General features: G+C 37.5%; 1 protein-coding gene across 3 annotated transcripts; it reads right to left on the reverse strand.

Annotated features, from left to right (window-relative positions):
* Positions 1–16,767: 16,767 nt before the first annotated feature.
* On the reverse strand, positions 16,768–83,208 carry NETO1 (neuropilin and tolloid like 1; the record flags this gene model as incomplete). Of its 3 annotated transcripts, none has more annotated exons than XM_084279749.1 (10): positions 16,768–16,852; positions 19,318–19,876; positions 22,153–22,266; positions 33,932–34,160; positions 46,168–46,295; positions 46,404–46,445; positions 68,718–68,966; positions 77,819–77,956; positions 79,529–79,582; positions 83,181–83,208. In XM_084279749.1, the coding sequence occupies 10 exons, from the start codon at positions 83,206–83,208 to the stop codon at positions 16,768–16,770; spliced, it is 1,626 nt and encodes a 541-aa protein (XP_084135875.1). The 3 variants fall into 3 exon arrangements, with proteins under 3 accessions (XP_084135875.1, XP_084135874.1, XP_084135876.1); XM_084279748.1 differs by having other exon boundaries at positions 46,168–46,317; positions 46,396–46,445; XM_084279750.1 differs by lacking the exon at positions 16,768–16,852 and adding an exon at positions 18,109–18,169.
* Between the last annotated feature and the right edge of the window lie 60,971 nt (positions 83,209–144,179).

Genomic DNA, 144,179 nt, shown 5'->3' on the forward strand with positions numbered 1-144,179 from the left:
CATGTCATGATCTTCCCACTGAGCCAATGAAATATATCAATTTAAGCTAAGATTTGAGCTGAAGACATGTTTTTGACTTTACTTTTACTGCAGATATTTTAGTAGAGCCATTCCTGCCCACTGAGATTTAGCTTTAAGCAACACAAAACCTGCTGATAACAGTTATACAAAATAATTTTAGAAATAAAGGAAGCAGATCTTAAATGTCTACATTAAAATATTCCAGTAAGTACAAACATGCTCCTTCAAATACTCTCCTAGAATATGGAAAAACTACGTTTGCATGCATGATATGAATCGTGTCAGACTCATGTATTTCTCTGTGAACCACCTGAATATTATTTAAAAAGTATGAGTTTTGAATCTTTTTCTTTTCCTTGTTGAAGTAAAACCCCAAAGCACTTGATTATTTTGTAAAATAAACTTATTTCCTTTTACAAATCTTATCAGCTTCTGGCAAAGAAAAATCTTCCTTGCTCTACAGCGTGACTTTAATCACATCTAAAATGCACATAGTCATGAGTGACATCAAGGAACACCCTATTTGAGATAACTGTCTGTGACATTTATTTATTTTTCCTTTTCGTCTAACAAATTCTGGACCAATAGAGTATTTCAGTTTATAATCTAGTACTTAGTAACACATGAGCTAACCCTATTGCAAGACTGCTGATCAATGAAGTACAAGCCTGGTTCCAGTCTTACTCAGTATCTTTTTCATTCTTCATTCTTGTTTAAAATTATGTCTGTCCAATGCTGTTTCGTTCAAACTATAGTCTCTTGAAATTGATGGAGAATATGAAAGTTTCCCACCACCTGGATTAGATGAAAAAAGAAAATTTATGCAGTTTATATGCTGTTGGCTGAAGCCAATATAGACAAAACAAAGTTTCACCTCTATTTCTTGAAATGAAAGGCCTTAACATGCTTTGATGTGATCTTCAGTTTACCTGAGTATCTCCATTTATCACTTTCCAGATGAAAGTATGGTTATAATCAGCAAGGTCAATAGACATCAAAGTTCTTAAAGCAAGTTTCAGCAACTGCTTGCTCAAGGCATATATAGCTTGGCTACTAAAATCAGCCTGGGTCATTGGATTATAAATAACATCTTGATCTATGGCTCCCATTTCATTTAACTAAACAACTGTTAAATTTCTGCCCCTAGAATCTCACAGTGACACTGGCCAAAATTAAAAGACTGGAAATTGTCCAGAATGTACAGTGCATAGAAAATGTTCCCCATTGATTTTGAGACAGAAGAAAAAAATATTAGTCAAGATAAAATACTTTGCTGGAGAGGATTTCACAGCACAACACTGCTCTGAGAAAAATTCTTTCTTACCCTTACTATATCTACAGTTTAAAACACTAAATATATCTGAACTTAAAACCTTCAGGAAGATTCTCGCACACCCTCATCAGAGGGAAAAGTTATTGCCATAATGACATCCAACACACTATTTAAACTAGTTTTAAAGTCAACAATTAGACAAAAGTATTTTTATATTAAATAGATTGTTTCCAGCAGTTCCAAGTCTTTCAGTATTCATCTGAGACAGAAATTTTAGATCAGTGTGTAATGTTCCCTAGAGACCTGGTGAAATCGATTAACAAGGCTATAATGAATTCACAAGACAGTTTTGTCATTAGAAAACCTTGTAAGCAGACAACAGTTTAATTTCTATAAGAAGTGGGAATCACTATCATGCATCTAACACCCTAGACTGTGTAATTTAGGTTTTAAAATAAAGAAGTTAGTAAACTTAATTACATTGCACACCATTAGAAATAGCTTTCCATGGCAGTACATTGAATAGGATTTTACTGTCTCCTCTACTAACTCCCTACAGTTATAAAATCCAAGTAAAAACATTTTTTTCTTTATTTTCAGATGCCCTACAAAGGTCTTCAACTATCATCTTGCATATACCAATTGGTGTATGCACCTGAACAAGAAAGAGATCTTTTTGGCCTTGCACATAAGGTCTACGTCAGTAATTGTGGTGCAAAATCTTCACTTAGACCAAAGTTATGGTTTTCAAATATGTACCTGAAAGGAGGACAATATACACTTAAGCACTAGCCAGGCAGCACTACTGCTACATACTTTGCAACCCAGCAAGAACGTGGTCACTAGAACAAGTCTGAATGCAAATCAAGCTGAATCTTTCTCTTTTTATTTCCCTTCCCTCTGCCATTTAAGTAAATATCTTCCTTCTTCACAGAAGAACATGCCAGCATTGAAGTCTATTTTCACAGGTGTTGCTTTGCCCATATCTCTTCCTTCACACTCTTATCTGAATCTGTAGTCCCTGGTATCACATTCTTTTAACCTGTATTGTCAGTCATGTCAAGAAATACTACAAATTGGATCAAAAAGTATTACTTTTAGTTGTCAGTGATGTAAAATAATAAGTACTGATCTGACAGGTTTAAAAAGAGGAATGAATGGATTAGACGGTAATGAGGTTTCAGAAATTAATCCAAATATCAGTAATATTAATCTTGTTTTCACAATGTATGTTCTGTGAAATAGAAAGGAGGTTTATTTTCTCTTGCAAGCCTTGATGAGAACCACGATTCTTATTAATCAAATGCATCCCTTTTTTAAATCTTTTTTTTTTTTTAATTAAAAGAAGAGAGAGAGTGCATGCTTACTCTCATATCCCTTATTCATCATCTCCTTTCCAATTCATCCTTAGGCGAGCACACTTGGTAGATTAGGTCTCCACTTAGAAAAAGATCATGTTCATATTTTTTCCTCACTTTAGAAACCATCAAAAGTGAAGCATATCCTGAAAAGTTTTAATATAATCCACCCTCCTTTTACTTACACACAAAGGAACTCTTAATTAAATCTTAATGAAGGACAGAAGAAAAAGCAGTAGCACAATATCAGGGGACAGGTAGATGAGAAGAAAGCATTCACCCTGAGATATTTAATATTTTAATTGGTTATCTGGAAGAAATAAGAAACTGCATGTTATGATTCTAACTCTAACCTTATTAAAGTCAGTGGCAAAAAGCCCGGTGAGTTCAATGGGGCCAGGATGAAGTTCTAATTGAATTAGAAACTGACTTCGGATAAAATATGTTACATTCTTCCCTTAATCTTCCCATTCTAGCAGAAAGAAATAAGAAAAATGTATTGAAATCTGTCACAAAGGCAGGTAATTGAGTTTGTTTTGACCTGGATAAAAAGAAGTAAGCACTCATGAGGAAATTAACTTTGACTACAAATTCATTGGAGTAACAATGCTGGACATTAGCTTTGTGATAGGAACTGACTGCCCTACTGCACCACTGAAGTGTCTAAAACCTGTCCTGCACTAAAACCTGCGGTATTTAAACACCTTGCTGATAAGGTGGTTGTATTAAAACACAACCAATTTTGAATCTTTCTCTGAAGAAAACAGTATTGCAGAATTAATTGAGGGAAAAAGGCACATCTGTTTGTGCTACAGTCCCCTTTGCCCATCAACACTTGCTGTAAATTTATACTAAGGCAAATTCACATAAGAAGGAGCTGCCCAAAGAAACTTTATTCCCTTTTACTGGATGCAAGACAACTTAGCAGTTGCCACTGGTTAAAGAGCAATAATAATAGTCCAGGAAAAGACCTCCATTTCTTTTGCCACCACCACCTCTTCAGGATCTCAGTCCTGCAGCTCCTACTTGTTGCTGCCACCTATTTGGCCCTGGTCCTCTGTGAAAGTGACTGAGCTGGTAGGAAGGGAGACATGGCTATCTGAGGAATATGTCGGGGAGCAGCCCTTCTTCAGAGATGTTCTTCCAACTTTCCCCCAGAATCAGAAACTTCCAAATTCTACTGGAAGAGCAGAACTGATACATGGAAAGAAACAGGAACTATCACACCTCTCCTCAAATGAAATTACCTAAAGCTGTGAATTCAAGTAAATTAATGAAAATAATGTATTATTCTAAAACTAGTTGCCTGTAAATGCAACACACAATCTGTTCATTCATAGTTTTCTGTTAAATTACTTGTGTGAGAGCTATTCCTTTTCTGTTTAAAAACAACCATTCATTAGAACAAGAGAGAAGGTGAAGTGAGAGGAAAAGTCCAACTTTTTGGCCTAGTGGTTAGAGGCCATTTCCTTTCAGGCGGGAGACTAAGCTTTGTTTCAGAAGGAGACGGGTTTCAGGAGAGACCAATTCTATATAATGAACACTACTACAGATGAACTATCACCTAGTAATAAACCTGCAGAATGTCAGACAACTTGAATCTACCTCTCATAGATGGCATCAAGAGAAATACTTTTACTGAAGAGGGACTTTATTTACAGTACTTTGTTTTCTGATGTATAATAGGGTTAAGGAGTCCAGCAAACATCTGGAGGTTTTTCAGAGAAGACTGTTTGCTTCCCTATACTTCCTGCAGTGGCATAGACTTGGGGAAATGCCAAGTACCCATCATTCCCTTTGGCTTCTGCTGTATTTATCCCAGTCAGTATTCACCCCATCCAAGATCTTCTTGAAGCAAGATTTGGTTTTGAGACATTACATACCTTTGATTAACAGCTTTTAACATTCACTTGGAGTGATTGAAAGATATTAAAAACCCACCAAAACACAAATAAAGTAAATGTGGAGTTTCTTTAGTCATGATCTGGTACAAAAAGGTATTTTCTAAGTATCATGACATTTTTTCTACATTCCCTGTTCCCTCCCTCTCCCCCCCACCCCCAAATAAAATGCTACCAGCCTCTTCAGAAGGATCTTTTTAATTTATGTTCATCACCATAGCAATTGAAATACATTTTGTAATGCCAACTCTGAAATGTTCTAGAAATAGATGAAAGCCTTCCTTTGTATTTCTCAGTCCAACTTCTTTGTGCAATATCAGTTCAAATACTTGCAGCAGTACCTTGGGTACATTTGCAATTTTCAGCAATCTGATGACTGCTTATTGCTGTCTGGGGACAAATAAGCTCTTCTGTTCATAATGGAGTGTCCGTGTACCTGGGAGATATGTGTACTAAGTGATGGAAAACATACCATATTAGAAATTTCATAGAATATGTCAACATATGCACCATATTTGTACACATTAATCTGTGTTAAAATCCACTATATGCAAGGCAGAGGGGGGAGGGATTAATGAGTTTTGTTTAAACTTGAGCTTCCTGCAAATTTTTAATTTAGAATGTATTTCCTGTTCAAAACAGCAAAGGCAAAATGCTGTAATATTCTCTTACCATGTTTACTGGATTTATGAATTTTATGAAACTTCAATAACAAGCTTGGGGGAGGATTGCATAAGCATCAGCATTACAAGTTATGAATGAAAGGCTGTATCAGCACAGAATTCTCCCCAAACAACACATCATTCAAGCAGTAGATGGAGAGATAAGCTTTACTATTATCATGAAAGAAAAAAAAATGGATTATGCTTTTGTTCTCCCTTTCTCCTTCACAATGCTTGTTATCATTTCAGACATCAGCATGTGAAAAAAAAGACAAAATCAAGCTCCTTAGAAATAACTGCACTGCCTTTTCACAAAAAGGTATTTTTTTCAAGGTTATGTGGATTGGGTCCTTGAATGTGACCTTATATTACCCTATTGCATTTTTCCCCTTCAAACAATGCACTATGATTACAGTGCTAGCTAGATGCCACAGCTATGCAATGTTTTTCTAGGCCCAGCAGGAGTTCCATAGTGTAGTTCCTGTTTCTAAAAAACTTATAAGATACAAAGAGCAGAGGAAGGTGCTGGAACTGTCTGGTCAACAACTTTCAAAAGTATTTAGGAATGTAGAGACTTCATGGTTAGAACTAAATGGAGTAAATATAAATAAAACCTTAGTAGACAATGCCTCATGCATGGGTAAAATTGCACCCCATAAACTCATCAGAGGATTGCAAATTGTCCAAAAGGAACAGAAGGCTGCATGGTATGCTGTACATTAATTTTATGCACAGTGTGCAAAAGTTACTTACCACTGTTGAGGTTTTGGCTGGCTTTTTTTCTTAGCAGTCTCCTTTGCTTTCCACTTTCTCTTGTATGTACTATGAAACTGAGAATAATAAGGGCTGTTTTCACATGGAGAAAATGCAACTAAGATAAAACCAAAACTAGTTGGAATTTTACTTTTTTTTTCTTCTCCCTAACAGTAGAAGGTTCCATGTAGATAGAGTACTCAGGTTGTTCTTCACAGTGAGAAAATACTTTAGCAATCTTCAGATGCACAGATTTTCTTCTTTCTTATGACTCAGCTGGTACACATCACTGAGAAAAGTCAGCTTCAAAATGGATAGCAGTTCTTGAGAAGCTTGGAGAGCTTTAAAATATTAATACATGTCAGGGGTGGGGGAATACAAAAGTTTAGAGCTTCATGCTCTAGCTAAATGTTGTCTGAGCCATGGTGTTCAACAAGAAATATATCAGTTAAGTTTTTATCAGTAGCCATGATTTTTTATATATTTATTTAGGTCTCAAGAAAGCTAAAGAAAATCCAAACAGAGAGGTAGAATGTATTTTAAATTAACTATCTGGTTATTTGTATTTTGGCTGCTAAAATATTAAGACAGATACAGATTACATAAATATATGGTTAAGGCTTGACTAGAATAAGTTCTCCATCACCCACTAACTTTTCTGATTACCATCATATCTGGAGATGAGATTTGCAATGCTAACAAAAATGACAACAGGTTTGTCATGAAGGCCATCGCTTCTGAGCAGTCAGCCCATTTTTGTCATCAGCAACAGAGAGTGGTGATTCCACCCTCACACACTGGATGACAAGATCCTAGACAGGAGCCTCAGTAAGAAAAGAAATTTCTTAGTGAGTTCACTGGATGTTACCCTCTTGGTATGTATCAGCTGGAAACCATATGCCTTATTGTAAGGAAACCAAAGGGAGATGTTGAGTTTTGCAATATTTTAGGACAATATTTGCTAGGTTCAGTGTCATACAGCCTACTTGCAAATACTATGATCTACTTCTCTTGATTCTTAAAGATTGTTTTCTATGCATATTATTTCAATGTTTAGTTCCTCATGATGCACAGATTGTACAGAAAGAAGCCTGTGCAAATCTATTTGACTAATTGTGAGACAGAAGAACCATTCATTTTCTCTACCATTAAAAATTTCCTAAATGTTCCTGTTATATTCTCTATATACTCCAAACAGATGTGTGTTTAAAACTTTATGCTATATAAAGTTTATGTTCCTGTTGAGATTTCCATAAAAGTTTATGCCTGTTGAGATTTCTGTCTTTTGAACAAAGCCATTTGAATAATAAAATCTTAGAGAACTAAAATCATGCAGAGCTTCCAGAATACTTTCCTATTTTTATTTTTATGCATCTCAGATCTAATAATTTTCCAGCAGCACCTTAAGTGATTCAGCTAAACTAAATTGCCATCTGATGGCCTTTTTCAAAAATGTTGTATATTATAAGTTATCACAGAAAATACCTTTCCTTTTGAGTCTCACCAAGATAAGCTACTGAGTTGCAAGAGAAATGTTCATCTAACATACATATACAGGGAACAAAGTTTGCATTACAAAAGCATGAAAAGGAGTAAAACTAAGAATCCTCACTGAATTTAAGAAGAATCACAAACCTGAAATTTTCAGTATTAATAATAATACTACTAATAATGTTACATTATCTTTCCTCCTTTCTGATATGAACTGACAGATTTCCATGTTATTATCATATTTTTCAATCACTGACGATGATATTAACGAATGGACGTGCGATATTTCTATTATTGCTAATAATTTAAGACAACCTATTACTATCTAAGGCTCAGTATTTGCCTAGATTGATGTAGACTTTCCACCAACACAATAAAAGTTAGCAAGATCCTTTATGTCACTAAGGTTACTCTCAAATGACAGAACAGGTCTTTGCCATTCAACTTAGATATCAGTGGAATTCTTCCTGCAGGCAAAGCTGTAATGTGCTCTTTCATTACTAAAGAGGTGCCAGATATGCTCAGAATATCAAACAAAACCACCCCACAGGTGTTTTCTGCACCAAAACAAACAACAGAATGTGGGAGTGGAAAAGTTGGAAAGGTATTTAAAATGTCTTCTACTTAGCAAGGAAAATTCAAAATGCAGGGACTTGGCTCTGAAAAAAAAGAAGACAATATTTCCTTCTGGCCAGAAAAATCTGTTGTATTTAAGATGTCTGTCCCAAAATAAAGGATAACAGCTGCTTTTTAAAGATTTTTAACTGTTAGGTTTATAATTTTAAACTTGTATAAAAATATAATATTTTTTGTATTCCTCAGCTAGACTCCATTTTATAATATAAAATTTGTTGAAAAATCGGGGTTAGGATTGGGTTTGCATAGTAGCAAAATGTTAGTTTTTATAGTAACAACAGCGTTCATTTGTTAGTCTTGTAACTGTTACAAATATTATTGCTGCATTGATCATTGGGAAAATGTTCTTACTTTATAATTCTGGCATTCCTTTTCATTGTTTTACTTCCTTTCCTAAATTACATGGGTCAGTTAACTAAAGAGCATTACATTTTTTGAATCAGTGATTTATCAAAGAAAGGAAAAGAGTAGCTCACCTATATTTTCACTGATGTTAGAAATTCTTCTAGCCCTAAGCAAGAAATAAGGAACAATGTGTTTCTTTCCCAGTGTAAATTGCATTCTGTGCTTCGCTAAAGATTGTAAAAGCCATTCACTTTAAACAATCTGATTTTCCCTAATTAAAATCTTGACTAAACTTAGAAAAAAGCAGGATCTAGAGGGATGATGTGAATAGACATCAACTTCAGGCCCTGAAGTTTTATTAGTAAAATCTCAGATTGAAGGTGTTTTATTTTACAGATGCAGCTGATTTAGACGAATGATTCATTTAACCAGATTACACATATCTAGAATCTACACAATAATAACTGTTTGGGTTGGGTTTTTTTTCCTTACAATAGCTACAGCAAGCACCATGGATGCTTTTCACATCCAACTAAATTAAATACCAAGTAATCACTCTCTGATGAAGCCACCATGTTAGAAAGAGTTGAGTGTGTTTACTATGTCTCTCACGGGAGCTCAAGAGGACAAACTGAAAAATGGCAGGCTTAAAAGGTGTAAGTAACTAGATATGGCAGGGCTACCCACTTCATGTGGCAGCACAAGACTGTCACTATAGGCCAAGTAAATCCTTTTCTGCCTACATTCATGCAAGGAGCTGTTAAGTCCTTCCAGAGCCCTGAACAGAATTGGTACTCACAGTTGTAGTATCCTGCTCCCTGGGATAAAGGATTGCACTTCAGTCTTCCCTTATCTGAGAATGAAGAGAGGAATGCTTCTGCACCGTGTTGGTCAGGTCTGTTACTGGGTAATGCAAACTGAGTAATCTTATTCCTTCCATTTTTTACCATAGATTGACTTTCTTAGTTACAGTTTGTTGCTCGAAGGGGATGGCAGTTTCCTTTTTTTCCTATATTGACTTTGTTAGGAGATTGAAGATCAGCATGACTTCTTTTCCTGGGAAAGAAAATGGAGGGAAGCAGCAATGCCTGCTTCTCCTGGTAGCTGATATTCTTACCTTGCTATGTGACTGGCAGGTGTTTTCCAGGCAATGCAGATCAAATAGGTTTTCATAGACATGTGAATGATGGTGATTTATGTTGTGTGGACAGACATACTAATACAAATACAGCATAGAAAGAAACATAGAAGCACTTGAAGCGAAACTTGAAACAAACACCACCTGACAGTGGTGCAGGTATTACCGGTAGAAGAAAAGGGTGGAGATGACTTTCTCTGTGGTGCACTGATGTATGACTATGGTGGAAGCAGGCATGACAACCCAGAGGTAGACAGCCCAGACAACAGTGATGCACAGTAATTAAAACACACATCCTGTATCCCCAATAAGCCCATACCCCAGTCCACCCCAGTGCATCTTCATAGCTTTTGCTGTGTTGCATAAATTAAAGGTAATTAATTTAATTAAGCTGTGATCACATGTTTTCATTTTGCTGTTTGTAGGGAAGGTAAGGTTAAGATGGCTCCAAAGTGATAGATGGGTAAGAGCCAGGTGGATGCATGGGTGACACAAGGCCAGTGAACTGATAAGATTTCAGCATTTTCAATTAATTTGAAGGAGAAAAAGGAACAAAACTAAATTCACCGTCAACAGGAATGAAAGGCAGAAGTGATAAAGATATAAAGTGATCATCAAAGTGTAAAGAGACATGATGCTAGTGTAATGATGAGGAGTAGCAATGGAGCAATGAATCCAGGACTTCACATCAAATCTTGAGACAGGAGTGAGGAGATAAGAAACCTGCCGATCAGATACAGACTTCGGTCATAGGCTTGTCAAGCTGGTGAAGAAAGCTAAAGTTACTGGGGGAGGGGAATCTCAATCCATCCCACTCCTACCAGTTTGATGCCAGTGCCAGCAACAGAAGTCCAGAGATGGGAGAAGATGTGAAAACAGACAAGCGTGAAAACACCTGAAGTGCAGCACAAAGGAATTTCAGACACAAAGGAATTTCTGCTTCATCATGAGCCCAACTTAAATGCCTCTATGCATGGGAAACAAACAAGACGTGTTAGAGACGTGTGTCTGCAGGGTTATGATCTCAGTAGCATAATGGAGACATGGTGGGATGGCTTTTGTGATTGGAATGCTGGAATGGAAGGATACAAGATCTTTAAGAAAGAGAGGGGAGATGAGGAGGGCATTAATGATATACTGGAGTACATAGAGCCCTACCTTAGGATGGATGAAGGGCCAACCAACAGTTTATGGGCCAGGATTAAAGGGAGGACAGGGACAGATGACATTTCAGTGGTGGACCGCTGCAGGCCACCCAGTCATGTAGACTGAGTGGATTAGGACCACTATAGACGGATAGGAGCAGCCTCACATTCACAAGCCCTGGTCCTCATGACAGAGTTCAATCACCTGGATATCTGTTGGAGGAACAACACAGCCATGCACAAGAAATCCAGACAGTTCCTGGAATGCATTGATGACAACTTTCTCATTGAAGTGATAGAGGAGCCAATGAGGAGAGGTACCATACTGGATCTTGTTCTAACCAGCAAGGACAGGCTGGTGGGGAATGTGAAGCTCAAGGGCAGCTACAGAATTGGTGGAGTTCAAGATCCTCAGGACAGTGAGGGTAAGGAGGGCACAATGTGAGCTCACTACCCTGGACTTCATGAAAGTACATGCTGGCCTCTTTATGGACCTGCTTGGTAGACTACCCATGGGACAAAGTCCTAGAAGGAAGAGGGGACCAAGACAGCTGGCTAATATTTAAGGATCACCTCCAAGCTCAGGAGCAATACAGCCCCACAAAGAAGAAGTCAGGCAAAAATTCCTGGAGGTCTGCACGGATGAAGAATTTGCTCCTGGACAAACTCAGATATAAAAAGGAAGCATGCAAAAGGTGGAAGCAAGGGCAGGTAGCCTGGGAGGAATACAGAGAACCTGTCTGAGCAGCTAGGAATCTGGGTAGGAAAGCTAAAGCCCTGATTGAATTTGGCCAAGGAATTGAAGGGCAGTAAGAACAGCTTCTATAGCTACATCAATGGTAATAAGGTGGTGAGGGAAAATGTGGGTGATCTTTGGAATGAAAGAGGAGACCTGGTTACCCTGGATATGAAGGCTGAGGTACTCATTGACTTTTTTTTCTTAGTCTTCACCAGAAATTTCTCTAGTCACAGCACCCAAGCCACATAAAGCAAAGGCAGGGACTGGGAGAATGAAGAAAGACCCACTGAGAAGATCAGGTCTGAGACCATCTAAGGAATCTGAAACTGCATATGTCCATGGTACCTGATAAGATTCATCCACAGGTCCAGAGGGAACTGGCAGATGAAGTGGCTAAGCCACTGTTCATCATGTTTGAGATGTCAAGTCAGTGCAGTGAAGTGTCCACTGACTGGACAAGGAGAAACATAACCTCCATTTTAAAAAAAGGAAAAAGAGGACCTGGGGAACTGAAGGTTGGTCAGTCTTGCCTCTGTGCCCAGCAAGAGCCTGCTGAAAACAATGCTCAGGTACATGGCAAATAAGGAGGTGATTTGTGACAACCAACATGACTTCACTGAGGGTAAATCATGCATAATGAATTTGCTGGGCTTCTATGATGGGGTGGATATGGAACAGCAATTGACATCATCTACCTGGACTAGTTCAAAGAGGTTGACACTGTCCTGCGCAATATCCTTGACTCTAACTTGGAGAGACATGGATTTGATGGATGGCCTACTTGTTGGATAAGGAATTGGCTTGAGGTCATACTCAGAGAGTTGTGGTTAAAATCTCAGTGTCTAGTTGAAGACCAGTGACAAGTGGTGTTCCTCAGGGGTCTGTACTGGGACTGTCACTGTTTAACACCTTTGTTGGTGATACAGGCAGTGGGGTTGAGTGCACCTTCAGCAATTCTGCTGGCAACATCAAGCTGTGTAGTGCTGTGAACACAATGGATGGAAGGAATACCATCCAGAGGAACCTTGACAGACTTGAGAGGTGTGCCCATGTGAACCACATGAAGCTCAACAAGTACAAGGTCTTGCATATGGTTTGGGGTGATCCCAAGCACAACTACAGGCTGGGTGAAGAATGGATTGAGAACATCCCTGAGGAGAAGGACTTTGGTGGAGGACAAGAAACTCAATGTGAGCCAGCAATGCACACTTGTGGCCAACTATATGCCAGGCAGCATCAAAACCAGTGTGACCAAGAGGTCCAGGGAAGGCATTCTGTCCCTCTGCTCTGATTATACCCCACCTGGAGTACTGCGTGCAGATCTTGTACCTAGTACAAGAAAGATGTGGACATATTGGAATGAATCCAGAGGAGGGCCATGAAGATGATCATAGGGCTAGAGCACTTCTCCTGTGAAAAAAGACTGAGGGAGTTGGGTTTCTTCAGTCTGGAGAAGACTTTTGGGAACACCTTATAGCAGCCTTCCAATACCTGAAAGGAGCACACAGGAAAGCTGGAGAAGGAGGATAGATTTAGATTATTCATAAAGAAGAAATTCTTTAGTGGCACAGGCTGCCCAGAGAAGCTGTGGCTGCCCCCTCCTTTGAAGTGTTCATGGCCAGGATGGATGAGGCTGTGGGCAACCTGGTCTAGTGAAAGTTGTCCCTGTTTATGGCAGGGGGATTGGGACTAGATAATATTTAATGTCCTTTCCAATCCAAACCATTCTATGAGCCTATGATTCTATGGTTCTGTGATCCCATGATTCTATGATTCTCTGTTAAACTGTGGTATTCAAAACCCATTTTTCATCCTTTGTATCTTTGCAGTAACAGGGAGATTGCACATAAAGTAGAAGACAAGAAAACATAAAAGGCCAGCTTCCTGTGTGTGAGATTATGGTCTATCAAACACAGATATTACAGCTATCATTTGGAGTTGGATATGGAAAGCACATTTTTATTTGGTGGCTAAGGAATTTATCTGTTCTAAATGTGTTCATTTGTGGATGGGTATGAACAATGATTCTTCATACTCTTCTAATTAGTATATCTTTCTCTGTTTCTTTGTGGGTTTTGTGTTTTTTGGTTCCAGCAGTTTCTTCTTTTGCAGGAAACCTTTCTACTTTCTCTCATTCCCTCCCATTGGTTACATCATTGCTACATTCAATATCTCCAGCATAAAAACTGGAGAAAATAGGTTAAGGTACTAACATTTCTCAGAGCCTTTTTATTCTTCCAACCTGTTTTTAGAATTGGGAAGATAGAAGAGGTTTACACTGTGTTGGTTTACAAAATTGGATTCCTGAGATTTTTAAACAGTGCTGTACAGAAGACTTCACAAACTGAAAAGACGGTAGTTCCCAGAGCAGAGAACATTGTTTGGGAGTAGTTTTTTACACTGTCTTCTAAGTGAAAAGTACAAACATAACACTACAGCCATGGGAGAATGAAAGGGAAAAAAACCCGCAAAATAGCAAAACTATGAACAATATAGCAATGCGCTGTGATAGCAAAATCTGGTCTTTAAAAAATGTGTATGAAATAAGCGTACTGTCAGCATGGCTATACATCACACACATTGCATCAGTCAAACCAAAAATGCCTGGTAACTGCTATTCTTAGTTTTAGCTTAAGGCATATGAGGTAAAATGTATGAAGTTAACACTACCAGCTTGGCTAATCCATAGTCGTTTAGTAGTTTATTATGTGGAATACATGTAGCTGTGTTAATTTAACAAGTCAATCTTTTTTCCATAAAATGAAAAGGTGTAACAGAATAGGTCAAATTTCGCTTATAGGATGTGTTAAAATAGCAGTTTTGAGTATTCTCTTTACAGCTAATTGAACTTATGTGAATTTAAAGTTACATGAACTAGCATGTCTGTTTGAGCTAGCCTGCTTGAACTGCTTTCTGTTTTTAAGAAAGCATCTTCTTAGTTATAAAAAAATCACAGGAAAAGCAAGCTGTTCACTTTCAGCAACACCCCCTTTTATTTTAAAATGTATCTGCTATGGTGTGATACAAAATAAAGGTTATCTTTACTGTTTGCAGTATAGTAGACTGGGTTATTATTTACACCGACTATATACAGCATATAATTACAATTAATTAAATATTTATAATTTTTAATTGGATTTGAAGTTATTATCTTTTTAATAGATAATTTAATAATTTTAACCTGTTGCCCAAGTATACACATATTTTTGTCCCAATGGTGCTTTTTTTAAGAGTATACCTAGCTGTTCGACCGTATGTTTCTCACTTATTTTCCTGATGCATTTAGGTTTTTGTGAGGAAGCAAGGATATGTATGCAACATAATTATTAGTACCCATTTCTTCACCATTTAAATTATCTCAGTCATATTTTCACTGGAAAAACTCATAAAAATGGATGTCATTGCATGCTTGTCTAGGAGAGACTAGGCCAACTCTGTTTCAGTGGGATTTAGGCACTTAAATATATAGCAACTTAGAGATCCAAGGCTTCGCCGTTTTTCTAGGTGACCAATGTAGTTAATTCAAAGCTAAATTCACGAATTTAGATTTCTCCTTATATATTTATTTATACACTACCTCCGATAGCAGATATTTATAAATATACATAAATGTGTGTGCATGTATAAGCAATTCTTTCAGCAAGTCTTTCATTCTTCTTTAATTTTATAATGGATGCACAGATGCATTCATTTTAAGCATGGATGTGGCAAATAATACACTTAAAGGATAATGAGATAGGACTTGGAAAGATTAAGGAAAGAAAGAGTGATAAAAGCATATGAGTTAGGAAAGAGATACTGATCTGGAAGTGAACTATTAGTGCATGCTAAAGATCTATGTATCTGAGAGCTGATTCAGTGACTCTCAATGACTGCAGAGGATGAAGGATTTTTTTTCCAGCTAATATGTGATAAAGAACAAATTAATCAAGCTACAAGAAATTATGTAAAATACATTGCAAACATAGTGTATAAAAAGGGGGCAAAATACCTGAAGCACTTCTTCTCATGTAATTCCTAAAACACATTTATAGAAGATGCTTTGGAGAAATCAGATTTCTTATATTTTTAATTATGTAAATTATGTACTATAAATTTAAATAGCTGATACAGAACACCTTAATTTTTATGTCAGTGTTTCAGGTTTTCTCTTTTCCCATCTATTTATACTTGGGAAGATCTTTGGAATTCTTCCCGCTTTTTCAATAAAACTAGCAAATTTTTTATACCATGAGCAACAGAGCCTGTTTAAGAAGGAACTGGCATTTGTTTTGAAATGGAATTTGGAACATAACATTTTACATGGATAATGAAACTATGATTTTATGCATGGTTATTGAGTTTTTAAACAAGGAGGGTTTCAACTTTTTGTTGTGGCTTTTCAGTCTACAATAATTCCTTAATTAGCTTAACCTCTAAATTTTGATTTTGATGTTGGTTACTAATGGTTATAGTTTGGATTATGAATATAATTTTATATTGCATAAGGAAGTGGTTTATATCTGTATCTTTAAAATTGGTTTGTAGCCATAACAATAACTGATAGAAATCTGCTACTCTCCTACACTGAAGCAAATTTCCTAATAATTGTCATGGAAATTAATTAGTTAAGAGTATGGAATTGAGCACAAAGGTTATCACAGAACTTTTAAGTGAAATTAGATGATCAACTTCATGTATTATGATTTGAATCTCAAGAAATTAATGTGTTTTGCTTTTCAATAAGTGAGGGATGAGAGCTGATTCTCTGATGTATCTGGATTTCAAGTTCCTAAAAGTTACAACTTGAGCTCAATCTCCCAAGTTACACAAGATTTGTGAATTTGGTAAAAAGAAAACATTGCCATTAAACTCAAGGTAAGAAATTATTATACATTGTTTTATGTATCTTTATATAAAAAGTTACAAGTAGCAAGCATATGACACAGAAATGGAACAGTAACAGCAATATTTGTGAATGCATGCTTTTTACAATGTATCTAATAAAGGGATATTTGCCAACTCAAATATTCAGTAACATACATGCAGATTATTTTCTCAATGTCAAATTCAGTCATATTGCTAGATGCTTATCCAACAAACATTTCTATTGAAGTGATTATGAATGGCTAAATACCTGATTTCAATAAATTGTTCCTGAAATTGGGAATTTAACTCGTAATGAAAAGAAGAGAGGAAAACAAAAGATAAATGACTGACAAGCATAATAACCAAAGTCTTATTGCCTTCTAGTAATTTTACTCAACACTGTTTGCTGAATTTTGTCATGATATGAGAGTAGCTGGTCAGAGAGTCCATAAAACCTCTAGCTGGTGTTTCCAAGGACGATAGTTTCACATTTCACTGTAGCATGTTCAAAATCACCCAGGAGCGCACTATTCTCAAGCAGTCTATATAATGAAAACAATGTACATATAACAAAAGTTCAATGTAAATCTTCTTCTACATATCACACAACAAAACAGTAAGTAACAGACATGAAACATATCAACTGAAATAAAACTAAGGAAAAAAAAAAAAAAAACCAAAGACAGTCTCAGGAGCTAATTTCTTCTTCAAGTTTGCAGCAAATCTCCAAATGTATTTAAAAACTAAGGAGCACTTGGTGGCCAGCAACAAAATCACAAAAGAAACATGTTATTGTGCAATGGGAATATCTTGCAAAGGAAGTAAGATAGTCTGTACTTCTTAGGTTTGGATGAAGGCAATGAAATGAAACTAGAAACATGTCCACTCTCTCTTTCAGACAGTTGAAATAATTCACTTTAGACTTTTTTCCATTCAGAGTTTGCATGACTGCATGAATAGTTGTCTGAAAGCAAGAAAAAGTTAAAATATCTTCTCACTATGAGGAAAAATACAAACAATATTTATCTAAACTATCTAAAAGCAATAAAAGCATTGATGTATTCTTTCCCAGTAAAATCATTGTGTACATATATATACATATAAACATGTATATACATATATCTATGCTTATATGTATACACATATTCATAGATAACAGAAATAGATTGTCAGACTACAGCTGTCTATAACTTCATTATAAACATCTGAGATTATGTTTCATGAAATTAACTGTTGATACAGATTATATGAAATGAAAGGTCTAGGAAAAGACTCAAGAAAGGAAAATTAGTCTGCAGACATTAACATTAGTGCTACAGAATCCTTAAACTTATCAGTAGTACCACATACCCTTCCCCTGATACTTCACAAAGCTGAATGAATAAAATGAACTGAAACCAGATAATTCAACATCTTCCTGTCTTGGGTTAGGTTGCCATATTCCACATACTATTTCACATGCTGGGACTCTAAATTTTATTTTCATAAATTAAAAGGAAAAAGGAACAAGAAAAAAAACACCAGAGCCATGCAAAGCACCTGTACTTATGATCTGTTTGGAATGAAGATTATATTCAGCTAGGAGATGATTATAGTTCCATCAAGAATAAGGAGTTAATAAATTTTACTTATTTTACACCTGTCTTTCAGTTTTCTCAGTATTCAAACCTGTCTCTCTCCATACAAGGTGGGATAAAACTTGAGAACTAACATGCATTTTAGCAATATAACTAATAAAATGGAAAACAACAGAAGGTTTAATTGCTGTATAGGTATATTTACTTACCTTGAGTTTGTCTCAGACCCTAGTTGTGTTGTACTCAGACTCATGTTTGCTTAGAGACCCAATGAGGCAGAACCTGGAATGTTATGGCTATTTCATTCAAAATAATAATGTTTGCATAGAAAAAAAGAAATATATTCATACAGATACTTAATAAACAGTACACCTTGATAAGCTGATCAATATTCATGAAGCAATTTACATTGGCATGCAATTAGATTAAAATAATCAAATAACTTCTTTTTTTAGGAGATAGAAATGCCTTAATGTGCAAAGAAAGTATGGAGGGCATGTAAACAGTCACAAGAAGTGCATAAATAATGCATGCAAGAGAAAACACAAGTATTTATAAAATGCTTCTGTGTTCTTTTTCAAATAAATGGTTCATAAATGTTTCTGGTTTTCTTTTTCTTTTACTTGTAAACTTTATCATTCATATGTACAGTCATTCAAAGTGCAATATACAGTAGAAATAGCTCTTTTATTAAAAATATCATGCTTGAAACTCCTTTTTTATTAGAAATGTCCCTTTTAACTACATTCTTATATGCAAATATATGAGTATTGTCTATTCACTATCCTGTCTCATGTTCTAATCAATGCATATGTATGATATATGTTAATACGACAAGCCAAAATACTGGGATTAATAATGGAATAGATACAGTAAAGTTTTGCAAATATTGTCAGTCATTATATAAAAGAAAATGTTTCATGAGAAAAGGGGTTTCCATACCCCAGGATTGTGTCTCATTATTGTGACATGCATCAAAATGGGTATGTGTAGTTTATTGATGCATTGATTTCAGGATGTTAGACCAATAGTGTATGATACTCAAGGCCACCTCAGTTAGAAGGAAACCACATTATGTGGCTTATCAAAGACTAGGTTCATGCAAAATCTTCTTTGGTTTTTAAAAGCTGTACCTATTCTCTCTTGACCTGTGCGCGTATGCATTTGGGTACATGTAAAATAGTAAAAGAAAAAGAAAGATATATAGTAGAAAGGTAAAACTGAGATATAGGATCCTTCAGGAAACAGGAGCAGAGATGAGAGAGAGACAGAAGCAAGAGATAATATAATGGTATGTGCTACCAGGAAACAGAAGTTTAAACAATAAATAAAGAAGAAAGAAAATATGTCTTTACTGAATAAAGAGTGAGTATGTTTGGGCAATCAAGTCCTTATACAATAGTCTTCATCAAAAATCTATTGATACTGACCGCTGAACAGCTTTATCATGTCTGGACAGCCTGTGACTCGTGGTTGGTACCTCTTCAATTTCGTCTATCTCACACGCATCTGCAGCATCTTGTGAGTAGCTATGCTTCATGACAAGGATATTTCTCCTGTTCATGGGCTGAATGAGTGGTTTTACAGGCTGGGGTTGTATTTCTGTCAAGACAGAAGCATCTCTTGTGCTGAGGTTACTACGGCTGCCTTTAATGCTAGACACTTGTGATCCACAGTGATGGTCATGAATGCATTTTGAAGATGATCTCCGCAGTTTATGATAATTTTCAAAGTCATCTGCAACATCAGCAAGGTCAGCTGTAGGCCCTGTCCCTCTGAGGGTGCATAACTCATAATGAGGAGGCTCAAACACCTCCTGGAACACTGTTTGATCAAAGTCTGTTTTCCTTTGGACAAATTTTTTACGAGGCTGCTTGATCTGTACTATAACAGAGATAACAATGAGGATGATCACAATGCAAGAAGTCACCCCAATTATAGTCCCACTGGTATTGGTAAGTTGGTCCAATAGGTTAGCTTTTCTTTTCTCTGTGTGATAGGAGAAAGAAAAAGCACAGTGTTATTACAATTCAAGAATAAAAACAACCATGATGGGTTCAGAGTTACTGCAAATCTGAGCCTAGTCTGTGTCTGACTGCATTTAATCAATCATCTCATCAACAAAAAGAAAAAAGGAAGAAATCAGAAATAAATAGCACACAAGTCCCCTGTGTGCCTACACTTGGGAAGTGATTTATTCAGGGTACATTACAAGATTAATTAAATGGAAAAAAAAAGAGACTTTTTTTTAATAAAAAGTATCCACCATAACAAGCAGGTGGCTTTAATGTCACCTCTGAACTCTCTTTGCCACTAAAGCCCCCAAGACTGTTACAGATGTTCTTTTCATTATTTTCTGCCTCTTCCAGTAAACATACGCAACAAGGACATTAGGGCCAATGAAAGAGAAAGGCCTTAAAGGATTTAAAAATAAATTCTTTGCATTGGGTACCTTGGTGACATCCTAATATTTATGAGCTGACTGGGAGAGTTTACAGTATTCAATGGAAAAGTTAAATCAGCAGAACTAGAAAAGTTATTCAAATTCAGGTTTCAGGAAGAAAACAAAAAAGTGCAAGTTATTGCTTTTGTTCCTGACTTATTAATTGCCACAACTTTTCTAAACACCCATACAAATCCAAAAGCTGATCCTACCTAATATCCTTATTCAGGGGCTTCTAGGATGTTAGGCAGCAAATTCAGCATTGTGAATGAAGAAAAGCACAAAATGTGCAGGAAAATAACAAAAAGGAAAGCAGTTTCACCCTACTGTTGTGTACATTTCTGTGTGATTTGCTTTCAAATGGCTGCAGACACATGAGATGGTGACTGAGCCTTGTAGAAATCCAAGCTGAAAGCATTCGCATCAGTCTCTCACAGCCATAGCAAGACTTGACAGCTGTGATTAAGTTTCAACACCCAGTTTAGTGTATTTTTTCCTGGCAACCTAAAACATATCAATGGAGTTAATAAGAAGCCTTTGAAATGAAAGTTGTTGACACCAAAACAATTACATCCATTTCTTCATAATCTCCTCGATACCAAAATTTATTGGTACTGTCCATTGCCTATTCTGGTAGATCCACCTGGGGTTTCTATAACTGATACAGACTCTGGGGAAGTCATAGAGTTAGGAAAAGCAACACAGCAGGAAGCAACCTTTCTGCTGGAATCAGCAACCCTCCTTTTTCTAGTCAGAAAAATAAGTGTAAATATGCAAGACCCAGTATAAAGATACTTGGCAAATGAAAGATGAAAATCATCCCGGAAATTAAAGAGTGAGAAAGATTCTCTGTTTTCCTCTGTGCTGAAGAACTAGAGAACAGATAATTATATTCCCAGTTGAATGTTTAATTTCTCTAAACAATATTATTCCATGCCACAATTTTGCTTTGTTCTTTTGAAGAATGTTTTGTGTTTTACCCTATTGCACTGCTTGTCAGGATTTTACAGGCTTCAGCATACTTATGGACTGACTGCTAATCCACCTCATTCTGAATTTTTTCCTAGATTGGTTCCTAAATTTGGCATATCCCATGTTTCCAGGAACAAATCTGCAGTAGAAGGGAGGGGCCAGAGGGAAGCAAACTGTCTTCCTAGCCTGAAATGTAAGAGAGTTAAGCTCTTTTCCCCAAAGATAACACAGATGCTGATTTCCCCCTCTGCCTCCCCCTGCCCCCACACCCCACCCCTCCAAACAGAACAATATTTAGAAATCATTGTCAGCGCCTGGTTGAGAATATCTCTTCGTACCTATGACAGACATCATGCCTGATTTTCTGTGCTTGTTCCTTGCTCTTCAATTTCACTTGTTTATAGGTAGATTTGATTGCTTTCTTATAGTGTTAATCCCACTTCACCTTGACTTTTTAGCCCACCTGGATTACTATGGGCATGGCATGCAGCTAAAAGACATCTGCTACCCATATGTCACTCCACTTAAAAGGTAACTATGACAAAGGAGCAAAAATGTGACCTTTAATTACCGTTTAGATTGTACAATAAACAGGGACAAAGTGATCATGAAGCCTGCCAGGACATAACCAGCACAAATCAACATTAAGGAGAACAAATGCAAACACTGAAAGTAAAACCCATCAGTATTTTTACTTCTCTTCATTTTCTCTCTTGCTTTACATATGCTTTCCCTGACTTACTTTTCCTCAGCTTTGACCCATCTGGTGCATACTTTACGAGAAACAAAGGATAATACGGCGTATCCCACACAGTCTAAATTACTTGATGTTTCAAATTCTGCACATTACCTTTGCAGTGGTTTTCATCCCAAGGATACACACAATTCTGGAGTCCATTGCAGACCAATGTATTATTAATACACATATTACTGTGGCAAAAGAATGTGTTGGCTTCACAAGGGGCTAAAAACAAGAGAGAAAAAGCTGATATTAAGTAGTAAATCATTCAGTTCTCCACAACAGGCACATCTAGGAGTGGCCATGTGATCTGTAGTAGGAGAAAGTTATACAACACAGGTTCCTTGAGCATATTTAATATCCGACATGCAACACTGAGAACAGTCAAGTCACATACGTTTACTATTTTGTGGCAAGAGGTTTTCAGTTTGACTATCATGGCTGTAGTGGGTTGGACCCAAATATGTTGGTGGGGGGTCATTGATGTTTTGTCAAAGATTTAGTCACAGATCCAAAACAGAGCACCCTATGGGCTACTATGAAAAAAAAGTTAACTGTATCCCAACCAGATCCAGTGCATGGGAAATCATTTATTTTCAAGTTTATTTGCAAAACCAGTTTTATAAGGAAACTTGTGTGACTCAAAGAAGTTACATACTTTACTGCCCATATCAACACTGTCACAACATTTATCCACTGAGAAAATAAAATCTTTTTAAAAATCTTTTGGTCATAAGAAAGGCTACATTAAAAAAGTACCCCTCCACAGGTGTGAAGATGACAAAAAGCAACAGCTTCCAGTGTCTCTGAAGCCCATTGTCTACAAGAATCATGAAGAGTTATGATGCTTTTATTCCTGATGCTTCATGGAAATTTTTTTCCTCTCCAATTTTAAAAGCAGTTCCTATGACAACATATATGCATAGTGCAGAAACTGGCTTAGGGAAGACAAGCACTTCAGTGGTTTGCTAACTAAGGACAATACAAAGGGTTTATATTGTAGAACTGAATGACTCCATATGTCATGTCAAGAAATCCACTTTTCCATAAGTGCTTAAGTTCAGATATCCATAAGTGACTATAATGGCTTATTCGGAGCAGTTATGGTCTGCTAAACAAATAGTAAATGACATTAAAAGTTGTACACAGCCCCAAATAATCCAAGGGAATGGTATGAAGCTATGACAGGGGAGGTTTAGGCTGGATATTAGGAAGAGGTTCTTTCCTGAGAGGGTGGTTGGGCACTGGAACAGGCTCCCCAGGTAAGTGGCCACAGCACCGAGCATGACTGAGTTCAAGAAGCGTCTGGACACTGCACTCAGTCCCATGCTCTGACTTGGCTGGCTCTGTGTGGAGCCAGGAGTTGGACTTGATCATCCTTGTGGGTCCCTTCCAGTTAAAAATATTCTGTGATTCTATGAAGTACACAACCATCCATGCAGATACAACACTACACATATCCTGTATCTCTTAGCTGATGCAGAAGATGTGTCAGCCAGACTGGTTCTACCCACTGTTAAATTTTTAGAAATGTCTGGTATACAATCTCCTAAACTGCAGTGACCTTGGACATGTGTTAAGTTTGGTACAGGAGGGATTTTACTTTAAACTGCACAGAACGTGCAGAACAGTATACATGCAATGCAGGGTGTTCTGGGACAATCCTTATTTATCTGTTACTGTAATCTGGGGATAGTGAGGGCTGAACCTGGAGGATACTTTGTCACATCATAATGTGACACATCATAGGGGACACCCACCGGAGGCACTATCATCCTTTCACAAAGTAGCAGCAATCCCTGTTTCTGGTCAAGGCAGGGGACTTTGGAACCAAGGCAGGTTGGTTCTTTCCAAAACATAGAAAGAGTCTCACCCCTGCTCTAAACAAAAGGGTAAAACAGAAATGGAGATAATTTATGAAAGGGAAATCTAAGAAGACCTGAGTAGCCACCCATTCAAACCACATGGCAATAAGTAGGGACTGCACAAGGAAAGAAGACCCAAACAACAAATGGAGAAAGCACAGGAGTGACAGGGGAAATGGAGAAAAAAAAAAAAAAAAAGAAAAAAAGTGCAGGATTAGGAAATATTATGCTAATAAAGCCATAAAGGAAGAAAAGACCCCCACCAAAATATCAAAAAAACTTTGCAGAGAGCAATGAAAGACAGAAAGATGTGTTTGAGTTAGCAGAACCTCTTGCTTTTGCGACATTAAAATCAGTCGGATTTAATCATGAATGCAACAGCAAATGAAGGATTAATACTGGAAAAACAATCCCTAAAAGAACAGAGAGTAATTTAAGAGAAGAAAGAACAGTTGTTCAAGTCAGAAATGAAGGAATTTAGAAGAACAGTGGTGCTAAGCAGAAAAGGATGAACTAGAGGAAGGTAGTAAAGTATGTGAAAGGAAAAGACAGAACTGCATAGCAAAAATAGATGACACTTAAAACATTCTGCACTGAAAGGAATGACAAGAGATTTTATATCAAATGAAAAATATTAGGAAACATTTCAGAAATGAGAGAAAAAAATGAAACCATTAAAAAAGGGGTCTTTTTTTCAGATTTAGGAAGAAGGGATAATTATGCAAGGTGATGACAGGGAGATCACTAAGTGCCACATCTACACATCTCTTAAATACCTCCAGGGATGGTGACTCAACCATTTCCCTGGGCAGCCTGTTCCAGTGCTTGACAACTCATTTGGTGAAGATTTTTTTTCCTAATATCCGATATAACCCTCCCCTGCACAACTTGAGGCTGTTTTCTCTTGTCCTCTCACTTGTCACTTGGAAGAAGAGACCAACACCCACCTGACTACAACCTCCTTTCAGGTAGCTGTAGAGAGCAATATGATCTCCCTTCAGCCTCCTTTTCTCTAGGCTAAGCAACCCCAGCTCCCTTTATTCATGTCTATAAAATTAGTACAGTTGAGTTGTCTCTGTGGTCCCTTGAACCTGGAGTGATTAATTTGGACAATATATTAGTCAATATATTTTTCCCACTTTAATGAAGGCATTTTTTTTTATTTAAAACCATCAAAGGAGCCTGAAAACTTGTCAGTCCCATTGTACATTAGAGCAATTCGGGGGTTTTTTGTCCTTGAAGAGGCACAGCAAAAGGTTCTTTGGATGCTGCATCAAGGATATTGTAGTAATATCAAAAATATAATAAACTAGCAGTAAATAAGATGTTTTTACAGCAAGATGGATCTGGTCCTCATGTTTTCTTGAAGCTGTTACAGAACCCAGGATGGGACTAGAATCAAGCAGACAAGCTATGTGGCAGGAACACTTTTCAGAAAAGAAAGCTACTGTTTTCACTGGCTTCAACTAGATAAACCACCACCTGATTTTAACCACCTGGTATCTGTGAAGCACAACACAGCAAGGCACAAGCAATCCAGGAAACTTCCAGAGTGCACTGATGATACCTTTCTGATACGAGTGATTGAAGGGTACTCTGTTGGACCTCATACTTTTATAAACATGCAAGAAACTGTTGGGGATGTAAATGTCAGGTGCAGCCCTGGCTGCAGTGATCATGAGATGGTGGAGTTCAGAATGCTGCAAAGAGGAAATAAGGCACAAAACAAGAGCACAACCTTGGGCAAAATTTCACTGTTGAGGGATCTGCTTGGAAGAATGTCATGGGAGGTGATCCTGGAAAGATGAAGGATCCAAGAATGTTGATTGGTTTGTATGATCACCTCCTCCAAGTGCAATAGTTTTCTATAAGGACAAGTAGAACATCAAGTGAGGGTGACAGCATGCATGGATGACCGAGTTCTTGACAACACTATAAAAAGGATACATGCATCAGGCTTGGATGACCCCAGCAGAAATATAGGGGCACTAACCAAAGATGTAGTGATGCTTTAGGAAGCTGAAGCCTACCTGGAGGCAAATCTGGTGAGGGCTGTAAATGACTTCTACAGGTACATCAGCTGCCAAAGAAACATGAGGATGTGATACTGAATGGAGTGTGGGACTTGATGATAATGGACACGGAAAAGGCTAAGGTAAAGAATGCTGCCCTCTCCTCCACCTTTTGTTGTTGCTGTTGTTGTATTTGCCTTTTGGAGTTCCACGCACTTGAGATGAGGGGAAAAGCCTGGATCAAAGAACACTTCAGTGGGGGAAGACCAAGTTAAGGAACAGTTAAACAAACTGGACAGACATGAGCCAGCGAGCCCTGATGAAATGCCTCCATTAGTTCGCTAAAGTTGTTGTGAGGCCAGTCTTGATTATCTCTGAAAGGTCATGGTGATTGAGGGAGGTTTCTGAGGACTGAAAGAAAGCAAATATCCCCCTGTCTTTGAGAAAGGTGAGAAAGAGAATCTTGAGAGCTACAGCTCAATCAGCTTCATCTCCATCCCTGGAAAGGTGACAGAGCAAATACTGAAAAACACTTCCAAACATATGAAGGATAAGAAGAACATAGTCTACATGGACTCAGGAATGGGAAGTCATGCTTGACCAGCATGACAGAGTTCTACAATTGGATGAATTCTTGGTGAGTGAGTGAATGTTGTGTATCTCTGCTTAAGAAAAATTTTAGTCCAGTTTCCCATAATAACCTCATAAACAAATTGATTGATATGGGCTGAAGAAATGGACAGTGAGTTGGACTGAAACTGGCTGAACTACCAAGCTCAAAAAGTTGTGATCAGTAGCACAAAGTCTAGCTGGAGTTCATTCAGTAGTGATGTACCCCAGGGCTTGGTACTGAGGCCAATACTCTAACCTCTTCTTTAACGTCCTGGATGATGGGACAGAACATGCCTTCAGCATTTTCACAGGCAATGCAAAACTGGGAGAACTGGTTGATAGACCAAATGGTTGGATGTCTGTATAGATAGGTCTCAATAGGCTGGAGAGACAGGAACTTCAAGCAGTTCAACAAAAGGAAATGTAGAGTCCTGTGCCTGGGGAGGAGCACCTTCATTTATCATTACATGCTGAGGACTGACTGAAAATCAAGTTTGCAGAAAAGGTGCTGGGGTATTATATGTTGACCATAAGTCAGCAATGTGCTCTTTTGTCAAAGAAGGATGTCAGAATCCTGGGCTGCATTAGAAAGAGCACTCTCAGAAGATTAAGACACTTGGTTCTTCCCCTCTATTCAGCACTGCTGAAGCCACACCTGTAGTGCTGTGTCCAGTTCTGGGCTCTGCAGCACAAGAGAGATATGGACATCCAGGAGTGAGTCCAGCAAAGGGCCACAAAGACCTTTAAGGCTTGGATCATCTGATATAGGAGAAGAAGCTGAGAGAACTGGGACTGTTTCACCTCTGATCTCATCAATGTATACAAATACCAGATGGGAGGAAGTAAAGAAGACGGAGCCAGGCCCTTCTCAGCAGTGCTCAGTGACAGGACAAGAAGCAATGAGCACTAAATGAAATACAGAAAACTGCCCTTAAATGTGAAAACAAACTTTTAATTTGAGGCTTGGCAAACACTCTGCAGGAGCTTGTTTCCCAGAGATGTTGTGGAGTTTTGAAGATATTCAAAACCCAACTGGTTGCAGACCCGAGGAAACTGCTGTAGCCAGTCCTGCTTTGAACAAGATTGGACTAGACCATATCACGGAGTTCCATCCAACCTCAACCCTTCTGTGTCTCTCTGAAAAGATGGCTTCATAATTAGATTGAAAGTAACAGCTGAAAACGCATGGCTATATTACTTCTTTGGTGTCCTAAAGCTGCCTTGAGTCAAGCTCCGCCAAGGCTCTGGCTTAGAAATAAGAGAGCTGGTGTATACAGCACAATGAATAATTATAATGATTGTAAGAAATGTGAACAAATTAGAACTATGCATATAACTCAACCTGATGTATTTTAATAACTTTATGTCTTTGATAAATTGTTGGATTTTTGCAGCATGAAAGCTCTAATTTAAATTAAATCACTAATTAAAGTAAAAAATACTGTTAAAGGTTCTTTTTTCCAGTTTGGATTTGAATCAACAGTTGTTTTAATGAAAAATTATAGTTTATATAAAACCTTATATACAAAATTATAAACTTTAAACACTGTGGTTCTAGATTACATGTAATTATAATATTTACTTTATTAAATTTGAGTGGTATGTATAGGGATACCTTGTATCTTAATATACAAGTAGATTTGATAGTTATTTAATTAACTATAATGTAACACCTTCTGGCTTGCAACAAGTATTTACACTGAACACCAGATGGTGCACTTATCCTAGAAAATATATAAGGAAATGCATTAACAGTAACAGACATGATATCCCAGAGTCTTTCTCAGGTTCCGGAAACCTATACTTTAAAAAATACTAGAATAATAACAACTCTATTTCTGTTATCTGACAGGTAAAAATATTTTGTTTCTAGTACAATTTAGGGTACTAGATCACGTTTCCAGAAAGCTATGTTCAGAGTATTCAAAAAAAGCCTGAGTTTAGGATTTGAAGGTTACAGCTTGCAAGACTAAAAAACCTGAGCCAATGGAGTAGTCTATATTTTCTTACTATTGGCAGGGGTTGGGAATGCACATGAAGACAATAATCTGTACTTTTTAATTTATTAAGGCAAAATTATCATAAATTCTTTTAATACTGAATAGCCCTAAGGCAGAGAAATATAAAAAGCTTTAATATTTCTTCCAGATGCCATGTTTACAAAGTACCATGAAATAAAAACAGTTGCATTTTATGTTTGGGTTTTTTGGGTTTTCTTTTTAAATATCACTTTCACTGAGGCAATATATAAAAAATAAGCACAGTTAATACATGCAAATTTATACTGTAGAATAGCAGCATTTAGAAAGCATTATAGCAAAAAAATATTCTGTGTATTGTTTATAATTGTTATACTATTGAAATGTTATGTCAATAAAAATAAAATGCATTATCTCTCTTCGTTAAGCATCATTTTGCTGAGCATTAAAGGACACTGAATGCAAAGAATGCAAACATGGCCAGGTCAAAATATTTTTACAAGATGAAGTCAAAAGCTGACATGCCTGGCTGGTGTGATGCTTGTCTGTTGCACTTCGGTGCAGTGTTTTCCCCACTGTATTTACACTGTTTCTCAGTTGCAGAGTTAGCATAACTCCTTTGCTTTCAGGTTGTGAACTAGCTCTGAGCAAGCTAGCTTGGGTGTCTGTGCTGTCCATCATTGATCTGTGTGGACATACCCTTTGAGACTGTTTCAAGACAGGGATTTCAGTCTGGGATGTCTTAATTTTAGATGAATGTCCTACCCTACTTGCTATTTTTAGGCTTTGCTCTCTTCCTGTGCCCCCTCCCACCCTGCCCCACTTCCCTCCTTGTCATAACATTTTTGAGAGGTCTTGCTTTCTCCTAAGGGTGAATGGGGAAAATTCTGAAATCTAAACTATGGTTAAATGTGAGAAATATTTTACACTGAACTCATTAGACATTTCACACCCACTCCTAACATCCTCAAGATAGCTCACTGCATCATGCTCTGCCTGTGAATTCTTTAAGTATAGACCATTCTGATTTTTTCTAGGTTTTTTTTACTGAAAAATAGAGGGGTTTTTTCCTTCACAAAAGAAAGAAAAATTAAATTCTTCAGATGTTCCTTGAATCATCCTTGAAACAGGGGAAGGAGTTTTCCCTCAGTATCTCCAAGGAGCAGTTCATCAGTCATGCTGAGAAACAGTTACACTTACTTTATTAAAATTATTAAGACTTTTTCAGTACTATACACTAAAAGTATATTACCTAAAGTAAAAATACTTATCTTTTCTCTTGCCACTAATGGGAAAAAAAATCTTATTAAAATAAAGCTATTAGAAACTTGAAATGTCCTTAATACTGGATTTTCCTTCTCAGCCACCTTCAGACATCTTGGTTCAAGATAAATGTATTTTTTATGGGTAGTTAATACCAGGTGCACATCAATAATCTAGTCTTTACAAAACACTTATGTGTGGTTGGGGGGAAGAGGTCACCCAAGAAAGACAGTTCAGAAGCATATGTTTAGAGCTCCAGTCTGTGCTCAGCTTATACACTCTGAACTATTATTTTTGTTCAGGGACAGAGAGGCATTGGGATGCTTAGGAAGGGAGGGCTTTTCACCAGATAGCTGCAAACAGCACAGAGGGGCAGAAAATCACAGGTAAGTGCTCACCAGTAAGGAGGAAACCCCAGCGTTTTCTTTTTTATGTATTAGCATGGAGGCAGGGAGCAAAACCAGCAACACTGTAGCCTATTTACACTCCTAAATCCTTTCAAAGGGGAACCACCTCTTCACACACATCTCACTTAAGGCTTTGCTGTTCCCTGGCTCAGTAGTCCCCTTTGCCTCACCACAGCACACGCAGCCCCTAACGCTGCATACCTGCAGTGCCTTTTCCCCATTAGAGAGCTGCCCATGCTGGGGTGATCATCTTCAGTGATTCTAGCTGTAAACAAGGATTTGAGTGCTGTTGCTCGATAAAACTGTGCACCTACTCTTCTAAACATGGCCCTAGATTTCTATCCAAATGCAGGGTTTGCAAATAAAATGAAAAGAAGGATGGCTTTGAGAAAGCCATCAGAGACACATCACACGTGTCAGGGCTTTTAAAACAGGCTGAGGGCTCAAAAGGGCAATAAAAGGAGTAATTATAATTTTTTATAATTATAATTTTGTGGTCAGGGGGTTTTGATGTAGGGTTATGGATGGAGAAGCAAACTGCTACCAAATAGCAGTCAGAGGTGAGAGAAAGAGCATCTTCCCTGCCATGCAAGCAAAAGGATTTTCTCTCATCCCATATGCCCTGGTTTTACGAATCTGCTTTTGGGCTGAAGCGTAGATGTGTCTGCTCAGGAGCAGCTCTTTGAAGAAGCTGTAGGTATAGCATGTCTGTTATTAATCAGGCTGGAGATCACTCTCACAGTCATGGAAAATGAAATGAACAGTTAGTCAGCAAGTGAAAAACAAAGACTCATTTTTCAAGTCTTCTTGCCAGATGAACTGACACTTTTTGATTATACCAGTTTTCTTGTTTTTCTTTTTTCTGATTTTTAAATTAATTTATTCTGTATTTGAAATCTATTGCATGATTAAATATATATGCTTAGAAGATACATTAAATTGTAAACAGTTAAGGACATAAGAGGACAAAACATATAATGATAGTTGGAATAGCTAATAATGTTGATCACAAAGTATCAGATCATTACTCTAAATTATCATCTAATAAGAATTAATTCATTATTATTACTTAATGCTATTATTTGGACAATGTGAGAATCATTACTGATTTACTGTTGTAGGAAATTTAACAACTTCTTGCATTGTATGCCTTTCCTTCAAGCATATTCATAGCACTGCTGCTCTGCAGAGCATCACTGCTAGAGGTCCACTAAAGACCACTTTTTAGATGCCAAGAAAAAAAAAAAGTATTTCAAATGTAATTGGAGCACACTGTATGAAAATAATTGTATGAGAAATTACTAAGATTTCTCTGTTCTACACAAATGTCAATTGCCCAGGAAACAGCACTACAGCAAGAGTTAACACTGAACAGATTTACATATAAAGAAAATACTCCTGAGGCTAAGTAGCCTGTTTCCACAAAAAAACCCCCACTAAACCAAACAAAGCAACTCTGCCCCCTCCCCTCCAAAAAACCTCCAACCCAGAACAAACCCCATACAACGCTTCCAGATCACAGAACCTTGTGAAAGGGAAGACTTTGAATCTGGACAACTTAACGCCACACTATGGAGAGGAACTCAGGGAGCTAAGGATCACAATGTCTCCTGGCCATTCCCACAGCAACAGTAAATACAGATTTTTTACTTTGTCATTCTTTCCCATGCACGTAACCACAGCATGAATGTCATCTCCCATTTTGTTTATTTCTCAGCTCTAGGTGAACAAAACAGCTTTTTTTTTCCTCTTTGTCCCCAAGTAGAGACACAGGTGTCTGTTCCCTGAGGCACATCTCCCTGAATGAGGTCTGACATTCCTTCTCTTCCATGCAGATGATCTAATTATGCCCACACGCTGCTGAAAGACTTTGCAGTTTACACGCTATGAGCTGTGTCTCTCAGTGCACACACCGGACATCTGCTCTAGCTGACTTCTGACAGCCAGCAACAGTCTGCAGCGTAGGGCAGCACCTACAGACAGCTGACACGGCACAGAAAGTACAACCAACCTCACCTTTAAACCATTAAAGTCAACTTCCAGTATTAAAAAAACCACTGATGCAGTTTCCTCTAATATTTATGAGCAGGCTGCATATACACATCTCAGAGCACAGTTTAGCCCTTAATAAATTTTCATATTTTAGCACACAATGACTGTTCAGAGTAAATTTGCAGAAAACACATCATGTAAATATTTTCAACTTCCCAGTCAGAATACCACGCAGCATAAGCTATCATCTCTTTACTGGAACAGGGTAGCTCATAACAGGTAGCATGTCAGTTAAACATATTAGGAATACTATAAGAGAAAAAAAAAATCACATTTTCCCTTATTTTCTTTAAAAATCTGAAAGCCTTGCAAGCACACACTTATTCAAACCTTCATTTCAAGTTAGTCATCATAGTGCTTCATTCTCCAGTTCTTTATATGCTGCGAACCTCCAGTGTCTATGCAGTTGTTTCTAAGGTAACAGATCAGGATGCCTTGTGAAAAAAATGAATCAGATCTTGAATATTCAAGACATCTCCAGTTGCAGAAATGAGAAAAGGGCAGTATCGTCTCAAATGAGGGTTCTCAATATCTTTTAGACCCTGGCCTGATTTACAGACAAGAAAAATATAATCCACCCTAAGGCTGCTGTGTGAGAGTACAGTGGTATAAGCAGTTTCAGGCATGTAGACTGTCAGAAATTTTTAATCAGAGCCATAATTAAGGAATTACGGAGGCTGTTCTCAACAGAGCCTCATTGCCTCATTGCAGGGTACACACAGAGAGAATACAGATGAAGAATACGGTAGGATTGCGCCTTCATTCCAACCACTGACAGCCACACAGAAATCTTCCTGTCAGACGTGATGCACAAACCAAAAAAATACATTAAAGGGGAACATGAATCAGTATGTAAAAATAAATGTGCATAGCCTTTCCTTAAGGGACCAAATATGCATTATTTCCATCAAAGTGAGCAAATCAATATCTTTCACAGGTCAGTCATTTTCACCCGAGTCAATCATTTTCAGTGAATGGGATTATTGAGTTTTGTGGAAGTATTTTTGTGGTTGGTTGGTTTGGTTTTTTAAACTGGGTGGAACTCCCTTCTGTGTCTTTCAAAGGCTGTTTTGCTTATTATCTGGCTCCAGAAATAATGCAAACATCTGAGTGCAAGCAAAACGCTAAAGAGAATATTAACCAAAATAGCACGTAGAATTTTCAGAAAACTTCTATTACTACAAAAAATTAACTAAATTCATTGCTTAACAATATATGGCATACATGTTTCTTGATATATGCATTCTGAATATGCACAAACACTGCCTCCCTCTGTGATAAAATAATCATAAGGCAATTTTCAAATGCCCATCATAATGAAATCTAACAAATCAAATTCATAGAAAAGGATCAGGCTTGATAAAAACCTTCAGAGCTCTATTATTTTCTATGTTATGCAAAGGAAAACTGAGAGATAGGGGCCTGGTAGCTCGAAGATCAGAAAAAAGTGGCGGTCATATGACTGGACAGGTCATATAACTACTTATACCCGTCTTCCTCTCTCTGAATCCTGTGCTCTATCCACTGAGCTACAAATTACTGCACACTATAAATGCCTGGAATGGAAACTGTTCAGGGTATTTATATATCTGTTTGGAAATATTTTTCAGTGACTACTCTGCATGAAGAAAACAGGAACAGTTTGGGAAACTTGAATCATGTAACCAACTGAAAGGCAGAGGCATTGATCAAGGTCTTACGTTCTTGGAAAGATGTGAAGAGCATCTGGAATCGGCTACTTCGACTGCCTTCGTCTGCCCACATGCGGATTACACCGAGACCTGTCCGCAGCATTACATCATTAGCAACAGTGCTGCAAAACTTTGCTTTCAAATCCTCCACAGAGCTGCTTCCGTCATACACAGCTACAAAATTCCTTTTGCATTCGTTGGAATTCTGCATCTCATAGTCCAAGAATCGCAAATAGATCTACGAAACAAAGAACAAAAGCAGCGTGTACAGACGTTTGAGAATGTTACCAAACATTAAACACATTTGCTTTACCTTGTGCAAAACAGACTACACACCACCACCACCACCAAAATTATTTTTCTGGAGCTGGTGATCCATAGGCCACTTCCTTGGAAGGGCATTAGTATTAAAACTGGGTGCCCTTCATACTTCCTGGTATTTTGTCTTGCTTCCAAGTATAATCTAGTAGAGGGTCTAGATATTTTCGCTCTGTGCAGCAAGGTCCTAATTTCCAAATATATACCAGTCTTTGAGAAGTGTGTGCAACAGTCCTTCAAGCTGAAGGACGGATGAGCTAGAAATTTCTTCTTTTTCTGTCTGGCACAATATTGCTCTATTACTTGCCTGACATGGAAAATAATAAGGCAAATAATTGCTGCTCCCTCCCCTGAGTCAATATGTGTCATCTTTGTGATATGTCTCAGCTACACTGATTCAGAAAGTGAGAATCTGTGAGCCAGGCAGAACTCAATCATTAATCTTTTTATGTTTTCTCAAGCAATTTGGGGACCACCTCAGCTTTTCTAAACAATGTCTTAAGTTATATATCTTCATAATTTAAGGAGGTTGAAGTCAGGCATATTTCGTTGAAAATGCTAGAAACCTAGAAAGTTTTTTTTGAAATTTCTCTAGTATACAAGCTAAGTACTCTCATAAATGTAATAGATGCCTTGCCCTTTGGAATGGACTCTCTAAATCTACCCAAAAAGAAGCATGGGTGAAGAGTAAATGTTACTATTTTTTCTTCAACTCTATGTGGACTTTAATAGGGAAAACCACTCATTAAAAAGCAATTCATAATACAAGCAACATTAAATATTCCAGTAACAGAGAAGCTAGGTAATATTTTCAATAGACACATGATACATATGCCAAGTGTACCCAGGAGACTTCAGGAGAATGAAAGGCAGTAAACATATCCAGCATCCCCCTGCATGCATCTTCACTTGAAAAAATAACCAAAATGAAACCCCACTATATTAGACATCAGATATACTTCTTTAAAAACAATCTTATTAACCTCAGGTAGTTTTTTACATGTACAGAACAAATGCTTTAATAGCTTCTCTGGATTTGCATAAACATAGCATATCCTAGTAGCAACAGGACTCACCACTTCACCTCATTAATATATTAAAGCTCTTATGGTTTGAGAATTATGTGCTATTAAGCAGTCTGCCACAGTTTAATAATAGCTTGGATTGTTAAATGAGCCTTTTCAGGTAGTGTATTATGGTACATTTTCATTCCTTGTTATGCTTTGCAACTGGTCTCTCTGAAAAGAAAATTTGTAAAACAATTCTTACTAGTGGATGAAATTTGGTATACCAAGTTTCATTCCACTTGCCTAACCTTTTTCTAGCATGTTATTGCTTACAGTAATCCTTACTTATGTTCCAATATTGCCAACCTGCAGAAGAACTGATAGATACACATTTAAACTATATTGCATTGAAGTGAATTCTGCTTTCACCATGTACACCAGTTTTTAAAAACTATAAATTAAGGAAGATGCTTGCATTGATTTGTACAAACTGGATCATCAATACACAAAATAACATTCAAATTACACTATCTCATATCTAGGAATATTTTTATAGTGTTTTTAATTTAATTTACTGCTTGCTCCACCCCTGCAATGGAATAAAATATTACTAGAGTTCTGTCATCCATCATCGCTGAAATTCTCTCATAGTATCCACCACTTTTTATAAATGAATTGCCTTGAAATGGCGAGACATTTCCTCTCTCACTGGGAGACACACAGCTTTCATTCCTGTTAAAACAGGTTGCCTACTTCCTTGGTGAAGTCATACTTCAAGACTTGTTTTGAATTCTGAAGGTTTGTTGAGTGCAGAAAATGCATTTCTGAAGTTTCTCTGCACCGGGTACATCTTTTTACAAGTCTCTTTCATATTCTACTGTATTTTTCCCTTCCCCAGATGCTCTGGCACCTGACCCTTTACTCCTTCTGTTACAAATCCTTGTTCTTGGTGTTATCCAGCTGTTTAGAGTATCTGTGTGCTGATGATGCCTCTTGGGTGTTCAAGTCTTCAGTGTTGCTCCTGCTCTTTCCTGTTTATATAAACTCAGCCACTTTCATGGACACCAGGCAGATGGCTGACCTTAACAGCTAGCTACTTCCCAGAAACTGTCACACCTCTGATAGGAAGTGTATTAAAATGTCCAGAAATTAACTGGAACCCAGTGAAAATGAGCAGCAAGAGGCCAGCAAGAGAGCTGCAGACAAGAAGTTTGGGCCAGTGACTCATCAGAGATATGCAAAACTAGGGTGGGCAATGTGAGATGGGCTTTTACTTCTCACTCCCATGGTTTGATTTGAGCCACATCTGTTAGTAACTCATGGGGTCCAGCTGGCACAGGCACAACATTGTCCTGCCAGAGCAAGATTATGGATGAGGGAGGGATATATGTGAAGAGGCAGAAGTGTGACACACACACTCACACAGAGCAACTGGCCATGGCTGGGACACACCAGAGAGCTGCTTCTGTGTCCTAGAGACCGATTCAATGAACAAGAGCATAATAAGTACTATGAAACCCTGGCACACAGACTCCTCTGTGAAGATGCTGAGATTGTCCATAGCTCATTTCTGCATAAAATTTCACTTAAAACAGGGAGTTAAATGTGCACCTTGATTTTCTTTCCTCCACTAACAGAATCTGAAAGCATCAGTGCTTGCCAGCTTTGCCACAGATAATGCAATAAAAACCTTCTGCAGCAGATTATATGCAATATTGCACATGCATGACTGTTTTCTATGAAGTAAAGCATGTCAGATAAATGTCTCATAAGAATCCACAGAAGGCTTCCAACATATTATTGTGATGAATAATTATTCTAATGCCACATATGCCTATCAAGTTGTGACAGGGAAGGTTTATGTTGGATATTAGGAAGAAGTTCTTTATTGAGAGGGTTGTCGGGCATTGGAACAGGCTCCCGAGAGAGGTGGTCACAGCACCAAGCTTGACTGAGTTCAAGGAGCATCTGGACACTACCCTCAGTCCCATGCTCTGACTTGGCTGGTCTTGTGTGCAGGCAGGAGTAGGACTTGATCATCCTTATCCATCCCTTCCAACTCAGGGTATTCTATGATTCTGTATGTATACCATATGTATGTTCTAATATACCATGTATATATGTATGCTAGACCATACAGATATAATGCATTACATATATATCATATTTTTGTCTTACTGTATTCTTCAAAAAAGCTTTTACTTCAGAAAAAATTACCTTGCTCTGACTGCAGAACAATAGTAAAACTATATGTCACCTAAGGGGGGAAGGACTTTTTATACTTGGTCACTTGTTCTTCATTACAATTCTGCTGTCATATATATACATTTATACATATATATGTATATGTTTATACATATATATAAGTACACATCTTGTATAGGGCATTGTATTGCAGCACTGAGATGTAATTTATATCGGTTTCCATTGTTACAAGAAATGTGTGTTAATCCTCATTGAGGTTATAAAATACCAGCTCTCACAGCAATTTCCAGCATTCATCAATTATTCCTGATCTTTTCAAACAGATTGTTCATACAACAGTACAGCCAAAGTCTTATTTCTATGGGCTTATCATTTGACATTCTCTAGCTTCTGGTGGTAAACTAGCCTTATAAAATAGTAAAATATTTCTTAGAGCAGTAGTCATAAATGTTGAGAAGGAATCAAAGAACCATAACTTTGCATTTCACTTTGAGTCTTTCAGTGAAGAAGCCAACAATTTTAGTTCTTCCCACTTGCGAATTTTGCTGTCGGTTATACCAGTTAATTTCTCTGTTAAATTCAGCTAAAATCATAACATATATAGACGTGATAGGCACTGGAACCACTAGAAAGAAATACCTGGCTTTAAATCTATGTGAATTCTTCAGAAGAAAGATGGCACTTTCTCCAATGTCATGAAGCTCCATAAATCAGAGAAAAGAAATTACTGATATTCTGAGGTAGGTTAGAGTTTCATTTTCATAGTCTGCTTTGGAGGTGAGTATTCCCAGAACGTTATATAAAGTAATGAGGACTTGATGTAAAACTCGCTGAAATCAGTGGGTACCTTTCAATTTACCTAGGTTTATTTGGATTGGACCTATGGATTAGGACTGATGTACATTTTTAAAAACTTGAAACGGATTACACAAGCTGACAACCTGATATTGGATCAGATTTTATTTTAAAGAGCTGGAATAATTTAATTGCATCTGCATGCCTCTGCCAATTTTTATGGTTTTATTACTATATATTTGCCATTGTCACTGGCTGTAAGACCCATACTGTCAGAAAAAAAATGACTAATAAATTGAGTTCCCCAGGGAAAGAATAAAACTGATTATATGAAAAACTGTTATCTAATGCAAAATGTTCCCGATACATAGTTTTCTGAAATCAGTAGCAAAATTCTCATTACTTTCACTACTATGTGTATCTCACTAAAAGAAATTAAACAGAAAGTGAGAGAAAAATTATCAATATTTCTGGTTATTTCATTTACTTAGCCATTACTTCTACAGCAGTGGATAAGAAACTTTGCTCCCCCAAAAGAAAACAAATGAACAAAAAAGAGGTCATGAACTCAAACGCCATTGTCTGCCTTCATCAAGCCTTTTTTTATTGATGCCAATGGGAGCTTTCAGAATGATAACATTTCCATAGATACTGAAACGTTATATTATCATAATCAGGACATTATTGTTGAAGAGAACATCTTATTTGAAAGAAGCAGCCTGACTACTGTATCTTCTTCATTCACATTTTTGTTTTAAAGTTTTAATAAAAAACTTTCTTGAAATCATCAGTTCCACGTTACTTAGAAGAACAGGCTGCTAGTGCACAAGTATTAGTTTTTACTGAGCTTCAAGATGTCACTGCAAATGCCAATGCCATTAGCAACAAAACTGATAAAACTTCACTGCAACTCTGGCATATATAATTTACTCTCTGTTGCATTATATTTTAAATAATTGTCTTGTCACCTTTAAGGTTTGTAGTCATCACAGTAATGAGAAAGGAAATAGGGATAAGTTGTACTATTATTTTATTTAAATTTGAAAACAAGAGAAATCTCTGAATGCACATATTGCAAAGAAAAGGAAGAATGTTGGTAAACTATGATTAATATATTGCCTCAGTAAAATGGTCAGATTATAATCTCTTTGTGGTGAATCATTTTCGATGAGTTCTGCTTTTTAATCAATCACTGAAGGTTAGGGCTGACAACATGATTGATCAGGCCAGTCAGGAAAAGCTTCAAACCATATCCCAGCATATCAGACTTAATATATGTGTACAGACATTCAGTCCTCTATAATGCATCAACACAAAACAAACCGAACCAAACAAACAAAAAGCCATTGTTCAACTGCCAGAAGTAATTTAGATGTAAGACAAAAATCTCCTCTTCATCAGGGCCTAAAGTCTGGATTCTGCATATTCGGCTTCTAGGTTCATTCAGATGTCTTGTACACACAGCACTGGGTTAAAAGGTCCTACATCCTTTCCCATTGCTCAGTGAACAATTAAGGTGTTTGCTTGTTCTGCACCTTGCTCAGTTCTATGCAATTAACACAGAAGTTTCAAGATGATACACCTCCAGTACTTAGGCCGGGGAAGCCCATTTTTTTAAAAGATATTTTGCAGTGCTGATTAATCTCATTCAAGACAAAAAGATGACAAACATACCAGCCTAAAAAACACATTTCTAACAATGTTAAATTTTCTTCTGAAGTAACCTGTCCTGTTTGGATGTTAAACGGAAATGTTAATGGGACATATTCTGTTTGGGGTTTTGTTTTTCTGAGGTTTTTTTGACATTTTGGGGCTTGTTGTTACCAGTCCAGGATGGTGTTGTGCAAACAGAGAACTCCATTCTTCATATTTTCCTCTCTGCTGGTGTTTGGAGAATACTATCTCTAGAAGGTGACAGCCTTACATGGTGCTTCTAACATCCTACACTTCACAGCCAGGCTCAGATATCAAAATATCATTTTTCTGGACAAGGAAGTCCTCTTTAGATTTCTTTGCTTCATCCTACTTGTTTCTTCTGACTTCTGTGAGTCCCTCAAAACTGGCACTTATTCCATCTAGACAATTTTTCTCTCATAGAGTGGTAAAATGCTTGCAAGTGACAGCCTTTACAGCTCCTGTGATACTGCAGATCATATTCTGATTCTGATGTTCTTTTTGGTTGATGTTTTATTTCTTTCATCATTAGCTTTTTATTATTGCATTTCCTAAAAATTGTTTGTCTTGAGGATGCTGAGATTGATTATATGTCTATATCTGAATGGAATAGATTCATGGTAACTTAAAAGTAAGTCTTTTTCTCAGTGCTAAGCTGGCATGCGTGTTACCATGCCTGATAGAATTGATTCTACATACACAAGTCTACACATGTGCTTGTCTCACATCTGTAGCTAACAAAACTGTTTTAAAAAAATATTTTAATAATTTAATGTATGTAAAGATTATTTTCTACTTGCTTGAACCTAATTTGTTTACCTTATTCCAGGGATGCCATATAAATGTGTGGGGTTTTTATTTACATCCATAGCTTTATTTACATTGTCTGTATGTTAGCAAGCTTCAGAGCTTCTTCAGAGATGGAGCTCATCTGAAGCCTGTAAAGGTGTCTCTGACTATTACATTGTTCAGACTCTAAATTGCATTTTTCTCTAACATTTGAGGAATCATCATTCAAATACCTCCCATTAAGTTTTAGTGTAACTATATAAAGCTTCTTGTCTACATTTGGTTAAGAAGCTTCCAAAAATTAGTGATATGCTAGTCTGCTAGTGCTGAAACTGTTTTTCTACAGTCTCATCTGAGAGCACAAGTTTCGACTTCACATGTGAGAACAGAAAATGTTTTGGTTTAGTCAGATTGGTAGCTCTGCAATTTTCTTCCTCACATGTTTCTTCTTAACTGTCTATCTAGGAAATGTGTGCTCAAGAGCCCATTGTCTCTCCACACTACATTCAATCTGAAAGTCAAGCACTCAAAGATCATATAAAGCATTGCACACCTCTGATCAGAAAGAGATATGATCCACCATGAAAGCAGTGATAAGTGATTTAGAGCCTCTATCAGTACCTATCTTTTGCATGTATTCAAGTGTTTAGGTCCCACTTGGGCTTTTGGCCCATGCCTGGCTTTGTGCCTCACTGCCCTGGACCATCTCATTGCCACCCCACCCCACCTCACCTCAAGCTATGGTTGTCTCCATTGCCACAGGCAAGCCTAGCCACCATGGATGGGCCTGTCCAGCTCTCCCTGCTAGTCATGTGCTGGCCCTGTGGCCACCATCGCTCTGGCTCCCCACTGTGCTGCATATCTCCCTTACACTGCTCCCCAACAGTTTCTCTGCTTTAAATAAACATCACTGCTCATAGACAGTTCAAGGATACTGCTGTAGTATGTAAAAACTAGATACTCATTAATTATTTTGGTCAGTTTCTTAAGCTTCTTATTAAGTCTTGCATCCTATAATCTGTAAAGATATCTTCTTTTCCCAGTAGAATGCTCAGGTGGGGCAGGGTAATGCCTAAGAAGCTTTGCCTAACTAGCTTACTTATTATATTTTGTATGGTGTGTCTAGACTACTTCACAGAATTACAAGGTTGGAAAAGACCTTTAAGATCATCAAGTCCAACCATCCCTGTCCTGTGCTAAACCATATCCCTAAGTACCTCATCTACCTGTTTTTTAAAAACATCCAGGCATGGTGACTCAACCACCTCCCTGGGCAGCCTGTTCCAGGCCCCAACAACTCTTTCAGTGAAAATTTTTTTTCTAACATCTAACCCATAGCTGCCCTGGTGCAGCTTTGCTCCATTTCCCCTTGTCCTATCTCCTGTTACTTGGCTGAAGAGACCATTGCCCATCTCTCTACAATCTCCTTTAAGATAATTGTAGGTGGTGATAAGGTCTCCCCTCAGCCTCCTCTTCTCCAGGCTAAACATCCCCAGTTCCCTCAGACAGACCTCATATGATTTGCCCTCCAGCCCCTTCACCTGGTTGCCCTTCTCTGGACTTGCTCAAGGACCTCAATGTCCTTCTTATGGTGAGGAGCCCAGAACAGGACACAGTACTTGAGATGCAGCCTCACCAATGAGGACAGGGGCATTTCCTCGGTCTGAATGTACTTCTTGCTCATGCCTGTTAACTTCCACTGGAGTGGATTCAAGTTAATGCAGTTTGGATGCTCTTTTCCAAGCTGGGCAGTTTCTGGTTATAAGCACCACTTATTGTTTGGATTTTTTTCTTCCAGCATCAGAACACCTTTGTAAAGGCTTTATTACTTTCGCCATCAAATTCTACTGTCTTTGTTTCCACTATAAAACCTCTCAAGAAACAAACATGATACAATGGCACCCAGCTGGGAAAGTTACCCACAAAAGGGAGCGCTGCCTGGGCACAAACAGGCATTTTGTCTTCCGGGTGTTGGGGGGTGTGTGTGTGTTTTCAAACTCTGCTGACAGATCCAAAATAGAAAAAGGCTTGTCATCAGTATTATCCTCCAACATTTCACCTTTAACAGTAAGTGAGAAAATACTATAATTCTTTTCATCTTCTTATTTTCTATAGGATTCTTTGCTAATTCACTCCTTTAGCCAAAGATAGCTCTGAAATTTTTCAGATCCCAGTGTGATAAGTTTATCCACTTCCTCCTTTGGGCTTTGTGCTACAGTTAAGTATTTTGGGTTGGGAAGGTTCCTTCAGTTCTTTACTGTTTTGGACAGGTTGGCACACTTTGTGTCTTCTTTGTTTTGCATTCGGGTTCTCTACCAATTGAAGACTGTTTCCATATGAAGTGCAGAACCCTCCCATGAACTCCAGAGTCACAGCGATCTTATTCAGCAGGAACTGGTTTGAATGATTACAAGAAACATGCACTTTGTCACTGACAAATTGAACATTCCAGGTCTATGTATAGATTGAAATTATGTTTAAACTACCTTCCACTGTTTTCTGCACTTCTAGAAAATTTAATTTCTGCATTCATTTTCAGCACTTTACTTTTGGTTCTTCGAGGTGATCCACAATGGCTCTATTTTAAGTGTGTGCAAGAAAGTTGGTGTTCTCTGTCCCGTTACAGCTTGGTGAGGGTAGCAGCAATGCTACACCCAAACAGTCAGTTTGAAGCTCAGGCTTAGCAATCTCAAGTTCATACTCCCTGACTGATCTCATTGCTCATATGTTGAGCTCAGACTTGGCTTGAACCTGGAATTGCAAACTGAGGAAAGGACTTGCATCTTGCTTCTGCAGACAGTTTAGATTGGATGAGCTTAAGCCAAATGAAATTGCAAGCAGCTCATATTCTGGCACAGTTTAATTGAGAAACTAAAGATGTAAAGATCCAACCCAAACTCTGTCTGAGAAACTCTGGCCTTTTAGGCATAGTTCCCAGTAACAAACTGTGCAGCCCAGAGTACAGGAACATGTGGATTTAAAGACATCTGACGAGTTCTTACTGTTCTTAGCAGGAGAACCTGTTTTCATAGGTGCAAGCTGCCATAAATTAGAATGATGTCACTGAATTATTATAGAGTATGTCATTAGTTCAAGGTTAGATAAGCACAAAGGAAACTGACTGTAAAATATGGACAATAGAATCCATTTCAATAGAATCATGCCCATACACATTCTTACCATAAATCTTACTTCACAGAATGTATTTTTAAAATTTTATCCACTGATTCCTTCCTTAATATCTGAATATCTTTCAACCTTTCTTATTATGGCTGTGCCATAACCATATGTATGTGTTTACAGGTATATATTTATGTGTGTGTATATATAAATATATATGTGAAAAAAATGTTCAAGTGCTAAATTGGAGGTACCCCTTCAAGATGAATCTAGGCTTGAAAACTGTTTTGGGTTTTTTTCCTAGCTTGTTGAAAAAGCTTTCAACTTCATATGTTAGGAAATATTGATTTATATGCTTTTCTATTGCTCTATCTTTCTACCCAGAAAATTCTGAGTAGAAAGCAACAGGTTTTATTAAGAGATGACCCCGTTTTACCTTTCTGCCTACAGGCAAGATTAATAATGTTTCATTCATTTTGTATAGCTTTTTTTTAACCTAAACTGTAGTTTAAAATCACCAGCAATGTTCACTGAACAAATTTCCTTAACCAATCACAGATAACCCCTTACATGTTCAAAATTCTTTTGTCCAATATCTAACCTGAATCTTTCAGAGCACAGGACCATGACTCATCCTTGAGACAGGGATGTTAGAGCATCCCTTCTTCTTTGAAAAGCCTTTCAATATCTGGTATCATGCTCCTTCACACAATCTTCTAAATTACATTAAATAGTTTCCAGTCTTTCCTCAGGTTTTCTAGACCCCTCTCATCACTCTCCCTTCCAGATGATCTTCAGCTGGTTTACACTTTTTGAAATGCAATACAACTAAATGCAGGCATAGAAGTCCATGATGAACTAAACATACTCTAATAACAGTGGTAGATTGGCATTCTTCTGTTAGACATTTTCCTTATTGTTGCATGGTTAAGAAATTTGTATTTTTGCATCAGGATAAATCTACAAGTAAGTAAATATGGAATTTCTAGCAAGACACTGAACCATATTGAGTTAGATCAAGTAAGAATATCATAATTACATTATCTGTCCAAATAAGTATAAACTGAAATTAAGATTCCAGGAAAATTTTATGAGTTTGTTTAGTTGTGCAGATAGTAATAAGCACAATTCTGTGTTTACCTGATTTCTTTCTACTAATACATAAGTATCTAGCACATGCAATAATCATTCATCAGCCCACTCATTTAACAGCCATAGCTACTTATTGTAGCAAAGTGGGAAGACCATCTATGTAATTGAAAACCTTTATGAATATTGAATTTATCCAAAAGTCAAAAAAGAGAAAAGGAAAAAAAAAGCAAAGTATATTCTGGAAATAATCTGTCTGTAATCTATATGAGCCAACTATTCAACTCCTCTCCTAAACTTTCACAATAGAAAAATGCTGATACTAATAGCTTTTTCTATTCTGAAAACTCTTCCTCCTGCTTATTGAACACCATATGCTGAAACCGTTAGATATATTCAGAACATTCCACTCTGAGATTACACACAAAAAAGGGTATCTGTTTAAAAATGGCAAAGTTTAGTGTATATATAAACTCTACCTTGTAAAACCTTTCTTGCCCAATAAAAGACAGCTAGAAAAAGGATATAATGTGTTTTTCTTTAACATAGTGAATGAAAGCAGGTGGGAGGTACAAAGCTGTTCCAATAGCAGAAATAGCAGTGTAACCAGAAACAATTAATTCATATAATAACTCATAAGTCATGGATAAGAAACTCAAACAGAATCTAAGAGCTGTTACATTCATTGCAGCCCTCTCCTGTTCTTTACAAAGACATGGCTTCCTGGCTGTGATGGGAGGGAAATGCGAACACATCTCTTTTTGTCTGTGGCTCTAAACCTAACAAACTAAAGGTCTCATACAGAGGAAAGTGAATTTACCTTGGATGCATTTTCACAGTTCCCAGATGAGAAACAATGATGACCTTAAGGAGCAAGAGGTGTTCCCTTAGTAATCTCTATATTAGGTATTTAAAATATACTGAAAATTAAAGTGAAAAGATTACCTTCTGCTTAAGAAAACACATTGATTCTTTAAAAATATGAGAAAAATTAAAGATGAATTTAAGAAAATTACTTATGGCACAAAAAGCACATTAATGCTGCCCACATTATTATTTATAGAGAAAGAAGGTTATTTTGGCTGAGGTGACAAATTATCCTTCCACAGCAGAAGGAAAAAAATAGTTTACAAGTTCAAGCTGTAAAGTTATTAAACAAGATCTGACTGTACTCGGAAATGCACAACATATTAGAAAAGTCAATTTCTTAAATTAAATGGCAAATCAGCAAGTGGATGAAGGACTGACCTTGGATCGGGGTGGTGCTCGAATGTACCATTTACAGTCTACTGCTTCAGTTTCAGAAGCTTTTCCTTCTTTGACAATTTGTACAGATTCCACGATTCCTTCAGGTCCTCCCATCTCAAACTCACAAACTGAATAACAAAATACCAGAAAAAATGAAACCTGAACAGCAAACAAAAATATTTTCTACAGAAGAATGCAAAAGCCTCCAAGTTAAAAAAACAAAACAACATACCAACCTGGCAATGGTTTCAAAACGCCAAGGTCCTTAAAATCCGGATCTTAAAAATTGAGAAAGAAAAAGTTAGGGATTTTTTAATATCTTGGCTATAATGTTAATGTGCTAAAATTTGACAATACACTTCAGTGATTATGCATATATTTCTTGGAAATGAGAAATGTTTCATAGCTTTGGCAACACGGTAATTATTAATGTAGAAATTATTGATACTCTCATACTAAATTTTTTTTCCTGTTATGAAATCCTACTTTTATCTGTCTCTTTCAGAAGACTGAGTTCAAAAATATTTTTGCATACACTAGCAAGCAAGAACATCACAGATAACCACGATATTTTAATACATCAGTCTAATGAAAGAGGATATATTTACAGATCCATTCAGTATCTTTTTGCCTATTTTGCATTTTGCAGTATGATTATAACACTCAACTAGAAAAATCTAAACTTTACTCTATGTTTATGAGTATTCTCCCATCCCAACTAGAAAGAGGAAACATTTTCTTCTTCAGAAGTATCCATTTGGTCTTCCTGGAATAAATACCACAAGAATTTACCATGGAATTCATTGTGCTAATAAGGTAATAGGTCTAATATATGTGCTATTTTCGATCAAATAAACATATTTAATGTCTGAGATGCTTTGTATCATCCATTTATAAACAGGTATAACACATAGATTAAATGAGTTTTGTTCTAGACCTACACTTCTACAGAACCATCCAGAGACAAGTCACCCTTTCACAAAATTGGCCCAGTTTGAAGACCCTGTCAAAAATCAGAAATGTGAAAGATGCTGAAGTATTTCAAGAGAAGATGATACCTTCAGAATAGGCCTGGGAGATTTTTATCACTTCCACTGCTTTTGTAGCAAAAATGAATATTCTGCACTGTTTTTCTCATTTTCAGGAAGGGGTGGTGGGGGTGGGAGGTGGAACCAACCAAAAAATACTTTTTTTCTGAAAAGTTGATGGGATCCGGTTTTCTGACATCAGTGATAAACACTTGTATATAAACAGTCTGTATTAAGCTTCTCCTGAGTCACATATGTAGTACCCAGGCCTGAAAATGTTTGCACAAGAAGAAAACCAAGGTAGACTTTAAGCCATGTAGTCTACTCACAGATCTGATCTTATTGTTTCAGAATTGCGTCAGTGTAGAAAAAGCTATAAATAAAACAATAAAGTGAAAGTTTGAAAGTCAAAAATGTATTGAATGAAAAAATAAATAACCCACCACCAACAGTGCTGTTCCCCTGTATCTTTAGTTGCATCAGGACAGCAAGAATCACAACTAAACACTATTCTGAAAAAAAATCTCATTCTGTTTAAGAAAGATCAGTGATTTTAACATAAATGTTGCCTTCAAAACTTGGAGTTGTAAAAGCACTCTTTTAAACTGTCCCTCTATAACCAGGCTGCTGTTGTTCTTCCCAGTTATCTTTTTCACTTGCACAATATAATTTGTGAATAAATACTCATGAACTTAAGGGACTGCAAATATAATTGAGTAGGTCATTAGCATCAATTGTTAAGCAATTTTATAGATAAGTAGATATGATAATCAACAGCACTAAATGTAATTAAAAATGTCAGTTAGTGTACTCAGATGTAGATATCTAATGCTGGCATTCAGATACATAAAGGAAACCTACTTTGACTATTGGTTTTAATTAACATCCAAACCATGTCTAGTGTAACCATAACATTTCCTCCTTTTGTTGAGTTTGTACAGATCACTCTGATCTACAGGAATCACCCCACCACATTAGGAAAGTACAGAGGAGTAAAGAAGGAGAAAAAGGCACTGAAAGGATTTCTCCTGTATGAAGGAGTTTTCACATGGAAGAATGCTAGTAGCAAGAATCCAGACTGAAGTGTAAATTAGATCATGCAATATGTCCCACAAAACAATTCTGAAAGTGTATTCTCATTTGTTAGAACAAAAGCACATAGATGTGCACAATCTATTGAATTTCTAGAAATTTGGTAGATCCTGCTCAGTTTTGAAAAATTATCTTTTTCCAGCCTTTCGACTCCTAAAGAGTGATAGTGAAATAAAATGTATGACACCTGAGGTGATACACTTCATTAACCATTAATAAGATATCAATATCATTATAACAAAAACAATAGTCTATAAATAAGGTATTATCAGAAATGCTAAAAATTCAACTATGTTTAAGCATATTTACCCAGCATATGCTTGGTTTTTTAAACAGTCTACCATTAAACAGATTATACTTTAGCAGCTCTTCTGTGTGTAATTCAATCAAATTGTTATTATCAGTCTGGCTGAGTCAGAACTCTTTTAATGATAAACACTGGCTAGATCTGCTGATAGAGAGTCCCAATGAAAATCATGTTCCCATTAGGAAAAGTTCACAAGATAGGAAGATTTTCTGTGAAGAATAGGACCGCCTATAATGAGGAAAATAGGAGGCAATAGGCCTTGAGGGGAATGCAATACCTATACATATTTTAATGGGTATCTCCTTAATGTGGAAATTAATTATGTAAATAGGAAACCAGGAATTTTTTTAACAAATGTGAAAATGTTGTCTTTCCTGAAGCATTGATAACCAACCAAGCCCAACAAGCATCTTATGTGGTTGCCCAGCTGTGGTATATCCACACAGAAGCATGTTTACCAACCTATGCATGCATGTATGCGTGCACTCTCTCACTCTAAGTCACTAATACTCCAGACTGGATGGCTATCTGAACTACCTGCATATTTTTTTATTTCATTCTCCTATCAAATAGTACCTGTTACTCTTATTCTCCTTCATGAAAGCAAAACATAAAAAATAAAGGCTCGCTGAATACCACTTGTCTTAACCAGTTTCAGACATTTGTAAAAACTGAAGAAGCACACAGAACTCTCAGGAATGCATTACAGCTTAACAAATATGTAAAGTTTGGGTACCATGATATAAGCACAGAGGTTATGGCAGAAAAAAGTTTAACTAGACATTGCCATAGTTCATACATAGCAGTAGGTCTAACAAAAATACAATTACTGCATTTTTAAAACAGGTGAGGAAAAAGGTCAAGTATGTTTCTTACCATTATCTGGACTAGAATATACTTAATTACACAGATTTTTGTCATATCTGAAGTACAGTATATACAGTGAAAAATGTGGGCAATTACTTTATGGTCAGGAGTCAAGATGAAGGAAATGTGTACCACAAAATCATGATGTCATTATATGAGACCTGTTTGTGATTAGCTTTTGAGGTCTTTTGTTTTCTTATCTTCTATAAATGAGAAATTAAGGATTTATTTGGTCAAACTATACACTAGAAAGGATTGATGTTTGAAACAAAAAGTTGGTCTTGTTACTTTGAATAAAAATGCCTCTTTTTTTAAGGAATGTATCAAAAAAGAAGTCACAATAAGTAGAAGACATATTTCCTAATGAAAAATAGAGATACTCAATTTCATTGAACAAACAACTGTAAATATATCTTTTAATTTTCCTGTATCTGAATGACTAGAAATAGGCATTCAACTTCTATTAATATTTAAGACATTTTAACACATTTACGTTTTCTTGTTATGAGACCTGATTTTACATGCAAATGTTCATAGTAAATTGAAGAGAATTTCACTGTTCAGTAAGTCATCAGGTATTTATTTTCAAGTTTATAAAGTCAGATTCTTTCACAATGATTTCTGGGAGTCTAAACCAGTCCTGCCCTCTTGAGGTGTGAAATATAATTCTCTGTAAAAGCAGAGCTTACAGAGCTCTGTGCAGAACAACAGGATTATTCTAAGGCTTTTGATGTGGTTGCTTCCTACTGTTTGATGATACAGTGAAAATGCTGGAAGGTGATTGCCAAAAGATTTTAGAAGTATAAAAATCTGCTCAAAGAATCACTAAGGCATTTCTAAAAAAAGAAAAACATTTCTATAAGAAAACATTTTTGTGAGGTATACAAACAAGGGGACTTAGTTATTCTGCTGAAGAAAGTAAAGTACTAAGAAAACAAAAGCCTAAACAAAATAGATGTGGAAAAATACAGACATTATTGTCTTGTTAGGTGAAAATGAAATTTGTTCTGATTAATATTTTCTGTTATGTAGTTTTGCTGAAGCTTCAACATGTATATTCTGAAAGATACCAAAAATAAAGTCTATAGTTTGCTATGCACCCTAAAAACAGTTGTATAATAATTATAGCTGGCAATAATAGCACGTGCTGTATTTGTTCTTCATTTTCTACATTCTTTCTTTTGAGAACAGTATTGTAAGTACAGCTATTTTGGAGGCTATGTGTTTATAAACTAAAGCAATGCTTCTCAAATTTTTTACTCCTTAGTACTCTAATGTAAGAACTCAAAAATAAGTACAAATGTAGAAATGAATATGACTGTTGGTATTTCGCCTAGAAGTTATACCTGCTATTAAATCAGCAAAAAGTCATATGAAGACAAATAAGTAAAAAATAAATCAAATTGTACTCTGTGGAACTCTGAGAAATTCTGGCTTTTTTGGGGTGTAACTCCATGAAGAGATGCTATCTTGTCTTGCTCTTGGTGATCTGATTTATGGAAAAAAAATCTGCTATTTGTGTTTTGGAAGAAATTTTATAAATTTTATTTATGAGAAATTTTATTTACTTAGAAATTTTATAAATTAATGCTGGGAGCAGTAGGTGAAGTAAAATTATATTTAGAAAAAAAGTCAACCTACTCTAGTTATTTTAAACAGATTCCTTACATTGTTGAAATACCACAAACTGCTGCCCAGAATTTTATTTTTTTTTTATATTGTCACATTTAATAATCTCAGTTCATACTAACAATCAGAGTATATTTTTAGTGCAATTAATATATTATAGTAATTTATAAACAGCTCAGCTACGGTGAGCTCATTAAGACGAGCTACACAGCAAGTGTTAGCAATACTTGGTCATCTATACAGCAAAAGTTAATACTTATTTCTTTAACATCTATTTGGAAATAAAAATGTAGTACTGTCATAAAAAGATAATCCATTCTCTTTACATTACTACAGTAGAATGGTCAAACTGAGCAGCACAGAAGTACCTGAATGAAGTCAATGAAACAGACCATACGGTCTACACATAGATTTCTCTTTTCATGCACAAGACAAACTTTCAAGACAGTGCATGTTTGCCTCCCTTGCCTACTCTGTAAATTATTTAGATAACATTCTTCCTCCGGTGTAAATGTTGCATGTGTGGGATCCATGTTACAAGGTAAAAGGACTCATAAAAACCTGGGTCCCATCTTCAAATTGTGCTTGGACTATCCAGTATGTGGTGTGAGAAATGAGAAGTGCTTCTGACACAGTGAGAAAGGAAAGCAAGACTGGGCAACAAGGTGATACTCAGCCTGATGAATGGAAAGAGGAAGCCCAAGAGCATTGATGATATGAGTGGAATTATTTGGCAGATTATTTTTATTATGTTAAATATTTACACTTGCCGCTGAGTACTTCAATTAGGCATCATATTCCCCTTATGCAGCACAGTGTGTGTAGAAACACAGGAAAAAATGATGCTGTGATGAATATTTCAGGGGCTGCATATAGCTTTATCTGTCAGTTGCCCAGAAACATATGAACCAAGCTCAGGAGCCTGCTTTATCTGGGTAATGCAGCCTTGTTGCAGCAGGGCAGCTGACTTGACCACCAGCACGGACTATCAGTCAAGACCAGCACCTTGTATGCATCCCCCCAAGATATGGAGCTTTTCCTGAATAATGTTGAATACTAAATATGGGCTAGTTGTGCAATTTCAGCACAGTGAAGGCTTGAGGGTTCTGCTTTATTGATTTGTTAGAGATGACACCTATCCCACACCAAGGAAATAACACTTTAAGCCTATGGCAGAAGTATAGGGAAAAATGATCCAGAGGGTTTGGCCACAACTGGTTGCTAAGCCTTTCTTCTTCAGATTGAATCAATTTACACATCGTCATTGCTTGGTACCATGGTGCTAAATCTGCATGTCTTTTTCAGAAAGTCCTTTTATATTGTATCAGTCCACAGAGTGGATTTCCCAGGACAGAGGGAATTGATGGGAATAAATTGTTGATACAAAGTAACCTTTGTTATTTTATCATAGAAATGTTTTCTACTACATTTACCCCAGTACATTCAACAGAATGAATACATTCCGTGCAATTTTCCCAATTCTTTTGAAGAGTTACATCCTTTTCAGCTATTATACTCAACAGAATGTATTACTTGCGCTACTTTAAATAGTACTGAAAAAACTGTAGTTGACCACACATTAAGAGACCTACTAACATTACTGTACCTGGCTGCTATGTCAGCTCTGGCATATATGCTATCTGCATCTTTTTGAAGATACCTGCGTCCTACATGAAAAACTCAAATATCGCCTCTATTTCCCACATGTGAATAGTTCACCATCCACTTTAACATGAGATTTCTTGCTCCGTCTCTGAGTATTTTTCTCTTACAGCTTAGCAAAGCACCAGATGGACTTCCACTAAAGTGAATACCCATGACACAGAGCACTGAAAAGGAAGTGAGTTGTGTTTCTAAACCCAACTTATTCCTTAATCATCTGGTGATATAAATACCAGAAAGAGATGGACAAGACAAAATACTCCTGAAAATATGATCCTTAGAGTGGAAATAAGTGAAAAAGACATAGACAAAAAGCCATTCATTTATTTACCGAACAACTGATAGATTTCTGAAAGTTATTGGACAAATTATATTGCAGTGCTCTCCCATAATTATTTTTTTTTTATGATTCCAAAAACCAAAGTCACGGGATGTTTTAATAATGTACTAACATGAAGTGTAGAAATCTATCAGTATTTTGCATCAGAGGGATAATTCTTGGTTTTCATTCCCACTGGAGCCTGAATGCTCTCTTTTTCTAGGAAAAAACTCCAAACAAAACAGCTAACAAAAATATAACCAAATCAAAGGAAGAGGGATATTCCTTCATTAAACTATATTGTCAACTCTAATTGTAAATATATGTGCCCACCACAGTCAATGCAACAGACCTTAAACTTGCACTTACAGTGAGCAAGAAAGAGAACTCTAAGAGACACATGGATCAATGAAATGCTGAGGAAAGCATAATAACACCTAGTGCAAGAAACATCTTTGGGAAAAATCAGTCTTCCGTCCTGTCCTTTCAGAATCCATAGCAATATAGTTTTCAGTGACCCCAGTTTTTTCCTTCTATTTCTGTTACTTTTAGGTGTCCTATCTAGAAATAATCCTTTTGGAGACTCCTGAGCTGTTGAGCCCAGCAGTCTTCCCAAGATGTACCAAGTCCCCTTTACAGCATGAGAAGATGGGGTTTGACCAGCTTTAGGTATGGACTACACAGTGCAGCTGCCTTGGAGATACTTTTGTATTTTCTTTTGCTTCATCACCTTTTTACCAGCATACGGTAGAAGTTTTCTCTGAGGGTGATTTTCAGTATAGTCCAGTTGTCAGCAAGATGATGAATCTGTGTTACACTGTGAATTCTTGCTTAAATTACCCACAGACCTATGAACTTTACATTTTATTATACAAGATAACATTCAGATACTTAAGGGAAATAAATAATATATGGTAAGGGAGCAATAACCCTTCCGCTCTTTCCCTTATTATAACATTCAGCTTCTCCTGACATTATGGGAGGAAAACATTTTGATAAATTTTTGGTTAAGTATGGCTTTACAGCTCTTTTGGTCTTGCAGTTCACCTGCTTCCTGTCAGTTACAACTTCATGAGAGTGGCATTCTCTTTTGTTCAAATAGATGTTTTTTTTCTCTCACTTCATTCAATTAAAAGTTCCAAAGAACTGTCCAAACCATGATTAATTGCTAATACTGACCTAGTGTAGACATAACCCATTTGAAACAAGACACTAGGTCAGCTGGGACATATTTTGATGAGGAAAGCCTACTTTATATTTTACTGTGTGTTTGACTAAACCAAACATAATTCATGCCAACTAAGTCTCAAATGTTTTCTACTTAAAGTAATGAATAAAGATTGCTGCTCATCACTAAGACATACTTTCTTAAATACCCACATGAAAAATGAACAGGATGATAAATTCTGGATCAAAGGGTCTTGTCTTCAGCCTTTTTAACTTTTTCTTTAAACAATAAGATCTTTCTAATGGATCTTCACTCATCTTGGAGTATCATTTATGCCACATGCCAAGTGTTCACTAATTGATTGGCAAAATGGTTTGTCATGAACATCAGCAAACAAATAGGTTTGTAGATAACTGAAGATCTATAATCTAGAATTCGAATAGATTTAGATTTGTGTCTCTAAAAGCTCAGTTATGGTTGACTTTTTCCCAACCTATAAACTCCACAACCAGCTATCCTTAAACAGTGATTATATTCAGTTATCAAATTTTTAATTCTATTGTCATAAATTGGGAATTTAGCTTAACAAAATATAGTATCCATGAAATTTAATGGAGTGTCAGGTTTTCCTCTCTATTCAAAACTACCAGTCTGAGGCAACAATTTGATTTCCACTAAATTTCCTCACAGTTCTAATATTCATTCTAACAAAAGCAGGTTTAGGCCCAGAACATGACGTGAATTTAATAATTGCTATACTGATTGACTGGCTCAGACTCATACAGAGAATGAAAACCAGACTTTTGCATTACATTCACTGTGAAAAAGCCATTGTGATTCATTGTATCACACCTTGAAAATGGCAGGTTTGTAAGTCCTTATGGTGACTTTACACAATATCCAATACTGCATTAACTGGTTGAAGAGACTGGGAAAAGAACAGCAAATTTCGTACTGATTAGAGATTGTCCAGTTCTTCTACTGATGTGGTAATATTAGAAGAAATGAGGTATCAGAATAGTTTTCACTTTCAGCAGCAGCAGTAGCAGCATGTCAAACTTGATGGTCAGTCATAGTACTTGGCATTTTTAACTATGAGTCAGCTGCTTATCCAACAAGCAGGCAATAATTAAATGTAATTTGACCAGATCAAGATTTTGACTGCCAAACAGAAGGATTTTTTGTAGCTTGATCTGAAAGAATCATTTAAAGGATTTTTATCTAGTGATAAAAAAGTAAAAAACAATCAAATATAAATAAAACTTTTCATTTAAAAGTACTTGGTAAATCGCTACACTATATGTATATTGGAATATGCCTGATATGTAATATGTTGGAATATAAACAATTATATTAATGCTACAAATGATTCTTGTGGGGAGAGCACACAATTATAAAGATTCAGTTTATCCACATCTGATTTTTAAACTACTAGGACATTATCATTTTATTTAAATACCTATACAATATCCGGTTATTTATATTATTCCAGTATGAGCTTTGTAGTTGGTAGCAGTTAATAAACATCTGTCTAATACGTATAATGAAATCAACATTAAAGAACAAAATACTTTAAATAATAATTTTCTGCATTCTCTTTTAATTTTCACATAGAGTTGAGAAATTAGCTACAGGAAAGAAAAGAAAGGGAAAAAAATAAAGAGAAAACAAGAAATAGTATCATACAATCTTTTATTAACCCACATACTGCAACCAGCAGATTTGATAACATTGTCTCTTGAGCTTCAACTATCAGATAACATCTGGCAAATGATGTTTCTAAGTCCTGTTACACAACATCTTCTGGCTTCTCAGTGTCATCTAGGGGATTGATATGTGACTAGAATAACACATTTCACGCTGCTTGCTTCTGTCATGCTAGTACAAATTTTTAATAATGGATGTGCCACAGACACTGGTTTATTTGAATCTGAATTCTCAGATAATATTTGGAAGTTCTGTTCTCATCATTTTACTCAGACTCAAGCAATCTTTCTTACCACAAATTGCTGGATATTAGTCTTTTGACATCAAAGCATTCAAATAACCTTTCTGCATCTCTAGCATGTAGTGATCTCTGAAGCTGTATATGTAAAATGTTGATCAAAATTATTTTTTTACTTATTTTTACAATATTGCAGTGAGTTTATTCCTTTCAATGGCATTCTCAATTGTTTGGTAGATCTCATCACCTTAAACATTAAAAAAGAAATTTTAATTGCAAGTCCATTTTAGACTGTGTATCACAGACCAAAACATTTTGTTTCACTGAAGTTAATGTCTCCTCTACAAATCTATTTGAGGAAACACTAGTGTCAGACATTTACTTAGTGAATGGAAAACTGTGTTGTGATTGTGTAAACAATGTGCATATGACACAGTCAAAAAGAGTCTTCAAAGAATAATCTGAGAACACTGGATCTTGCAATTTCAAGAGATATTTGTGTATTTGAATATTTGTGAGATTTACTGTGCTTTGCACTTTTAATAAGAAACAGAAAATGCCTGTCTTAAGAGTTGTTCTCTAAGGGTAGAAGTATTTTTTCTAACAGTAATGTTGCCTGGTTATGAATGACTGGCATATTTTTAATGAAAGGTTCTCGATTAGACTGTATGGCCACATGACTGGAAAGCACTCTTAAATCAGTTGAAAATGTTACAACAGACCAGAATATAAGACTAAACCCAACCTGCCTGATCATGCATGCAATTTCATTGGTATGAGCCACCAGTGTCGCCTCGTAACCAAGAAGTTAAACGGTATCCTGGGGTGCATCAAGAAGAGTGTGGCCAGCAGCTTGACAGAGGCTATCCTTACCCTCTGGTGAGGCCAACGCTGGAATATTGTGTGCAGTTCTGAGCTCCCCAGTTCAAGAAAGACAAGCAACTGCTGGAGAGAGTCCAGTGGAGGGTTGTGAGGATGATTAGAGGAATTGAACGTCTTTCTTATGAGGAAAGGCTGAGAGGGCTGGGTCTGTTTAGCCTGGAGAAGACTGAGAGGGTTCATGAGTTCTTATAAATACCTGAAGGGTAGGTGTCTGGAGGAAGGGGACAGACTCTTCTCAGTGGTTCCCAGTGACAGGACGAGGGGCAATGGGCATAAGCTAGAAGACAGGAAGTTCTATCTTCAAAAATCTTTTTACTGTGAGGATAACTGAACACTAGGACAGGTTACCCAGAGAAGTTGTGGTGTCTCCTTCTCATTCAAGACCAGTCTAGATGGAATCCTGTGCAACATGCTCTAGGTAATCCTGCCCTAGCAGGGGTTCAACTAGACGATCTCCAGAGGTCCTTTCCAACCCCTAACATTCTGTGAATCTGTGAACCTGTGAATTGAAGTTCATATTCTTAAACTAGAAAGTAATTTGTTTTGTTTAGCTGAAATATTTTCTATATTGTATGAAGTTGTAGATAATGCTTTTATGTATGAGATTATACTAGTGAAATAAGCATTGGACTCAGCAAAACTACTTTGGGAAAAAAAAAAACTTTATGAAAACAAGAGGCGTTAAGGAATCCTATAGTCTTCATTCAGTAGTTGAATGAAACATTTGAAAGGAGTTTAAAATATTTTCTTATAGTAATAGAAATATCACATTTTTATTAGAAGAACATAATTTCTAGCAAACAACCAAGTTTCAGGGTTTATTTTTAGCTAAAGGGCAAAGAAAAGGCAGATAATATAAATATGAAAAATGCAATTGAAAGATAATGAAGTGCCAGGTCCACCAAAAAAACCCCAAACAACTTCTTAAATCCAAATCTTCCTAAACCCAGTTCTTTCGCTTAAACAATTATTTCAACAGACATCAGCACTTAAATGTCTTCATGTTTACTCCTAAATGAATTGAGACAATAAATGAACAGAGAATTTAGGCACTTTTAAATGTCTGCAGATTGCTGAATAAATGAATGAGTAAAGATTAAATAAACCAGTGATAAGTAGTCATAGCTGGCAACAGCATAGAACATGGAAGACAGGCGGTACTCTTTCAAAGATCCAGAGCTATGATGGCTCAGGGTCAAAATATCTGAATTTCTCCATTATTGGAAAGGCACTTATCCTGGTTTCAGCTGAGATAGAGTTAATTTTCTTTCTGGTAGCTAGTGTAGTGCTGTGTTTTGGATTTAGTATGGGAATGATGTTGATAACAGACTGATGTTTTCAGTTGTTGCTGGGTAGTTGTAGTATCTATGCTAAGTCAAGGACTTGTCAGCTTCCCACACCCTGCCAGGTGCACAAGAAACTGGGACAGCACAGTCAGGACAACTGGCCCAGGCTGACCACAGGGATATTTGCTGCCATATAATTTCATGCTGCCTTATACAACTGGGAAACCTTGCTAGGATGGGAGATTTCTGCTCAGAAACAGACTGGGCATTGGGTCTTGAATTCTTTCCTTCTAAATGTGGTGGCCACTTGCATTTGTGCATCTTTTCTTTTACTGCTATTATCTCTTCCTTTGTTATCTTATTAAACTGCCTTTATCTCAACCCATGATTTTTTTTTCCGTTCTCCTCCCTATCTCCCTGTCAGGGGGAGGGGTAAGTGAGCAGCTGTGTGGTGGTGCTGTAACTGGCTGGAGTTAAACCATGACAGTATGCAATCAAGGCAAGTACTCCTCAGTCCTGACTTCTACTGAGTTCCAAAACCATCCAGAGTGAAATGGTGAGATTTTGCAGGCAGAGCAAGATACTAAACATCATCTTGGCTTTCCCTAGCTACCTCTTGTTCCCATTGTTTGTGAGCTTAACTTCCAATTTCAGAGAAAAGCACAAGGTAATACAAAAAAATCACAGACCTCTTTCCCCATCAATACATAATTTTCCCTTTCAGAAAAATTATCCTTAAGTACCGCTCCATTTATATTTTAAAAAGCCAATGGATGCACTACTGCAAGTCTTAGTATCGGGAATGTAGTAAAAATCTACTGGAAACTTTATTTTATGTTTAAAAATTAAAATCCAAGGAACAGAACAGCTCATTGCAAATGGTTGCAGAACTAGTATCGCTTCATATTACAACTTGCAAACCTGATTAACAAACTGAGTTGGACCAAAAAATTTATCTGAATAAATTTTGTTGTACGCATAGTTGAAGAAAATTGCACATATTTACATAGCGAAAATAATTTCATTTCAGACAATTCCAAAGTGACCTTTTAGGGGCAATGATATGTAAAGGAAAAAAATAGTATGGGGAGACAGATAAATCATGGTGTTCTAATGCCAACAAAAACCGTAACCAAATATGAAAAGTTACTGGGAGTTACTGAATAAGTTGAACCTATTAGGTCTATATTAGTGTGATATTGATCAAATAGAAAATCTACCATATAATTTGTGCAAAGGTAGAAAACAAGCTTTTGATTAATGAAGAGCATTGAGAAAACAGTAGTCCAATTCTCTGAAGTCCTCAAATAATTATTTTTTAGATGGTTCAATAGATGAAAAGGTAGAGGACAGTATTTAAAAGTGCTTACCTTTAAGTACCCAAGCCTAGAGGTTGCCCAGATTTGGGCACATGCTTAAATGTAGACTCCCTAAAGTTCTTTGCTAAATTGGGACTAGATTTAGTGGCTTGTCAGTGAAGCATTTGAGTATAGCAGGCTTAAGCAACTGTTCTTTGGAATTATCCTTGGGCATATCAGAAAGTAATTTCAGAGATTTTTGATGGATTACAGTGTTAAATTATAGTAGCTGTTATTCTTATTTGACCCCAGGGCCTTATTGAAATGAACAGGTTTTGCAGAGAAAAAACCCTAAAGGCACATATTATTTGGACTTGACATAATTAAAAATATGTGCAAATTGAAAATATCTACACAATGAACATAAATTAAACAAAAATTACTTAGCAGCTTTCCCAAATAAAATAAAAACATTACTTGTGCTAGTGGCATTCTGCATGTAAAGTTGTTTTCAAATATTTGTGGGAATGAAAATTATGTGACAATTAATTATGTTTTTTTCATTCAAGGCTAACTAATAAAATGCCTATAAGATGCAATGTAGCTTACATTATTTGACTTCATAAAAACAGACCATAGGAGTCTAGAAAATGCTGCAACTTTAAATATGTATGTCAGATACTTGTGGCATCTGGCATTTGTTGGCTGAAACTTTTTTCAATCTTACCCCATTGACCAGAAGAATATGCTGTTTATGAGATTTTTAAAGGAAAATCTCTGCATTATATGAATTAATATTACAGGGAAAAAAACAAAACTTTAATCTACTAAGCATTCACAATCATTAAACTACACTCACAATAAGTAGATGACTCTGGCATGAACCCATTATTACAATTATAGTTCTCTTCATTATAGATTTCCATCTTTTAATATTTGGATTCTTTGAAGCTTGGACTTCAAAACAACATTTAACTTTTCATTTCCTCAACTTATCATGAACATTTTTAGGACAATTTACCTGAATTTAATGTATGCATAACATCAGTTAACGATAAGGTTTGTTTTTAACTTTTTGTATAAATTAAAGATATATATATATGGCAAAAAGAGCTTGGCAGTAGCTTGAGGTAGGTTATACTCGTACAGAGCAAGTCAAAGAGAGAAAGGGAAAAACCAGGAATAATTCCAGGTGTTAAGAGGCTTGGTTCTAGCTCTTGATTTCTTACCAGGGTTATGTCCAGCAATATCTGGATTGGCTAAAATTTGCCATACAGATCACATCTACTTTTCACAGAAAATTATTTTTGTTTCTGTTCTTCACATGGAAATGACTACACATGATAGTATTTCTCTACCCCTTGAGAGTACTGTGATTGCAGGATGTATGATATCACATAATAAGAGAGAAAGAGAAGGCAGATCAAAGGATTAGATAGTCCAAAAGGCCAGCTAAAAGTTCATTTACAAAAAAGTTAGGACAAAAAATCTATCAAAGTTGAAGAAAGCACAATTTTTTTTTGGACCTGGGCACAAAAGAAGCTTAAATGTGATATCTGAGATGAAAGAATTACATAGTCCACATTTCTCAACAGACAGTAAATAAATGAATATTGGTCATGGTCATCAATATTAAGAAAGATATATTAAGGTGACAACATACACCTACTTTAACTGTAAATATTAGAATACCCCAAACCAACATTCATGTCAGTACTGGTAAGCTGAATTGTCCTATTTAAAAATATATAAATACTACCCTAAGTAAACAAACCAATTATAAACTGATAATGAACATAGACAACAAAGGATGAGTGAGGAAATAGTTTGATTTTGACATATGTATTTATTTACTAACAATTGCATACTGCAAAAATATTCAGTTCTAGCAACAGAAACACGACTGCCTTTTCCAAAGTCAGTGTGCAGAATGAGCTACTAACTATCGAGCAAGAGCTCTTTTTATTAGTTCCAGAGTACTGGGAGCTTTCTAACAAGGATTTGTATACATTCCTTAAAGACAATTAGCTATGAGCACTATTCAGAGTAAAAAATCTGTTGAGGAAAGCTAAATATGTCAATAAAGATCCTTACTTTTTTTCTGTTAGAATTACTTAAATGAACTTACGATAACAACAAAATCACAGTAAAACAATACAAATGCCAAATTAACAAATATGGGTGCCTGAAAACAAGTGATATAAACATGATTTTGTATCTAAAATAAAAGCATCATTTTTTTATAAGGCAGCTAAAAAATCAGACAACTTGCAGGTCTGGCTAGAATAAAAAATATTTTCTCTGCCATAACAGAAAAGCCACAGTCATGCTGATTAGACAAAAGCACTGAGGAGATTGTCAAGATTTATTTGCTATACATGTAACACCTCAGAAACCTGTAGACACTATACATAAAGATGAAATTTCAGCTGCTTAAGGAATGGGTAAGTAAAGAAAAAGAATTGCTTCAACGTCAGCAGAATCTCTGCAGACATCCACATTACCAAGGTCGCTAAAAGAAACTGTTACAGACAACAGTGTTGTCAGGATGAGGCCACAACACAATCAGCCAAAAGTGCATCCCAGTAAGAGTTATTAGAAAATCTGCCAGATAGGGAAGTCAGATTAACTGGAACAACTCCGAAGAGTATTCAGAAAAGCCTTACTCACTACATGAGGCATGAAGTTCCTGATTTTTTTCCCTTGAGAAACAGGTGTTGAAATGTTTGAATGTGAATTTACTGGTAAGATACATAACAACAGGTTTTGGAGGTGCCATTCTGAGTATGCTTATTAGTAGTGAAAATTCTCATTATAAGCAAGTTGTTTCCAAACACTTGTGGAAGATGACTACTCAGGCTTTCTGTTCAGTATAAAATCCATATTACCTTCCCTGCTATGCCATTTCCAAGTTCTTCACAAGCATTATGGAGAAATCAAGAATTAATAAGGAAAACAAATGCCTGGGGCTCAGTGGTTGTTTCCACATTTTGCAAGTGTTTAAAGCAAAGGGTAATCATTCTATATCAGACCTAAGGTTAAGCTAATTCAGTCAGAAATGTATCCTATGGGGAAAGAGCATAAGAAAATGATTATGTTTAGTGAAAATCCTCTCCTGGCTCTAAGATGTAGTTTAAATAGTACTGTAACACATAATAATATAAACAATTTTGAGAATTATGGTAATGATGGTGTAAAACCATAGCTTGATCTAAAAATGTTGAATTCACATCTAAGCTAGTTCAAGGTTCCTCCCAGGTGTTTCTGAAAAGACAGACTTTTAATCAGATAAATATGATTCCTCTGTAAATAATATATAATGCAACACCATAATCACTTTTACTGGGGAGATGACCTACATACCAAGAGAGGTGTTTCCTGCAGAGGAAGAAAATAGTTATTTGAATCTTTTTGTACAATATCCTAGTAAACCTTAGAAATTTGTGTTGAACTTGTGGAAGAGAAACAAAGCAGAGATTCTTGGAAGGAGGTAGGGTGATACCAAGGGAAACAAAAAGTCTAGGGCATAAAGATGGACTACAAGAACTTGGCTTGTGTAGAGGAGCAAACTGACGTCTTAAAAACGAGGTGAGAAAAAAGGTTTCAAGCTAACATGTAACATTGGTGTAAGAAAACAAAAGGAATTAAACTGGCTGTGAATAATTTTAGGTAAGAAATCAGAACATTCCTAATAATAATTTAGATCCTAGAACAGTCATCCATGACAATGGCTGAAGCAGAAAATACCCATATAAAATTAACTCTGAAAGTCTTTTAATATCTATAGTAGAAGGCTATGAACATTTATGACATGAGTTGGAAACTTGCTACTTGCAGTCCCAGTGTGTGAGACAACACTATACAACTTGGAAAGCTCCTTTACGCCAATGTTCACACTCAGTCAATATAAATGCAACCCTAATGTTTCTAGTTAACACACCACAACCATGCAATAGGATGTTTTTTTTCTATTTTCTATTGTTAGAATACTTAAAATTATGTCTTATTTTCGATTGGTCTTACTTTTACAGCAGAACTCAGTGGAAGAATTTCAGCATTCAGCTTCTTCCTGTTGGTAATACGATATACCCTGCATACAAAGATTTCTAAAACAGGAAGCTCTGTTGTTGTTTTTTGGGTATTGTAGAAAGAAAAATGTAAGTATGTGATAACAAGAGGCAATATGGTACCTGACAATCCTGTGAGATCTGTTAGATACTCATTTGCTCCACAAAAAATTATTTTTCATTTGAAATTTAAAATAAATAAATTATCCCACTACATGTTGATATTTATGGTACTGAAATACTCCGGGCTTTATCCTATAGTTCATGTAAGGTAATGGAATATATAGAACAGCACAACTTAAATCAAATTCCTGGAAAAGACAATATCTATGTATCTGATCATGATTTTCAATGTAATGTGCAATGCATCATTCTAGATATTGCAGTGACATTTCTTCTTAGTCACAAGACCAGATGTCCTAATATGTTGTAAACAGAAATGAAGTGCCTGACCATTGCACACGTGTACGAAGACACTAATAGTTCATAACTACTTACAACAATTTGAAGTACTGAGGGCTAGAAATGGTTTTAATCTAAATCAGGGTTGGATTAGACTAGATATAAGGAAGAATTTATTTATGGTGACACTAGAACAGCTTGTCTAGAGAGGTGGCAGGTGCACCATGTCTGGAAACATTCAAGTTCAGATTGGACGGTGCTCTGAGTAACCTGATCTAGTTGCTTGTTGCAAAGGGGTTGAACTATATGACATTTAAAGATACCTTGCAACACAAACTGTTCTGTAATTCTAAGAAAGCTTGTTGTCACTGCTGATGATAACTTAGAAGCAGTTAGACCAAGTTCAGAAGAGAACAGAAAAATAAATAAATAAATAAGATCAGGAGAGCAAGCTCCCATAAACATTCAGATGCCAGTGAAATACCCTTTCCTAAATACACACATTAGCTGGCAAAATCATTTGATGATATCTTACCTAAGATTTTTGATTACACTTAATAAATTTACAGTAAATTTTTCAACAGTCCTAAAATACAAAAATTCACCAATAATTTGGGTTGGTTTGTTTTTTCCTCAAGATAGATGATATCACTTCTATTACTCTCACATTCTCCAGCTACATATACTACTGCAATGGGGATGTAAAAGTACCATTATTCTGATTAGACAGTGTTTTACATGCTACTTTTCGGGGCATAAGAGTAAAAAGCTTTTTTTTTTCTTTTTCCATTATCAGACAGTTGAACAGAAAACATTACTGACTGACGTTTATATTAATGAGGCTAAATAAAAACACAGATGGTTTCTACTAAGTGAAGGAACTGAAAGTAATGATGTGCTATCTTAAGCCACTGTCCTGCAAAATCAGGGACCAGGATAAACAGAAATCTAATTATTCTAGCAGAGCAAGAAAGCTTCTCTCTGTCTGAATCCTTGCCTGCACTAAAAAAAAAAGATTCATTTTAAAGAATGGTTGTCAAGAAATAATTGACATTATACTTGAATTTTTCTACACAGAACAGTAAGTACCATTACAGAAAAAGCTCATGACGCAGAACTTTTTAGGAAAAATGATGGCAACGTATTGAGACCAAGGACCCAGACATATGAAAGTGCATTTCATGTGTAAGCCTTTCAATGGCCCAAAGAATGACAAAACAAGAGCAAAGAATTTTCTTGTGACTTGTCTTATGTGTCTTTCCCTAGCCAATCATATTTGCATTCAAATTGAACCAGAGCAGCCCTAAAATATTGTTATCTGTAATTTCTTTTATACATGAGATTGGGAATAAAGCTCAAACAAAATATTTGTACACATTTATGAATGTTTCAAAGGTTCAGATTGTTTCATTTAGAAATAATCACAGTTAATCAGCATTTAACAATAAAAGAATTATAGTAAATAAAGAGTGAATATGTAAATAAAAGAGACAACCTCTTCTCTTAACCCAGAGTTTTAACATTTCAAATATACCATATATACAGCTTTATTCAACCACATCTTGTTTAACCCTATAATTTATAAAATCACAAAAAAAAAAGGAAGACTAAATTATCCCCTTAATGAGGATTTTTTCTGCAAACTTTCTGGTAGTTTTGCCACTTACTGGGTATGTTTGTTGGTTTTTGTGTTTAGTTCTGGATTTATCATTAAAGCTGTTTTTTCTGCTAGATCTCACCTTTTAGAGTGCTGAATAGCACTCAAAAAAATCTACTTAAATGGAACAGAATTTATGGCAAAAAAATTATGCTTATTTCAAGATGCCTGAAAACCCAGCCTCTTGAGAAACTAGTGAAACTTGACTGGACTTTTGCATCAGTGACTGGAGTTCCAACACTTTCAATAACGAGGAGTCAAAGAAATTACTATACAGCAAAGTTCTAGTAATTGCAAGATATTAGTGTATTCTTTAAGATTGTTATATATATATATTTCTTTTTTTTAGAACTTATTCCAAACTAGTTCTGTAGTGCCTCAGGTGACAGGGCTCTTTCCATTTGCACAGATTAATAGATCTCCATTGGAACATTTTTCCTGATACTCTAATTGATCTTTTTTTTTTCAGCTTCATCCAGTTTGTTTTTCTACACCCTGGAGACATAGTAAAGAATTTATTTCCCTTCTTCTGCAGGCGCCATTCAAATAATAATAAATGGTTGCAGCTTCAGTTTAGTCAAATTCACTTACTTTGTTTTTTTTTTAATTTTACCACACACCCACACATTCAACATCACATTTCTTGTATTTATCAGCAATTCAGATTCTCCATCAAGACACTGAATGCAAATGTGGCGGCTGAGGAATATTTCAGGGGTGGGTGGGGACCACACAGGTGGAGAACATCAAAGATTTCTGGTGCTAAAGAAACAGTTCTGTTTTGTCACTGTGATGGAGAAAAACTTCATATGTAGGCTGCAGTCAGGCAAAGCTTGCTGCATATGCCCACTGAGATAAATGCAAAAAACTGCATCTCCCTTGAGCGTTCAACTGCTGTGGGCACCAATAGTTTCCAAATGAGTCTTCATTTTGGATCATTTTCTTGATGTTCTTTAAAGTGAGGTTAGCTGAAAATTTCCTTCTGTCTCCTTAGTTTGTAATTTAATTTTATAAATTGTCACCATTCGAGATTAAACAAGATGGTTTAGGCAATTATTTCTGGAAGCAATATCCCTCTATGCTGCTATTTAATACATTCTTGAAAGCAATCACTCTTTTTGATGAGTTGACAATGACCCCTCCTACTGCCCACATTTGAACAACAGAACTCAAAATGTCAAATTTTATACCTGCCCACATAATGAAGGACTGGTCAGGCAATTGTGCAGAATAAGAACTGCTTCCTTTTTGATCAAGGAGGCAGCAGGGCTGTTTTTAACTGATCAGATTAATCATATTCTTATTTTGACCAATATTTCTGGAAACGCCCTATCATTTCCAGAGCTTCCTATTGAAATCTATGGGAAAGACAAATAAAGAAGGGGGGTAAGGGGGAAAGAAGAAAAAGAGAAGACATAGCTTTTCTATCTGAAGTATGGAAAAACGTATGCTGCTATAACAATTGACCTCCATTGATCTCTGTGTAGAAATCCACCTTACACCAAGTAGAAAAGGAACAACGATAGAACGGGGTCCATAGAATAGATTTTCACTTGAGAGTTTTTTAGAATGAGGTGCAGACTGTGCAATGAACACCTTTTCAACCATAATATATAACCCTTTGAAATAGGAAGGACATGATATCTAAAGCAAAGAACTTTTGGTGGAGGTGGGAAGGAAGATGGCAAAAGCCCACAGAGACATGGTAAATGAGAGATACAGATTTAATTCACTTTTCAGAGACACATATGCATGGATGTAGTAAAAAATCACCCATTATCTGCATTTACAACGGATACATGTATCTGGTTATCAGGTTATTTGCTACAGAAATTCTGTGTTTTCTGTTGCTGTTTGAACCTTCTAAATATGTTCACCCACTGGAAGACAGTATTTTTGACTTAAAAGAAACCTGAACTATGCTATGTAATGTTATAACTATTTTCCTTGCATTAGGGAAAAAAAAAACACATAAAGGAGCATTCAAGCAGTTCTGTTATCTTCCAAGATGTTACTGGAATAATTAAGCAAGCAGAATTTGGGGTTTGTTAATTTTAGCAGATATTCTAAAGAATATTGTTCCACCTAACACAACAATTTAGCTGAAACAATAGTGACATAATTGACAAAATTACATAATAATTACAGTGTTTTGGAGTGAGCTATATTAAGGTATGACTCATCACTCAATACATAAGAAGGTACAGAACTACGTCAAATCCAGCAGTGCAGTGCAGTATGGTGTAGCTGCAGCCAAAAATGAAATCTAAAATCAGCAATCTTCTGTTAATAAGTGGGGGGAAGAGGAGAATTAATGGAAGGTATGACTATGAATTTTGGTTTACTTTACAGAATTAAATTTGAAAAGTGACAAGAAATAATTGCACAATTACAATTAAGATTTAGATCTTTTCTAGAAAAATATTTAATAATTTTACTATCTGAATCTCACGCTTCTTCTGGCAATAATTTTAATAGTTTGCTTTATTGAAAAAGGAGAACTATTCCAATGTTCAGTTGGGAAAATGTTTGTTGAAGTGGAAAACCAATGATGGAATTTTCTGAGATAATTATTTTTTTTGTTAAAATGCTTTATCAATGATCATTTTGAAAGAAAAGCCACACTGTGAAACAATGAAGCATATAACACATAACTTCCTGTGAAACATTTTAAATTATTTTCTATAATAGAATTAGATTGAAAACTATTTTTAAACATGCAGAGAGAGTATAGGCATCCTGGATAAAACTGTATTGAAAATCTCTTCCTTGAATAAACCTTACTTTTTATGCAAAAGATGCATATTCCTTCTATCATTGTCCTATCTGCTAATACTTTCCTTCCCAGTTAAAGATATTATTCATCAGCACAATTGTACATCATTAGCAAAGTTTATATGCCAAGCTTTTTCTATCAAAAAGTGTGATGATTTGTACTCACCAGGTGTAAAATTATACCGAGCGGAAAACCCAATAGATTCCAGCTCACCATCAGCAAAAAATTTAATCCATAGGAATCTGCCACTGGATTTTATCATAGGTGGATTTTGCTGTCCACAGAAACGTCCAATGATTGGGGAAAAGCCAAAAGGTCCATCTCGTACTTCAATATGGTCAAATTTACACTCCCAAGAAGGCTCTATGGAGTATTTTTCATCAAAGTGTAGTTCAATGCATTGTCTAGGGGCAGCTAGAGATGAAAAGAAAATTATCTTATTAATTCTGAAACCAAGACCTTTCAAATCTAAAACAAAATTAAAGAAAAATCACATATAACAACGTTGTACACATATCCATATTTTGCATAATTAATTAATACATCTATATTTGAATAAATTTATATCATCAGCCTACTTGTATATTCTTTTCCTTTCTAAAAAGTGTTCATGACAGCAGTTCTTAGCAAAACTAAGAGAGATATCTATGATCTAAATCAAAATACAGTTTAGGAGCAATTGGTTCAAACAAAAAATCTTTCTAAGAAAATTATCCATCTGGAAAAACAGTGTTTTCTTATATTTGGGTGGGGAAGATGTTAATCAGAATACTTTTTTATGTAATGCTCATGAAGATGAAGAAAAAACCGGAACAGAACTGTGTTATAATAAGGACAAATTCTGTTCCTATATATGTATCACAGTCAATGATGAGCTTGAGTGTAATTGCTAATACTCAGAATTACTTATCATCTCATTTGGAACATAAGGACAAGTGTAGTGAATTTTCACTTAAGGAACTCAATAAGGATGAAGCAAAATTAACATCTAACTAAAGCTCAAACTGTATTCTACTGAAAACCTTGAAGCTTTATAGTGGTCACTTAACTAGTTGTAGAACCCCACTTTATTCAAAGATACTAAGGTCAGTGGCAGTCAGAATGACATTTAAAACAAATATCCCCTGGCATTTCCTGTATAAAGCAAAATATTTTACTGGATGAACTGTAGCATTTTCTCAAAAGAAGAAAAAATGTTATGCTTTAGTCTACAAATTTTAACAGACACAGCATCCCTGAGGAATGCTGTTCCTACACTTAATCCTGTTCACAGTGAAAAAACTTATGCCTTCAGTGTCTAGATCATGGTGCAATATAGACTTTTGCTGACAAAGCCTTTGGCTAAGGCAAGGGCTTGCTGTGTCACTGCCTGCTGTGCCTCTCATGGGATCATGTCCTACACTTTACACGTATTGGAAGAGGTCAAAATTGCTATGAACTTTGGCTGAGTTACCATTCATTTTAGTGAAAACATGCAAGATCAATTTGCAAGGCGAGTGGAAAAGCTCAGCACAGAAACTGCTCCACTCCAGCAGTCAGGATCTTCCATCCATTTCCTCAGGTATAATGGGAAAACCATCAGTGTAATCTAGACCTTGTATGTATTTTGAAATGTTTTAAGTTAAAGATTTTTGGATGAGCTCATTACTCACATGGGAAGGGAAAATATTCATAATGAACTAAATAAGAAGACATCTTACCATTTTTACATAAGAACACACAGTCAGATCACTTTTACAAATGTTTTATGTAAATAAACACAGGCTCGGTTTATAAGGAGCACTGAAGAAGTAAGTTAATAAAACGTTAATTTAGAAAAAATATTTTAATAGCTTTACTTTCAACTTTAATGTAATTTGGTGATCGATATTTATTGAAATAACATAAGAAAGAAAGTTTATCTACTGTACTCAATTTGAAGAAATTCATGTATAAGAAAGTACTTGCTATTGGCTTATTATTTATACCAATTTACAGGATATTTGTGCCCATCAAAATAGCAAAATCAAAACCTAAAACTTTACATAAAATTGCACCAAATTCACAGTCCGTGTAAATGAAACTACTTTGAAAGTATAAAAAAACCATTCAAAATTAAAACCAGATAATACAGGTTCTACAGAAGATATTATTAATGCTACCCTTGTTGAAATTTGAAGACCAAAGTAGATCTTTCAGGTTATGGTAAAGCACTGAGTAACTGGAAGACATCATTGATTAATTTTATTCAGATGTCTCTTACCCTGACTTCACATACTTAAATACTGATTTAAACTAAGAAATAGTAGGGCAGATGAGAGAAATCAGTACCTTTCAATTTGGGGTCATATTTTGTATACTCTTAGTCGACTACTGTCATCCGAACTCCCAAACATGGCATTACATCTGCTGCTAGAAAGAAGATGAACTTTATCCTAACTGAACTCAGGACAATGCGGCTTAAAAGTGTTGGCCCATAGTTATACCCATGACAGGTCTCCTTTGAGTCCAAGACTGATATATGATGAAAATGGGCATGAGGCCTCATCTGAGTTACAGCTCAGTCATTTGATATGATTTTGGTGTTAAAAAGGAGCCCTAAAGCCATTTATAGCCTCAGTATAATATAAAAGGAGTTTTTGTGAGTAGAAGAGAATCAGGCCTACGAATTCCTCGTATCTGTGGCCTGAGAAAAAAAATAAAAATTCCACATGTTCCATGTAGTTGTCTCTGAAGATCACATTCAAAATAGGTTTATGTTCAGTTACTCTTTTCTGGTTTTATTTATTTTTCAACAAAGACGAGATGAGGCTTTTCCTAGTGAAGCTCAGTTCTTGCTAGAAGATCAGAGAAAATCACATCAGCTCAAGTAGCACTTGAGAAAGAGTTTCTACTTTGCCCCAAAGTGTGTAGACACTTATGAATCTTTTTATTATGTGCTTTTAAATGTACCTCTGTGCTTCATCTTGAATGATACTTAAAGATTAAATATTTGGCTTGCAATAATCTCCCTAAGAAACAAAATTTTTCAGGTCTTCCTGGAAATTACCGTAAGGAAAGAAAACACACAATCCAAACTCCCAACTTTAACTTCCTTTTAGCGAAAAAAGCATCATTTTGACCATATACTCTGCCTTTGGCAAAAGGTTTCTTTGCCAAACAAAAGCTAAAACAAGTAGGTATTGTATACCTGATATCTTGTGCCACAGCTTTTGCAATAAAGTGTTTACAAATGTGGTCACAGTAAAACTTACAGAAATACAAAGAGTGCAAGTCCATAATAATGACTACTAATAATGTATGTCTAGCTATAAAAAAAAACCAAACAAACCAAACAAACAAGAAGCCCAGAATATACAAGTCTTCCAGACTGGATTGGAATTTGCCCATCTAATCAGGAAAGGAAAGATAGAAAGATCATTTCAGATATCCTTATTCACAGGTAAACCCCATTCACATCTTCAGAACTTTTCCAGTGACTACAATGTCAGAAAAAGTTGTCAGGTCCATATGAAATGTATTGAATCTATCTCATAAAATTGTTTTATTTTAAATCTTACAATTCTTCCATGTGTGGCTTTCAATTACCATTCTTCAAAAGTGCTTAAAGCCATGATAAGACTACTTCATGCTTGCATGTCTTGTCATATTTTTCATTCAATTATCTTACACAAGTGTTGTCTTGAGATTTTATATGCAGTCCAATAACAAAACCAAAAATCCCCAGACATTTGTTTCCAATTCGGAGTAGAACAGTTGCAGCAAAACCACACAATCAAGTTTTTAATTTTGATCAGCCTATCAGACTGTGTAAATGATATCTGAAGATAAAAGAAAAATCTGTTTCAATTTACTAGACTACATGGACATGAGACATTGAACTCAACCCCTACCATCATATATCTGAGGTGCTACAGTACTACTAGTTTTTAATAATCCTTGGTCTAGCTATTATTGATAAGAAAGACACCTATTTCCTCCTTTCAAAAGGGGATTCTTTCCTTGTTTTGATGAAAAACTTTTTAACTCAAACCCTGCTGTGACAGGGGGTTTTTTGTGCAGTTACACATGACCATTTTCTAACACTTGTGAAATCTTTAGGATTAAAGACTTTAATGGTCTTTAGTGAAAACATGGAAGACCTTCAAGTGAGCTAACTATAACTATCCCCAAACATAAAAAGTGGAAGTTTTATTTCATATTTCTATGAAGCAACTCTAGTTCATACCTATATATAAAATCACAGAATACACATTATAAAATGTGTTAGGTTGGAAGGGACCTTTAAAAGTCATCTAGTCCAACCCCCCAGCAGAAAGCAGGGACATCTTCACTAGATCGGGTTTCTCAGAGCCCCATCAAGCCTGACTGTGAATATCTCCAGGGATGGGGCCTCCACTACATCCCTGGGCAACCTGTTCCAGTGATCTACCACCCTCATATTGAAGAACTTTTTCCTAATATCCAACCTAAATCTCCCCTTTTCTAGTTTAAAACCATCACCCCTCATCCTATCGCTACATGCCCTTGTGAACAACTCTTGCCCAGCTTTCTTACAGGCACCTTTCATGTATTGGAAAGCTGCTATAAGATCCTCTCAGAGCCTTCTCTTCTCCAGGTCTGAACAGGCACAGCTGTCTCAGCCTATCTTCATATGTTCAAATCTTGCAAGCATTTCACTTACAGGATTTCCAAACCAATTTTTAAGATATACTGTGCAAAGTACGACTATCCCACTCTTCAAATATTTTTAACACAAACAAAAGCCTTTGCTCCTACAAAATCTCTTGTGTGAGCTTGTCTTTGGAGCACACATGCCAAATTTTCAGCAGCCTGGCAAAGGCTAATGCTGCCACTGCTGCGGTTCTTCCAGGCAGCTGTGAATTTTGCCAGGTTAGAGTCATGAATATGCAAAACAAGGATGAAATTGATCCCAACAAGGAATTTCATGTATACATTCAGATATTTCAATAAGACTGAAAGAAAAAAATAAAAACCACAACCAAAACAGACAACAACAACAACAGAATAACCAAAACCAAATTCTCAGTGCGTTTTGAAAGGCAGATGGGATTTACCAGAAGCTCCTTCATAGCATAATGATTTTTGTACAGAATCCATGACTTCTGGATGACCTAAAGGATTTCTTTTAGAAAGGCATCCAATATGGACTTTAAAACTCCTAGTTGTTCCAATGGTTAATTAACACTGCTACTAAAGTTTAAGAAAATTTTTCAAAAAGGAAAAGTAAAAGAAACTTCTAGCTGTTTGATCTGCCTTTGTCTGCTAGGATAGAAACCTCTGCAGTCAGAAACCCTTTTCTCATTTAGAAACTCACAGTCTATGATCATGGCAATTTTTGCCAGGTCCTTTACTTCACCAAAGTAATTTTAAAATGATAAAAGGCTTGCATACATTTCAGGTGATCTACAATGTGGGCTAAAAAATCTTATCATGAGATGAAATTCAATTATATTACAACACACTTCATGCTGGAGCCCTCACTCAAGTCCAGTAAAGTCAGTAGGAACTCTGTTTGAGGAAAGCAATCTGAATTTGCCCTAGGTTGTGTTTGATGGCAACAAATGAAGGAACAAAAGCAAGCAGGCAACCTGGTAATTCATACACATGCTTAAACTCACATCACCAGCTGTTGGTATGGTATACACAGTCCTGGTACACTGAATTCTCTAACAAATACAAAAGCGAGATAGGAATCTGGGAATACTTTTACGAATGATATCTACTGTCCCCCTAGTTTGGTACTTGGTATTCAGCAGCAGTCAGAAGCTATTTGAAGCAAGCTGGAATCTCAATAATAAATATAGGAATAAGATGCATATAGAGATGTTTCTGGTTTACTCTAAAATTGAATGCATGCTTGTGTCCTGGATTAGCAAGGATTACCCACTCTGTAGACTGTTATCCTACCTCAAAGATGTTGTTATTAGTAAAATAATTCTTCTTTTTTTTTTTTTCTTTTACAATCCCTTAACTTCAATATACAGAAGATATGGGGAAAGTTTTTCACTTGCTAGCCTTCTTTATATGTTGTAAAAAGAATAAATATGAACAAGGAATTGTCTCCAATTAAAAAATATCTTTGTTGTCCCTCAGTGTTTCTCCTTTTGCTCTGTTTGAAAACTGTCACTTTTAAAATATCCTTTTCAGGTATCTTACTGTATATGCTTATTTATGTGACATTTTCCATACATGACTATTCCTGATCATTTTTGAAGATAGAAATAGTCAGGGAGAGGTCAGAGCTGAAAATGTTGAGCAACATGCATGGTTCTCATGAGAGTATATACTGATAGAGCTGCTAACACCAAGGGTTTTAAAAAAAAATTGCAATCGAAGCTGTTGATGGCTGGACAGAAAGCAGAAAATATTGGTGTCATCAGAAATTATGTGCAACTGTTTTTTGCCAGATTGATTCTCCCATAAAATATAACAAGATATCTGTTGAATTCAGATTATTTCTTCTACTGTACAGTCCTCCAAACTTGTCAACATAAAATTTCATACTCATCATAGGAGCCTTTTGATTAAATATTTCCTTCCTAAATTGTTCTTAGACATTTCCAATTTGAGCTGTTCTAAATCAAGCTATTTCAAAAGCAGATCTTGCCACCTTTTAACTTGCTAACTGTATTTTTATGAGTACTTGACTAATACAATAAAATCAATAATGCAATCAAAAGTCTTTACAATACAGATCTTTGTGGCACCTTTTTACTAATAGGAGGAGTACCTTATAGCTTGAGACATTGGACTTGGGTTTACAAAATGATTATATTTTACTTCTTTTTCAATGGACTTTCTCTTTAATGATAAAACACATCTCTGATTCAGATCCCTGAAGATAAACTAGCCTTACTACTTTCCAGCCTCATGGGAATGTTAGAAAGATTATTTGAATAATATGGACAAAAAGACCTGGATCTGGCAACATGAAAGTATGAAAAAAACACTAAGTAGTACATATTAGATCGATATATTTATGCCTTTTCATTATTTTATTTGTAATTTAAATCAATTACTAAACTATGAAAGAACTTACATGTTTACCACATGTCTGCTTAAATTCTGGACTCTAGAGGGAAGACTGGACAGTAATAAATTTTCTTTAAAGGGCTTTTAGACTCCATGATTTATAATCACCTCTTTACTTCTGACTTCAATCAGGTTACCTAGCACTTCAGTCAGGTTACCTAGCACTAAATTGGAATTCAGAGATGTCTGTCATTTTGCTATGATTTTTTCTTTTTTCTTAATCAATGCATACAACAGTTACTATCAATCATTTTCCTGGAAGATTTTTATGAAATATATTTCTTTGAGTAACTCAGCACTGGGTGTGGAAAAACAGAGTGGTTTCTAAAAGTGCCTAGTGGGGGGTTCTGAAGGAGCTAATTCAGTTTGAATAGGCTATACAACTTTGAAAATCTCTCTTGAAACTACCTTCACCTTTAGTAGAAAAAAGAAATCTATAATTCATGGTTCCATCATCTGTAGTTAATAATTCTGCCCAAGCAAGCATGGATAGAGCAAGCATCAGTGTTGTATTCTGCATGTATTCACAACTCATGAATGAATCTTTATGGTTCCAATGACTTACCATTCTGTAGCTGATTCATCTTTTCTGCTACTAAACTCTGACAGTATCTAATCTCTATTATTTTCCACAGATTTATTTTTACAACAATTCCTTCAACATCTGTTGTGCTAAGACTGATGAAAAGAAACTGTGTACATTGTTTGTAATACACCTCTAGACTTCCCTACATCACCTCAGTGCTTGCAACTGTTTACTGTTTAAAAACTGTGTCTTACAGCTGTTTAGTGTTAGTGTTTATTCTTTTCTGGATTTTTTGGGGGGTTTTGTTTTTTGTTTCTGGCATTTATTTTCATTTCTCATGAATACTTGGATGAAAAATAACTTTCACACTCCCTATATGAATTTTTTGTATGACTTTAGCCGCTACACTTTGCCTAGCTACGTTTGTCATCCCTAATTGACAGAATCGTGGAATCATAGAATATCCTGAGTTGGAAGGGACCCATAAGGATGATCAAGTGCAACCCCTGGCTCCACACAGGGCCAGACAAGTCAGAGCATGGGACTGAGTGCATTGTCCGGATGCTTCCTGAACTCAGTCAAGCTCAGTGCTATGACCAGTTCCCTGGGGAGCCTGTTCCAGCGCCTGACCACCCTCTCATTAAAGAACCTCTTCCTAATATCCAGCCTAAACCTCCCCTGTGGCAGCTTCATGCTGTTCCCTTGCATTCTATCAGTGATCGCAAGAGGAGACCAGCACCTGCCCCTTCGTTCCCCTTCGTCAGGAAGCCATAGACCATAATGAGGTCTCCCCTCAGCCTCCTTTTCTCCAAGCTGAACAAACCAAGCGATTTCAACCTCTCCTCGTAAGACTTCCCCTCCAGACTCTTCACCGTCATCATTTCCCTTCTATGGACACTCTCCAATATCTTTATGTCCCTGTTATACTTTGGTGCTGAAAACTGCACACAGAACTCAAGGTGAAGCTGCACCAGCGCAGTGTAGAGTGGGACAATCCCCTCCCTGGACCTACTGGCAATGCCATGCTTGATGCACCCCAGGATACGGTTGGCCCTCCTGTCGGCCTGGGCACACTGCTGGCTCACATTTAATTTGTGAACCAAGACCTCAAAATCCCTCCAGCCTCTGATCCCCCAGTCCGTAGTCTGAGTCTGTAGTCTCACTATATGATTTTTTTTGTATGGCTTTCATTGCTGTACTTTGCCTAGCTATGCTTGTCATCCCTAATTCAGTTATGATAATTTTAAAATATCCACATGAAAGTCAAAAGCATTTTCAAATATTCTTTCTTCTATCAGGTTACAGCATTTTAGGTTCTATTAGTTCTCTGAACACCCTGAACATTATCCTTTGTTTATTATGAAGTGACTCATGCATACTTATCACGTAAACTAATTTATGAGGGATATCAGAAAACACATCAAGTATTGTACGGCATTTCTTAGAATGATCTACAAAATTTTAAATTTAAAAATACCCAAACCAAACAAAAAAAAACCCCAAGAACAACAATAAAAATAACCCACAAAACCCCCACAAAACACCAAACCTACAAATGTTTAGAGACAGAGCTTCTCTAAGTCTTGTATCTTAAGTAAATTTATCATTAGCACATAGGCTTTACTGATGCTTCACATATAATGATATAAAACACTTTGTTGTTATGCACTTGATGATAGAATGTAAAGACTCTTCAGGTAGTCACCTTCTATAATGTAGACGCACTCTCTGTCAGGAGGATATTTGTTGGGGTAATTGGGAGAAGTAAAGATGCCTCCTTCTGCATATTTTGTCCAGGTTCCACACTGCACTGGCTTCTGTCCTTCGGAAGTGGTTTGCTTTTCTGTGAAATGATCACATTAAGCATTATATAATTAACTCACAATTTATTTTGCCCCTATAACACTTATAATTCTCCTACAGAATAAAACAGTCCCTTTCATCAGTGGCCTCTGCTTTCCTCCGTTAAGACTGAGTATGATCATTGACTCCAGGAAAAATGAATGTACAACCAAATTCTTACTCAAAACATTTTTTCAAAGCAGAGAAGAGGCTTGGGTGTCTAGGGGAAGACATGTTTATGTTGCTTTCAAATAATAACCCCATAAGGAAAACATGTGCTGAAGAAATGGGAGACAGGGGTTTCCCACTCATAAAACCTGAAAAGGCTCAATCATGTGCTCTATCAGCATGCTACATGCTGTAAAACAGGAATACATCAGAGGTGAAAAATCAAGAAAAAACCCACAGAATTATGATGGAATATAAGGTTTGTTTTTAATTCTCAGCAGCTTAACTCTATATACATCAGACAGAGATGGATGGGGGGAATTCCTGGATTCATAGATTATTTTTATTTTGCTATTTGTTGTAAAATTAGTAAACAGCTCTGAGGCCAGGAATCACAGCCCAGAACTTTCCTCCTCCGAGGCGAATCATCAGAGAGCAGAGTCAGACCTTCTTGTTCGCTTTCTTCCTAGCCCTGAAACTCTTGCATTCCTTTCTGTACATCAACAGAGAGCCTAGAGACAAAGGTTTGAATCTCTTCCAGCTGAAGAAGATAAAGAATCACTTCCTGGGCATCACACTTTACGAAGTAGGCTAAAATAAGATGGATTATTTGGAGAGAAAAATATCTAGGCTGGTAATAAAAGGACGGACAGTAGGTTCTTAGACCTCACAGAAGTGTCCAAAGAGGACTCCATGTTTTGCTCTGAATGAGGTACCTATATCCAAGGAGTGTCAAATCTAACTTAAGCCTCTGATGGGTAAAGTTGAGTTATTTGAAACTTCCTTATATTCAGTGGAGGGAGATGGGAGCCTTCCAAGGATGATTTTAACCACCTGAGATGTGCCTCACGCTCTGTAGTGTTTCTCTTTCTTCCTGGTCTGTTTCCAAGCTGAGGATGACATGGATCTTAATTTTCTGAAATGAATTCAGGCCTGTAGGGACTGAGGATTCAGGCACAAATTTGAACACAGACTGCTTCTCAACTCTCCCTGCTTGACTCTCACCACACTCAGTACCCAGGTTTTTTAAGATCCTCTTTCTGTTCTGAGCCTGCATAAAATGCACCCAGTTTCAGATTTTGAATTCAACAAGCAAAAAGATCTTAAGACTTGATAGCTCAGTGCCCAACCTGGACTTGCCAGTTTGAAAGTGGGAGCACTTTACAGCACTTTGCAGTCTTTAGTTAGAGTCAAGATGACTCTTTAGTTAGATCTAGCTGTAGATTATGTCACTAATATGTATTTTTGTGTGTGTACAGGCACACTAATACTCAAAACAAATGCACAAAGGACAGGCACTGAAAGTAGGTGAGCTACTTAAAATTTCAAGACCTAAACTAACAACTGAAATCTGTACTTTGGACTCTGATATAATGTCTGAACAAAATGCCTGAAGTTTACATACCTGTTCCTTTTTTGGTTGCCCCAGACAAATGTAGGATGATTAGACTTGCTACAACTGAAAGAGAAATAAGCATTAGATGTGACAGTATGAAAATGCCTGCAAAGAAATTAATTGTAAACATCTATCTTAAAAGAATTTTAAAAAAGTTTTATTGTAAAAAACAACAACAAAACCAAAACAAACCAACAAATTTTCATGTCTGCCTGCATATTTAAATTGCATGTTTGGTATAAACAAGTTACTTTGTGATCTGTCCTTGAAAGCATTTACATGTATCCAAACAAGGAGAAAATCTTATGAGTTTAAAACAACATGAACAAGCACTGATGTTTCACTCCTATTTTTATTTATTTTTTATAATATTTGAAAAAATAATTTACAGATATTTATTTATATAATCATAGCTTGAGCTAGTAATAGAAAAGTGCCTTCTTTAAACAGAGGGAGAAAAAGGCCTTCTAAGTTTCAGTGCCACTGATCTGACTTCTTTCTTTTGCTATGGCATAAAAGTTGAAAATTAGTTCTGGGAGTGTGAAAGAAGTGAGGGGTTGGGTTCTTCACATCCATCAAAGCATTTGCAAATCCCCAGTGAAGTAAATTATTGTGTGTGCTTAACAATCTCATTAATCTAGTTTGTTTGCCTTGTTGAAAGGATGTTGCTTTGTGATGCAGTAAATCTGCAGCCCATTTTACAAACAGAAATCTCCAATCTCCAACCATTATGGGGCAGCTGCACCTCTCGGGAACAAATGTTTCTTAGATGATAATTCCTGACTTCCCGAGAGTTTCCAAATACAACATTTTAACTAGGAAAAGCTAAGAGCAAACACTCAGGCCAGATGTAATGAGACTTCTTTGGAAGATTAGAGTGACTAGCTTGCTACCTGATAAAGACGTTGTGCACTGATGATAATATTTTCTGGTCATCGCCTGTATCTTCTTTGGCTATTGCAGAAAGTGGGATAGCAAGAGCAAAAAAGAACAGATCCATCAGTTCCTGGAATGCTGGGGGTTTTGACCCTGGTTAGTTTGGCATTAAGCCTGGACATAGTGCCCAGACAGCACTAAAGTTAAAGTGACGATGGAGTTCTGTGTTTATTCTCAGTATTTTGGATCGATCAGATGCCATTTGTACTGTTGACTATGATGAGGAATTGATGGTCTTTAACAAAAGTAATTGAATGGCACACTTTCATCCTCAAATCACCAGAAGATACCAAAGGCCATCACGGGCTACTAACAAGCTGGGAGAAAACTGTACGTGCATCATTTTCACTTTTAAAACTGCAGGTTGTGTGCGATATTTACCATGAGAGAAGGCAGTCTCAACGTATTTCCAGTATCCTAATGGCATTGAAATCTCTACTTCTATGCTGGTGACCGTTTCCCTGTAACACGAGGTCTGAGACATGGATGATGGCTACCTTATTAAATAGGGAAAGGCTGAAGTGCTGGGGAAATGAAGGCTTGGCAGCATATTCACTATTTCTTGGTCAGGCTCACAACCCCCTGTGTCTTTTTGAATCCCCCTGCTAGCAGAGGCGGATGTTGGCAGAGCTGGCAGTTAAAAACTCCTCTGTGACATGGGCATTCAGTGAGAACATTACATCTTATGCTCGAATCTGAATGCTACCCAACCATTCATGCCCTCACCCTCCTTAGGGGTGGATCCTGGAAATATGTGCTAGCTGGGACTCTGCCCGTCGGCTGTGTCAGGATATGAAGACAATGAAGGATTCACCCATTTACTGAGTTGCTCATTTACTTTAGCTGTGCTTCATGCAGTGAACACACTGCATGTACATCTGTAATTGTCACCAATCAAAACCCAATTTCTCAACAGTGTAAGGTAAGGTGGATTGGCATTAGGATGTGGAGCCAGCTGCAAGTGTTCTTTCTGCCCACGAATTTATGGAAGCTAGAATAAGAAGCACACATGCTAAACAAACCTATGTGAGAAACGTTTCTTCTGAGGCAATTAATAACACTTCATATCTGACTCTTACAGGCTCATTTCAAGAACTTATTAGCTCTCTCCCCCTTTTCTACATGGAAAAAAATAAAGTTCAGAGAAGTGAGGAGAGTTGCTCCAAGATATTATAACAAAGATGATGGAAAAACTACAGATCTTTTCAATTCCAGCTGTAACCACTAGAAAGGATGCTTCCAAGTCTCAGAGCCATGTTATTCCAACACAGGGAGCTTTACTTACGTATCATCATTCCAGTATTCATTATCAATAAGGAGTGAAACTAATCTTGATAATAAAATTTAATAGACAAGAAGAGACTAATTTTTTCTGGACATATATCTAACATTTTATCTAAAATTTTAATGAAGGAAAACACATCTATTTCATGGGGGGGGGGGGGGGGGGGCGGAATTTAAAAAAATAGTCTTGATTTAGTGACTTTAACACCAGCATCACCAAAATCTGTATATTGCCAGAAGGTAATCAAAATTGTAGGCTTTATGAGAAATGATAGCAGAATATTTTTTACTTAGCAGTTAAGGCAGTCCATTTTATTTTATGACCCCTTGCCTTTTTGTTTCTCAAAGCACAGGAGAAGAACAGTGCTTCTCACAGAAAGAATAAAGAAAAAAAGGAAAAGACCCAAAAGAGACCAATCACGCAGTCTTCACTCATTCAAAGCTGTCACTTGGGGAGCTTTGACAGTGCAATGACAATATTGTGATTATCCGGGTTCAGGAATCATTTTAAAGAAGTTTCCACCAAATTTCTTATTGCATTGTGTCTTCCACCTCCCCATTTCCCTCCTAATCACGGGTGTAATCATAATCATGCCTCCTAGTGCGGTTCTGATTATGCGTCTGTGCATCTTTTCGGATCCGTGCGGTTTTCCATGGCAAGCTGTACATTAGGGGATCTGTCTCCTGGCCAGGCAGCTTTTTGGAGGCCGTGATTTGGCATAAACACGGCTCAGCCTCGCAAAGAGTTGTTGGACAAGCAATACCTGACCTTAGCGCTGCTGTTTTACAGGTGTGGGAGCAGAGAGGGGTGCTGGAACAAACTGTGGCCAGTCAAGCCCCCTCTGCAAAACTGAGGCGGGAGAGGGGGTCCCATCCGTGCAGCCTGGGACCCCAGGGGATCTTCGACGAGTAATTGCTTACATTTCAGAGCCTCTCCTGGAGGATTTCTGCCCAGGGGGACGCCTCCCCCCCCCCCCCCCCCCCCTCTCCGCCCCGCAGCCCGCCGAGATCCGCGCCCGCGGTGGCCGTCCCCGCCGCGGCGCTCGGCGCTGCCCCGCGCCCTCTTGCCCCGTGGCCACCGGTTCGAGCCCCGGTTGGGGCAGAACCGCACCGCCCCGGACGGCGGGAGCCGTTCTTCCCCTCTTTCCCCCCGTCACGCTGAGCGCCATCAGACACGTCGCGCCCAGGTGAAAACCTCCAGACCGCACGAGCGTGCCATTCCCCCCCCAGCACCGACGGACAGCAGCCCCCCTCCGCTGCACCGCAGAGTGGTGGGGAAGGGGGTGTTGTATGTGCGTGGGGGGAGTTTACCCCTACGCCGCGGAGGTCTGGGCGTCCCGTTACGCTAGTTGTGGAGGCAGCGGAGGGCAGGAGTCGGTGCGCGGCAGCGAAGCTCAGCCAGGGGAGGGTGGTGAGGGAGCGAAGGGGGAGATATACTCACTGTGAAAGAAGCTGCGCCCATGGGTCATGTCTGTTCCTTACACAAGGGGCTTCGGTCTCCACTAATTCCATTTAGATACGGGAGCACTTCCAGTGGCTGGGAGATGATGGAAGTAGGAAAAGAAGAAGAAGAAGAAAAAAAAAAAATCCCGAAGCCCACACACAGCAGAGCGGAGCAGCCTTTCCTCTCGCTCTCTCTCCCTCACCGCCTTCAAATAATCACCGCCGGCTCAATCCCATCACACCCGAGCTATCATCAGCACCACCATAAGCGTTGCATCGCGGCGGCGGGCAAGGCGGCGGCAGCGGCGGCCCGCGCATCCAGGTGCCGGCGGGCGGCGGCGGCGGGGCGAGCCGAGCCCCTAGTCACCAGTTTCATACAAAACCAAAAGCAGATCGAAGCATTTCCTGCAGGACTCCGAGCCCAGCGACTTCCAGCCCTTCGGCTTCTTTTGATGCATTGAAGAAGGGATTAATGGGTCCGTCATCAGCTCCCTGTGCTTGCTCCTCTGAAGGGGTGGGGGCGGGCGGGAGGGAACCCAAAGAGGAGGGGTGGGGGGAAGAAAGCTTTACCAAATAGGGGATTTAGTCATATTTGTGTGCAATGCGATCCTTATTAGAGAAGAAATCCCTTAAAATCGAGCAAATCCATTTTTGCAAAACCCTCTCCCCGCGCGTAGCACAGTATCAAGTGGTAGCAGCGGCAAGAGGTTGAAAACACATTGCACCGTCTGAAATCCTCTCAGGAATGGATGGAGCGAGATAGAGATGGATAAGGGTAGAGCGATGTCCCCTCACTTCTCCAGTCCAGGGCGAGGAGGAGAAGAAAACCCTGGAGACTCTTCCATTCATTCGGTGCAGGGGAAGGGTAAAGAGAAGGGGAAGGGAAGGGAAGGAGGGTGGCGGTGGTGAGGAAAGAATGATTTCAAAACTGGGAAAGGAAGAGTAAGAGGAGAGGGCTCGTTTCCCCTCCCCTAATCATTTCATGGATAAGGCAAAACGCTCATGAGTTCCTCCTTGAACTGCACCTGCCAAAAAGAAATTGACAAGATTTTCCCCCTTGAGAGACGACTTTTCCGTTTACACACCCCTACACCCGCACACGCCCGCACAAAAGGGAGCAATAAAAGTTTAGCTGCTAATCCTCCGGCCGCAAATACAATGATTGCCTCTTCCAATCATCCCAGAGACGACAGCAAAATCTCTCCCTTTTGCTCCCCCCTCCCTTTCTCAGGCTTATCTTCCTCCACAGCTACATCCCACCCCAAACATCCATCCCTTTGACGAGGTTGCGGAGGGCTGGTGGCCAGGGCGGGGAGGGAGGGGGGAAGTGTAGAGTAGGGAAAGCATATTAATAATAAGAGTACGGAGAGTAGTCGAAATGATCTCAGCGAAAAAAAAACACAAGAGAGGAGGAGGATGGATGGGCTGGCAGGGCAGCGTCCCCCGTTGGCCCCGGCAGCCCGTCCTGCAGGACCGCGGCAGCCGGCAGCTGCCTCCCGCAGAGCCGCGGCCCCGGTCCCCAGCGCCCCCCCCGCCCCCCACCCCCGGCCCCGGCAAGGGGAAGGTGGCGAGGATGGGCAGTGGGCGAAGCGCACCGCAGGTGTGGCGGGGAGGGCCGAGGAAGAGGGAAGATTTGTGCCACAGAAGTGCAAGGGGAGCAGGATGGGATCCTCCGAACCTCCTACACCGCCGCTGCGGCGGCGAGGCGGGGGAAGAGCCGGCGCGGGGGACGGATGGGGTAAAGAGCCGGGGGACCCGAGGCACACCCCAACCCCTTTCCCCGTCTCCCCACGTCGCAGGCAGCAGGTCGGAGATAGGGGCGTCCCCGCCTCTCCCCGTCCGCACCTGATTCTCACGCCGTGAGAAAAAGTGTGGCAGGAAGCGCGCACCCGAGGCGGGCGGGGGGCTGTTGGGAAGAAGGCTCTAAATCACGTAAAAATAAAATACAGTCCGGGATCCACCTTTGAGCGGCTGAAGGGAGGCGAGCGCAGGTCAGACGGGCGCGCATTGCTGTTTGCAGGCGGTGCCCGCGGCCGGGCGTGGAGGGGCGGAGCGCACCCGCGGAGCTGGGCTGCTCGCTGCGGTAGGGTCCCCCAGACCGGGGTCTGCGAGCTACCTGGCGGACAGTAATAATGTAGTCGGGAGACCTGTTGTCTTTAGGGCAGCTTTTTTAAGGAGACAGCTACCTTTGCTCCCTTTGGGACAGCAGTGAACCGCGGAACTGCTGCTCCAGAAGGTGAACGACGAGAAGCCCCGATATTTTTAATTTTATTTTTTTTTTAATTTCAGTACATCTCAGTGTTTTAACAAAGATCCTCAGTTTGTTGGTTGGTTTTTTGGGTTGATTTTTTTTATTATTATTTTTTATTTTTCCCCAGCGTCGATTGTCTGCTGTGTGCTCTGAAGTCAAGAATATACCTGCTGTGTATGAATGCAGTCAGCGATAGCAACATGCACATTAGGATGACTCCGAGGTGATGTTGGCTAGCAGAATTCATCCGTTCAACCAGCCAGCCAGCCTGGTTTTGAGCACTTAAAACATCCTTCTGAGCGAGAAAGGCACAGGATTCAGCTACAGGGCTCTGCAGCAAGCTCCTTAAACTAAGGAACATAGAGGAATCCTTGAAAGGATTCACCTATGTTTTGTGTAATGTCTTGCCATTAGCAACACCAAGTCTGCAGCTGTTAATCTTAATAAACTGTCCTACTCTGCTTTCTAACCCTCTCAGCACTTTCTCTGACCTTCCCTGTTTTCTCCCACCTCAAGTTAAAGAACTTTGTTTGTGCAGTAATTGAAAGTCGCCTGAATTTCCATAGGATAAACTTCTACAATACAGGTGGGCAGTCTGCCTTAGTCAAGCAACAGTAGAGTATCTGAAAAAAGATTGTGTTGAAAGCAGTCATAAGAGTGTTTATAGACAGTCAGATGTTTCTTCTGCAGGATGATGCAGACATCCATATGGCTAAGTTTCAAGTTATAGTTACTTTAAAAAAAAAAGTAGGCACAAAACAGCTGAATTTGCTGTTCTGAGAAAATGTGCTGTGTCACATCATATAACAGCGAGCTTCAACGCTTTCCCTTTCCTGAAATAGGGTCTGTTAATCTTTAAAGATCTTAGATCTTCTCTTGATTGGCACTCCTAGTTTTAAAGACACCATTGCAATAGTATTGACAAATAACATGTGGTACGTACCAGGTAAGTTTAAAATAAGCCAAAATGTAATCAGTCACTATCACTATTGAGTGAGACATCCACAAAATAGCTGAGGGATACCCATGGTGGCCACTGCACGTTCTGCTAATGAGACCTTAAGGGGATATCTCAGGAGCTACATAGCTGGATGCCAAAAGCTGGTTTAATATGTTCATAAGCAAGGGCTGCTAAGTTAGAGGTTGGTCAAAATCACTTTCTACCTCAATAGAGAGTTTGAAATTTTGAGCTTCATACAACGCAAGTCTTCACCACCACTTTCTTTTTTTTTTTTTTTAATGTCTCATTTTGTTGCAAAAATCAGGTTATGTGATTTTTGTAAATACTCTTTCTAAAAGGCTAGTAGCGCACCAGTCAGCATGCACCTTTCACTACCCTGGTTTTGTATGAGTATATGTTTATATAATGAATGTGTGGTTTTTGTATCCTTAATTAGCCAGTAACCATACCCTTACATTTCTACTAGGTGGTAAATTAAAAAAGGGACAATGGGACTCACATTTAATATAACATGAAGTGATAAAAGATATCTCAAGTGACATCTTAGTATTGTTTGGAATCCTTTGGATTTTTCTTGGTAAGAGTCCTATTGATTTAAAAATGGTTTTAAGGTGTTTTTTTTTAAGTTTTGCATGTTCCTTGGAGTAAGAACATTGCCTTCTTTTATTACATGGAATGACAGCTACACTTTAAGATTAGATAGGTACTTTTATTAGTTCTTTATTGGATGTCAGCTGCAATCTTATTTTTAAAAATAAACAAGACAACTAAACACAATTATGCTCCTTGATTCATTACATACAATGTTATTCTTTGTTGGTTTAAACCATCCATTACATGGCAAACTCTTCATATAGCACATTCTTTCAGCCTTTCTCTTTCACAGCTGAGTTTTTCTATTGATTTTTATGGGAGTTTGTTTGAACCCAGAATGTTTTATTCAGCAATATATAAAGCACTTCCTTCCTGTAGTCTAACATCTTTAGGCTAACATAAGACACTGATCTTCCTGAGGATGGTCATCATGGCAGAAAGGAGATTAACCATTTGGAAATCAGTTTAAGCACTACAGAACATTTTCAAATCAAGATTGCAAAAATAAAAAAAAAGAGAAGTACAAAATTATTTCTGGCAATTTTGTCAGAAACAGTAGTGTACAATCTCCTGTTGAGAGTTAAGTGAAAGACTGGACACTTTAAGGGACAGTAGAAATCCTGATGTTTCAATCACAAGAAAAGTAGAAAAGAATTCTGTTTTGCTTTCCCCCTTCTGTGGTTAATCTCTGTGTTTATATGACAAATATCAGAAGTAAGTCTTGGGCAACTCGGCTGTAGGTGACCCCACTTGAGCAGACGTGTTGGACCAGACAACCTCCAGAGACTGAGGTCCCTTCCCACCTCAACCATTCCATGATTTTATGATTCTGTAAGAAATGGGAGAAAATGGACTTTAAAGGCGGGGAACAGTTTTATTTTTATTGTTAGTGAGAAAAAGAAACTCCTTCATTTTCAGGATTGAATGAGCGTTCATTCATTTGCAACACATAATAGACAACATATCTCGATTATTTTCTCCTTGAACTAGAGGAGATTATTCAGTCTCAGTTAAAAGGGAAAATTATTCAGTCTCAGCTACAAATACCCCAACACAGAGGTATCCTCAGTAAATTACTCCTGTACCTTTTCCCACTAAAACCTTCCTTGTGAAAACAGGAACTGTCCAGCCGTTACACATTTTTTTGGCTGCTTCAGATAGTCTTGTCATACCCCTGCTCTGCCATCGACTCCTGTTCTAACTATGTGCCTTAAGAACTAAGTGACTTAATTCAAATTTCTGCAGATAAAAGCTTTAAAAGATTCAAAGTAGCCATGAGTTGCTCCCACATTCCTTCTGAAATACTCCCTGAACTGCAAGGAACAGAAAAGTTATGAAACAGAGGAGACATCGGCTTCCTGATTTATGGAGAGCAATCTACCCATCTGAGGGTGGGAAAGAAGAAATAAGATAGTGGTATTTCACTTCTCTACATTTCCCTTAAAAAACAGTGTGGATTCCGTCCTGACGTATGTAATCACAGATGCGCTTTTTGTCACGATCTCTTTGTGAATGGTTTTTGTTGCTAGAAAGTAGCAAATCCAAACTACAGGCTCAGAATAATGCAGCTATACACAGCATGACATTTGGAAATGCTAAAATGAATCACCAAGCCGATCAGTACATCTACGTTCGTGTTTTAGTGCAGATTAGGAGTGTGGTTTTGAAGCGAATCTCCCAGTTGCCCCCACTCACTGCATTTTGGATTGCAAATTGGAGCTGTCTTTGCGTTGTGTGAGCTGTTTCACTTATGGATGAAACTAGGCTGAGATACGTGTTCCAAGAGAGGAGTCTGTTTTCCAACTTCTAAAGGATATGCAGTCCATGGGAACAGAGTAAATTGAAGGCTAAATAAATACCCCTTAAAACAGATACAGAGAAAGCGTGGATGTCCCAGTACCAATCATTTCTCCTTTCAGATAAGCACCTTCTGCACCGAGTTACTTATTAATGTGGCCTTACCCAGCCTCTCTTTTAACGGGGATAGAAACTGAAACACGAAAAACTGAAATATGCTCCGTTCTCTTTGTGATGACACACCTACTGAGAGGCATAATATATACAGGCACTGGTCCCTGTTTGATATCAGGATAATGGTACCTTTCGGTCCCTTAAAATGAAATCTATTATCTGATTACCCATTTTCTGGGCATTCACAGACTTCTCTGCTATAGGCGCAAGAAACTAGGTCTGCCCTCTCCAATAAAACTTTCCGGAACACAACAGCATTAGACCATCTCTTTCAACAAACTTTTCTTGTAAATTAAGGGTGTTTCCCTTCTACAAGCTAGTCAGGGTGATATTGCTTCAATATGAGAAGAACGTAGTTTAATCAAGGAAACAGGAATAATCTGGTACTTTTGATCTGCAGTTACTCATAATTAGCCTAGGATTTATGAAGTGCAATTTGGATTTACATGATACCCCATGATTTCCATGAGATAATAAATTTTCTACAGGATGTTTATTTCTTTTTTCTTTTCTTTTCCTTCTCATTTGGTTAGTCTCGCTCTGAAATTGAAGCAATTAAATATAATTTATTTAGTGATACAGGAGTTGGCAAAATTGCCTACCATACTCAATTTACTTTGCTTTATCTAGATCAGTGGTCTCCAAAATAAGGGAAGATTGTGCACTCATGGGATGCACAATATAACCCACTGGGGTTCAAGAAGAAAATATTTTTGAACACTAATAATTAAAAAAAAATCTAGAATAGTCTTTTTTTCATCTTTATTTCATCCTTTTAAATTTTTGGCATTGTTTGCTTTTGATAATGTAAAAATATATTAGTAGAGCAGCACATGTATATAATTTATAAATAAATATCCATATATTGTGGCTACCTTCTCAAAAAACCCTTTGCTGATAGAGGTTTGCAATCAAAAAATGTTTGGAGACCACTGACCTAGAAAACCACTGCCAATTACTCTCTCTGGAGCAAAAGATACTTTCAAAAGTATTAGACAGGATTCCAGTTTTTAAGGTTGAAAAATATTTGGCACTTAAGGGTTTCAAGGACTTCTGTTTTTACCGTTTATGGAATAAGGTCATTCCTACTGAATTTCATAGTACAGAATATGCGATTATTTGTTTTGTTTTGTTTTGTTCTGTAATTCAGATTTTGGTGAGTTGGTTTATGAATTAAACATAGACATATTGCTATCTGAAAGAGCTCATGAAATTCCATGTTTATAATTGGCAAAACCTGGAAGAAACCTGCTAAACAGCAACATTTGAAAGTATTTTCTCTTTTCTAACTCATCCAATAGGAAATTTGTAATTACTACTGTTTGGCCAGAATAGCTAATGTTAATAAAAAAAACCCCAGCCAACCCCCACCCCCTCAAAAAAAAAAAAACCAAGAAAAACTGATAACTAATCAATTTTTAAAGAAATGATTGTAAGAATACATGACTGTCATTGCAAATCTTTCCTAAGATTATATTCGGAATCATCAATCACAGGCTGAGAATTTGAAGACCATAATTTAAGACAAACTATGGGAAGATGCTTAATTGAAAATTGAAAACTGAAATGGCAGAAATTATTTTAAAAATTAAATTTAAGATGGATAAATTACTCCCTATAAAGATTCCATAACTTACCACCCTTTAAAAAAAAAAAAAAACATAATTTGTTCCTTGTATTTTTTTCCAAAGAGTAACTTCCAGCTAATTTCCATACAATGGCTATGCTGTGTGAAAATCAAAATTTGTTTTACATAGATCAGTCTAATTCAAATCACTAATAGCACAGTAAAGAAGTTCTGTTAAATTTTGGTGCCACATAGCATTGGCTAGCCTACATCTGAAATAGAAGACTCAGATCTTTATATCAAAGTTAAGGGTGACTCTTTAAACCTGATAATCAATAATTGGTATAATTAAGATATACTGCAAAGTAAAACTCAAGTCTTTTCACCAAAATGTCCCATTAGGCAAATGCATCAAAGAAATAAAAATATCATATTTATTATCAACAAATAATTTACAAATATATAATTATATATTAATAGTAAATATTGTAAGTCTTTCTGTAATTACTTCTTTATTAAACCTGTTATTCAATAACAAGAAAGGCCATGTTATATTCAAGAACAACACAATATTAAAAGATTCAAGGAATTATTAACAATGGTTCAAAATGCTTATATAGCTTCCTGTTTTAAAGTAATCTTTTGGATAGGAAAATAAGCTCCTCTGTGATTCATATTTACAAGAAGAAAAGTTTTCAATTTTTTCAAACATGTCAAATATCTAGGCCATCTTTCACTTTTATAGCCTAAGCTATAATTCATATTTTTAAATTCTCCTAAAAAATCAAATGCTACATATACGCATAAACATAGTCATATGCATATGCAGAATTATGGAATTAGGGATTCGTAATAGCACTGCTCTATCTTGTGTAACAAATACTAGAAATGAACCAACTTTGAGGTTTCTAACTTCATATTTTTTGAACTATGCCAATTCAAGTATGAATACTCATACAAGTCAGAGCATTCATTTCCATATTTACTATAATTAAAAGGAGTCCTTGTAGACATATTGCTCAATTCTAAAAAAGGGGGAAAATGAATGGTCCCTACATGATGCCAACTGTAGAAAATACTAATCCAGAATGAAAGCATTCAATAAAATTGCAAGGCTCCAAAGTGGAGGAGTCAAATGTGAATTGTACGATGGACTTGTCAATAAAATCATGTGACAGTTTACTCCATAAGAAGGCATCCAGTGTCCATAGATAACCAACAGAAGCTGTTGATGAACTTCAGGAACTTTCTGCTCACAGAAGTGAGGCAGTTCTGGGCCTCACTCCTGTTGCTCTTCTGGAGAACTTCCCTTTGTGTGTTATGGGGGAATAGAAAATATAAAGTTTCTCCCCATCATTAACTAATTGTATGCAAATACAGCAACAAAGAACTCATTTACTTATTGGTCTGCCATGGATGAATTGCAAATGTCTGTAAATAACTACTGTGGGAACAAATCATAGCCTAATGATTGAAGTCATTGGGACCTCAGCACAACATGCTGGTATAGCAGACTGTATAGCTGTGTTCTGGCGACATTAACTGTTAGCCAATGCTTCTGCACTTAAGTCTGAGTCATCCCATTGCAACTTTACCTGCACGCTTTTCTCTCTGAATGTATTTAGGGTAAATATTTCCAAATACCCAATGGGGGCACCACCTGAAAACTGTATTTAACAATAATGGGACATACATAGGGGCTGTATGTACTTGTTTTTCATTGTTTCTCAAGGCAAAGTTTAATTATAAAGATACTTGCATGCTTTCTCGGAGCTCATTAAATATTCTTTGGTATTGACAAAATAAATTACCTCCTTATTAAGACAAAACAGCATTGTTTCTCCTACTCAATAGTATGGAATCTTCAATGAATCAATTGGAAAATTCAACTAATTTTTATTTCATTAGTGTTCCAGTAGAACATTGCGATTAAATGTATTTTCCAGGAGACTGATAATAGTACTCAATTTACACTGTAAGACAGATACTCTTTTTTGCACTAGGGAGGCAGGGTAGGTTGTCTTTATTATTTAAATGGTATGTTTGTAATATCTTGCCGTGGAAAGAAGATCATGAATTGTACCAAACTATTCATCATTGTGGGACACTGGAAGATGCACTGTCAGGTCACATATTTTGGACTCATATTAGTTATTCTTATAAATCATGAAAATATTCATTACTGTAGATCTAGTTCAAAAAGGGCACTTATTTATAATTTTTTTGAGAAAAGGAATTCGAATGCTGCATGCAATTTGTTAACTGCCAAGACAGCACCTTTGCTATATCTAATACATGAGTTACATGTGTAGCATATACAGCAAAACTACAAGTAAATAAATGACATGAAAACTAGACAGAGGTGACAGTAAAAAAGAGACTTCTAGGGAATACTGAATTAGAAGCAGAAACCTAGTTTTGTCAGCAGGTGTAAATCAACAGAATTTCACCTAAGATGTCTGATACACATTTATCAGCCGAAATGAAGTCCTATTTTAATTACTAGCTTCTAGATTAAAACATAGTTTAGACATGCATCATATTGTTCCATTCTTAGTCTTGAGGTGGGGAGAAAAGAAGGTTGGCAGGGGATAGAAAGAGTAGATATGTGAAGGCAAGTGTGACATACTCCTAATGGAGTTACTTGCATATTATGGGATAATACTGCAGATGTAACTCTTGGCTTAAACCAAATCTTTACAAATACTTACAAATCAGGAAGATCCACTATTAAATATCAGATCACTGTCTGTCAGTAAAAATCTAAATACTTCTGAGGACCTGAATTTATGTGACAGAAATACTCTGAGACAACCTCTGCCAGGCTAGGATTCATTCAGGAACATACCACCCAGCTTACACTCTCCAGGAGGTGTTTGAGTTTTAAACATGGTGACCATGAGTGCAAAGAGAATCAAGGTGAGGTTCTCAGCAATACAAGCAAATTCAAGTGGTAGCATCCCCACAGTGGTGAAAGTTCACCTGGGCAGAACATGAAAAGCACTCCAGTCAGTGATGCAGCAGCCCCTACAGCAAGTGAGGCTGGCAACTGCAGGGAATGCCCCCCATATGTCTGGAAGAGACTGCTGCCTGTGGATCTGTAGTAGTTTTGTCTGGGATAGAGTTAATTTTCTTCACAGTAGCCAGTATGGGGCTGTGTTTGGGGGTTGTGCTGAAAACCCCGTTGAAGGCCTTTGCGGCTTCTCACACCAGGGCTGGTGGTACACAAGAAGTTGGGATGGTACACAGCCAGGACAGCTGACCCCATCTGACCAAAGGGATATGTCATGCCATGTGATGTCATGCTCAGTATATAAAGCTGGAGGAAGAGGGATGAAAGTAGGATGTTTGGAGTGGCAGCCTTTGTCTTCCCAAGTAACTGTTAAGCATGATGGAGCCCTGCTGTCCTGGGGATGGCTGAACACCTGCCCATGGGAAGTGTGGAATGAATTCCTTGTCTTGCTGTACTCGAGTGTGTGGTTTTTTCTTTACCTATTAAACTGTCTTTATCTCAACACACAGGTTTCCTGATTTCCTCCTAGATCCCACAGGAAAAAGAGCAGCTGTGTTAATTGCCCTACCAGGGTCAAGCCATGACAGTATGTCTTATGAATCACATAGCCAGTTTCTGTCTATAATGGCAAAAGACACACTGATGCCACATCTGTCCTTGGGTATTTTTACTGCTTCTTGAAGTCAGTTGCCATATGTAGGACCCCACTTCATTAATGCCTGATGTTATCTGGGGTGTTTTTCTTGTTCTGAATACATGGACATTTTACTTTTAGGAGACTGGCATCAGAATATTCTAAATGAGGCGAAATAGTTATATAGCACTTTGGGACAAAGTGTTGGTAGCTATTAGGGTTGTAATTTCTCCAAGAGGGTAACCATAAATATAGACTCCTTTGATTATTAGTTACATCAGCAAGTTGTTACCATGTGAAAACTTTGCTCAACTGCTAGTTTAATATACACGTTCTGTCATTTAAGTCCTATAAACCAGTATTTTTAGTATACATTTCCTGCAAAATACAAAGTATGCTTTTCCAAGGGCTGGACTCATGAAAAAATAATCAGCTGTATTTAAAGTCATAGGTAGGGCAAAATTTAATATCATTAGGTCAAGAATGTAAAATTCGCTTTAATTTCCACCTTTTGAATGGCCTTTCATTGACATTACACATATGCGAATTTTCAGAGGTCTTCATGGTTAAATGAATAGTATGCTCTTGCACATGACAGTTTTTTTAATTACATTTCAGCTTATTCAGTGTATTTTGCATCAGCTTTCTAAAATGAATAGCCTCAAGTTTAGCTATTCTATTTTAAAACTGCCAAACATTATTAGTAAAGCGGAGAAGCAGTTCAAAAATGTAATTAATTTCAAGGCTTAGAGTATACTGCTATTTTAATTAAAAGAACACTAAATACTAATGTTCTGCTGCTTTTTACTTAGAACATGAAATAAAAAAGAAACAGAAATCATAGAATCACAGACTGGTTTGGGTTGGAAGGGACCTCAAAGATCATCTAGTTTCAACCCCCTGCTATAGGTGGGGACATCCTCCACTAGACCAGGTTGCCTAGAGCCCCAACCAATCCATCACTTACATTTATTACACTTTATATATAAATTCAAATATATTAAAGGCATATGTCGTGTTCCTTCTATTTATAAACTAACTCAAAAGAAAAAGATGTGAGATCATATACCATAATTTTTGGTTAAGCTATGCCATTTTTCTTATTGATTTTCTTCCAACTTATGCTGAGTAGAAAAATCAACTGTTACAGTATTCATATTGCATAAGATGCCAGACCTCAGTTGCACAGTTATGACAATTGCACTTGTAGGTCTACAGAATATGTAAAGTCCAAAACACTTCTCATCTGAAACTATGTAGTAGTGCTTCCTATGCTTTGTAAATTTACAACATCATCAGGTTGTCCAAAATTACAATACACACAAAAAAGCACTCTACATATGAAGAAGCACGAGTTTTAGGAAGTTTGCTTCCTACTACAATTTTACAGCTTCCCTTTTGGCGATTCTGTCTCCTCATGGAGCAGTAACAGTCTCAGCAGGTATTTCTGCAGGGTGCCATGGAACATAGTATGTCTTCTCCCAAACTAGCAATGATCCCTTCTGCCAAGATGGATAATCACCATGGCCTGAAGAAGCTCAAGTTACAAGGCACCCATAGGAGACATGGTTTATTTTCTAGAACAGGATGTTGTGTGTCCCACCTGATTTTATCATCACTGCTTAGGGTTTACTCAGATTATGATGCTCCTTTGCACAACGTGGATCTGCCCAGGTACTTATGCCTGTCATGCTTACCTCACCTTGTAGCTGAGCTGCAGTAATACAATAAACATCACCACAAAACTTCTCTGGACAAGAACAACAGGCTAGGCTTGTCCTTCCCTCTCCATGCTGCTTGACTTTCCCTACAATTAATAATTTAATTTGTACTTTCCCTAGGCCAGGGCTCAGGAAAACTAAAAGATCAATTCAAATTTCAGGGAGGATGACACAGAGAACAGGCTTACCCTTCCGGTAAAAAAATAATCAAAACCCAATTGTAGTTTACAGGTTTAGCATGTAAGAGCTTCAGATAAAGTTTAAGAAACTGTTCAGAGATTTCATCATCACTATGAAGCAAAGGACAGAATAATATTCCCCTTTTCTTCCCAGATATAAGGTTCCTGTCTTTGACCTTGTCTTCTTTAAAACACTTTTAAAGATTTGGATAGGACATCTGTGTCTGGCATCTAAGAAATCTTGGTTCAATTATTATTTTTTTTTGCCTGATTCAGACTACAGATTTAATTTAGGGGTGCTGCATCCTAAGTAATCAAAATATTGACTATGGTCTTTTGTTTTATGTATTTACTTTTCCTGGAAAATCCATTGCTGGAAAGAAGAAATTTTCCGCAAAGATGTTTTCTTGAAACTACCTCATTGCTACAAAAAGTTTCACTTCAACAGGTTGTTAACTTTTAATAAAAAAAACCAAACAACCAAAAAACCAAATAACCCTCTTCCATCAAACCGCTACATTGAAAAAATCCTAGCTCTTCCAAAATATAAGATAATATGTCCAACAATCTAGATAAGCTAAAACACAGCATTCCAATGCATATTCAAGATAATGAAATCTCAAATACTCAAATTATGTTAGTCACACTAATTGTTGCAATACAAAACCTGTGTTGGACAATCCATGAGGCTTCTTCAGCTTGGGTGTCAAGTGGGATCGACTTCAAAATCGGAGACCGAACCTACAAATTATGAGGTATAAATATCCACATCATGAGCATTACTGAATTTGGCTCCTGAATTTATATTACCGTCAGAGAAAGACAAAGAGGGATGTTCAATCATTCACTCTCTGCTCAGAGAATGAGTTTAGCCATTCAGTAAGTTGTCTGTTCACTCATCTAGGATCAGTGAAACTTGCTTTTGATCTACTGCACACTTTGGCTACTGATAAAATTTTATGTTGTCGTCTTTTTTATGAGAGAAAATTTTATCAGGATTATCATGGTATTATATAAGACTGATTTTTTTTGCAAGCTACTCTATTGTCATATGACATGTTAATATTGTCCCAGTGTTACAGATATGAGCACATATCTGGATGGTGTACTGAGGTTTATCTGACATTTTTCAGCATTTTCAATTTTAATGACCATTCTCAGTTTCTTACACTTTGGTAAGACTTCTCTGCCAAGCGTCTGATTTTATCTTCATACTTTGGAAAAATCTCAGTGTAATGTAAAGGGAAAAACATCTGCTAATTATTTATTTATCTTTTTGACAATTATTTCACTGAAAAGCTTGAGAGACTGCATTTTAAATAAAGATATAGGAATTTAAGTTAAAGTTTTGAGTGCCTTACAGAAATAATACAAGTAGTAAAAGTCCACATAAATTTGACCAAATTTCAATACTGAGAAGTACACTAGTGCTAACTTCCACCCAATAGGAAGGAAAAAAAAAAATTAGATATGAAAAGACTAATACATAACTGAAAGTATACTACTTCTAGATGGTGCTATTGCTTCGCTCTTGTGGGAAAAAAAAAAACTTTTTAGAAAAAAGAGATTATGATAAATTAATTAAAGTATAATTTTTTACATAAACAATAGATATTATTAGGATAACAAATAATCTCACATATAGTATACTTAACCTCTGAATGTATACCATATTTATGCTTTCAGGTACCTTAAAGGTAATTTTCAATATTGTACATATTGTTATAACTAAACTATACTGCAGTAATTAGCACTATTGATTGGATTTCAGCTTTAAAATTTATATCGAAATGTGCCTTTGACCGCAGAAAACTTATCTTTTTCTGTTGACAGTACTGAAAGGCTTGAAAGCCATAAAAGACTCATACAATCCTCTGAGATCTGCAAATACATGTTATTAATCATATGACCTACACGAAAGTCAGAATTGAAAGAAGACTCCAAAGATCAAAAAGAAAATGGACTAAATCAGAGAAATTTTCTTTATAAAGGTATTTACATTTATTAGTATTTATAACATACTAATAAATCCCTAACAATCAGAATGTGTTCCAATCTTTTCAGATGTCTAATTTATTTATATGGATTTAAGAATAAAGGCTTTACTGGAAAGAAACTGAGGGATTCAGTAGTGTAAGTGTTCAGAAAAGCTGCAGTTCAAATCACTTACCTGGCAAAAGTCCCAGTTGTCATCTATTCAAAACATTATATGGCTCCATTACTGTTGTCTGTGAGCATCTCAAAGATTTCATTATATTTATTTTCAAATCTTCAGAGAATCACAGAAGAATAAAGCTGAGAGGGACTTTAAGAGGTCATTGAGTTCTCTGGCACAAGGCAAGATGAACTATATCTTTGTCATTCCTGATACATGTTTGTGTAAAAAGTCCCTAAAAATCTCCAATGGAGGAGATAAGAGTCTTGATGGGCAATTACTTTCCATGCTTCAGTAACCTTATTATTTGTGTTTGCCTGGCAAGGTTTGAATAGACAGGGCGCAACAGGGGTGGCTTCTATGAGAAGCTGCTTGATGCCTCCCCTATGTCCTACAGAGCCAATGCCAGCTGGCTACAAGATGGACCTGCCCCTGGCCAAGGTCGAGCCCTTCTTGTGGTAGTACCTCTGGGATAAATGAGTTAAGAAGGAAAAATGCAAACAAAACCAAAACCAATTAGGAGCAGTTTTGAAGCCAGAGAGAGGAGAAAGAAGATATGAGAGAAACCAAGACAGACATCAAAGAAAGAGGATGAGGACGTGCTCCAGGTGCCAGAGCATAGATTCCCCTGCAGACCATATAGAAGACCATGGAGGGACAGGCTGTCCCTCTGCAACTCACGTTGGTTCACAGAGAAGCAGAAATCCAACTGCAGCCTTTGGGGGACCTCACCCTGGAGCATGTGGATGATGTACCTGAAAGAAACTGTGACCCCATGGGAAGCCCATGATGGAACAAGCTCCTGAAGGGCCTGTGGCCCTGTGGAGAGAGAGGAGCCCATGCCAGAGCAGGTTTGCTGTCAGGACTCGTTAGCCTATGTGGGACCCATGCTGGGGAGTCTGGTCCTAAATGTCTACACGATGTGGGAGGAACCCATGTCACAGCAGTTGATGAGCTGAAGCCTGTGGGAAGCACTCATGTTGGAGAAGTTGGTGGAGGACTGTCTCCTGTGAGAGGGCCCCCAGGCTGGAGCAGGTGGATAGTGTGAGGAATCCTCTCCATGAGGAGGAAGGAGTGGCAGAGACAATGAGTGATGAACTGACCACAACCTCCTCTCCACATCTCCCTGTGCTGCTCAGGGGTAGAAGCTAAAGAAATCATTAATAAATTTGAGTCTGGGAAGAACTAAGGAGTGGGGTCAATGTGGTTTTCAGTCTTGGTTTGATTTCTCATTACTTGACTCTTTTTTCACTGGTAATAAATAAAATTAATTTTTCCTCAAGTCAAGTCTGTTTTGCCTGAACTTGCAGCTGAACTTGTTCAAGTATCCCAAGACTCTGGTTTTACACTGCTTTGGGTTCAGTGGTGCTGCTGAGTTGAAGCTTACTGTCTCATTTAGGGAACTTGAATTTCCACTAAATCATTATGATCAGTCTGGTCTTTGGCTCAAACAGAGATCATAAAAGAGTGCAAAAAAGAGATATCAAAAAAACCCCAACTTAGCACTCATAGTCCTTCCCTCCACACTATCTGCAGAGGAACTCTGCCAAAGTACTATCCCTGCAAGCCCACATATATGGGATACTTTAAGTGATTTCTCACTGGTTTGTGGAAAGCATTGCAGTTTTAGTTCAGTGACACTGCTTACGCTGTCTGTGGTACAGGATATACCCGGGACATTTGGGTGCCAAGCATTCCTTCCTCATTTCTGACCTGGCTGTCTGGCACAGTGCATAAGCCAAAGCCCCTCACTATTGCTTACCTTGCCCATTTTGGTTGCTGTTTCTAATCAGAATATGACTCTCATAGCCCACTGCTGCAGAGTGCTTTAATAAGCAAGAAAGAAGATAAATTACAAGGTAAGCATAAAGGTGTTTATGCTTTGTCTACAACATATAATACTGAGGTACAGTCTAGCACAAGATCCTGTAATCAGAATGTGCTTACTGGAATCTAAATAATTTACAGATAATCCTTTGATTTTCTAATAAATCTCAGGAACAGTCAGATGATGACATTTGTGAAAATAAACCAATAATCCTCATAAATCATACCAGTTCATTTTCTAAATATTCAGAAACTCACCTACGATACAGAAAGGGAGAAATTACAATGATAACATTTCTGAGGGCATTCAAAAGTCAACTCAGGAATGCTTTGAGAGTTATTGTCTGTCCATATTTTTGTATCATCACTGCCGTGTTACAAAATTCACCACTGAGTTATCTTTACCCTTGCAAATCGATTTTAAAAATACTATTGATCAGGTATAATTTCCACAGTAGATCTGAACTGAATAAACATATCACTAGTTTAATTTAATCAAATGCTGTATTTGCCAAAGAATTCCAACACCAGCCACATTCAATTCTGAGATGAAAATTTTAATAGGATTAGCACTGGATTTTTTATACTACTTTCAGAATCAGAAATACGCGATGTAGTGGAAAAGGGAATATGTTCTTTTAGTTTATATTGCTTCAGAGTTTAATGAATACCTGACAGGGCCGATATATAAGTTATATATAAGGCAGAAACTGACAATACATAGAAATTATGCAAGAAAAGTAAAGTTTTATCAGAAAAAGTCTATGTATTAGTTTTCATCACAGAGCAGGAGAGGATGTTCCCTCTCCGGAACTATGCTTTATGGGTGAGTTTAAAGTACTGCTTAAACTGGAATTGGTGCTAGCAGAGTAAAAGATGACAGTAGCAATACCAGCTTGTGGAAGGAAGTTGGATAATGATCTGAATAACTATAGATCAGCCTGAATTGCATGGTGGACAACATGGTAGAAACAAGAGAAGATGAGCTGAGTATAAATGCTGCACGATTCAAAGAGTTGAGACACCTTTTGCAGAAGAAAACTACGCCTGATACAACCACCAGTTCTCCAAGAAAGCAACAAACTTGTGAGAAAATAAAATACCATTAATAATTAATAGATTGTTCTTGGCTTTTTGGTAAATTTCACACAGATGTTCCTAAGTAAACTAAGACATCAGTGATACGAGGTAATATTTTTCCATGGTAGGAAACAAAACACAAGAATTAATGGGCAGTTATAGCAATTACAGGGGCATCTCTAAGGAACCTTTTCAGATAGCTGTTGTTAAATATGTTCATGAATCAATCTGAAAATTCTATGTGAAACAATGCGATATAGCTTGCACAAAATCACGTGGAAGACTCAAAGCTGAATGTGAAATATTACAAAGGCACCTTATAATATTTGGATGAAGCCTCAAGAAACTGGAAGATAAAGTGGCAGATTCACTCAAACAAGATAATACAAGGTAATTTATTTAAAGCAAAATCACCCAATGACATACTCACAATAACAGACTCTATTATGATGAATGAAAGAGCTCTGCAAGTTTTTGTAGGTAGTTCTTTGAAAATGTCAGAGAGAAATTTCAGCAAAGTGAATGTTTGCCATGATTAGTAATACAAAAAAGAACAAAACAGACAACTTGGTTGTACACTCTTACATGCTGCATACAGTACCATTCATCCCACCACAAAAATTTACATTGAAATTAAAAAATATGGATCAAAAGATATGAAGTGTGTTGAGAGAAATATATTAGCTTCTATAGGTTTTGAGAGAGAGACTAGTGAAAACCGATGCAATGGGAGCCCCAGTGAATTATTTGTGACATGAAGTGGGACAATTGGGAAAGCCGGTGGATAAATAACTTTTGTTTTATTTCTTTAAGAATCTGTTCTTGTTGGTTGTGTGGGACAGGATCTTGAAGAAGATTTTGGTTTGATGTAATGCAGAATATTTTAAAAAAAATCCTTTCAGAGTCTGTTTTAAAAAAAGCATGTCAAACTACTGTTTGCATGCAATGTGCGTAAGTCTAAAAGGAAGGAAACTTTTACCTGAACTTGGGCATATCACATGGATTGCTGGCCAAGTACTAGTATGCACTGGTACAGATTTCCAGTGGGTAATGCTGGTTCTTTCAAAGCTAGCTGTTTCCCCATCAGGCACTTAGTTAAACCAACTGCAACAAAAGACCTGGAAGATCCTTCCTTTTCTCCCTGTGTATTCTCAGGCAGGTCACAAAGACTTGAAGATATTCAGATTCTCAAATGTCAAGGGCATTCTGACAATCTTCCTCTGCCTTGGTCACCACAGAGCTCTTGTAGTAGTTGAGGCTCCCTGAGGTGCTTGGAAGTCCCAAGATTTTTTAATCTTCCCAATGAGATTAAGAATCTGGAATTTTCAAGTTCTTCCCATTACAGGGGTGACTAGGAAAGTTCTCTCTTGGACAAACATCCTTCCTGTGGTTTCTGGAGTCCCTAATTTAACAGCAAGCAGCTGCAGAGTCTCAAAATACTGGCTTCCAGGCTGGCTGTCAGAACATCAGTAATGTCTCACAGCCTGTGTTTATTCTGCAATATGAGTAAAAACCTGTAGCTGGTTACACAGGTTTAGTGCTTGAAACGTATATTCAGTTATTTGATGTGAATCATTTACATTCCCAGAGGCAAAATCTCAGCTTAAATTTAATCAATATAGGGATCGAACTGTTAATTCTACAGCTCAGGTCTGCTACAGCCTGCTGTGAAGAGTGTAGAGTTACCCAACCAAACAAAACCCCCAAAACCCAACAGATCAATACTCATTTTACAGAACTTTACAGAAAATTTAGAGGTTTGGCTATAATAGAAGTTGTGTTTTGAGCCAAGTCTTTTCTCCATTTCACTATCCCGAGTAAAATAGAGCTTGTTTACTTTTTGTTTCTTTTCATAATGATGCATTAAAAGGCCATATTTAAAAGAGAATGAATGACATTCATTTCCATTTTATGACCAACAGTGCAAAAGGAAAGAAATGCAATTAATTCAGAAGGTTTTTTCTGTTAATTAGTTCACAATGTATGTGCATTTGAGTGTTTTGAATGCAATGAATTAATAATATTCCAAAAATCTTGTTATAACCACAATATACAATGTAATACTCTTACAGATTCACAGATTCACAGAATTGTAGGGGTTGGAAAGGACCTCCAGAGATCATTGAGTCCAACCCTCCCTGACAAAGCAGGTTCCCTAGGACAGATCACACAGGTAGGCATCCAGATGGGTTTTGAATAGGTCCAGAGGAGACTCTTTGCTATACATCAGAAAAAAAGCTATTTAAATTCTTTGCTTCAAAGCCATTTTCCCATCCTTAAGGACAGTCTGAATTTCCTTTCTTTTCTTGATTTAACATGGACCTATAACTGATATTTGCGTTCCCCTGTCTTCTTAATTACAGGCTTACTGGATTTGTCTTTTAAACTACTTTAGGTCTGGACACTGAAGTTTAGACAGGAGCAAATATTCTATTTGCATGACTGACTAAACAAAGAGAGAACAGAACAGAAACAAGAAAAAAAACATGATGAAGATGCCAGCCAGTATGGTTTATTTTGTTATGTGTCTCACAGATGTTGTAGATAAAAGGGAGTGTTTGCTCCATGATGAATCTGATATTTTTGAGAACTACATTAATAATATTTGGCCATATTCCAGAATAAACAGAACCCTTTCTGCAATTTCTATCACAACTTTACTTTCATTCTCCTACAGCACAAAAGGAAGCAAGGTCTCTTTTGAAAATCTAACATATCCATCCTATCTACCGTTCTCAAAGTATAACATGATTGTGGACCTCCTGATTTAAATCACATAGACAAGCTTGAAGAGTCGCTGTACTTTGAAAGGTAAAATAAATCCATTTAAAAAAAAAAAAAAAAGAAGTGACTCTGTGTTGTAGCTGTGTGCCATCAAATATAAGAGTACACTATGATACTTTTTTAATTATTAAATTGGGAAAATTTTACTTGAGCGATAGTTGTGACTATATAAATACAGAATGGTGCAAAATGGGACTGTTACAGGATGCTTTAAAGAAAATAATTTTGACTGGGAAAAAGTTTACACTAGATGAAATTTTAAACAGCTGTGAATGAACAGACATCACACAGTATATAAGAAATGATGAAGAACTTATTTTCAGCATTAATGCAGCTATTTCAAAGACATCATAAGAGGAAAGCTTGAATGAGGATGGACATCTACCACACAGGCACATTAAATACATAGAAGTACAAAATAGCTTTAGCCTTTAAAGTTGCAGAATCCTGACACGCATAAAAAAAAGAAGCAAAACACATGACTTTTCATATGAAGATAACCAGACTTCACCACAGACTACTGGCTTAGAAAAATACAGTCAATGACCGTGTGATCAATTGACTCCATGAAGAAAATAAACACTATACAAAGACTTGACGATGACGAAAGCACTTTGCAAAAACAGGACTTTGTTATTACAGTCTTTACTTCATGGCTGCCCATACTGAGGGTACATGGGAGAAAAATGGAGAGGGACATTCTAACCATAAGAGAGTACAGCTGATCACTTCCTGCAAGCTACAAAAAAATCTGTTCCACTGACCTTGAGGTTGTGAAAGGTGACTAATTAGTCTTCTCTGCTTCGACACCTACAGTTCACTGTCCTTGGGGCAAGCAATGTGTGGTAATTTATCTCTACATTCTTTAGTAGCTTGAAAAATGAGATGATAAGACATATCTAGGTTTGCGAGTAATGTACATGTGGTCACAAGAGTGTCTTACATCTTCAGAGATATTAACATAACATTAGAGTTTCACAATCATCAGAGTATTCAATAATGTAAAAACACTCTGTGCAGAAAATGCCTTTCTATCTGCAAAACACCCTTCAGCAGTATATTCTACCATTTCTACAGGATAGTCATTGCAAAAAAAGGATAATGTAGCTCTTCCGGGAGATAATAAGTCAGACAAGATTTCATTTAGCAATTATACTTGCAGATGCTCATTTTGAAATCTTTCACATGGTGTCAAATGCTGGTAGTGTCAAGAACAATAAGATATTTCTGAACATATTGAATAAGGTCATGCAGGAAAACAGACGTTGCTAATGGTATAGTCACATGTCTGGGGATATGGAAGTTTTGATAGTGATTTATGTTTTAGAGAGCCACATATTATACAAGCTGTTCAAGTACCAATTCGTAGGTAAATACCACTTAGAATGTTGTTAAAGGCGGCGTAATAGGGGTGACATGAATGATAAAGGGATATTAATAGCAGGTCCTTGGGCCTTTTCTTTTTGTTACAAGTTGAAAATAAGCAACCACTTGAATTTCCGGTGTCTTATGAACTACCAAGTGACTGCTGTAATCCTTTGTAAAGCTGATATAGATCATTGCCTTAAGCTGTAAGATCTGTGAATAGAACACAGGAGAAGATAATAATTGCATTCTTCATATGATTTTTTTCATTTAAATTAAAATAGAAGCCTTTGAATGTGTGCTTTTTAAGTGTAAAGGTTAGGGTATTAACTTGGATGCTGAGATTCAAAACAGGTTCTGGTCTACACTGAAAAAAGCTCGCTCAAAATATCTTACATATCTACAGGTCAGGACCTTGAACAATCAGCCTAAGGTAACATTTTCACCTACACAGGGAAAGAATACAATACAACAGAAAATGTTCTGACATAAGATGAGGTCACAATTGCTTCTTTCTGAGCGCATTTTTGTCTCAGTCTCCACTCTGATCTATTTTTTATCAAAACACTTTCACAAGACCTCAAAAATTTACAGCCAGTATGTTTTGTGCTAAGAACTTTCTTTTTTTCCTTTCAAATACAGTAAAGCAAGAGTTGTCTGTCATATGGTTTAATAGTCTGGAGAGAAACAAATCTGATCCTATTTACTGCCAATAGGGTGTTATACTTCCATTCATTTCAATTTTAATTAATCAGGAATCACAGAATCGTAGAATCACAGAAGGGTTTGGGTTGGAAGGGACCTCAAAAGCCATGTAGTTCCAACCTCCTGCCATGGTCAGGGACACCTTCCCCAAGACCAGGCTGCCAACATGGCCTTGAACACTGCCAGGGAGGGGGCACCTGCAGCTTCTCTGGGCATCCTGTGCCAGGGCATCACCAACCTCACATGGAAGAATTTCCTCGTGATAGCTAATATAAACTTATCCTGTTTTGAACGCATTACCCCTTCTCCTATCACTACACGCCCTTGTAAACAGTCCTTCTCCAGCTTTCTTGTAGGCCCCTTCAGCTGCAATCTGGTCTTCCTGGACCCTTCTCTTCTCCAGGATGAACAAGCTCAACTCTCAGCCTGTCTATGTAGGAGAGGTGTTTCAGCCTTCTGATTATCTTTGTGGCCTCCTCTGGACTTACTTCAACAGGGCATTGTCCAAATGCCTCTTAAACACTGATGGGCTCGGGGCATTGACCACCTTTCTAGGAAGTCTTTTGTCTTGATTTGGGTTCTTGTCAGAGGCTTGAAAATTTCCTTGTCAGCCAAACACTGAGAGCTGAAAAATTCATTGACATCAGAGTGGCAGGTACAGACACAATTTAGGGATAGTGTCTCATGACTGTTCCTGTTGCGCACATGGGATGCAAACATTGATTTCAAAATAAATGGAGTCAGGGAAGTTGAAATAGGGATATAGACGCTAGAGCACCAGTTTCAGCATCTCTTACAAATATTTGTTTGGTTTTTTTTTAAATACTCATGGGTTTCTTTTGGGTAAGAAGTGCAGAACTTAAATTTGAATAAGATGATTAGACACAGGGCAAGACAAGCAAGAGCAACATGCAGATCTGTAGGACCAAGAAATTTCTGCTTAACGGAATGTTCCTCTAGGGCACTACAATAACCAAGTTCTGGCAATATTCTAGGGTCAAACATGGGGATTAGTTATTTTTCTAATTGAGTAGATGAAGAAGAAAATTTTGATGATTTCAACATTTGTGGGACAGATTGTAAAGATTTAACTGCATGTAAATTTCCTAACCTAGATGCAAACTTGTAATTGTATAAACATTTGCTTAAAATTATCATTTTGTATGTGTTTGAGTAGATTGTAGGCAGTGCTAGTCTCTCAATTTAAAGCAAATTAACTGCACCCCATAAAAATGACCCATGCTGTGGAAGTTGGAGAAGAGCTGAAGCCCCAACAGGAAGGTCTCATGTTGGAAAAATTCATGGAGGACAGTGTCCTGTGGGTGGGATCCCACGCTGCAGCAAGGGGAGGGTGCGAGGTATGCCCCTGACCCTTCTCAGAAGGAAAACAGGTAGTAAGGAACTGACCAAAATCCCCATTCTCCCATTCTTTGCCCCTCCCCATGCCACAATAAAATAGGGGGTAACATTTTTTGTTGTAGGAAGTTGGTAGCTGGTATTTAGCTACTTTAACTGTAAGGTTGTGCTTTTGACTAACATCGCTCCAGTGTGCTGAATTGCGGAGCAAGGCTTCCCAGTCAAAATAGTATGTGACTGTGGAGTTGCATGGATCATAAAACCAAAGTAACATGACTCATAATACACTCCCACCATGCTGTGTGCCACTGCATGCAAACACCCTCTTTGTAGGTGTGGGCTAAGGTCAAAACTTGCTTTTCAGGCAGAGGAAGCTGCTCTTTCTGCTGCCACTGCTGCCCATAATCTTGAAAGCTGCTGCAGTTGCCAGGTCCCAACTTCATCTACTATTTTCTGTGAAATAAAAAAGAGAAGCTAAACAAGACAGCATGAAATAGCAGGTTGAAAAAGCACCAGAGGCAGCGTTGCACAGGCCCCAAGGCAGGAGGGGCCTGTGAGCTCCTGACATAACAGGGCAGGGGAAGCTCCTCTTCAGCAGTCCCTATTTCCTACCACCACATCCTGCCACGTGCTCTGCACTCAGCCAGCATCCCAACCAAAGGGGAAGGGTCTCCTCGCAGAGTTGGGGAAGTGGCTCCCCCTTCTCTGGCTGAATCTGAGGGGTTTTATTTGGTTTTATGTCTTTGATCTACCTGTCATTGGGCAGGACTGTACCGAGTGGACAATGTCACCTTCCATGTTTGTCATCAGCAGTGTTCCCCCTTATCTCAAGCCCTATCTGTCGCATATTTTTGTACTGTCTGGGCCAAATGAAGACACCCTGGCTTGCCTTCATCTCACTCCAGGGAGCTAACTAGTGGCTTGACTGGCACTCAGGGCATATTGGTTGTTGAAGGAATTCAAGGCTCAAACCAGGTTTTGGTTGGTTGAATTATACAGCACTGCCCTGTTTAGTTTCAGTTTACAGGCCAGCTCAGGTCTGAGCTATCTACATAACTCCCCATGGGTTGTCTCTGCAGAGATGGGGCCTCAAGGTAATCCAAGGCTGAATCACTTTTACAGCCTGGTGCCCTAGACATTACCGAAACCTATTTGTGGAACTCTGAGCCAGACCATCCTTACACATTCTTTCTTGAAACATCTTGATATACTAATATAGCCAAGTAATAATTCAGTAAAAACAGCAAATAACATGCTACCTGCAATAAATGTCCTTGGTTTAGTATTCAAGAATAACAAGAGATCTCAGGGAAAATACTAAGATTCATGTTTCTTTCATTATGAAAAGAGTTATTTGAACATGAGCAACCACTACATTCCTTAAAATAGTTAATGTCCATTCAGACCTTAATAGGAAGATGATTTTGAAAAAATTAATTTTGTCATTCATTCTGTAAGAGTGTACTAAATATGAGCAACTCTGTAAGCTTTTCACCTCTTTCTATTATAATCAGTTTGAACCTTCAAAGCCCTTAATGTGATATAATAGATGTAGTTCCATGGCAGTGAAATAGGGCAAGTGCAAGTCTGAAACAAGATTTGGGTTTGTGTCATCTGTTAATGCTGCATCAAGAGGTAATTCAATGTTTAAAGGAATTACCTACTGCCTTAAATAAAACTCCACCCTGGCCGTACTTGGTGATAATAAATGTGATTTTTAGTGTATCCTTTGACAAGTTTATTCTGTGGTAGAATTATATGTCAGAATACAACCACCATAAGCATTCTTAACAGGGCTAAGGTCCTCCTTTGCTCCAAAATGATGGAGTACAACACAATGACTATCTTCATAAGAACAATGCAGTTTTATAATTTCAATCAGTCATAAATGGCCCATAACTGATTTTTAAATCAGAATTTAGGAAACAGAAAGTCATAGAAGATTAGCTACCAGGAAGAAATTCTTCCCTATGAGGGTGGTGAAACCCTGTCACAGGTTGCCCAGAGAAGCTGTGGCAATGAAGAGAAAGGAAGTGAGGGAGAGGACAATTCTTGGGTCTCATATGTTCCAGGTGAGCTCTCCAGGAGGATTGTAGGTGGACTGTAGTTTGTAAGAAGAGGTTGTATCCTCTCAAACTTTGGCTTGAGAGACAGAAGGGTAGTACTGGTCACACTTTTTGAACCAGGAAATACTTCTAAATTATCAATCTGTCAAGGTTACTAGGTCCTCAGGGTAAACTAAGCATCAAACAATGGTCAAATTCAGTCAGATGGAAAAATGTCCCATTTCAGAAATGTTGGCTTATAAGGGTAATTTTGGCATTAAATTTTGCCCTTTAGAAATTCTGAAAATTTTAAGGAAAATTTAAGGATCTAAACTTTGGATTTAGACATCTAAAGTGACAATTATCAGTGAAAAATCTTAGTTTCAGTAGTTCTAGTGCTGTCTTATTTTAAGACATCAAAAACTGCTCAAGATAAATAAATTCTAGCACTCTCCTTTAGGGTGCTGTGATCTTTGAAAATATGTTTACATATTCATTTAAATTGATTTCACCATCTGTTCAGACAAGAGTGTCTGCTAAATGATGATTTGCATAATGATACTTTAAGTTTTCTTCACACATTGGAAGCTTTCATTACAAAACCATCTTTGGCTGGTGCCCTATAAACTAGCAGAGTCACTTGCTGAGAAGGACAGGGAAACTTTTTAAAATTGTTCTTTTAAAGGTCTTTAAAAACTGAAAAACCTGTATACACAGTGCAGTTAATCTAGCTCATTATATTGCATAGATTTGCATGCAGTGAAGTAGAAAACATATTTAAACTAAGAATTTGAAATAAAATGTTCGGGATTAGACAGCTAGGTGAACTATTACAGAAAACATCACAAAGGTGTTGAAATATTGATTATATAAGTGTAGAAAGAATATTTGGAGATCCTGGAATTGTTTGACTTGAAGAAAGTGACCTAGGTTGTCCCGCGTGGTTTTTATCAACCAATAACCACAGCAAACCACTGATCTGTTATAATTTAGAAGGTTTGTCAAGTAGTGACCTGCAAAGATTGAGGCATGCTGCTATGCCATTTCACTCAGATATTCTGTGACTGTTGGCTCAATATTTAATTTTATAATCCTCCATCTCTCGATACAAAAACGCCAATTTCAGGTGATTCAATTAAGGATGACGGGCAAAAGCTAATTCTGGATCCAAGCACCACTAGACAGTAAGCAGTTAATCTCTGACTGCGGAGTCCTAATCTTAGATCCAGTCACACTCATATGTGATTTCCACTGTTTTGAACTATGCTTTATCTAAGTCTTACTGTAGATTCATGATCAGGTTTTGTTAGCAGAGCTATTGTTTCTATCTTCTTAACCCATGAGAAAATATTCTGGTCCTTGGTGATGTGTAGACATGGCAGGCATATGTTTCCCACTGAAAGTGTTGAGCTAAATATTGCCTTGTCATAGTGAGCGGACTCCTTTGAAGAGCTTTACAGAGTTTTAATTGATCATTGGAAATGCAAGAAAACAAACAAACAAATTAAAAAAAAAAAAAACAAAAAAAAGAATAACAACAAAAAGGAAAAAAGAAAAAAATAGTGCCAGGGAGAAGCAACGGGAAGATTTAGCCCACAATTTCATGAAACTGTTAGACAGCTTGAGGAATCGCTGTCTCCCTTAGAAAGAGCCTTGCCTTTTCTTCACTCTGGCAGCTTTTTTCTGCCTTTGTGTCTCACTGAACTAGAGGTAAGAATTGGTCTGGCTTGTTTATTCAATTTTCTTCTTGATTTAGTTCACCAGTTAACTATCAACTTATGGCTAATGTCTGATGTGGGCAGTGTGTTGGTTTTGTTTAGGAAGGGACTGCGAAGGTCTAAGTGATACTCTCAAAACTGGAAAACATTCTGAATTGATTTCTGTATTGAAATTGATTAATATCTCAGTCTTAACAGATTGGGTTTTCCCAGCAGATACCATTTTCTTCCAAGTTAAAGTTTCAAATATGATGTTTATAAGGAGGCATTTCTGTGTCACTTTGGAAACATCAGCATGCTAGTAGCCAAGAAAGTTTTGTCTGTTTGACTATAAAAATGGTCAATGAGTTATTGGTCACTGACAGAATCAGAATAGCCTCAGGCATACAAGGGTGCAGAATAATAGCAGAAAATCTATTATTTACAGTGTACACCTTTTGGCTCACTAAAGGTCTTCCATAGGAAAAATCTTGACAAGTTTATTGTCTAAGTCTAACCAAACAATACATTTAGGAGACAATTACTGTATTGGGTTTTGGTAGTGAACGGGGACTGGGGAAACCCATGTGGCAGTGGGCCAGCTGCTGCCCTGTGCCAGACACAGCCCATTCCAGACAGCTCTGCAACACACAGCACAGGTATGCTGTGTGCCAAAACTCAAGCAATATGGGATTTTATTGTTGTTGTTGTTGTTGTTTTGGGGTTTTAATTTTTTTTCCATTAATGAAAATTTTCCTAATTGGCAATAAATTAAATTTATTTAATTTCCCTGAATCAAAACTGGTTTTGGCTAAGAAAGAATTACTGAAAGGGAAGATTCTGCACTTAATTTTTTGCAAAGAAAACAAAAAAACATTAAGAAGGTTTTATTTTTGACTATCAACTTTGATGAATGTTACTTCCATAAGTAAAAAATATATTTCTTTAGTTATTTTGAGATCAAGCACTAAGACATCATTACTGTAATTCTTAATTTGTGAAATATGTTCAATAACTCTTTGATCTGATTCAATCAAGCAGTCAGAGGGAGAAAGTATTTTAAAAAAAAATAATTCTACATTCTTTCTAATTATTCTAAAATATTGTGCTGAAAATAGGTGTCAGCTAAATTTCCTTGAGCCTGTATAAATGCAGAAATTAACTGAGGCTACATGGGCACAGACAAAAAGTTAATTAAGTTAACTAAAAGTGTGAGTTTAAAATAGATTACTTAACCCCATCTACTATTCATATTAACATGGTAATTCAAAATTTAAATGGAATAATTGATTTGGTGCAATTCACTTCAAAATACATTAAACTGAACTGAACCGAAAACCTGTGGTTCTGATTAAGCATTACCACACAGAGTTTTAATGTAATGTAATTACTCCACTTGAAAGGCTAATCCACAGTTACTTTAGAACGTCTTTGGATACCATTTGTGAAGAGATTGGGTGACTCACAAAGTAACAAGTGTTTGTTATATTTTTCAAGAAACTGGTTCAAAGTTTATCCAGACCGATTATAGAGTTGGTCCAGTGAAAATATGTTCAGCAGTGTGTTTCACTGATATACCTAGAGGGTAAATCAAGGCTGAAAAAATGATTACTGCAGTTGATATTAAGTGCCTCGTGAGCTCACTTAGCAAAGGTCAACAACGTAGCTAACAGGAGAATAAATTGTTCTTTCATGTACTTCCAGGAGAGAATTAAGGGAAGCTGACAAGGCAAGACTTAGAAGTGACATATTGCTGATTCATTAAACTGAATATATCTGACTAGGAGATGTGAATCTTGTCCATCTTTTTTTAGGACTAATTATTTACATGTGATGACACCAAATAGCCCCAAAATGTAGAAGATAAAGCATTTTTTGGAATTTGGGAGAATCAATTCAAACTTCTGTGTATGGCTCAGGTAGAATGGAAAATTGAGCCTAGGAATACCAGAGTGAATCTCTGTGTTCTTTTTGTGGGAAAATAAGCAAAACAGGACATTTCATTATTTTTTTTTTAACTTCCTAAACTCTCAGACACAAACATTTCCAGTTTAGCCATCCCTGTTTATCTCTTTGTCTGTGGTAACTAATGAGATTCCTTTCTTTTTTACATTTGGTCAGGTTCCATGATAACTAGTGGCTTAAGAACCAATTTGACAAGTGAATAAGCATTCTTTGTGTGTGTGTGGATGTGTGTGTATGCCACTTCCAGAGGTTTTGCTGAATCAGTGAAAACAAAACAGTACTAGTGATTCTACAGATCAGTCACTGTAACTTAACAGAGGACTGTGATCCAGACTGTTTTGTTTGGGTTTTATTTAATTGCAGTTTATTTTTCTGAAAAGCAATTCTGGAAATAAAGGTCATTTATCTGCAGCTCTGTCATATAGAATAAAACTGGCAGGACCAAGCTTCCCATGTGAACAAACAACTACTGACTAATTTCTGCTTGTGTTCAAAGCACAAGTTAAATACTTTGCCATTATCTGATCTTATCCCAAAGTTAATTACTTTTAATAATCAAATTCAATTCTTTATGAAGATTTCAGTTGTGAAAATACAGCAAGGCACATTAACTTTTCTCTTGCTCCCTTAACAGGAACTGAATATTATTCCTTTATTAGGGTATTACTCTGTTAATACTGAGTCTTGTGAGGAAACACAGTACTTTTTCACTTGCAAAACTCACTGGAAATTGGTAGTGGGTATCACATCACATCACATCACAAAGCAAACAACAATTCATGAACTTTAAATTATTAATTTCATTGTATTTCTTCCTTTTTTGTAATAAAATATTTCACTGCAATTTCCATTTTACATAGATTTCTGTTTTGGATCCTGATTCTTCCTCATCTAAAAATCTAAACAGTGCACAACCTCATCAAAAACAGGTACTGATCAGTGTGGTGCTTTATTATTTTTCTACATTATCTTCTTTCCATTTCCACTGAAAGAGGTGGATGAAAAAAAAAAAGAGACGAAGCAGAAAGAAAATTCAGGAGAAAAATAAATTAAATACTTCTACTAGTTCACAAATTCCAATGCCATAGAAACCAGTCCAAACAGCTACCATCATACCCTTTCTACTCTGCCCTCGTGAGACCCCATCTGGAGTACTCTGTCCATTACAAGAAGGATGTAGAACTGTTGGAGAGGGTTCAGAGGAGGGCCACAAAGATGAGGGGGCTGGAGCACCTCCCCTATGAGGAGAGGCTGAGGGACTCGAGCTTATTCAGGCTGCGAGGGGACCTCATTGAAGCCTTCCAGTACCTGAAGGGAGATTCTATGATTATAAACAGAAGGGGAATCAACTTTTTAGAAGGGTAGACAATGGCAGGACAAGGGGGAATGGATTAAAACTAAAGGAGGGAAGGTTTAGATTAGATATTAGGGGGAAGTTCTTTACAGAGAGAGTGGTCAGGTACTGGAACAGGCTGCCCAGAGAGGTGGTGGATGCCCCATCCCTGGAGGTGTTCAGGGCCAGGTTGGATGGAGCCCTGGGCAACCTTGTCTAGATCATGCTTGGAGGTTGGTGGCCCGGCCTGTAGCAGGGGAGTTGGAACTGTATGTCCTTGGGATCCCTTCCAACCCAGAACATTCTATGATTCTATGATATCCTCAGCAACAAATATGTAAAATATTGAAATTCACAAGTGTTTGGATATAGAAAGTTCAGCGCAAAAAATATATATAGCTGCCTGTATCTGTACTCAATTAGATTTTAGTCCATAAAAGTCCCCAAACCCAAAACTACCCGCCACCCCTGCCCAAAACCAACAAGGAAAAAACAATAAAGCCACAAAAAATCACCCCCAAACAACCAACCAACAAAAACCCCAAGCAAGGAAACAAAACAACAAAAATCACAAACACATGGTCCCCCACTGAACCACACAAAAAGCCAGCTACATAAATTATAGACAGAATGCTATACCAGTGGTTTCATTCAGGGAGCATGAATCTTTGAATTAACTTGTGTGTGCTCAAGAACAATAATCTTATTCTGAATTTGCATTAATGTAGGTTTTTGCTCTTAATTCTGTATAACTTCCTTAGTGATTTCTGTTGCTAGCTGAAGCCTGAAGGCAGATGTGTGATTTCAGAAGCTGCCAGTGCACACCCTATGGATTTCCTACATAAATTATTTAAAGAAATTGACTCTATGAACCAGTAAGTAAAGATACAAGGTACTCCTATGTGAACATTTTGGAATTATGGTATTCAAAGAAAATCAAAGAAAATTACAAGAATGAGGGTTTATTTTTGGGGACTGGAAAAGAAAAATAATCTCTTGGTAACCAGGTTTGTGACATCATGAATGCACTAAGAATTAAGAGCATGAGAACTTTTGGAATTCTTGAAAAATCAAAAATAATTGTTATGTCCACTTCTTTTTGTTCAGATCACTTGCCTGAAATTGTCAGGCCAGAAACAAAATTAGGATGATACTTTAAATCAGGAATTGCATTTCTACACCGAATGACGTTCAAACTTAATTCATGAAAGGACTTCAAACATCACCTTAAACAACATTAAGAGCACTATTCCCTAACATTCTTTAGTGTAGCAGTGCCTTTATTTTTGGTGAGCTGTATCTGCTCTGCTTTGTCTGTCCAGCAGTCTTTCTAGAACTAGGAGTTCTCATATTTACAAAGAATTTAGGGATTTTCTAGTAGTGTGGACAGATGGGAAAGAATAAAGAACATCAACTTAAGCCAAACATCTTCTTCAGGCAATAACATGGACAAACCAGTAAGGAAAATGGTTTGTAAAATAACTCCAAATGTTAGACATGAGCCCATGTCTAGCTCTTGAAAACAGAGTGCTTCCTTTCAATGTTCTCTTTAAAGCCTGTGTAAAAATTCAAAAACATTGATCTACAGTTAAGGACTCTACAGAGATCATTTGAGAGAAAGAGCATCCTAGGTAACTGTTCAGGCTCAAAGTGGTTCCAATTTTAGCAGCAAATTAATCTCATGACAGGCAGCTGAGCTTAAAAGTTTTAAGGAAGGACAGGTGGGGTTCTTTGAGGTTTATTTTTGTTGTTGTTTAATACAAGAATTTCGACTTTGTACTGAACAAAGTTTTCAGAGAAAATGGCTTGACACCTTTTCACAGCAAAAAATCAAGTCTCCAATGTTAATGGCACTTTGGATGCACTCCTGTCTAAACGATTCACTCTAAGTTACTGTTTTCTCGTCCTACAGGTAACTGAGCTTTCGGTAACTGAAAAATGAAAAGGAATATTTTTCAATTCTAAATCAGGATATGAACAACTGGTGTCCAAAAATCTGAGATCTGTTTCGCACTTTTTGAATAGAAGAGAAGCAAAAGTGAGAACCTTTAGTTAGTTCTGCCCAGACCATATGCACAATGGCATATATATATTGTGGTTCTTCGAACAAGGTTGTCCTCTATATAAGTTGAACATGGGAGGACGTAGACAATACAGATATGAAGAGGTTTGTTTATTTTTTAGATTTCTTTTTTTTTTTTTCCCTTGACTGAGAAGACTGGTAAGTAAAGGTATCAGAAAAAAATATTTAGCAGGCTGCTCCAAAGCAAAAAAGTAGGTCTACTGCCACAAATTCACTAGGCGCCAGAGGTTTTTTACCATCACTTAGCATGCTTTGAACTTCAAAAGGACTGAGGAACATGACCAAATTTCTCCAGGAATAACAAACAGTGTACATCAGCTGATCTCTGCTAAAATTAGTATCCTTTACACCAGCATGCTCAGCAAAACTAGCAAAGTTGAACAAAATATATCTGTTTCCACAGTTCATGTGATTATTGATAATTATTTCAGAAATATACTAGTTATATACAAACATTATACAAAATTCAGACTCAGAAAAGAATAGCCATACAAGCTGGTTGAGGATTTTCTTCAGACTGTCACAAATGGAAGTTATTCCTATTTTGACAGCTGCTGTCTAGTATCTTGTAAAAATCTTCCTTCAATTATTTGAAATAAATGTTATCACAGTTAAAGGTAGGATGGATATGAGGAGGTAATACCAAGCACACATGTGCTTGTTCCTCTAACTCTGGCACCCACTGGTTGCTCACTGCAGGGCCGGTAGGTGGGAAATAAAACAGGGGATTATTTGTGCCACTACTTTAAAGTAGGCAGGTCCAGTGCCAGCCCAGCAATGAGCCCAGTTCTATCCTAGACGGACATCACCTCAAGGTGAAGAAGGAATATTTGTGTTCCTTGTCCTTGCAGTGTTTCCCCTAAGATCAAAGGAGGTCCTCAAAGGAGGACCAAATTACAATGCAAGACTGATGACACAGACAAGATGGCAGCTTTTTGTCTTTATCATTAGTTAACATTGGAAGAGAAATGTACTAAACATAGCTGACCTGGAGACAGAGGAAGGGTCTGAGTTTTGTTTTGCCTCTCTTCTGAAATATTTCTGTAACCATGACACTGAGCTCTGAGTTAAATGTGCAAAAAAAAAAAAAAAACCCTGAGGAGATGAGTTCCTCATAGACTTGCAAGCCCTGATAACAGAAATTGTTGAAGTATTGTTGCTCTGCACTGGCGCTTTCAAATCTTTTCCCAAGTGAGTTGGCAAGCAGGGACTGGCAGAGGGACTGCTTAATGTGCCTGACAGCAGCTGCTGTGTCTGGATGAAGAGTCTGGGCTCCTAAGGCCAGTCATGTCTCAGAACTTCAGAAAAGAGCTTCTCACTTTATAGGAAATGCAATCCAGTCATATAGTGAAGGTTTGATGAGAGAAGCAGAGATTTATATGTCATCGTTGCTGTCTGTTAAATAAAGCAAGGCATTTCATCCACTGCTGATAACACTACATGAAATTGAAAGACAAGTACACACTGCATACACAAGACTAATTTGGCTGAACATGTGTAGGTCACTGCAATAGCTACTAGTGCAGTCTCCCTACCTTCTGCTGTGGTCCTTTTGGTGTTACCATGTTATTAATTCAGCACTGATCGCGGTGGCACATTCATTCAGTTTGAAAAAAAACAGCCTGCAAAAGAAAAATATTTAATGAAAGCAAGACAAAAGCTAAAACTCAACAGGAATTGGCAAAGTCTACAGGGAATTATACAGGTCCAGTTGCACAATGGAAATATTCAAAGAGTAAGGTGTACAGGCCATTTTACTGAAAGAACTGTCTAATTGAGTATTTCTGCTGTGTTTCTCTAATCAAAGCCGGCTCGACAGGCCAAGAAAAACAATTGCTCTTCCTATGCAGTATTAATACTCATTAGCAGCTGCTGCATCCCAGATTGCATCATATCTGTCATTACTTGAAGGTTGTGTTTTAGCACTAAAGCACCTGCAGCATGCTAAATGCATCCCAAATAGTAACTGGCTTGTACAGTATGGCTGAATACTGAAGGAGTAAATTGTGTCAAACGGCTGGAATTATCTAGTCTTCTGTCTGTATCTTGTCTTACATAACCTGCATTAGGCTTGTGAGTTTGGAAAGTCACATTGGCAGCCTGCCAAGCCTCAGGAATTCATTGGGATTTTAAAGCTCTTAATGATCTTAGCCGATATCACTGCCAAATATTTGTACAAGTGACTTTGGTTTGTTGCTCTTCAGATGAAAAGATAATCAAATGAGGGATTCTCCTAGGCTTTTTTAAGTGCTTTTTCCTAAAACTAACTAGCAAGGACAACTATCTTACTCTCTTAAACAATTATTTCTCTAGTATGGAATGAAGTTATAATTTGTTCTTTTTCTGATTTAATACTTGTAAATTTGTGGAATTGGAGGAAATTGGTATTATTCAACCTTCATATCCTCAGCACTGCATTGGAGAACAGTAGCTCTCCAGACATCTGTATGCAGTGCTGGACAAAGCAACTAAAGCACTGCTTCATATGAGCACAAACAACATTTCCTACTAAGCAGTCTGTTTTACCCTTAGCACTACTGTGGTATGTAATGACAAAAATTTGAGTGCTAAATGAGAGACATCTGTCTGCCATTGTCTAATCTGCAGGTTGTATTCAAAGATATTCACACGTATTTACACTTTTCTAATATAAAATAGATGAAAACGTAACTGATACACTAATCAAATTGTAATTAAGTTTGTTAATTCTTGCTTATTACATAACATATGAGGAATCTGATATATATAAAACAAGACTCGAATAATATAGCTGAAATACTTCAGACCCCTGCATATTTGTAGTCGCTGGTTTATTTCACTTCATGGAGATGGATCATCCCTAAGAAGGTTAAGCTACTCAGTAAGGCTCCAAGACCTTGCAAAGATTTTCTCCAAATTGACTCCTCTACTCTTGTGAAAGTGTGTTTTTCATATTTGAATGGTCACATTTAAATGTTTCTATGCTTTTTCACCCAAGTATGAGCAACTGTTCATCAATGAGATATTTAAACCTCTGTGCACTTTTTCTTCATCTCCTTGACTTCTGATTCAAAGGATGAAGTTAGCCACAATTACAAAGGCTGTTTGTCTGAGCTGGAATTGCAGCATCAGACATTCAAAAAGGTGGAGGGAGATGAGGTGCTAAGGACAGTATGATCTTACATGTTTTGTTGATGTGTATCCTTTACTAAATAAATATAGTGTTGTGAGGCTGGGCAGACAGCTGAACCGTAAGGTACAAGCACAGTTTTCTGACAGCAACCTCTCAACTTTGTATCGTAACCTTCATTGTGGAGGCTATACTTGACTTTTCCTGCTCTCAATAAAGTCAGATTGTGATTTCCTGGAGTGAATTTTATTGTATAATCATGCACTGGAATTACACTGTATTTTGCAGCATCCTTTCCCATAAGTAAATAAAAGAGACTAGTTGGCTCCTAAGTGGCTCTTTTCACACTTATGGTTCTCAGATGTATTTTATCAAGTATGAATTAGATACTGAAGAGGCATCAACTGTATGAAAAAAATAAAGTAGTCATTATGCTTTCAGCAAAAGCTGGACAATATCCAAAAACATAGGCTTATTTTAGTGAAAGGGCGTTTTGGCTAGAATCCCACAGTTACTTGGTGGCCTGATAAGGAAAAAGAACAAATCCAGAAATCAAATCAGATTCTCTCAGTCAGACAGTGAAGAGCATTACTCACAGTACTTCATTGGCATTGACTTTCTATAGTTTTGCCATTTATGATATTTCAGGACCTCAGTTCACTGGAAGGATTTTTATTTTTTTATTGGTCCTTCAGCACTTTCACTGCTATGAGTGAATGAATTCTTATTTACCAGAACATATTTCATCTGGTTGCTCACCCTACATAAGAATCCTTTTCGTTTTCCAAATTTGATACTTTTACTCTAAATGCACTGTCCTTCGTTTGCATATTCATATTTTCAGATTTCTGTAGCTGTTTGCTATTCCACGCATTTTTCAAGAATTGTGTGAATTTGGGACAAAGGATGGTTTATGGCTCATGAATAGGATTAGTTAAACGACTTTAACATTCCATATGCTTTTCCATTAATAAATAATCATTCACTTTAGTTCAATACACTAGAAAGTTATATTGAAAGCACATAAAGTGCTAACATTCAGGAACAATGCTAGGATTATGAAGTAAGATTTATTTCAAATATTAATTAGTTTTGAATTTTTAATTTTAGCTACAAGAGAGATAATATTTCATTCCTGTCACTCAAACATAATAAAGCAATGCCAAGCAGTACAGAATAGTACAAAAAGGTTTCTGGCATGACCAAGACACACTGTGTGAGTGCTATTGTCTATTGCGGTTTAATGAGCTTCAATAACTGCAGCTAATAGGTCACATTGTGCAAAGAAAAAAAGCATAATTAAATGCTATTTCTATGTAATTACACCATCCATTATTCATCACTAAAGTTAAGACAATTTAAAAGGCCTTCTATCACAATAAATTATTAGAGAAAAATAAAGATCATTTGAGACAAAACCTTGCTTTTATGCTTTGTTATGTTACATATCTAAGTGAGTGTCTGCAGTCTATCCTGGAACAGGAACTGATTAACTTCCTGAGAGGAGAAAATCACAAAAGCATACCAAACCATCATTATCCAACACTATTACTTATATACAGAAGAGGATGAGAAAGAGACACGAATGACCTCCATATCAGAAAAACACAAGAAGTCATGGACACATTTTGTGATATACAATAGTTGTGCAGGAAGAGGGTTGTACATATAAAAATAGAGAGCTCCTGAAAGCTAGGTGCATACTTGGCACGCTATGAGATAAAACTAAATAGATTAATTTCTGCCAATACTCAGCAGCCAACTCAGCCACTTGAAGAATTTTCCAGGTGGTCTGAAAAAATCCTTGAAGTTTAAAGAGTCATCTCAGCGTTTCTGTTACATTCTTCCTTTCCTTTACCGTGGGAGCCTGGGAATAAGAATCATAGAAATTGAAGTTAATTACAATTGTGGTATCGATCAAAATGGGGAACATATGCCATCAGTAACAAAGTTTTATATGAAACTTTTTCATAGCATGCCAGACCAATCACCAACAACAAAAATAGAAAAATATCCTTTCAATTTTTTCCCCTATGCTCCCTTCTGAAAAAATCCCAAAACATTGTTAAAGTGCTGCACAAATACCATAGAAGCATTCTCAAACCTCAAGCTTAGGGACAGTCTACTTATCTGTTACTACTTACCTGTACCTACAAGATAAACCAGATGACAAAAAATATCCAAGAACAAGCTTGTCAGCAAATCATCTATGTTTCTAAGAAGACCGTTTAACACTGAGATCTAGTGAGGTAAAACATTCACACTGGAAACCTTCAAAGAGGTTTGGTTCCAGCTCAGTAATTAGGTATATACCTTCAAGGACAGGTGAAGACCAGAAATCTGGTGACATTGAGATCTAAATTCCTTCGATATTTTATTTTTCACCCACCTAGTTAATCAGATAATGAAGACAGGATGAATGATGCAGGAGTAATGATGCCCTCTGTCATCCTAGACACTGGTGGGCAGTGAAGAAATAAGTGAATCAAGCTGTTCAAGATATTGGGAAAAAATTGTACAGATAAAATTAAAGAACCCTATTTAGTTAGTTATAAATGGGAAGAGGGAATACATCTAGAGAGAAACTAAATGAGCTACAGTCATTAGCTGAAGAGGTTATAATGGTATCTACAAATTCTGTGGTCAATCTTGTTTCATATGGTGGATATTAAATTTTGCTAGAAAACAGGTTAACTCCCGCCAAAATAAGCTAGACAACTAATCCTTGAAAGTGATATTTCCCAGTCTCATAAACAAAAAAATAATCTGCAAAACTTCAAGTGACTATAACAGATTCATAAGTTCTTCAAAGGGAAAAAAGGGTAATAAACATTTCAGATGATGTTAAGAATAGAAGACATTCTAAAGTCAGGAGAGGCATTAGAAAGAAATATTGTTCTCTACATGACAGATTAAGTGGACTTAGATCTTGGTCTTAATATTAGTCTGAGGCTAAGGAGTCAGAAGCTTAGTAACATGGAAACTGCTCCACAGAACTGTGATTTGCATCCATTATTACTGATTCAAAGAAGTAATTCAGAATTTATACTAAATATTTTAATTTTCCAGGTACATAACGGTTTTTTTAAAACTCAGAATGAAATTTCTGCCAAAATTTCTCCTGGTATATAAAAGACAGAGATCTCCTGGAGAGAGTCCAGAGGAGGGCTACAAAGATGATTAAAGCATGATGAAGCATCTCCCCTACGAGGAAAGGCTGAATGAACTGGTGCTGTTCAGCCTTGAGAAAAGAAGACTAAGGGGGGACCTTATTAATGTTTATAAATATCTGAAGTGTGGGACACAGGGGGAAATGGCCAGCCTCTTTTCAGTGGTCTGTGGGGACAGGACAAGGGGCAATGGCTGCAAGTTGGAGCACAGGAAGTTCTGCACCAACATGCGGAAGAACTTTTACACAGTGAGGGTGACAGAGCCCTGGCACAGGCTGCCCAGGGAGGTGGTGGAGTCTCCTTCTCTGGAGATATTCAAGACTCGTCTGGATGCCTACCAGTGCGATATGACCTAAGGAACCTGCTTTGGCAGGGGGGTTGGACCTGATGATCTCTTGAGGTCCCTTCCAAACCCTGTGATTCTGTGATTGCTGCGCCTTGTAAACCACTGCTAGAAACTGAGAATCTAAAAATGATCGATTGTATAAAACATATTTCTACTGTTGAAATATCTTCTACTGGATTGCTTTTTTTATTGATCACTTCTATTGCACATAGATTGCCCACAAATTATAATATTTGAACACAGTCAATGTTGCTGTATCAAAATATCATATTTTGCTAACTAATATAAAGAAAGCTTACCACAGGAAAAAGAAATGTTGCAGCAAGTGGCACGGAGTGACACCTTTATAATATATTAATTAGATGAGTATTGCATTAAAGGTGCAGAAAATAAAAACTATACTTTAGTTAACCTCTAATGTTCACAACCATGAATTCAAAGAGAGCATTAGCTGCAGTCTGGGTCAGGTGTCGCTCTGAGCCTTCTGATTGGAATCCAAAGCAAAGCATGGAACACTACAATAAGAGAAAGAGAGTGTGCCTTCTCACCTTAAATGCTGCCATCTGGCCTTAAATAAGCTTTTTACTACAAAAGCAGCTTAGTTGCCAGTGGAAGTCACAATGTAATATCAGTCCTAACTGTGTGGTAAATGCCGCCTATACAGTGCTCAAAATGACATCTTTCCCACCAAACACCAAACAAACTTTCTCACGATTTGCTTCAAAGTTCCTGCAAGCTAAGCCTCTTGCCCTGGTATCTTCAAAACACTTCCAAACTCTTGGGCTCACAAGTGTGCTGAGTAAACTCTTGCAAAGCTGCAAGGCGCTGCAAGGGATGACAGGGAACAAAAAGCATCTAAATAGCAGCTGGAGAGTTTTTAAAGATGCACAGGTCTCGACAAAATGCTGCTGCTGCATGACTGCAAACCTGAAGGGCTTGATAGTCAAAATGATAAGTCATTCTGTGGGCAATCTCAATTTTAAGTGGCTTCTAGTGTCCAGCAAATTCTTCATAAGTGTATTTTCCTTCACAGAAGTGTACAACCAGCAATGTAACATTGTTTTAACCTTGTAGGAAAATGTCAGGCTTCAGTAGTAGTTTTATGAAGATTTATGTTTCAGTTAATGACACCATCTTCTTAAGTATGCTTTTCCCAAATCATCATTAAAAAAACACTCATTAAAAGGTTAGGTAGTTAAGGGTGGCTTAGACTGTTTTGATTATAACCAACTTATGTCTGTCTTTTACCTTTGCTATTTGTATAAATGTTTTCTAGGTTTTGCACTTTGACTCAAACACCAACCTTCTAGAGGAGTATCAAAAAACTTAGGAGATGTATTTATACAGAATAAGAAAACAGCTTTCTCTATTTTTTTCTGAGTGAAATTTTGCAGTCTATGTCAAAAATTTAATTTTCAAGTAATATTTTCAATTCTTGATTTGGTCTTGGAAATGTAGCTAGACTACATAAAATTGCTATGTTAGATGAGACTGAAAAAAAAAGTCCACAGAAAATTATCCAAATTAGATGTAAGTTGCCAGTGAATTAAAGTATGACTGGGGTTTAAGGTTTAATGTCTTGTTTAATATCATGCTCTGACTGGCCAGTTCTCAGATAATAAAAACATGACTGATACAGAGAAGGGGAGAGGAAATACTTTTCTTTGCTTCTTCTAGTCCAAGAGCAAGAAGGCATCAAATAAGCTTGCAGATGCAAAGAAACTAAAGAAAATATGTCCATACACTATGCATAAACCACTTATGGAACTCCTTGCCAGAAAACATTTCTAGTGATAAAGGATTAAAAAAAATATGTTGAAAAGTTCAGCAAAAGATGATCCATGACCTTTTATGCACACCATGGAATATCCTTGTTCTGTCACCAGGACCCTGTGGGTTTCAGCTCACTGGTTATTTGGAATGCATTCAGGGAGTATCACTACGTATTTGCACTTACTTGTATTTTTTTTTTTCTGGGGTGTTTTCATTGACACAAAGATGGTTCAGCTGGGGCTTTTGTATAACCTGCAGAGGGTATTTTACATTCTTAGAAAATACATCTGTGCACTTCTGCAGGTAACAGGTAATAGGGTTCTTTCTATATTGAATGGCAGAGGCCTGGTCAAAATTTGTACAGGTTAGAGTCAGGGTCTTGAACTCGTCAGCTAGATGATTAGATTGCAGCCTCATCTATTATTGACTCTTTATTTAATGAAAGCAATCCTGTAATAGTCTATTATAAGTAATTATGATCCTTAAGAAGCATTTTGCATTTACCCAGAAAAGGTGCACTTTCCTGAAACACACCTAGATTACATGACCAGGGCCTAAAGGTTAAATTTCAGAATGGAAATAATCTTAAACCAAACATGCCTTTGGGTGATCTGCAATAAACTGCTGTTTCTGGAATAGGTTTTTAATAGATAGTGCCCATTCGATGTATTCTGCAGCTTTTTGAGTGTAGATGTCGCTGCAATAAGGCTTGTGGTCACCTAATTCAAGTTAAATGTATTGCTAACTTGACTTCCATTGTCCACTGCAACACTCAGAAGTAATTTTCAGATTTGACATGGCAACATGGGGCCTAGATAATGAGAATTCTCCACTCAGCTGAGGTGCAATAATGCCAGTGACCTGTAAGCTAAAATACCTGTTCTGCTCTGACATCTATTTTAATTGCTATGAGATCACAAAAAAGTTAAATGCAGTCCCTGCATTCACCCTTTTCTGGGGATTAGCATTTATGGCACTGTTAGTTATAATGCCATTTAGACATGTTTCCTTAATTATTGGGAAGACAGAACCCCAAAATGAGCTATTATCTCTCTTTGATCTTTGGAGCTTAAAGTAGGAGCCCAGAATCATAGTCTAGAAGACAAAATTTCCTCCCCATATTCCAAATCTTCTCAGGGGGGAGATCATTCAGGGCACATAAACAATTGCAGAATGATGCTTTCTTTCACTGCCAGAAGAATCACAGGCAAGGCACAAAAGAGTAAAATGAAGCTCTTAAAAGCTGGTAAAAGAATAACTTGGAGCCTAAAGTTTGAATATTTACTATAGCAGAATTGTTCAAAGTATACTAGGCAAGAGCCATGTTGCACCACTCAAATCCAGGGAGGAACAGGTAGTTATGAGTGAAGAAGTGATGACCATGATTTTCAGACAAAGCCTAAATAAAGATTTTTTACCACTTCTTTCAAAATTACCATGCACCAAACATTGGTGGAGGGTGGTAAAGGAGAAGAAGGATAGTATATAGTAGTACCTGGCATAGTGCTGTGTTTTGAATTTAGGATGAGAATAATGTTGATAACACACTGATGTTTTCAGTTTTACCCATTGCCAAGCATTTCAGGAACTTTTTAGCTTCTCATACTGCCCTGCCAATGAGAAGGTGAGGAACAATCAAGAATCTGGGAGGGGACGCATCCAGGACAGATGTCCTGATCCACCTACTGGTCGTTTTGATATTCATCAGTTGCCTGACTCTTGTATATGTGGGCATCTACGTCACATACTTTTACAGCTGGCTTCTCCAGCTGGGCAGCAATATCTTGCCATAATTCAGAAATCCAGATGGGTTTGCCTCTGTGCTGCCAGTTGCTCATCTTCCATTGCTGCAACCACCCCCATAAAGCATTGGTGACCATCCATTAGTCAGTATAGAGATAGAGCATCATCCACTTTTCTCTGTCAGCAATGTCTAAAGCCAGCTGGATGGAACTTGTTTGATTCACTATCTCCTTCAGCATTTTCTGCAACTTGTTCTATAGGACTTCCTATAGCAGCCTTCCACTCCCTTAAGTCTCCCCTAGTGCTTTCTGCCAGAGACTCCAGGTAGGGCCATTCTTCCCAGCTGCGGGGTAAAGGATATTTTCACATCTGGTCCTGTCCAGACTGGCCCAAGGGCTCCTTCATGAACTATTTCCTATTTGATTTATTCCAAGCCTTGTCCTTGCTCAGGGCCCCATTGGAAATAATTTTTCTTCTGGGTCACTTCATAAAGAGGGCTTACAATCAGACTGCTATTAGGAATATGCATTATCCAAACCCTCACAATGCTAAAGAAAGCTTGTGTTTCTTATTTTGTTAGTTGGTAAAGACATATCTGGTATCTTGTTGGTCATTTCTATTAGGTTATGATGACATCCATCTTACTATTTTATTCTTAGGAGATGGATCTCCTGTATAGGTCCCTTGAGTTTACTTCATTTTATGGCAAAACCAGCTTTCAGAAGGATTTGGACTACTTTCTTCCCTTTCTCAAAACCTGCTGCTGTGTTGGGCCATACAGTGATGCCATCAATGTGTTACAGGTACTCCGGAGCCTCACCCTGTCCCAGTGCAGTCTGAATCATGACAAATGATGGAGCTATATTTCCATCCTTGAGGAAATGGATTCCAAGGGTACTGGATGCCCTGTACACTTCTTGTCCTTGAAATACCCTCTATGGAGATAAGACTATGCCCAGGATGCATGGAACCCCTGGGCCAGTCACAATGGGGTGCTTTTGACACTCATTCCCACTTTTGCTTACTTCGGCCTCCATACAGTTAGCTGTTGGGATCCCCCAGTCACACCAGAATTACAGATGGCTTCTGCTCCTTCACGGCTTTATGACATTAGGGTAAGCTGTGCACTAACTGGTCTTGCTATAGCCTTATACTCCTGCGGGTCAGATATGCCAGGCCATCTGATCCACACAGTCCAGTAAAACTTATTGTTCCTTTCTTCCCCCTGGCTGGAGGCAGTGCCCCTCTAGTTCTGATCATAGCATTTGGATTGGATTACTGTGACACATATTAATCACATCCTTGTTACTCACTTACTGTAAATAAGAATCAAAAGTTCCTTCCATAAGATCAGGAGCAACGTCAGCCCTCTTATGCTGTCTGGGAAACTGCTCACTGGAGACTGGAGCAGCAATCTTCCTGTAAAAAACCCCGTTCGAAATTCCTCACATCCACTCTGTGATTGTGCCAGTAAAACCACAGGGTGCCTTGTGGTGTGTACCCTCTGTATCCTCTCTCCTGAGCAGAAGAATGCCTGCTTTTAATACCTTAGATACTGCTTTTTACAAGTAGGGAATGGGATCTACCAGGACAGTTTCTCAAATTTTTTTCAGATTTTTTAACAGATTTTCAACAGCTGAGACACAGGAAGGGAGAGAGATGTTCTTCCAATTAACAGAGATGGACAGCCACTTCATTCACTCTTGGTACCTCCTTGTCTTTCCAGTCTGTGGTGGTTTGGCCCTAGCTGGAGGCCAGATGCCCACCAAAGTTGCTCTATCACTCCCCTTTTCAGCTGGACAAGGGAAAAAATATATATTGAGAGGCTTAGGAGTCGAGATAAGAGAGGGAGAAATCATTCTGCAATTAGTGTCACGGACAAAACAGACACAGCACAGACTAACAGAAAGAAAACTCTCTAATTTATTCCACTGCATTTCACACACAGTGACACCAGAGTTGGATAATGAGAAGTGTGACCAGATCTTAAAGCACCTGCCCCCACCCCTCCCTTCTTAGCAGACTTCGCTTTAGTCACGATTTCTCTTCCTTCTCCCCTCCAGGGTGGCATAGGGAGGGAAAAGGAGGTTTTTGGTCAGTTCCTCAGGAGTTGATTTCCTTCTTGGCCGGGGAGTGGGTGAGTGGTGGGTGGGCATTCTTCACACTCTTCCCCTGCTCCAGCATGCTGTCTGACCCACAGGAGACAGTCCTCCAAAAACTTCTCCAACATGAGTCCTTTCATCTGGGGCTTCAGCTCTTCACCAACTGCCTCAGTGTTGGTCACTTCTATGGGGTGCAGTCATAGAATCATATGCTCCGGCCTGGTTCCCCATGGAGTCACAAGCACTCCTAGCAAACCTGCTCTGGAGTGGGTGTCTCTCTCTCTCTTCCATCTCTGTGTCTCTGTCTCTCTCCATGAGCTGCAGAAACTACCAGAAGCTTGCTCCAACATGGGTCATAGCATCGTCATATGTGTCTACCTACTCCAGTATGGGGACTCTCCTCAGGCTGCAGGTGGGGTCTCTGCTCCCCATCATCTTCCATGGGCTGCAGGGGGACCCCCGCTCCACCATGGTCTTCTCCATGGTCTGCAGGGGCATCTTTCTCTCCGGTGCCTGGAGCGTCTCCTCCCCGCTCTTCTTCACTGACCTTGGTGTCTACACAGTTTCTAACATCTTCTCACTCCCTCCTCTGGTGTCAAAAAGCATCTGCTTGCATTTTTTTTCTCTTAAATGTGATTCCCAGAGGTGCTGTGACCATGGCTGATGGGCTCAGCCTTGGTCAACAGTGATTCCAGTCTTGAACCAGCTGGTGTTTGCTTGCTTGAGCCTGTAGAGACCTTCTGGCTGCTTCTTGCAGAAGCCACCCCTGCAGCACCCCCTCCTCCACCAGAACCCTACCATGCAAAACTACGACACAGTCCATTACCACCAATGATTTAGGATATAACAATGGTGCACTCTACAAACCTCCACCACATGGGTTGGGTACACTGGACTTCAGCTGGATCTGTGTGCAACTGCACATTGTACAGGGCCTAATAATCCATCTCCAACATGGTTAATTCCCTGAGGCACTGGATACCTCTCTCCATGTGGTGCACTTGCCTCAGTGACACATAACATCTTTGAATGGGCATCTTTCCCTCATGTCCGACAAAAATCATCTCCAGAGGCTAATGGCTTATGTCCCTTTTGCACTCACCTTGTCAATGACTGCTTCCCTAGACTGTGATCCCAGATGCTTGACTTCCCAAACCTCTAATTCCAGGCTACTGGACCTGCTATCCCAGCATCAGAGTAGTCAGGTCACAAGTTGCTCATTTAATTGACAACTGGAATTTTTTCACATATCTCACAGCTCACTGAGGGATCAAGTGATTACCTCTGGCTCTGTCTCTTCCTCTTGTTCTTCTGATGGCCCTGTTTTATCATCTTTTAGGGGGTAGTTTGAGTAGATGATCTTGGAGGTCTTTTCCAATCTTAATAATTCTATGATTCTATGACTTTCATGTCCATTTTTTTTTGTACAGAGGCCACTGATGGGTTGGTTCTCTGGTTCAGCTGAAGTGCTTATTGCCAGGGTTTGAGTATCCACAGTGCACAGCAACAGGATTTGGATAACTGTAGTGCCTGTCATAGGGGTTGATCCCTGGGTGGTATTATTAAATAGATGTTTAACCTTAACCAAAACATTATACACATTCAGGAGAGTTAGCAATAGAAGCATGCTGGTCTGAACATGCCATGGATATTCAACATTCTCCTGGGCTATTGTAATTCTCCTGGAGGAGAAGAAGGGGGTTAATGAAGGTGTCTCCCCCACATACTGGTTCTCCAAGGAGAAAAAAACCAAAAAAGTGTAATTATTAATAGCTTCCAACAGATGGCTCCCCAACTATGGCGATTAAGCCATTGTTGTCATTGCTGCCACCAATAGCTTCATCAACTGAACACAAATACAAAACTGGTCTATCAAGGATTTTATCACATCATAAGCTAATAGTACACCAAAGAGCAGAGTAATAACCTTAATACAGCGCCTAGAGGTAACATACCACACATAAACACTGAGGGGCAGTATGCATGGCAAGTAAGGTGTCACATGACACAATGCTGAGAACAACTCTGAGAGCAAATAAAACACCATTTTGTCCAGCAGACCAGTGACAATCTAATATAATAAATTCTTATAACATTTTTTTAACGTGTTCTGTTCAAACGTGTTGTTATATCAACCTTTCATGTCCAACATTGAGCACCAGAAAGGACTGTTGTGGTTTGACCCCAGCTGGTAACAGGGCACGATGCAGCTGCTCCCTCACCCCTGCCCTGCAAAAGGTATGGGGAGAAGAATGGAAAAAATCTCATGGGCTGATATAAAGACAGTTTAAAAGAATAACAAAGACAGAGAATAATAATAATAATATCAACAACAATAATATAGTAAAAAGTTATACACAAAGGCAATTGCTCACCACATGCAGAAAGAAGGTCAAAGACACCCCCCCATGCACAGTCTGTCACCGAGCAGTGATCCCACCTCCTGGCTAGCTTCCCCAGTTCTATAAGGATGTTATACAGTCTGGAATATCTCTTTAGGCAGCATGGGCCAGTTGTCATGGCTGTGCTCTCCCAGCTTCTTGTGTATCTGTCAGAGCATGGGAAGCTGACTAGTCTTTGATATAGTGTAGGCACTAGAACTACCTCGACACAAATAAACGATCAGTGTGTTATCAATGTCACAGAATTACAGAACGTTAGGAGTTGGAAGGGACCTTGAAAGATCATCTAGTCCAACCCCCACTGCCAGAGCAGAATTACCTAGACTAAATCGCACAGGAATGGGTTCCTTCTTGTAGCAGCCACCCCTGCACCACCACCACCACACCTGGAACCTTGCCAGGTAAAACCAAAACAAATACACATAGGGAAATGGCTACTGTGTACAATTCTATGCCAATTACTTCCATGCTGTTCTAATAATTATGTCACTGAGTACATACATAGAGAGAATGATGCTAGAATTAAAAAATAGGCTATGATAATATGGTCTTGTAAACTATTTTCATTGTTATCAATAGGTAAAGAGACGCTTGCGATACAGGAACTTAATAACTCCTGAAGAAAATTATATTCTAGTTGTGATTGTGCTCAACAGTGTGCTTCTATTTTAAAACTTATGGATACACTAGGTTAGTGACCCATGCATATTATCTATCAAACAGTGAGACTGATGTGATAGTATATAGTCAGATGCAAAAAAGATCAGAGCATACAGGATTTTTTTTGAAGTGCGATTCAGATATCTGCCACAGATTTTCTTAGAATGCAAAGGCAATGTAATTTGAGCACTGTAACAACAATCAATAAATATTACTTAAGACAAATGGTCATTATTTCTGAAGTTAACAGCTGTTGTATGCTTTTTAAAAATACAACCAATTTCTGTCAAAAATTCCAAAGAGAATGCAACCATTATGCTTCCTGTTCAGTGATCAGGCAAATTTATCATACATGTCTTTTCAGGAACTCCCACAAATTCTGAATCTACTCCAGGTAGGCTTCGGGGATCTGGATTCATAAAAGTAATTCTGAGCTTTTATTATAGAGTATTTAGATATAGATACACTTTGGGTTTGACACTACAAAATTTGAAAAGTATCAACCAAAAACTTCCAAGAAATATTTCTGTATTCTACAACTTAAAAAAAGCCCAACAAACTAGAAAGTATTTGTTTATAATATACGAGATATTTTTATTATTATTCTACATAATGCTGCAGGAAATTAAAGCAAATAAACCCTTCCAACTCCCACAGCACAGGTACTTGAAGGAGCTAGATATTTTAACTATTCATATCTACTTGTTATTAGGTGTATCGAGCACACAGTAGGTTTCATCATGTAAGCCAAGGAGCACAAGATATAATTCATCCAGGAACTATAAACTACTGTGAGAGTTATTCCTTTAGAATGTCAGTAACTCTCTACAGGCACAGTACATAAATCTTTATTTTCACAAGACAAAATTAAAAAATCAACCTTCAAAATAAGCTTACAGTACAGTGGGAAATCGGAAACCTAACCATCAAAATGAGGAAATCACAGAATCATAGGGGTTGGAAGGGGTCTCAAGAGATCATCGGGTCCAACCCCCCTGCCAGAGCAGGCTCCCTAGCTCATATTGCACAGATAGGCGTCCAGACAGGTCTTGAATATCTCCAGAGAAGGAGACTCCACAGACTCCCTGGGCAGCCTAAGTACAACCTGAAACAGAATAAGTAAAGAAGAAATGCAAATTTCACAGAAAATGTGTTCAATTTCTTACTAACATTAGAAGAGATGCTGACTTTGCACAAGTTCGATTAAAAGATATGCTAACTATATAACAAAGGAAATGAACTTCGTGTGCTTGTTTATTCAGTTAAAAAACACAAACTGTTATCTTTTTCCAAAGATGTTCTGAGATAATGCTTATTTCTTCAGTGGAAGCTGAAGGAACTAAGGTGCACATCATTATTCTTAATTCATGACTTGTGATTCCTTTTTAAATTCCAGCTTGGATTTTATTAGCAGAATCAGAAGCCTTGAAGCCAGACTGAGCCATTAGTTTGATGGGAAAAAGTGTAAATGCTTGGAAGATGGCCAGAGGACAAACAATCCAAAACTAGAATTTTCTTTTCATGTATGAATCAAAGAATTTCCTTTCCAGATTTTTTTTAAAGACATATGGTTATTTTTACCCATTTATGCTGGTTCGAAGAAAAGCTATACCATAGCTACAGTGCAGCACTGCTTTCATGCCAGATCCTTTTAGAATATATCTATTGATTTGTTTTAAATTTCATCTCGTGGAGGAAGTTGGAATATATTTCATTTGGACATGAGTAGTTCTTTTTGCTAGTATTATAGAAATATAAAAATATGTATCCAAACAAACATCGGTCCTGATACCAACTGATGTCTACTTGGTTTTAATTATATATTTACAGGAGTTATGGTGGGTTTCTCAGTATTATGCAAAGTCATACCTTACAAAGATAACCAGTCTGTTTAAAGAATTGGAAGCAGTATAGTCTTTTCAGTGTAATACGGTTCTTAATTTATTAGCCTATACCATATGGAAAAGTGTGTCTCTTCCATTCCCCTTCTCTGTCTCATCCCCTTTCCCATCTTCTTTTCCTTTTTCTTTTCCCTTCTTTCTTTTATTTTCTGAATTCCTTGTCTTATTCCATCTTTTAAAAATGTTTTAGGAAGAAATGTCAGCCCACACCTCAATCCACAACTCAGAACAATCCAATCCTGATACTGGAATCTGTTTATGTTCTCTCATATCCCTGGAGAAATATTTGATCAGATGGCAGAAGGACATTACTGCCTATTTCTCTTTTGAAGATGTACATTTTGATAAGAAGAGCTACAAGTTCATTGGAGTGAAAAAAAATGGGAAAAAGAGCTTCAGAGAATGACCTGTTTCACTATATATACTAAGTATGCTTCACTGTGTACTCACATGAAACAGAAGAAATGGGGTTTTCAATTCCTGCTCAAATCGCTTAGTATTTTTACTCCATGGAGATATACTAAGCCACATTCACACTCCTGCATTTAGTTGTAATGTCTTTCTTCTCTCCAGTAAAGTAATTTAAGAGGGTAACACAGTTTAAGTATCACCAGTGTTAGACTGTAGTGGAAGGGAGAAGGCTGTTGCTCAGACATCAAAGTCATTTTATAGATTAAGGTTTTAAACTTTAAGATCTTAAGTCATAAAATGTGGACACAAAACTTTCAATATCTCACAACATTGCTGAAAGGTTTAATTTACTGACACATACTAAAAATCACCTGAAAAAAACCCCAATTTTAATGAAAGCTGTAGAAGTGTAAATGTAGTTATCTTTGCAGAAGAACTGTGGACATGATTTCTCACAAGCAGGTTTGTCAAGTTTGACCAAATTATACTCATTACTTGCTAGGGATGTCTATTCAATAGATGATGAAAACAAGACTTATTTTTCCCCCATTTTCTCTCTTTTTTTTTAAATGAATAATTGGTCATTCATTTCACAAAGACAACAGATAGTTTCTGTTTGCTTTGACAAACTGCGTTACCTTTAAAGTGTTCCTTTTGGGTTTTTTTCTCATCAAAAGAACAATCTTTCTGTGGATGAAAGAATGAAATTTAGTCATTGTTTTGCAGTTACATTTAGGGAAAAAACAACCAAAGTAGAAGCTATGTTCCTCTGAACATCAACATCCAAGTGAAACAGAAACACTCCCTTATCACCAAGTTATTTCCCCATAAAATCTGTGTTTATAAACTAGAACTACCCATGCAATATAGGAACAGAATATCGAGGCCACCAGGAAAGTGAAAGCCCACCCAAAAATGTTAAAAAAGGGAAAAAACGAGTTACTTTAATTATAGGACTATGCCTTGGAAATGGGGCTACAGCCTTTATCTTAGAAAAATAAAATCATTTTTAAAAATAAATGATTTGTAATTGCCCTGAGGATTAAGGACGAAATGAAGCACTAGGTACACCTGAATGTTTGTACATATGCTCCTAGAAGGAAACAATGGTACAATTTTTTTTTTTATAATCAGTAGCTCAATAGCATATCATAACTGTATGGGAGATGAAATTTCATACAATCCTGATTGAAAAAAGCCCCAAAACATTTACATAAGCAATGAAATTAACAAAGTCCACTGAGGACATTTATAAATAACTTCTCTTAGTCAATGCTGGCTGACTGGTCACACTCAAAGAGCCATGGTCAATGTCTCGATGTCTGGGTAGAGACCAGAGATGACTGACATTCCTCAGTGGGTAGTGCTGGGACCAGCACTGTTTAACATCTTCCCTGGTGACATGGACAGTGGGATTGAGTACACCCTCAGCAAATTTGCCGATGACACCAAGCTGTGTGGTGCGGTCTACACAAAAGGAGGGAAGGGATGCCGTCCACAGGGACCCTGACAGGCTTTAGAGGTGGGCCCATGAAAACCATGGTGTTCAACATGGGCAAGTGAAAGATCCTTCACATGGGTTAAGGCAATCCCAAGAACAACTACTTGCTGGGTAGAGAATGGATTGAGAGCAGCCCTGAGGAGGACTTTGGGGTGTTGGTGGATGAGAAGCTCAACATGAGCCAGTAAGGTGTGCTCGCAGCCCAGAAAGTCAACTGTGTCTTGGGCTGCATCCAAAAAAAGCTGGACCGGGAGGTCAAGGAACGTGACTCTGCCCCTCTACTCTGTTCTGGTGGGACCCCAACTGGAGTACTGTATTCAAGTCAATTTCTGAGGAATCAGTCATTAAACACCTTTAAAGACAAATCTTATTTTCAAAGTCTATCTTAATTTTGGGGTGAGATAGAAGAATGGATGCCTTTACATGTATCTCAGCCTTTATGTGTATAACTTAAGAAAGGAAACCACGTTAAAAAATAATACTTGAGATAAATGTGGAATAGAACAATTATTTTTCCCCACATTCATTGAATATTAAATCATTGAATTTCTAATTTACAATGTCACTGCAGAGATAAGGAAAAAAAAAGCCTGAACAAAAAGGGCAGAAATTATACAGCCAGTGTATAAAACTGGATTCAAAATGTTGGTATACTATCCTTCATTTACCAAGTAAATGCAACGGAAAATCATTTCATATAACGTACTCATAGGCAATTTTATACACAGTGTATAAAAAAAAGTGTAGTATGGGTGATAACACCATAATATATTAATTTATGACCATTCGGGGAACGCTTAGAATAGTCTGCTGAGATAAAGAAATTTTTAAAATGCCAAACTTTGTCATTTTAATAAAGAGATCCTAAAAGGACTAACTGAAGAAATAAGATGTTATTAAACATATCTGATGTATTTATTTGCCTCAAAATTGGTTATTTCAAGAGCATTTAGCAGTTTTAAATATCTCTCATTTACAGTAAGTAGATCTTCAAGGAAACTAATCAGCTCATTATTTTCTAAGTATAATCAAAATAGGAAAATTAAGGAAATTGACACACATTAGAACAGAAAGCTAAGAGAAGCATCAAACAAAGTCTTTAAAATGTTTGTTTCTCAGAAGCTGAATGATGAATCATTCTAACCTCAGTGAGAAGAAAGCAATAAATTGTACTCTGAACATTTTCAAAGTTTTCTAATTGAGCGGGCTGAGTAAGAATACGCTATTGTCAAAAGGATATATTTCCTTTGGAATAAAGTCAGCTTTCTCTGCCCTACACTTAAAAAGGACAGTACAGGAATAAAAGTTATAGATAAAATTAACCTTGACCATGGGCCAAATGTGACCTGCTGATACATGCATTAAAATCAACAACAGCTGTCCAAATGAATCTAAGGGACGGATTTGTTACTAAGTGCACTCAGGCCTGAAAAAATCCCTCCTTACATGAGTTTAATAGGCTACACACATGACCTCAGTATCATATCCTGTAAGTCAAGTAAATTTTAATTTTCTTGATTACTTAATAACAAGATAGGTTGTAAAGCTGAGCAGCAATACTTTGTGGGAAAACACAGGAGCTATAACAATGGAGCAAGCCATGCAGTTGTATCAGTCCCATATGACCTGGGTTCCTAAAGTCAGAAAACAAAGTTTTCAGTGGAAAATCCATTCACTCACATTTGGACTGCAAACATTTTCTGTTATTCATCTCCCAGCTGCAATGCTACATTTTTTTTTCTTTTCTAGTCACGGTTTCTTAGCAGATGCTTATTTGAAGCTCCTTTCTTCAAATTTCAGATAAAAATGCCCCATGGTCTATGCTGCAAATCATAAGAACAAGTATTACATTTGAATCACATTATGACAGCTATATTAAACAATGAGCACTCCTTGAAAGATTCATATATGGTACATTAATAAATGTCTGAACAAGGATAATCATAAGACACTGTAAACTTAGCTTTCCAAAGCCAGAATTTGCATTACTCATGAGAATTTTCTGTTCTTTATTTGCACTTATTCCAGAACTTTACTGAAACTGGAGATTACAGAAAGAGAAATTTATCAATGGGTTTAATAATGACCTTGAAAATTGGTCCTGTTTGTGTGTTTGAGATGTATGCAAATTAATAAGAGTCATAAGGGGCTGCCAAGGACCTTCCTTCACTGAAATTATTTAACTAACATTAAAATGTTAGGGTCTAGCAAATTTTTACTCCCTAATTTCTGATTCTGAACATTATTTCCAGTGAGCTATGTTGTCTGCCATCTGTCAATCAACATGTGTCTTCTGAGCTGTGATCCCAGTGCAAGAAATGAATGGAATACAGATTGGTTTGGTTTATGGAACAAACTTCATCACAAGATGTGCAGAGGCTGACTCTTTAATCTAAAAATTGATCTGACAAATGAGGAATGAAAAACACATTAGCCTCTGATATGATGATAAAATGGTGTTAACATGCTGAATTTTGTAATGAAGAACAGCAAAATACTTTAGTACTGCTCTGCCTATAAAGCAGTTTCCTATAGTGATGATGGTCCTTGGGTAGGTTTGAAAACGGCCTTTCCACATTGTTCCATGCTTAAAAAATATCAGAGTTAAAAACTAAAAAAAATCCTAAACCTAAACTATTTTCACTTCTTCCTTCTTCCTATGCTCAATTTCAGTCTTCCACTTCCAACTCTTCTACCCATGGGTTAAATTAATAAACTTAAATTATTTATATCAATAATAGCTTAAAATTAGTATGACACTGAGGCATTGTCAATGTTCTACTAAGGGTATGATACCTCAGCATGATATGTGCTTTTGCATAGGCAAATAGTCCTAGTCACAAGTGCCTAGTTCACAAGCATGTTAGCAGTTAGTCATTGTATTTAAGGAAGCACCTTATCTATGATTGAATATATCTAGGTGACTGAGGGTACAGTACAAGATAAGTCTGCTGACAGCTCCAAAATTTTACAATATTCTTTTTCAGAGATTCTTTCTCTTACTATTGAACTGTCTAACATAAAATGGCAGTTTAAAGCCTGTAGAGCTTCCCAACTCCCACATCTTCATTTTGGTCTTTTATCCATGAAATTCACTACAGTGTTTTCATGTGTAAAACCTGTTCCTCAGCAGTTACTTATGTACTATATGGGTAACAGAAGAGGAAGTTTATCAAAGACAGTTGTTGCCCAATATTTCAAAGGTACATTTTATATTAGGAACACGTTATCCATTTGAAAATAGCTAGTATTTTTTTAACCGTACTTCAACTTTTATACTGTTTCAAGAGACAGCTTTTAATGATTTGCAAGACTTCTTATTTGAAAGAGTTTCTCTGGCTGGACAGACTTTCATAACTGCCTTCCCTCTATCCCAGAGAGAGTGCTGCGGGAGGGAGAGAAAAAGTAAATATTTTACTACTGGAACTTTTTGTTTGTTTGTTTTTTTGTGGAGAAGATGCAAAAAAAATAATAAAGCTAGTTAGTTGCAACACCCATGTTTTCTTTTCAAGAAATTACCTGTATGAAAAGCAAGTTGTCAGTCCTTTGCAGAATCCAAAATAATTACCTAAGGGCAAGGAGTTTAATCTGTCTTTAAAATTACGAAACCAATTCACCGTAACCTTATTGTGAATTAACACATAAAAGTCTTACCATAAAGGTGTGATGTTAATACATTATAGTTAATGGATTGCCTCTAAAACATTACATCAGAGTGTACACCATATATAATAAAAGGCATGGGGGCCTACAAGTGAGTCCTGCTCTGCCAACACTTTCTTTGTCAGATCCTTGGACAGGAATACAAAATTTAAAATGGTTCCTTGAATGGGGGCTTCAGAAGAATAAGCCAAAATACCCAGTATTGAGCACTGGTCTGCATACTGTTCGAGTTAAGTGTGAATTGCTAGCTCTTCCTTCAGCTTCAACACCTAAGTCAGAGATTCAGAAGGATCTCTATGCTGTTTATTCTGAAAAGGTAGCGATCCTTTCTTCAGAGTAGATGATTAAAAGACTCCTTTTTAAGAACTAAGATTATAAAAAGAGGCTAAGTATGGTACGAGCACCAGCCCTGTGCAGCAAAACCTCATGGACGTAGCACTTCTAAGTGAAATGGAGCCTGAAGCCAGTTCCTTGGTCACCTAAATGACTTAGAATTCCTGCTTCCAACCCCTGAGCACTGGAGGACTGTACGTATTGCTATCCTTTTGCCAGAAACTGTGAAACGGTATACAGGAGGCACCTGGTCTCTGCTTCTACAGCTACTTAGTACTTTTTCTTCTATAGGACCATTTCTAGATGCAACTCGGGTCAGCTGCACAACCTCAACAGGACAACCCTTCCCTCCTGCACTTAAAACTACCTGTTACCTTGGGCAACAGTTTGGGTACTCACTCAGAAATGGTGTGTGAGACCCCTCAGACAGCAGAGGAAACTGATCTCTCACTTTTCTGACAAAGCTTCCATTAGTATTTTATAAAAATATATGCCAGCAACTCATCCCATGGCTTAATTTTTTTAAAGGAAGCAAGTGTATATGCACAGGTGAGGGAAATAGACCATTTTGAGAGGCCCTACAAATCACTCCAAGTCACTTATGTCTTTTACAGATTAGCAGTGAGCAGAGTGAGTCAGTCCTCAGGGAATTTAGAAACTGTTTCCAGGGATGAGTGAATACTGGGAAGGAATTATTGTATCCCAGTTTCAGAGCTGGGTGCACCTTCTCTGTGTGGTTTTTTTGTATCTCATTTTTCTAGACCCAAACCCTACACTTTGAGGGTCATAACTCCATAATATGATTTCCTTTACTTCTCCAGCCTTAGCCCAGTACCCTCAGGAAGACTCCCTCCAAGGTACTGCAAGGAGGGTGAGCCTTGTGAACTTCTGTGCAAGTCAGTCATCTACGGGTTGCTTTTAACTAAACACCAGGGGAAAGAATTGATCAGTTATTGATCAATGTAGCTGCAAACACTGTTCAGTTACTTAAAGTTTTTGATGAACCTGCAAGGAGATCAATCAGTAGAGAAACTGTGTTAGACATCAGCCAAGTAGGATGCACTTTAATTTAGGAAATTTTGAAGAAAGTTAAAGCTTGCCGAATAGCCTATAGCAAAGATCATCCTCTCTTTTTCTGCTTCATTCAGAGACAAAGGATATCAGCCAGCTCTCAATATACCAGTATCAATACTTTATGATATTGGTTTTTTGATACTTAGTAAGAAATGTATCTTAACATAGCCTGAAGAAAATAAATGCTGAATATTATCACAGCTCTTCTGAAAACTATGCTATGTGCTATGTGTCCCTCATGGGTTCATACTGGGACTGGTATTATCTAATATCTTCATCAGTGGCATTGATGATGAGTTTGAGTGCATCCTTGTGAGACACCACATGGAGTACTGTGTCTAGTTCTGGAGTTCCCAACATAAGAGGGATATGGAACTGTTGGTGCAGTTCCAGAGGAGGACCACGAAGATGATGCAACATGTCTCCTATCAAGAAAGGTTGAAAGGGTCAGGGTTGTTCAGCCTGGAGAAGAGAAGACTGGGAAGATCTTATAGCGGCATTCCAGTACCCGAAAGTGGGCTGCAAGAAAGCTGGGGAGGGACTTTTTAGATATGCATGTAGTCAAAGAATTAGGGGAAATCATTTTAAATTGGAAGGGTGTAGATTTAGATTGGATATTAGGAAAAAATTCTTCACTACGAGGGTGCTGAGGCACTGAATCAGGCTGCCCAGGGAAGTGGTGGCTGCCCCCTCCCTGGCAGTGTTTAAGGCCAGGTTGGATGGGACTGTGAGCAGCCTGGTCTAGAGAGAGGTGTCACTGCCCGTGGCATGGGGTTTGGAACTAGATGGTCTTTAAGGTTCCTTCCAACTCAAACCCTTCTGTGATTCTGTGATTCTGTTCTGGACTTTCCTTATGTCCTAAAGTTTAATTTGGCTGTCTATACTGAATACATAGAAAAAAGGGATTACAGATGTATCCCTCTGTGCATATTAAAGAAGTTTCCTGAAAATGTTAAGTATTCTATTAATTCCCTCTATTTAAGCAAAGATATTATATACTTATTTGGGACTATGCAGTAATTGCTGGCAATAACACCAAAAAAAGACAGTGCAATTATCTTTATTATGTGAGAAAGATAGAAATTAAGTCAGTTTTGCTAGTTTGATAACATATGGGCTTTTGTTGTTAATTTCAATGTTGAGATGTTACAAGCACAAAGGAGTCAAGATCAAGTGTTCCAATTTTCCAATAATTCACCTGTGTGATTACAGTTTGGTTTTTTTGAGAATTTGCTTTCTTGTAGACATAAATGAGAAGATTAATTTTTCACAGCATGTATTTTAATATTATGTCCTTAATTAAAGAATATATGTGTTATTATTAACTTTAATTTTGAATAACAACATTAAGAAGCCCTTTTTCTTGATGACTCATGGAAAATTATTTTTGGTTTTTTTGGCAAATATAAAATTCCTTTTGGTTTGGGGCAGTAGAAATGTTTAGCAACTGAATAGACATGCTGAGAGTTCCTGTGTCAATATCTAGAACTAGCTGCAAAGATGTTCAAAAGAAACAAAGCCTAGTATTCTATGCGTATTTAATCCAAACAGTATTCATGCACACAAATTATTTTTAATTGATTGACTTTCAGAAAAGGGGAATCATTTGATATTCTTGATTTTTTGTTTCCATTTGTATTCATAGAATCATAGAATGGCATGGGTTGGAAGGGACCCCGAGGATCATACAGTTCCAACCCCCTGCCACAGGCCGGGCCCCCAACCTCCAGGCTTGGACCTACACAAAGTTGCCCAGGGCCCCATCCAACCTGGCCTTGAACACCTCCAGGGATGGGGCATCCATCACCTCTCTGGGAGCCCGTTCCAGCACCTGACCACTCTCTCTGTAAAAAACTTCTCCCTAATATCTAATCTAAACCTTCCTTCTTTTAGCTTTAATCCATTCCCCCTTGTCCTGCCATTATCTACTCTGTTGAAAGGTTGATTCCCCTCCTGTTTGTATGTTCCCTTCAGGTACTGGAAGGCTGCAGTGAGCTCCCCCCCGCAGCCTTCTCTTCTCCAGGCTGAACAAGCCCAGCTCCCTCAGCCTCTCTTCATAGGGGAGGTGCTTTCTTAAAGGTTTTTGGATATAAACAAAGCAATTTGACTAAAATGTTGTGACGACTAAGTCAGTGCACCAAAGAGGTAAGATAGTAATAAAATATTCCAATAGCTACAGTGAAGCACAGAAGCATACCCTGTGTGGTTTTTGAGCTCCATTTGTCATTAATTTCTTGGCACAACTCTGTAAATATTCCATTATAGAAACAACAACCTAACCAGCTATCTGTGAAATCCTATATGTCTGCCAATTGGCGATTTTCTTTTGGAACTGTCAGCACTTTTCACTGTACATAAGGTAACTTACTGCAAGGGATGAAAGAATAAACAAAATCAATAGCTCAACTTTTTTTTGCAGGTGGAGCAAATAATCTATTGAAGCCAAGAGCACAAGTTAATTGAATCACACAAAGGCACTGTCATATGTTATTCTGGAAACTTAGTACAGTATAGCACCATTCTATTTATTTTTAAAGCAACAGTCATATTGCTGTTCCCATGCATTTTTTTTTGCTGTACATGGAAAAAGACAAATTACTGATGTATCATAGGAACAAGTCAATGAAACTTGATTTAACTTTTTTGTTCAATATGAAGCTGTAGTACATAGCTTTCTTTAGATAGTGCAGTGATGTTTGTTTCTAATATACAGTTTTCACAAACACAACCAGAATGTGTGGAACAGTCTGATCATCTGATAAAATCAAGTCCCTCTGCAGATAGCCTCGTCTATTGAAATGAATTGAAAGTCTGTATTGATTTCCAGACCTCAACTGCCTCCACTGCTTACAACAGAGCCATTGCTATAAAGACTCCTAAACCTTATAATCTCATCATGGAATAATATATATTACAAAAACCCCAAAACAAACCAAAACCAACCAACTGACCAAAAAAACTCTCTTCCTAGCATGACAGAGCTCATTTTTAGAAGAAATGCCTCAACAGTTCACATCTTGAAACACAGCCTAAGTCTTCAACTGCAGTCTTTTCATCCCTCAGCTTTTTAGCCAGCTTCCCACAGCTTTAGTTTTCCATATAAAACTAATAGGAACAGGAGTTTGGGCATTTTAGACTTGACTTTTATCCTTCTTAGCCCACTTCTGCTTGTCTTCCTTGGCACATAAACTGATGACAGTTTTCCAGTAAGATTGATGAAGGAGAGACAAGCAACAGGGCTTTGTTGGTCATGTTATGTGAAGAAAGGCTAAAGCAACTAAATTATAATCTCAGAACTAGTCTGGCACCTTGGTTTGCTCTGAGATACAAAAGGAGAAGGAAACACAAATCTCTACTACCTGGAAAGGCATCTTGCTTGGAAAAAGTCTTAGCCACTGTAGAGTCAGTCTGAACAGCTGCTCAGTGCCACCCTAAGCTCTGGCAAAAGACAGCAGGAGAGGATGTAACCAGAATGCAGTCATTGTCACCTGGCAAGTGGCCCTGCATAACTAGCTGAACTGGT

The sequence above is a fragment of the Gallinula chloropus genome (genome assembly GCF_964237585.1).
Source record: "Gallinula chloropus genome assembly, chromosome: 2".
NCBI classification, from domain to species: domain Eukaryota; kingdom Metazoa; phylum Chordata; class Aves; order Gruiformes; family Rallidae; genus Gallinula; species Gallinula chloropus.